Source organism: Poecilia reticulata, chromosome 6 (assembly GCF_904066995.2).
Source record: "Poecilia reticulata chromosome 6, P_reticulata-male-v2, whole genome shotgun sequence".
NCBI lineage: Eukaryota > Metazoa > Chordata > Actinopteri > Cyprinodontiformes > Poeciliidae > Poecilia > Poecilia reticulata.
The window spans coordinates 286,555-408,450 of record NC_088835.1 but is presented as its reverse complement, the minus strand read 5'-3'; the positions used below and the strand labels follow the sequence as shown (position 1 = coordinate 408,450).

The 121,896-nt window shown below is 40.0% G+C and overlaps 4 protein-coding genes, 1 long non-coding RNA gene and 1 pseudogene across 12 annotated transcripts; 2 read left to right on the top strand and 4 right to left on the bottom strand.

Moving 5' to 3' along the window:
• Window positions 1-3,844: 3,844 nt before the first annotated feature.
• Window positions 3,845-27,786, bottom strand: LOC103465659 (ceramide kinase-like). 3 transcript variants are annotated; one of them, XM_081607567.1, is made up of 14 exons: window positions 27,423-27,786; window positions 22,421-22,561; window positions 19,893-19,919; window positions 14,153-14,275; window positions 13,852-13,977; window positions 11,801-11,867; window positions 10,692-10,837; window positions 9,258-9,332; window positions 7,651-7,803; window positions 7,465-7,570; window positions 5,829-5,908; window positions 5,224-5,429; window positions 4,911-5,131; window positions 3,845-4,813 (listed from the first exon to the last, which is right to left on the bottom strand). In XM_081607567.1, exons 1-14 carry the CDS (start codon window positions 27,556-27,558, stop codon window positions 4,726-4,728), a joined length of 1,695 nt encoding a protein of 564 aa, XP_081463693.1. In that variant the 5' UTR covers window positions 27,559-27,786; the 3' UTR covers window positions 3,845-4,725. The 3 variants fall into 3 exon arrangements, with proteins under 3 accessions (XP_081463693.1, XP_081463694.1, XP_081463695.1); XM_081607568.1 differs by having other exon boundaries at window positions 5,224-5,426; XM_081607569.1 differs by lacking the exon at window positions 19,893-19,919 and having other exon boundaries at window positions 27,423-27,785.
• Window positions 27,787-28,536: 750 nt separating this feature from the next.
• Window positions 28,537-30,644, bottom strand: LOC103465660 (uncharacterized). Of its 2 annotated transcripts, none has more exons than XR_014087738.1 (6): window positions 30,472-30,644; window positions 29,384-29,472; window positions 29,177-29,294; window positions 28,928-28,995; window positions 28,736-28,853; window positions 28,537-28,637 (listed from the first exon to the last, which is right to left on the bottom strand). It is a non-coding gene; the product is annotated as an uncharacterized LOC103465660 (long non-coding RNA). The 2 variants fall into 2 exon arrangements; XR_014087739.1 differs by having other exon boundaries at window positions 28,736-28,849.
• Window positions 30,645-38,297: 7,653 nt separating this feature from the next.
• ciao2a (cytosolic iron-sulfur assembly component 2A) lies at window positions 38,298-43,123 on the bottom strand. Its single transcript, XM_008410683.3, is given in 6 exon segments — window positions 38,298-39,270; window positions 40,598-40,643; window positions 40,910-40,959; window positions 41,341-41,505; window positions 42,887-42,934; window positions 42,937-43,123. Coding segments are annotated over 6 exon segments (471 nt in total). The 5' UTR covers window positions 42,998-43,123; the 3' UTR covers window positions 38,298-39,169.
• Window positions 43,124-50,035: 6,912 nt separating this feature from the next.
• On the top strand, window positions 50,036-87,873 carry spg11 (SPG11 vesicle trafficking associated, spatacsin). Of its 2 annotated transcripts, XM_081607548.1 has the most exons (40): window positions 50,036-50,400; window positions 51,109-51,296; window positions 58,363-58,590; window positions 62,786-62,996; window positions 63,719-63,850; window positions 64,231-64,610; window positions 64,924-65,069; window positions 65,157-65,286; window positions 66,385-66,540; window positions 66,637-66,803; window positions 66,923-67,099; window positions 67,749-67,820; window positions 68,422-68,549; window positions 69,114-69,286; window positions 69,374-69,569; window positions 70,375-70,578; window positions 70,661-70,767; window positions 71,048-71,193; window positions 72,206-72,361; window positions 72,546-72,612; window positions 72,737-72,899; window positions 73,027-73,232; window positions 73,321-73,429; window positions 75,632-75,791; window positions 76,939-77,214; window positions 77,425-77,625; window positions 78,666-78,773; window positions 79,410-79,575; window positions 80,152-80,366; window positions 81,625-82,354; window positions 82,435-82,580; window positions 84,207-84,411; window positions 84,490-84,627; window positions 84,770-84,903; window positions 86,080-86,199; window positions 86,391-86,559; window positions 86,642-86,718; window positions 86,805-86,960; window positions 87,235-87,386; window positions 87,498-87,873. In XM_081607548.1, the coding sequence occupies exons 1-40, from the start codon at window positions 50,201-50,203 to the stop codon at window positions 87,682-87,684; spliced, it is 7,182 nt and encodes a 2,393-aa protein (XP_081463674.1). In that variant the 5' UTR covers window positions 50,036-50,200; the 3' UTR covers window positions 87,685-87,873. The 2 variants fall into 2 exon arrangements, with proteins under 2 accessions (XP_081463674.1, XP_081463673.1); XM_081607547.1 differs by having other exon boundaries at window positions 84,207-84,627.
• A 1,354-nt stretch (window positions 87,874-89,227) lies between these two features.
• On the bottom strand, window positions 89,228-104,442 carry znf277 (zinc finger protein 277). 3 transcript variants are annotated; one of them, XM_008410685.3, is made up of 12 exons: window positions 104,309-104,442; window positions 103,374-103,590; window positions 103,207-103,295; window positions 102,609-102,691; window positions 102,047-102,138; window positions 101,461-101,571; window positions 99,794-99,926; window positions 99,085-99,152; window positions 98,337-98,433; window positions 98,163-98,205; window positions 89,757-89,928; window positions 89,228-89,625 (listed from the first exon to the last, which is right to left on the bottom strand). In XM_008410685.3, exons 1-12 carry the CDS (start codon window positions 104,337-104,339, stop codon window positions 89,424-89,426), a joined length of 1,338 nt encoding a protein of 445 aa, XP_008408907.1. In that variant the 5' UTR covers window positions 104,340-104,442; the 3' UTR covers window positions 89,228-89,423. The 3 variants fall into 3 exon arrangements, with proteins under 3 accessions (XP_008408907.1, XP_081463686.1, XP_081463687.1); XM_081607561.1 differs by lacking the exons at window positions 89,228-89,625; window positions 89,757-89,928 and adding exons at window positions 92,540-92,734; window positions 92,946-93,072; XM_081607560.1 differs by lacking the exon at window positions 101,461-101,571.
• LOC145551873 (ADP-ribose glycohydrolase OARD1-like) lies at window positions 90,319-91,876 on the top strand (annotated as a pseudogene). The gene is made up of 6 exons (XR_014087731.1): window positions 90,319-90,328; window positions 90,404-90,591; window positions 90,729-90,787; window positions 90,879-90,991; window positions 91,104-91,230; window positions 91,868-91,876. The product of XR_014087731.1 is annotated as an ADP-ribose glycohydrolase OARD1-like (transcript).
• Window positions 104,443-121,896: the final 17,454 nt, after the last annotated feature.

Genomic DNA, 121,896 nt, shown 5'->3' with positions numbered 1-121,896 from the left:
ATATAGCGATAGAAAGATGGATAGATAGATAAAGATGGATATAACATAAAAATTTTTATATAAATAAGATGATTGAGTTAAACCCGAAATGACGAGTGAGGCAGCTCTTCACTACATTTTCTACTTATTTTTGAATATAAAAGTAAAAACGTCTTATTTAAAAGGCTTTTATTTTGAAATTATATATAATATGTGTTTGATATTTTCTGGTTGTCTTCTCACTTCACTTCTGTCATCCAGAAGTGAGAGAAGTCACTGGAAACAGAGTTTCTCAGCAATAAGCACAGCAACGGGGAAATTAAACATCAGATCGGGTTGACATTTGCTGGTTTTGTTCCAAAGGTGTCCCTCTTCCACCCATAAGTGAGATAAATTACTGGAAACAGAGAATTTTTAAGCATTGCATAATGTCCCCAATTACTTCTGATATATTATTTCTTTTTGCAACTGCAGCGGCTGGAAACCTATTTGCAGTGGATCAAACATCTACCGGATGTGCGCTTTTATTATGAAAGCGGCACGTAAATGGGTGTACCATAATGTCTTGAGCTACCGCGCACTTGTATATCGTGTGCTAGGTCTGCTGGACGCAGAACATAACGCAACTCCAGCCTCTACTGTAGCGTCTATTCTATGCGCCTTATAATGCAGTGCGCCTTATATATGAAAAAAGTTTTAAAATAGGCCTTTCATTGAAGATGCGCCTTATAGTCTGATGCACCTTATAGTGCAGAAAATACGGTAATCTCAAAATAAGGCTGCGTGTCCATCTGAAAGCTCAGAATATCAAACTCTGGACAGACAAACGAGTCTGTCTAGTAAACTCTACTTGCAATGCATTTTATTATTCTAATAAAACAAAACAGAACTAAGGAAACCATGCTACTGAGGCTACAAATTAACATTTTATGCATTATCAATGTTAAAAAGTCTTTATTAAAAAAGTTTCTTCTGCAATATTTTAGCATCCCAGGATTCAACCTCAGTCAACTAGAAATCAGAACCAAGTATCTGTTTGTGAAAATGCTGCTAATGCTAATGGTGGTTGATGAGTTCATAAAGTCTGCGATGGACTGGTGACCCCCCCAGGGTGTTCCCCACCTCTCGCCTGGTCAACGGGTGAGAGACGGTCACCAGGTGATCACAGGCAATCATCCATGACCCCAACAGAGATAAGCGTGTTGGAAAATGGATGGATGCTTGGAATTCAGAAAGTTGCATCTTTGCTCTAAATTAAATTCCTTTAGACCAGTGGTCCCCAACCCCCAGTCCGCGGACCGGTACCGGTCCGTGGACCAATTGGTACCGGGCCGCACTATTTCCGTTTTATGTATTATTTGAGTCTGGAGGATCTTTTATTTGGAAAATCCTTTAACCGGATTCTCTCGGTTACTTGCGTGCCAACAGAGGCCACAAGCAGCAGAATTAGTAGAAACGGATCAGATGTCTTTGGAAAGTTTCTTTGCAAAGGGGAAAAGGCCCAGAGAAGAGACAGGAGAATGGATTTATCCCGGAACGGTAGGCGAGTCCCACATTACAAGCCGCTCTGCGTAACATGCGGCGACCGGCTGCTAATGAGGCAATGAAGCTTGAAGCTGCTTCGCCACGTATAGACCAAGCAGGCTGTGGATATAAGTAACACTTCGGGTGTCATGGTCTCCCATCACTCCCAGATGGGAACGTTTCGTTGCAGAGAAACAAGCTCAGGGCTCCCGTTAGTCATTATCGTGAGTTAAAATTTTCGCGAAAGTAAAATGTTCATTTTTGTGGCGCTTCTGTATATTATTTTGAAGGGATATATAAACGTTACCATAGTGACCAGAGTCAGAGCGTTTGGGCTGCGGTCGTGAGTCTTAAGTCTGGTTTAGACTGAAAGATTTAGGAATTGTCGGTCAATTCTCCAAACCTCTGTGACCACAGAGCTCATAAAGTACAACAGGTTCGATCGGTTCGTGTCTCCATCTCAATCGGTTCTTCACGAACCGATTCCAGTCACGAACATCCCGATCCCAGAGGGTAATCCAGTAAAACCCCCAACATAGCGGGAATTTAGAATAACCAAACACTGATGACGATGTAGAAGCAATAGTGATAGTTTGTGGAGTCATTTTAAGAGATAAAAGACGTAACAAAAAGAAAAAGCGGTGGATAAAAGGCGACGGGAGCAGCCGCTCTATTTGCTGCACTATGATTTGGAGGTGAATATGTTTTTTCACAGTTAACATTTTTAACTGAATAAACATAATAATGACCTTAAGATTTAATAATAAACATTTCCACATATCATCTCCGATATCCACCGGACTCTGTTGCGCGATATGTCAGCTGTTTGGGATTCCCCTCTGCTCTTACGTCACCGCGCTTTTTGATTGGCTACCTGTCACATTCAGCATGTTGTATTCTCGTTCCCAGACAGGAAAAACCCCACAGGTTGCGATAAAAACTCCAAGACAACCCAAATTGGGTATATTCAGGATTTAGCGGGAACACCAACACCGTCTCTCCCCGCACCCCGCTCCCCGGGCCGCAGCAAAATTTTCCAAGTCTTGACCGGTTCGCGGTAATAAAAAGGTTGGGGACCACTGCTTTAGACAATGTCTAGTATGAACAGTGTGTACACCTGTGGTTTATGACCACTTTTACCAAAAGCGGGATTAAGAACAAAAGTTAAAGGAATGAAAACACAATTACTGTTATGAACAATTTCAAAGCCACCATTTAGCTTGAAACTATGTGGAAAATAAAAATATTTGAAGCAATGCTACAGAAACAGGCAAGAAAACCTGCATGTTGCATGTTTGGTTTAGAACATGTTGTCTACTTCTCATCATGCGACTTAGGAAGAGTGATTTGCTGGTGTCTGGGACCCTTCAAACATAATATGTTTAAAGAGCTAACAACAAAGTACTAAGGATTTAGTTAATTGCTTCATGATACGCAGTTTTATTGAAATCCTGTCTTGCTTTTTAAACATGGGTCGTAAGTTGCTGATTCTGCTTCAAAAGTTTGTGGGAAAGTACTGAGATCAGTGTTCTCTGGAATTAACTGTTTATCTTGACTTTTTATCAGAAACTGCAAAATCTGATGTTTATCAAGTAAGTGTATGCTGGCTCCACAAGCATTTCCAGGTTGTAGAGACAGTGAGTGATGTAAGAGAGCGTATTTAAAACAAAGTGGTTTTCTAAGACATGTCTGCTGCTCCTTTAAGCTGCAACAGAATGAGAGCAGATAACAGGAAGACTGAGCTGGATAGAGAGAATTACTCTGTATTATCATTTGGAGGTTATAAACTCTGTTCGTAACATGCTGGATCTGGAAATGCTGGTAGTTTTTGGAAATTTTCAGAATTATGATGATTAGAAAGAAAGTGTGTTAATGGATAACACATGATACGATAAAAAAAACAATAATAAAACATCAACAAGCGCACCACAGCAAGAAATATCCAGAACTGACTTTGGATGTAAAAGCACAGGATCCTACAGTGAGAAACAGTGGTCCTTTATGAATGATCCTCAAGAAGAAAAACGACATCTGGTCATCATAACTGGTCAGTTATGATGTCCCCTATTCAGGTCATCAGTCTGTTATAAGTTATATGTCAAAAGGTCAAAAGGTGAAAAGTGTGTCTGTAAAAACAAATGTGAGATTCTACAGTGTTTTTCACCAGAGGGCTCTAGGATATTACCAAGAACAGCCCCTTTCTAATTCCACCAGGACTCTGGCAGGTGAACCACCTGTCCAGTAAACACGTGTGCTTGCATAAACAATGCAATCCCACTCTGACATCAGTATGGACAAGTGATCCGTTAGAGACCACAGGTATACAAACACTACATCAATATTCTGGTGGGGAATCCCTTTATTCTTTCTGTTTTTTTTTTCCTTTCTTTTCTTCCAAGTAGACAAAGTATAAACCAGCACATCATCGCTTCCTTTCAAGCTCTAGAAAAAACTGCATATCTGTAAGCAGAGGGTGACTCTGAGGCACAGCTAAAATGAATATGATTGTATGCTTGTCTGTGAGGTCCAGACATTTCAAGTGCAGAGAGACAGAGAGGGATGTCAGGCTCTTCAGTGCATCAAACAGAAGATCAGCATGACAGGACAGGTCTCTACTCTCTGCTTTTTACAGCATTTCCAATGCAGGAACAACTGTTTTCATGACAGCAAATCGCCTGCTAGTTGGTGGAACTTCACATCACAAGGCAGGTGAGTTACTATTGTACAGTACATTCTCCAAGTTGATTGGTGTGTCTTGCCTTGTGCACAAAACAGCATCGATCTGCAGTTTTGACATGATGGAGGCAGATGTTGGCCTTTTTGGTGTTGAACTTTAACCTTGTAATTGATTAAACCGACTGTGTCCACCAACATAACACAGATAGTTGATCAAAAAGATTATTTTAAAGTTTTCTGTGATGAGAGCTTACTCTGTAACTTGCAGGTGACAACTGAGAGAACCAACATAGGAGCTTGCTAGATGGTCCATACATTTTCACAATTCCTTTGGACATTAACGCTCAGAGCTTTTGTTTTATATGCCTATGTTCATACATTGACCCGAGAAAAAAAATTACATCTGATGTTTTTGCATGATGCTTTGTTTGTTTCCCCCATCTAGCCTGTTAAATTCAGCTAATATCAGTAGAGAAACATTAAAGCCTTTCAGCAGCTGGAAACAGTTCCAGTGTCTGAAGACATCTTGATGGAAATGAGAAAGGTTTATATTACACAGGGGTTGCTGAGGTCTGCAAACACTTGAGGCTCTTCAATCCCTCGTGCGAACAACTTGATTAGCCGGCAGTGCACTCTGATGAAAAAAGAAAACAAACACGGAAGGGAGCTTTTATAATTATGTATGCAGAGTTTTAAGACTACGATTAGTTCGGTTAGGAAAGCAGCTGTACCTGACATCGATGGCTGTGTGGGTCAGGATCTCACCATCGCAGTTCCAGCTGCTGTTAGTGCGTGTGCAGCCACAAGCTGGGTGGTCTCTGCAAATCTGGCTGAAGATCTGCCTTTTGCCGTTCTCAAGCAGGTCCAGCTCGAGGTCTGAGTCGCTCTGGCAGTAGCGTGGGGTAAAGCGGAAACGCACCACCCGGTGGACCTCTACAAAGGCCAGGTCGAACTGAAAGAGGATGAGAGGAGAAGGACAGCTCGGTGTAGATGATTCAGACAGAAAGAGGGGGGAAAAATCCTGCATTCATTGCTGATGTGTACCTGGTCATCTTTGTTGGTGTGTCGCAGGAGGTGTCTAAGGAAGTTGAAGCGCGAACATTTTCTGACAAGGATGAGGTCAGTAGTACCGTCAGCCAAGTGAGCAGCAGGGGAGAGTCCTTTGGGGCTGCGAGGACAAGCACAGCTCATACTGGCAGCATTTATAGCTAAGAACTTTCCTCGGATCGTCCTCCACTCTCCGTCATCTGCTGAAACACAAACCCCCACAGAGACACGTGACCAAATGTCCACTGAAACAATGTTCCCAGTGTTAACCAAATATTTTGTATGTCTGACTGTTTGACGAAAATTAATCCAGTTAATGCAACTAGGTAAGGTAATTTTATTTACATAGCACATTTTCAACAGGAAGACAATTCAAAGTGCTTTACATAAATAACAAAAGGAATATAAACAAAGTAACAATAGTAAAATAAACTATCTAGTTTATCTTGGGGGGGCCGAGCGAGCGTCGCGCCTTCACCCTGACGCGCCTTCACTGGGGTAGGGGGGTGGGGGCGCCGGTCTATGTTTTCGCATCCACCTGAATAATGTGTAGTTGCGCCACTGTTGATTGTTGACTCCTAGTGGCCGTCTGCAGGACTTACCACATTCTGAGTCTTCATTTGTCTTATACTTCTCAGCTCTCTCTGACTGTATCTGTCCGTTGTGCTGACAAACTGCACAGCTGCAGAGTTAAAGACACAGAAACTGGATTAGTTCACTGCATTACACATTCAAATTCCCTGAGTTTATGGAATGCAACCTCTTCACTGTTGATACAGAATTGTTTATCAGTTTCACTGCTGCTTAGTAATCATTATTTAGCTTAAACTCAACAGTTAGAAATCTAACAGGTCACAGAGACTTTTCAAGCTTATAAATGCTCTATTCTTGTTCAAGATGAACCTCTAGAGCCATGCATGAAGGAAAACCTGTTAGTTTTATCTGAATTAAGCATTGTGTGCAGATCACCTCTGACAGGAACTAGTTTACGTATGCAGTAAGATGCTATTTTATTCAATTTAATTATTTCAAATTCAATTGTCTTTTTTTAAACACAATATGTCCAAGTCTGCTGAAAATACAACCTCGGGACAAGACCAAAGGTTTTGTTAATGGTCACTCTTAATGACAAAACTATCTATGCGTTCATGTGGCTCATTTGGGTACTTATTTATTTATTAGATAGTTTATATATTTACAGTGTTCATAACCATGTTTGCGCTTTGATTGCTAAACTGGCAGATGCGGGAGTGTCTCAGTCTGGACATTTACACACATGCTGTACTCGCATGCTATAGATTTGTTTCTATTTAACAGTGCATATTTTAGTGACCTCTGACATTTGCAAAAGCTACACTGTCTTTAAAGATGGCGGATAAGAATTGTATTCATACGACAAATTCCAACTGCTGCTTTTATGGCAGCAGCTTCCAAAGAGGACAGTGAAATACCAGACAGTAATGATTCTGATGGTGATGATTGTAATTGCTTTGATGAACTGGACTTTCAGACCAATAGTAGAAACTTTGATGTCCCCGTTCCCTGTGGTGCTCCTGTACTGCTAACCACCGCACACAGTCCTTCATTCTCGCAAACTGTCGTCTCTTTGGTCAGATAGTCGTTGATCCAGGCTCAAGCAACATCACCCAAAACGTGTCTTTGTTCAAGTAAACGCACCTACCTGTGAGTGAAATTGCTCATCTAAGAAAAAGGAAAATACTTATTCACAAATCCTTAACTGTGTGTATAAAAAAACATCTTTCAGATTAATTATCATCAAAAGCTTACTAAAAACCACTTATTTTTTATTAGCTTGTCTGGTCCCAATATCAACAATGCTAATTTTTACCACTGTTTGTTTCTCTCTTTTGTGGCCCTCTGTGGTGATTTTAACGGTACCCTAGATTCTTACCATGTCAGACCAGCAGGCTGTGACTCTTCTTGTCTCAAAAGCAGACAGGTTTTACACAACAATTCATGTCTGAACACAGATGCCCAGAGATGAGTAATGTCATTGGTTCTAGAGGTTACTTCCTTATTTCAAACTCACTTGTCTATAGAATTAACAGTTGTACTCACAAAAGTATTTTCATACCTGAAAATATTTTTGTGAGTACTACAGGGCTGGACCAAAGGGGATACATCACTGAAAACAATATTAACCAACCAGAACCGTTTTAAAACTATATCCATAATGTAAACACAATTATACGTATTTCTGTTTTATAATTCTCTCACCCATATCGACATCTGCCTGCGTCTCGTGGAGTTCCAATGATACCTCTTGCTGGCAGGTAGGACACCGTTCCCTCGTAGTAATGGTGAGTCAGGAACATTTTCAAACCTGCACCATCCAGAGGTGCAAGTCAAAACGAGAGAAAGAACAAACACAGGACACCGTTTTGTGTTCAAACACGCTCCTACCTGATATGTCGTATCTGGCCAGGCCCATCCATCTTTTCCTCTCACTGTCAGTTAGCATGTCGCCATAGAAACCATATCCCAGCAGAGAGACGGAGTATCGCAGGAACATGTTGTGGTGGTGAACTGAACACACATCCATTGGCTGAGAGTCTCCTGAACACACACATCAAGATTCAATCCAGATAAAGCTATGATACTACATACATGTAAGGCAAACATACAGTACCTCACATTATTTACTGTTGACACATAAAAATGTGACACATTTTCATGTGTCACATTAGAAACTACGTGATAGGGAGACACAAAGAAGTGCAAAACTGTGAGGTGGAAAGATAATGATTTATTTCAATAAATTAACGAGTTGTGTGTATCATGCAGTTTAGTTTTTACCCCATAACAAAATGCAGTACAACTATTTGATTCAGACGAAAAAAAAATAAGTAGAAGAAGTCCAGATGTAATTTGAATTTAGATGTTCCATTTCTGATATTAAAGGACATTAGAGAACAAGCAGCGACATGAAAACCAAAGACCCCCCCCCAGGTCCCCCCCAAAAAAAACAAAAAACACAACAGATAGGTCAGAGAGAAAGTTCTGAAGAAGTTAAAGGAGACAGCAGTTATTAAACAACATTCCAAGCTTTGAACATCTTTGAGCTCTGTTTGATCCATCATCTGAAAATCGAAAGAAAATGGATCAACAACTTACCTACCAAGACACAGACCTTCACCTAAACTGACATACTTGACAAAGAGAGCATTAATCAGACAAGCAGCCAAGAGGATTGTGGTAACGCTGCACCCATCTACACCTCAAAAGGAAGAATGTGTTGTCAGGACAACTGTTTGCTATGCACTCAACAAATATGACCATTTATAATATATATTTTTAACATATTTGTTGAGATATTTGTTGAAACTGTCACAAACTTGGTTTTATATATTCTTCTTTTAGAGTAGAATAATCCAGTCCAGTTTTGAAAAGTCTAGGTGTTGTAGTTTTAGAATTGGAGCAGTTCTAATGTGGTCCAGATACAAAAAAAAAGGACTGAAATCAGACTTTATCGAAGTTTCATAAATCAGATAAATGTTTCATGAATCACAAACTTGGTTTTAAATATTCTGCTATTGGTTGACAATAATCTAGTTCAAGTTTGAGAGGATAGAAGATGGTGAAGGTAGTAAAAAATTAGACGGAATCTCCCTTTAGCCATTTCCCAAAACAGAAGCTGCAATCAGAAACCAAATTCAGGTTCGTGATCATCTGTCTCATGCTGTCATGACACACTAACAGTTTTAACAAGTATGTCAAAAGCATATTCTTTATATGCTTTTGAAATTACTCCAGCTTCAACTTTAGTCAAAGATAGTTTAACAGATTATTTACACTGGGGTGCATGATATAAGTGTAAATAAAAAAACTCTGAACAGCAAAAAGCAGCTAATGGGAAAAGAAGACATCTGTTAATAGTCCAGATGAAATATAGCTTAGGCATCACTCAGTCAGTTAAATAAGGAACTTTGATTTTAGTCGCAGTCTTTTTTAATCATGATGGAGCATAAGGGGGTTGGTTGGCTTGGTTAGAAGGAGACTTTGAAACTGACCCACAATGATGTGCAGTGCAGAGGTGACTGGGTCATTGGTTCCAATTGTGGCAAAGCAAATACAGTCTGTTGAACCTGAAACAGACAAAACAGTGATGAGACAGCAGCTACAAAACAACAGCGCAGAAAGCTCTACTGAGACTGAGGCGATGGTCACATGCACTGTTCAGATAGTAAGTCATCTCCCTAATGACTGAGTAAAAATGGCACAAAAGCTGAACAATATGGAAGTGAGAGAAGAGCAGAGTGCAAGATGAGCTTTTAGTTAGGACCTGCATGTGCAGTCATCTAATTGATGGGCTCTACACATTAGGAGAAAAGAAGGAGCCCTATGCAAGAAGAGTGACTACACCCTGTTGTATGTCCATTATCGAGCAAGAGTTCCCACATACCAAAAGTGACTGTGGAAACATTAGCAGGTGAGTGAAGTACACATATTGCTGATTTAAAGGAAGTGCTGCAATTTAGATTGATCTAAAAAGACATTTGTGAGTATAAAGAGCACGTTAATCCCATAAATTTGAGAACAGTGTCTTGTCCTGAACTTAAGTTGAAGTCAAATTGTCTCTAAACGCGTTTTGAGCATCAAGCGTGTCTGGTTTACATTCAAAGTCTATGTGGAGGCATGTCGAGGGCCCGTTGCGGTGCGTTTCGAGTGCGGTGTGATTTCAACCGTTTGCCGTGTTTTGAGTGCTTGATGCGTCAAGCGATCAAACGCTCCATAGACTGACCAAACTCACGCTCAAAAAGTGGTGTGAACACGCCAAAATTGCACATGCGCCAAACTTGAAGCGACATATGCGCATAACGCGTTTGGTATGAATACTTCATAAAAGAAGCACATCAGACCGATTCTGCAGTCCATCCCCTGGCTCTCTGTAACTCAGAGAATAGACTTTAAAATACTTCTGTTAGTTTATAAATCACTGAGAGGCTTAGCACCACAATACATTAAAGATCTGCTGTTATTGTATAAACCTTCCAGACCTCTCAGATCTTCTGGTTCTGGTTCTGCTCTGCATCCCCAGAACCAGAACCAAACATGGAGAAGCAGCATTCAGCTTCTATGTATCACATATTTGGAAACAACTTCCTGAAATCTGCAAAAGAGCCAAAACACTGAGTTCCTTTAAATCTAGAATAAAAACTCCTCTGCTTAGAGTTGCTTTTGTACCATAATACCTAAATAAAACACTAACCAACATTTTGATGTTTAATGACATTTGGAAAAATGCAATGTTCCAATTGTTGATTTTTACGTGTTTTTCTGATGTAAAGCACTTTGAACTACCTTATAACTATCAATCAAATAAACTTGATTGATAGTTATAAGAAATAACTAAGACATCTCACTAGATGTGTGCTTCTCATCCCGATTGTATCAGATGTTATAGATATTTCAAAATGAAGCTCAGTTTCAGAGTAAAACTTTACCTGCAGGGATGATTCCAATGCGAAGTGAGCAGGGAGAAAGGTCTTCATCAGGACAGTTTGGATCTACACCATTGTCGATTTGTGTCCTCCACACCAGACCATGGATGATCTCACTGAACATGCCATCTCCTCCCACACACACCACACTGACATTTGGAAAATTAGGATAGTGGCAAGTTGGAAAAAAAATGAAACTATTGTGTGAGGCTGGTTTGACTATTAATAAATAACAGCTTAGGGCAATTAACAATTAAACTAGAAATGTAGATCAATATGACCAAGTCTGGGGACTGCCTGACCATCAGGAAAATAACAGCCAAACAGTTGAGTTGCAGATACTTTCTATAAATACTTGCCTGATAAGACTTAGGTTTTAAAACGACAGTAATGGTGGGCTTTGAACAGCAACACATGTATGAAATAAATACAAACAACTTCTCTCTGATATACAAGGGTTTAAAAACAAAAAATTTATTCAACCTTACAGTTAAATACTTCAATCAACAAACTCACCAAGTTTGTAATACTCCAACTAAACTACTGACAAAACTAATAAACTACTAAAAGTAAAAACAGTAAAAATCAAATAATAAAAATAAAATCAATAAAATGAACTGATTTCACATTTCAATGAAATCAGTTCATCTCTTAGTTGGGATGACTCAACCTTGAATGTAGAGGAATTTCATTCTTATCTTCTGCGGTTCCTCAAAAGTTCCAGCAGGGTGGAAACACAATGAGGCACACATGTCTGGCTACAGCTGAAAGAGTGTTGTGAGTTATATCACTCTCACATAGGGACGATGTAAGTTGTCTTTAGCAATGATCCTCACTGAATATCAAAATATGAGTTTTAAGTGTATTGTTATACATGTGTAGCATAAGCTGTTCATATCAACCTTTCCCACGAAAGTGTAATAATAAGTCTGATTTGGCTATTAATAACTATAAATAATAATAAAGGGTAATTATTAATTAATCTACCAATTTAGATCAAAATTATCAAGTTGGGGCACCACCTGATAGACAGGAAAATAATAATGGTGCTTTGTTGAATCAATAAAAGTCCCCTGCAGTTTGAGAACTGATTAAAAGGAAACCCAACTCACCCGTCAACCTTGCTGAGATCAGCATCCGTCTTCAGATGATCCCTTGCATGATTGGCATAGTCAGTGACTATAGCAACATACAGAGAAACATACTCAAACAGAAGTTCATTATGAACTGATGTCAGTCTTAGCTACAGGGTGCAGGACCCAGTGTTGTGGTCAAGACCACCTAACCCAAGACCAAGTCAAGACCAAGACCGAGGGAAGTCGAGACCTAGTCAAGACCAAGACCAGCACCCCACTCTACATGATATGATAAAATGTGAAATATGATCAAAATTACTTCTCAAATTGATCTGAAAGATCCATATTCCCATAAAAACACCTAGATATTAAATACTTAATAAATTTAACCAATATTAAATTTAACAAACTCTTTGTTCTCCTTTGCTTCCATCTCTGTGCTACGATCCACGGTGGTCTTGTGCCATCCCTAAAAAGATAACACCCTGGGTGTTTGCCCATGTTGCTCATGTCAGAAACCACCACTGTCTGCACCATTAAACATGGCAATTGAGGTAATGCCCTGACGCTCAACTATGAACACTGACCAAGGAGCAACAAGCAAGAAGTAACCAAGCACAAAACGCTCATCGTGACTGTTCTCTCCCTCTCTCCCGCTACATGACGCGAGGCAGTCTGACACCATGGCACACATTACAGCTGCCATTTTGAACGAAAACAATCAAAGAGTAATGTGCATGCTCTGTGTGCTCTTTCATTCTTGTGTTTTATTTATTTGTTAATAAAAAATATTAATGTACATAATTAAATAAAATAATGATAGCTACTGCAGTGTACGCAGAGGATTAGAAGAACAAAGAAGAGTGTTCTGTCAGGTCAGCATACGCTGTCAGATCGTCATACGCTTAGCACAAACTCACAGCTATATCTGTCAGACACGTCATTAGCATATAATTTTATTTAATTAGCAACATAGAATCATGACGTAAATCATCATACACTGTTATGATGCCAACAGTTGTATGGCATCCTGACTTAGTGGTTAAGTAGGTTAATGAGTTTTACACGGTCGTGTGTTGTAGCTGACTCCAGCTGCAGCCAGACCCCGCTTTAAATACACTTTGAAACCACAACAACGCATGTATATTCATATAGTTATCATGGAAAACAATTTAATGACTTATTTTCGTCATAACTTGTTGCGCATAGTAAACTGACAACTCCTCTGACGGTTGGACTTCTCAATGTGCATGCGCAGGCATGGTACTCGCTGCATGTATGCTATTCTGACAGCGTATGGTAATCTGATAGAATGGCTCTCAGTGACACTCAAGTCCCATCTAATAAGTAAAGAGCCGTGCAGAAGAACCATACTGCTCCTGAATGTCACATCACTACATTGCATACTTTTGGACACAGTGTTGTCCCATAAATGCAACAAGTCAGTCAACATCTCCGCACAATAATTCAGCGCAGTGAGTGACTTTTTTCATCACAAATGCTTATGTGTCTCTGTACAGCTAGCTTTGCTAACCTCACGTCAACGGAGCTTACCTCTCTTTGAGCTACTTTTCTAAGTGACGAAAAAAGTTAGACGTAGTCCCCACCGTCTGTGAAAGTGAAGCGCTGCTGAGTTAGCTGTGGACATCGGATTTCTTATGATTTATGCAGCGCTATTCTATTACTGACGATTAGACAGACATCTTCTGCCGCTGAGAGAAAACCACTGCGCATGTCTTGGAGCGCCACGTGTGAGTGAAATGTGAGGGAGGGGAAAAAGAGGGGAGTAACATAAACACGTAATTGGCAAGTCACGTTATTGGTTGCATTTTAATTGGTGCGTTTTGCATCCACTGAAAACAAAGATGTTAACAAATAAATTGGATAGTATGCTGTATGTTTAGTGATATTTTCACAGTTTTCTCGACTGGTCTTGAAATAAAATGCCGAGTCCTCAGCGCCCAAGACCGAGACAAGACCGAGACCAAATGCTGTCGAGTCCGAGACGAGACCATCAAAAAAATGGTCTCGAGACCGGTCTCGAGACCAAGACCGATTTCGAGTACTACAACACTGGCAGGACTTACCAATGACATGTGTAGAGATCTCAGCTTTAGCGAACAGTGGCGCCACCTTCTGCTCATAGATGCGTTTGCCCTGACGCTTCCCCCCATATGGGTTGATGTAGACCAGGAGATTTCTGGGTCTGGCGGCTGTAACAACCAACAGTTCTTCATCACAACTGTTTTAACACTTGTGTTTATTTTCCAGTCTGTGTGTGTGTGTGTGTGTGTGTGTGTGTGTGTGTGTGTGTGTGTGTGTGTGTGTGTGTGTGTGTGTGTGTGTGTGTGCGCGTGCGTGTACGCTTGTGTAGGAGCAAAGTCATACATATGCTGGCTAGCTGCTCTCTGATGCTGCTGACCCAGTTCTGGCAGAGGACCCCATCTGGACACGTGAAGGTAACTTCAGCACAGCACCAGTGGTGCTGACGACACCTCTCCACGTACAACACTGAAATAAAGCAGAAGCCCCAAGTCAATTTTAGCTGTTGACTTTTGCTGACCACTGACAAGTTATTGAAACAGTAAAGTTTTTTTTGTTTACAATGTTTATTATATAATGATATAATTATATAACACCATATACCGTATTTTCCACACTATAAGGCGCACCTAAAAATCTTCAATTTCCTCAAAAGCCGACAGTGCGCCTTACAATCCGGTGCACCTTAAATATGGACCAATATTGAGCCACAACAGGTCTAGCAACTACGGTAAGCAGCCGCCGACTTCATTTTCCCCCGTAGAAGAAGAAGTGCACGGTGCATGCTGGGATAGTTGTCAAAAAAGTGGTTTGTTAATAAAGTTTGACTGACCTATCTACCTACCGACCTGATAATCAGGTTGTCTGCAGGTCATTTAGCACCACGTTCTCCACAAACATGTTGTGCGCGAACGGAGAAGGGTGACCATTGTCCAGCCACGCCCCGGCCCAGTCGCGGAAGGCTCTCCATGAACAAAAAACGTACTTGAATAAAAACTAAACATAAAGTCAAAGTGGAAATAAATACTGCATTCAACCAAAAGAGTGAAGATTATGAAGTCTGTATACTATTGCCCTTCAGTAATCACTACATTTAAATAGAGAAGGTGTGCACATTCGACCACCTAATGCAGTAGTTCACACTACACGATTTTTTGTCCCTATTTTCCCCTTATGACAATCTTAGAACGTTGGCCGATCTAAGACTGTCGCTGGTGATTTCGTAACCGATCATCCTGTAGTGTGTGGTGTGTTAGGGTAGATCATCGGCCGCTCCGATCTAAATCAGGGGTTTTCCCCGACTGGGAGCTTAACGCTGAATGTGACAGGTAGCCAATCAGAAAGCGCGGATTCTCCTCTGCACTTTCTGAGGGGAAATTACGGGAGGGGAATCCCAAACAGCTGACATGGCGTAACCCGAAGTCCAGCGGACATTGGAGATGATATGTGGAAACAACATTGTTTATTCAACATTTTGTGCAAAAAATATATAAATGACAAGGGAAGGATTTGGACCCAAATTGCTACCGCAGATAATAAACCCGGTAAGTTTTCAGCTGTTCTTCGTTAACATGACACAAATGGGTTATAATGATTTCCATTTCGTCAGGACTTTACGCTGAATTTAGCCACATGCGTCACAGGTAGATTCTAGTAAAGCATTAATTAATGTCTGATTTTAAAATTAGTCAACTGGACTTGTAGCCATTATTTTGTGCCCATGTGGCTGGACACCACACGGCACAATCGAACCCGATTGAAACGTTATACCTAGGATTTCTGTCGGCTAATGTGTCTCTCAGGTTTTGAAAAAGGGCAGACAATCAGCCGTGTGCGCTGGACATTACACTCAGGAAATGAGGAAGGGAGGGTCAATGGACCTTACCACAGGGTCTGCGTTTCATTGGCTAATGCCCATTTGACGTCACTGCACAGCTATCACGTGTCTTAACGTCTCACAAACTCATGCTAATGTACATTGTAGACTAGCAGACCGACAGAAAGTTTTTGTGTCAGGACTTGGGGGGCGGGGGGGAAAAATGGTTCTCCGTCAGTGGGGTATCTGTATTGGCGATGTCAGGTATCTTGATCGTGTTTGTGGAACTAAAATTCACAGATTTCCAAAATCTGAAACGGAAACTCTTGCTTGGATTTAAGCTTGTGCAGGACCGCATTTGCAGCTCAAACGCAGCTCCACCGTCGTAGGATCAATAAGAACAAAGGATTGTCTGCTGGCGTAAGTATTATAGCTTTGCTTTTTTTGTGTTTAGTGAATGAAAAAAATAAAGTCAATAATAAACACATCCATTATGAAAACCTTTTAGCCAAGTACAGCATAATGGCAGTACCGATACAACTTCTACATCCTGAAGCCTGTCTGTTACAGCTTTACGTTAGCTGAACAGATCAATATGCAATGTGTACCGTATCTGACATACATTAAAGATTTTATTTCACCTGAAAAGGCGTTTTACTAAACTGTAATCGTGTTAACCACGCTAGCACCGAGTACCGAGTATCAGGCATAGGCAGGGGTGAAAGTAGTTTTAAATTCTTGGGGGTACTATGACAAAAAAAAAAAAAAATATATATATATATATATATATATATATATATATATATATATATATATATATATATATATATGTGTGTGTGTGTGTGTGTGTGTGTATGTGTTCAGGGGGCCGGACCAAATGTGGAGGTGGGCTGAATCCGGCATGCGGCCCGTAGTTTGGGGACCCCTGGGTTAGGTGGTCCCGGGTTAGGTGGTCCCCAAACTAAAGCTTTGTGTGCTTTGGAGTTTCTGTGCTGATGATTTTTTTTTTTGAAGCGATAAAAGCTGGTAACTCTTGAATTGCTACAAAATAAAGCTGCAGCCCACTGGCTGCAATGTTAACACCTTGAGATGCCATGAGACCTAAATTCTGAACATCATGGCATGGAGTGCATCCCAGTTTTCCATGTCTGGCATATAACCATACATTTTAGCATTTAAACTGGCTCTATTGATCCTGTGTCCAGACAGAGGGATAATCAGTAGCCCAGCATCATGACCTGTTTGTTCTGAAGATCCTGCAGCTTCCACTTCTCTTCCTAACATGGCGCCTCCTCACCCTGACACTCAAACTGATAGGAGGAACCACAGAGCTCTGTTAGGTTAAAAGCACATCTTCTGAAGTTGGGATATTTTTCCTCCAACAGGTTCCAGAGGAATCACCTCAAACCAGATGTTGGACAGGATTTTATTTCACTGTCATTTGTGAATGTTAGAGCCTCATTTTCAACAGTGGAGCTGTAAAGGTTGAAAAAGGTTATCATTTGGAGAAAATCTCATCAATATCAATATTTCCACTAAATAAGAGGCAAAAAAATTATTTGATAAAGGAAAAGCCTCTCAGACTCTGAGCTCAGAGCACCAGACTACTTTTTTATATCAGACAATTAATTTAATTTTACATAATTATCGCGGTAGAAGCCATTTGTTTGTCAAATACTTAATGAAACACATTTACCGTGTTTGGTGTTTGTTGTAAATGACGTATAGTCACAAAGAACGAGAGAATTAGTCCAAGTTTGACGTTTATTGAACGTTCAGAAACTACAGCGGCTGTGATGCACCAAGGCAAAAGTAAAAAAAGGTAAAACAACCTGAACAGGTGATCAACTCTAAACCACTCGCACCTTTTTTCTCTCCGTCTCTGTCTGTCATTTAAGCACAGCCGTTGCTATGGCAACCTCCTGCGCTCCACAAGCCGACCCGAGATTATGTTAAAGACATAACATTCAGTCCGTTACAATATTAGGTTTGCAGGCTTGATATTTATTTAATAATAAATAACTGAACGGGGGAGCGCATATTAATATATGCGAGATTATATATCTCGCATATATAATCTCCGCTGTGCTCCCCCGAACACAGCGGTGGTTGATTAGTTATTTTTAAACTCCTGCTCTGCTCGTTATTTTGGTAATGGAACCGAAAGGCACAGAATTGTGCAACACCTTGTTGACACAATAATCACTGAGATTATTGTTGTTGTTGGGTCATTAATTTGAGCACGTTATGTTGATTTTTTGTTATTGTTGTTCTTTAATAAAATTACGAACGTTTTGATAAGGAGCCAGAGGAGGACGTGCGGGTCTCAGCGTCCTGGCTGCGTTCAGTTTGTCACCGATTCAAAACCTTCCGCGATCGACGTGTTGCGCCCCTGCTCTAGCAAAGCACGAACAGTTCAGAAACAATATGAAATGAGAAAAAAAGCTATTTATTAACTGATTAAGTCGTGTTTTAGATTGTTCTTGAAAAACTAATCAGTCACGGCTGATGGGTGAACTCACAGCTGAACAATAAACCCGTTGATTTATTTGCAGCAGACAGCCGCTCCTCTCTTGAGGGTACTGCGTACCCCCGCTAAATCTTTTAGGGGTACGCAGTACCCTGCCGTACCCCCTTACTTTCACCCCTGGGCATAGTCACACTGAAACATTTGCAAACAGAAATCAGTCATTTCAAAAGTAACCCTCTAAACTAGCGGCTCTCAACGTGTGCGGTACCGCCCCCCAGGGGGCGTTCAGAGGACGGCAGGGGGCGCTGGCGGACATTTTTACAAAAGGGGGGCGCTGAGATGCCTTTGGGGGGCGTTTGGTCGAGGGTAAACTTTACACCTTAAATCCACAACAATACCAGTTTAGACTTTGAGCAACTTGGTAGAAAGAAAGACCGGAAGAGACGATAAAGGCGATAATTAAAATGAGGTGGATAGGTTTAATTTATCGTGCGATTAATTGATTTATTGTTTATCGCAACAGGCCTAGACATATACAATCAAAGCTAACAAACATCTCCATATAGAGCATAACACTATGCCTATGTAAGATATTTTATTAGTAATTTCTTTCTGCAGGTCTAATTTGTTATAGGAAAGTATTGCAATATTCAAACCTGCAATTTAGCAAGATATGTAAATCAGAGCTAGACCACCAGACATATTTTGTCTTTACAAAATTACACTATTAAAAATATAAACAAGGACACAATGTAACCTTTTAGTGTACTGTAATCTATAAAACAAAGAGCTGCCTGTTTGCTACACTTGCAGTGGAAATGAAGATGGTCCATTAAGGAAAGCAGAGCTACATCAAACTTTATCGTGGAACTGCAGAAAAACAAAAAAAACAAAAGCAAAAATTGAATTGTTAATGCATGCCACCATGAGAAAAGCCTACTGAGTTTTGCTTAAAAAAAACTTTTAAAAAAATTTAAATCACACATTTTTGACTCATGAAGTTAACTTTCTTTTTGCAAAACACTTGCGCTTGTCAGAAATCTTATCTTGTTATTCTAAGTTTTTGTTTGTGACTCAAAGTTTTGCTTGTGATTCTCACATGACGTCTTGAGCTGGGCCTAAAATCACAACAAAAGATTACTGATGTGTGCAAATAAATGTTTATGTTTGGTAAAAATGAGTTAATTAAAAAAAAAAAGTATTTTAAAATAAACTTTTTTTTTAAAGGAATCATTACAATTCCAAAAGTTTTGATTACAATTTTATTTTACTTAACTGAGGTTAGGTTTTTTTCCCCATTGAATAATTGGGAAACAAATTTAACTTCATATTCTGCGAACCAGACCCTAAACTTACTTAAAGTCTGGGTTGAGTTTTTTCCCCCTTCATTAAGGACACTTTTATTACATTCATTATATCTATCATGGTAATTCAGGGTGAGTTATTTTAAATTCTAAATGAATATCCTTGTTGGATTTTTATTTAAGTGTTATTTTCCTTCAAGATACATTTACCTAACGCCAGAATAAATGAAATGTACATTATGCAGCAAAGGAAATTAGAGGATCAGACATATTCATTATGGAGATGATCGGTTTTGGATGGGTGAGGTGCCCCTATTGCATAAGCGATACTAAAGAATGACTGATATCATTAAAGATACAGGGGAGAAGCTTTTTAGTTATCTAGCTTTGCTAGCAAAGTCATTAGCTATCAGCTAGCTAATAGCACACCAACAACAGCCTAATCCCCGTATAATAGAAATACTGGATCGATAGATAAGAACAGTTTTTCCTCACCTGGCTGTCTCCTCCTGCTCAGAAGTTCTTCAGAGAAAGGCAGACGCAGAGTCCTGTCAGTGTCTGTTGTATTTCATTACTTCTCTGCTTAAACCGCTACTCCGTGCTGAAGCAGAAACGATACGTTAACGTTTTCCGTCATCTGACAAGCAGCAAGTCTACTCCACTTTATTCACCAAAAACATTTTTTTAATTCACCAAAAACTGTTCTGCAATCTGGAACGTTCGCTACGTTAAGCTCCGCAGTTAGCCGCCTTATCTCACTGCGCGAGAGGCAATTGTGTCATGCGTCACGGGAAAAAGGTCAAAAGTAACAAGGTGACCAGTTTATTATGTTATACAAAAAAGAAACAAAAAAGCAAACAATTTTAGCGCATGTTTTTATGTGTCAGAAGAGGGCTTACGAAATAATAATACAAAAGAAAAAAAAAAAAAATTGACCAAAAGGGCACTTTGGGGCAAGAAGGAGCAAAAAGGCCAGGTGCTCAAGCACCCCCAGCTCCCCCTCTGCACGTGCCTGACTCCGACCACTTCTTTACAAATGTGGATGTGCAATAATAGAGTACGGAACAAATCGGTAGCGTCTATTCTATGCGCCTTATAATACGGTGTGCCTTATATATGAAAAAAGTTTTAAAATAGGCCGTTCATTGAAGGTGCGCCTTATAATACGGTGCGCCTTATAGTGCGGAAAATACGGTAATTATATCATTATATAAATATTAGTTGTAGTTGATATGTAGTTGCAGTACATATCAATCAAGTTTATTTGTATAGCACATGTAGAGAGTGAAAAGGAATGGTGAGAGTACAGTTTCCTGTGTTGCTGATCTCTTGGTTAGACACTCAGTCCTTCAGTCTCACAAACTGTGTTCTGTTAGTCAGGTAGTCATAGATACAGGTGATTGTTGAGTCCTCCACCTCTGTCTTCTTGAGTTTCTCACAGAGCAGATCAGGCTGAATTGTGTCAAATGCACTGGAGAAATCAAAGAACATGGTCCTCACAGTGCTGCCTGCTTTGTCCAGATGATTGTTGAAGCAGGTGAATTACGGCATCATCGACTCCACGGTGATAAGCAAACTGCAGGGGTCCTGATATTCACTTGTCTGCTTTTTCAGGTGGGCCAACAGGAGTTTCTCCTGGACCTTCATGATGTGGGATGTCAGGGCAACAAGGTTTATAGTCGATGACTGATGGAGCAGTTTTCTTTGGAACCAGAACCAGGCAGGATGTCTTCCACAACCACGGAACCTCCTCTTGAGTCAGGCTAAGGTTGAAGAGGTGCTGCAGAATCCCATAGAGCTGCTCTGAATAGGACTTCAGGACTCTGGGGTTGACACCATCTGGACTTGAAGCCTTGTTCCAATTCAGTCTCTCCACCTGCCTCTTTACCTGATTTCTAGATACAGAAATGTGAGAGGGGGAGGCAAAGGAAGCAGGAGCATCTCCTGATCTTGTTTAGGACAAGCTTGTGGAAGCAGAAAAGTCTGTGACTGAGGTAGAAGATAAAACAGCTGAGGTTTGACAGGTCAGCTGTGGGTTAGGGTTAGGAGAGTGGGATGTCTGTTGGATTGGGGGCAGGTGAGGAGGATGATGAGCTTCCTGAGCTAAATCTAATGTGTTCAGCTCATTTGCTCTGTCCAGACTTCCATCTTATCTATACGCCAAGTGGTGGTAAAAACTTCAAAACCACAAGCTTCACCAAGACTTAATCCAAGTCGCGTCTCAAAATGAAATGCATCGCCCACATCAAACAAAAGGAAACACATTGAAACCAAAATCTCCTCCAGCAGAGGAAATCCAACAAGATGCCAAGCTGACATCGTCAAAGGGTGTTTTCCACTCACAAGTACGTCAAACAAGTTCCCGCTGAAACATTCAAACAAACGACACAAGAAAATAATGCCCAACAAAAGACATATAGGTAAACATAACCCAACATTTGTGTGCAAACACAAACTAGGTTCAAGTGACAAGCCCCCACTTTGTTACGAGCCGTAACACAAGACAGGGAGACATGGACTTCAAAAATAAATAAGCTCTTTATCAAGTAAAAAATAATAAATATAAACCAAGCAAATGGGAAAGCAGCCCCATGACAGATCGCATAACTAGAGCATAACTGTGCAGGGACAGCTTCAAGGAGTTGAGCCCAGCCAAGATCTGCCCAAGAGCCAGCCTGAGAGGAGCAAGAGGAAGAGCCAAGGAAGAGCCACCCAATGAAAAGCAATAAGTGGTCATGCTGGAGCATAACTGCTTTTATAGCCAGAGGACCCTGGACCCTAGTGGACTGTTGTACTTCTGGGGCCTCAAAGAAAAAAATAACAAAATAACAGATGATCCATCCATTTAAAGGGGAGGAGATGCTACAACTCCGTAAAAAGAAATAGAAGGGACAAAAAAGCTTCCAGAATTCCAAACTAAAGTCTTTGCCCTAATGCTGGCCCACACAATGACTTACTCTCAATAACTTTCCTGTAAAGATCTGCCTCATGATGGGCCAGTTTACCAATGAAGGTCAGACTACCTGTGAAGGCCTGCCTGCAATCCAATCCGTCTCCACCTTTGATCTTCTTCCAGCTGCTGTCATCTTTTCGGTCACTGCCGTTCATCTGTTGTTCCTCTCTGACTGAGATGATTTCTGTCACCGGCACACTGCGATTCACACCTGCAACAACACAATCATACGAGGTTTCAAAATCAATAGAAAATCAATAGAGTTGAATATCTACAAAAATCTTTTTGGTTTTACTGAAATTTTTGTTACGTATGCTATTAAATATGAGGGGGTTTAAAGGAGGCACCTTTACAACTAGCTGCTGTCCATACCTAGCAGGAGATGTAAAATAATGGCCCAAAACTTTGTAAGGTGCAAACTGGGGAAGTCGCATCCACAAACTGTCACTAGGCAACCCTAGAATTATAAAAAGAGGCAAGTTCTTCAAGACAAGGAGCAGAGATGGGGTTGGGTTTTGATTTGCAGGGTTTTGAGAGGAAAACAATCCCCAGACTGACAGTAGATTTCTGCCTGAGTGAGAGGACAGCCCAATGATCAGTAGGGCTGTATAAATAAATCGATTCGGCGATATATATCGATATTTCCCGCCCTCTTAAAATATCGATTTTTCATCCGCGAGTATCGATCCGTTAAACCGTAGGGTCCATAGCCTTATAGCTCTTTTTAACCTAGTTTGTTACGGCGTAGCAGCAAGACTGCGCCTCTCTCAGTCTCACTTTCAACTTGAGCTTAAAGTGCACATTATAAACTACACACCAGTTTTTAAATTGTGTTAATGGGCCAAGTATAACCGGAGTTATGCTCAAATTAATAAACCAGTAAACCATATATTTCCGAATGTCAGAGAAATGTCAAAAGCGCCGCCATTCCCCGGCTTCTCCGATTATGTGAGAGGGAAAGAGCTTCCAAACGTACAAAACGAAACATTAGATTCCTCTGTTTTTGGAAATGTAAAATCTTCAATAAATAACGATGGGCTGTATTTTGTTGCTCAGAAACGAAGTAAAGTTGCGCAAGTAACCGTGAAAGAGAAGCGGAACGGAGAAAAGGAAAGGAGTAGTGGCGCGAACGGAGCAGCTGCAAAAGCAACGAGATTGCGAAATTAATGCAAATTTCGACTGGTAGCATTCACTTCGTAATTAGTTTTTAGCTTAGCGGTTTCTGTTCTGCATATAAAGGATTACCTGAAGAATGAACATCCGAAGCGGACGCGCAGCATGCAGCGGCACTGTGTTTTGAGCAGCAAGACGAAGAGGAAAACCCCCCAGCCGGAATCCGCGGCGCAGTGAGGATTTCCATGATAACAATGGCTGATCGATCATTCTTATTAGCAACAGACAAAGAGTATCAGAGACTGAGAGTACTATGAGATCCTGGCAGTCTGAGAGGCAGCTACTCAGAGATCCAAGCAGGGGAATAGCGGCGCTGCGTAGATGCAGGGAGGGAATCGATCACTACAGGGTGAGGCGGAGCCACTACTTTAGCAGCCAGAAGAAAGCAGTTTACAGCCACAGCTAACTCCGGGAGCCAAGGTAGAAAAGCCTTTTTCCCCATAGTCCAAAAGCAGGCACGTGCAGAGGGGAGAGGCTGGGGGTGCTTGAGCACCTGCCCTTTTTGCTCCTTGCCCCCCAAGTGCCCTTTTGGTCAATTTTTATTCCTTTTTATTTTTTTAGTATTATTATTTTCTAAGCCCTCTTGTGACACATAACATGTACTAAAATTATTATTATTATTATTATTTTTTTTTTTTTGTACAAAATAATAAGCACTCTGGTCACCTTGTTACCTTTGACCTTTTGCCCGTGACGCATGACGCAGTTGCCTCTCGCGCAGTGAGATAAGGGGGCTAACTGGAGCTCAACGTAGAGGACGTTCCAGATTACAAATCAGTTTTGGTGAAAAAAGAAAAACGTTTTTGGTGAATAAAGTGGAGTAGACTTGCTACTTGTCAGATGACAGAAAACGTTGAACGTATGGTTTCTGCTTTCAGCTCGGAGTCGCGGTTTAAGCAGAAAGATAATGAAATACAACAGACACTGACAGGACTCTGCGTCTGCCTTTTTCTGAAGAACTACTGAGCGGGAGGAGACAGCCAGGTGAGGAAAACTGTTCTTATCTATCGATTCAGTATTTTTATCATACAGACATTAGGCTGCTGTTGTTGTGCTATAAGCTAGCTGCTAGCTAACGATTTTGCTAGCAAAGCAAGATAAAAGCTTCTTCCCTGTACCGTTAATGATATCAGTCATTCTTTAGTATTTATTATGCAATAAGGGCACATCGCCCGTCCAAAACCGATCATCTCCACAATGGATATATGTCCAATCTTCTAATTTTCTTTGCTACATAATGTACATTTCATTTATTCTGGCGTTAGGTAAATGTATCTTGAAGGAAAATAACACTTAAATAACAAGGATATTCATTTAGAATTAAAAATAACTCACCCTGAATTACCATGATAGATATAATGAATGTAATAAAAGTGACCTTAATGAAGGGGGAAAAAACTCAACCCAGACTTTAAGTAAGTTTAGGGTCTGGTTCGCAGAGTATGAAGTTAGTTTCCCCCCCCCCCCAATTATTTAATGGGGTGGGGGGGACTAACCTCAGTTAAGTAAAATAAAATTGTAATCAAAACTTGGAATTGTAATGATTTCTTTTTTTTAAAACAAATCGTTTTGTTTAAAAAACTTTTTAATTAAATAACTAATTTTTGTCTTGTGAACTTAAAAAGTTATTTGCCAAACATAAACTTTTATTTGCACACATCAGAAATCTTTTATTGCGATTTTGGGCCCTGCCCATGACTCATGTGAGAATCACAAGCAAAACTTTGAGTCACAAACAAAACCTTAGGATATTAAGAAAAGATTTCTGACATGCACAAATAAGTTTGTTTTGCAAAAAAAAAATTCACTTCATGAGACAAATGTGTGATTTAAATGCTTAAAAAAGTTTTTTTTAAGCAAAACTCAGTAGGCTTTTTTCATGATGACATGCATTAACAATTAAATATTAGCTTTTTCTTTTTTCTGCAGTTCCATGTTAAAGTTTGATGCAGCTCTGCTTTCCTGAATGGACCATCTTCATCTCCACTGCAAGTGCAGCAAACAGGCAGCTCTTTTATAGATTACAGTCCACTAAAAGGTTGCCTGGTGCCCTTGTTTATATTTTTAATAGTGTAATTATGTAAAGACAAAATATGTCTGGTGGTCCAGCTCTGATTTACATATCTTGCTAAATTGCAGGTTTGAATATTGCAATACTTTCCTATAACAAAATAGACCTGCAGAAGGAAATTACTAATAAAATATCTTACATATGCATAGTTGTATGCTCTGTGTAGCTTTGATTGTATATCTCACAATTTTGCAATTTATCATTGTTTAGTAAACTTTGAAAGCTGAGAGGCTTTGTTAATATTCTGTTCTTAAATACGGTTGGATGTGCCCCTTTTTTTTTTTTGAGCACCTGCCCCTTTAGTGGTCTCTGCACGGCCCTGTCCAAAAGACTGCATTTGTGGCTGCATTTTTACTCCAAAATGCAGCCATGGTGTCCAAAAGAAAAAACATAAGTGCAATCATTTGCATATTGAGAGTCTACAGAGGCTGATAATCTCCCCACTCTGCTCCTGGATTACCGTTTAAATTTATGAGGTTTATGTCAAATCCACATGTATTAAATGCATCTCACTGCATCTTTGATTCATTTTGTCCAGCTGCAGATCGTTAGACTGTCTAATCAGAGTTAGGTCTTGTGTAGTTGGTGCTTTTAATCAGTTTTCAGTTAACTAAATTCAAGTCTATGGAACACAAAATGTCACTAAAATCACTCTGTCCTTCTAAAATCTTTCAGAAAATCGTAAAAATGCACTGAATCGTAGTGAATTGTATTGCTCAACAAATATCGTGATACATATTGTATCGTGACCAGAATATTGTATATCGTATTGTGACGTTATTGTATCGCTACACCCCTAATGATCAGAGGGCTGAGAGTGCAGATCTGATTTTGTTCAAGATAGGATTCCCTAATTCTTGCCATTTTGTTGGACAAAAGATCCAGATATTTGAGTATGAAATTCTCTCTCTTGCTCCATTGGTCAAAAGTTTTTACATCCAAAAGTAAATAGAGGGATTGTTTGTTTGTAAACGTAGTAAATGCGCGCAACTTGACTGGAGAAGGAGCCTTTAAACTCTCACTGGCTGCCATGGTTACCTTCCTTTATCTTACTGTTTTAACATTGGCTAGCATGTTGTCAGCATATTACAACAGTGTATCACAACATGACAAAAATAATTTATGCTATCAAACTGACAATAGTGAATGAGATGTGTAATAATGACCTATAAGCATTAAATGCAGGTGAGTCGATAAATGACGGGTGGAATTGCCCATATATATATGTGTGTGTGTGTGTGTGTGTGTGTGGCACGTCAGTATTTCCAATGTCTTCTTATAACATACTTAAGCATATTTTCAAATTCCCTGTCAATTAAAAAAAAAAACATTTTTAATATAAAAACATGGGTAGGTGTAACACCCCATCGGGATTACCAAGATTTCTGGGGGAAATCCCTGCCTAGGTTGTCCTTAATGTCATCAATGTATGTCATTTTGATGTTTAATGAACGTTTAGTGATCTTTGGCTGAATATTTGCTATACTTCGGAAGTTTAATGGAACGTTGAAGACGACGTTCTGGGGACGTTGGTTGGACCTTTCCAAATCTATCATATTTGGGGGCAAAACGGCAGCTAAACACTTGGAAACGCAGTAGGTTTCGTGTATGCTGGTGTTGGTGTGTATCGTTCCCGTTGGCTGCCTCTGGGTCCTCAGCAATTTGTGACAGACTGGATAACAGACTGCTGTGTTATGCAAGCGGATATGCGGTGTGTGTCTATCTATAGTTCCAAATAACTCTGTGCGTCCCAACATGTCCCCTCTGTTTTACAAGCAGAGCAACAGAGATTAGCATACAAACAAGAAAACATGCTACAAGCTCTTACTGGGTCTGAATGGGCGGTACACCGGACTGGAGGCCAGTCTTTTCCATGTCAGCAGTGACCGACTCAGGCTTACATCGTACGCCACGTTCCTGACGCAGAGTTCGGATAGCAGAAGCAGCCTGCCAGGCCTATCCATGGGAGTCTAGCTCCTTCCTTCAGCCGGCTGAAGAAGCAGCAGCAGTTTCTTCCCGATCACGTTCTTCCGATCATTTTGTCTTTTAGACACGGTTGAAATCTCGAAAATATGCAGCTTTTTCAGGAGCGGCTACCTGGTTCCGTGAGGCGCATTCCTGCTCGAGATGTTGTTTTTCTTTGTATTTTTTTTTCTACTGATAGATAGCGGTTTTCCACCGGATGTGGGAGGAGCTTGGGGTTGCGTTCAAGTGCTCCAAAGATTATAACCCATAAGACTGTTGTTCACTAAACTAAAACGTAAAAAAAAAAAAAGTAAAAGGCTAGCTGAAAAATGTCTTTGGGTCAGGGGCACTGCCAGGAATAGTGGGCCACCTGACAAAAAATTTGTTTGGTTCCCCCTGTGCAGCAGCTGTTACAATTTTTTGAGTCTATTGGACCCATAAATACACAGTAAAAACTGCTGGGTTAAAAATAACCCAATTCCTAACCCAGCGCTGGGTCATATATGGACGGACCCAACGCAGGGTTGTTTTAACTCAACTGGGTTGGGTTGAGGGTTTGACCCAGCACATTGGGTCATGGCAACTAACCAAACGTTGGGTTAAATTGACTCGTTTAAATTGACCCAAAATTGGGTTGAAACTCATAACCCAACATAAGGGTTATTGTACCACTATAGTTGGGTTAAAAATTTTTTTTTAAATTATTTTAAATTTCACTATATAAAAACAGGATTAAAAACCATATGAATTTAAAGCTTATTTTATTGCCACATGATACATATATGGAGCCAGCAGATTTCACTTACAAAAGTTACAAAACATAAGTTGTTTTAAAAGTATATATATGGTTAAATCACTTTAACTCATTTGGCTCCAGAAGTATCTGTTACTACACATTAGAAAATATTTCTTGTAAAAACTCAACGGAGTTTAAAACGTTAAAGCAAACTACAAGTAAAACTTTCAGCCATTAAACAAGGAGCATTTTTAACGACACTTTTAGCATTTTTTCTGTCTCCCTGCATGAGGACATACGGATTGTTACATTTTGTAGATGCGCCACCAGGTTTGTCCCAACCTGATGGAGAGAGAAAACAGAAAAAACAGGCCATTAGTGATGCATTTATTTAAACAGTAAACAATTTGAGCATGATTCAGAGTTGAAGAATGACTTACAGGCTGGATATCAATGAAGCCTTCTGAACATCCAGGTTGATGGGTCTGAATCTTCTCCCAAATGTGTAAGTAGGGAGGAGTACTGGCAGCAGCTCCAGGGCTACATCATCTTGTCTGTCTGGCAAACATAAGCTTGTGTTAAAAAGTTAAATGTTAAAAACAGTTTAGAAAGCATCTCTTGAGCTTCAATACCTTAAGGGAGAAAATTCATGTTGTTGAGAAAATGGCTGCTCCTTCCTCTACTTGGCCGTACAAAAGATCTTCGTTGAGAACAAGAGAGAGAAGACACAGAAACAGGCCTTTAGTCAATTTAAAGGTAAAGAGCTACATTCTCAAAAACTAATTTCTGACTGATTCTAATTCAACACAAAACCTCACTACTGAATGTGATGCACTTATTTAAACAATTTGAGCATAATTCAGAGATGAATGTTGACTTACAGGCTGGATATCAATGAAGCCTTCTGAACTTCCAGGTTGATGGGTCTGAAACTTCTCCCAAATGTGTAAGGTGGAGCAGGGAGGAGTACTAGCAGCAGCTGCAGGACTACATCTTCGTCTGTATCAAACATAAGCTAGTGTTAAAATGTTGCGGTAACTACAAAGCATGAAAACATTTTAGAGAACATTTCTTCTGAGCTTCAATACCTTGAGGGAGCAGACTCATGTTCTTCGCCATACAGAAGGTCTTCGTTGAGTACAAGGAGTTTGGGTTTCGCTTAATTCTCCTGAAGATCCTGGATGTAAAATTACAAAATCTATCAGAAAAGACAAAATCACAAATCAAACTTTAAGAATGACTGAATTCAATCTTATAGCTGTCTCCACTGCAAATGACTTGTAATTAGCCAGCAACTTCAAATGTTCAGAGTAATTTTTATGTTCCTAAAAATAAATATAGCACTTAATAAAATAAAATAACACATATAATTTAATTTAGAAGTAAAACTTAACTTAAACCCTAACTTAGTGCTGAATAACTTTCAGCACCATTAAATAAATGTATTTGTAATTAATAGTAACTAATAAAATTAGCAAACATTAGATAGTGTTATTTTTGCTTTTAACTAGTTGCCGAAAGCCAGCGGGAGTTTGAAAGCAATGTGCCGGGAGACGGTCGTTCTCTCTCGGCTTAACGAGCCTTAACGAGCCGCACCCGATGACAAAGCGGGCGAGAAGAGCCAGCGGCTGCAGGGGATCGGATAAGTCCGAGCATGTTTGTAATTGAGCTACATGTTAATAAGCCGAGCACATAATTCAGGTTTACACAACTAATTTATCGCAAAAGTTATTTTATTTTCAAAAAGCATAATATACCCACTTTATTAATAGCTCTGCTCGCTCTCCTCCGCGATTACTGTTGGTGGTGTCGCCTAAGCCCGCTGAGGATGCGCGCGCATATTGCACCCAGCGAAAATCGGGGGACAAACCGTCAACTATCATTCCTTTTAAAACTAAATCGATTTTTAAACATTTGAACATGTTAAGTTACGAACAAATATGATTGAGGTTATATTAAACAACTTCATTTAATTACTTGACAAATTGTGCCCTTCCCCTTCATCTTTGTTTCCCCAACAGCCGTGTTGTAGTAACACCGAAGCTCTTTGTCAGAGCAAGCTACCGTAATAAACATTTTAAATAACCATAAAAATAAATATCAAACATGTTTGAAAAAAATTCAATTTATTTATAAAATCCTATTCACGTTGAAACGTTATCTTCTTGTTACTTACCATGTCTTATTTCAAAGTAGAGAAGTCCGATATGCAACGTTCACAGTCTTGTTGAAAATGGAGGCTTGATAAGAGGGGCGTGGCTTCTTCCAAGTTTCGTCTTTAACCCAACCGATTGGTTAAATCTACCGAACCCCTGACCTAACAGAAGTGTTCAAGCTGTAAACCTCCGGTAAATTTCTGACCCAACTCTTGCGTTATGAATTTTGACCCAATATTTGGTCAAACTAACCCAACCTATGACCCAACAGCTTCAACCCAGAAATTGGATTATGAAAATAACTCAGCATTTTTTACTGTGTAGCATCACAATTTTAAAGGATTGAATCTGCCTTGCTTTCTTTGGTTCAATACTGATAATTAGCACAATATTTACTGCTCATGAATTTAACATCCAACAGTCCACATCCAGTATGCAAGTAGGATGCTTAAATTTTTCTATTAGTTTTAGATACTGAAATGTCTCTCCCCATGAGCAACAGTCTAAAGCAATGTGTAAAATACACATAAAGCAATCCAGACTTCTCAAAAATGCTGTGTAGTTGCATTTTATTCAAGTTGCAGTACATAACTTTAATAAAAAATGTTTTCTCCATATTTGTTAAAGCTGTCACGATGTCGTAGCAGTTTGTTATGAGACAGACAATCTGTGAAAACAATCACTCTCTTCCATCTGCTTCCTGAATTACAATTACTGGTTAAAGTAATGCACCATTCTGACCAAAACAGCCAATCAGAACTAGTAGGATGCTCTTAGCGCTGTGAATTAGCCTCATTCACTCACTGCTAAATGTGCCAATGGTGGAGAAACAACTTATCATTACAAGAAACCGTTTATCTGCCGTCACTGGTAGCTATGCTAACTAAACTGAGCATTCATAGTTTGAATCTGCACAGCTCTGTGCTATGGTAACTGCAGCACGGCACAAATCAAGGGAGAGGAAGGATGAGCAGCACCACATGAGATTGTGATTGACAGCACTAAAACTTTCCTGCCACTGACAGGTTGTTTCTAGCACTGGGAGAAGGCAGAGGAAATTGATTTTTCACAGATTACCTCTCATACCATACTGTCACAACATAATGACAGTTTTTAAAAATATGTGACAAAAATATTGATAAAAAAGTGACATATTGCAGCTTTAATTTCACTCAGTAGAGAACGGGTCAGGATGGACGTGGGTTACAGTGGCGGAGCTAGACTTTTAAAGTTGGGGGGGCCAAGAGGGGGCCAGGACTACCTCTGGGGGTGCAAAATTAAAAATGTGTGCGCGCACATCTATATATATATCTAGTTGAGATATATATATATATATATATATATATATATATATATACCCAGCTAGCAAGAAAATGTTCGCACGACGTCCGTGAACGTAGTCTGAAAGTCGGAACGTTGAATATTCGGACCTGACATTCAGCAAACGTTGTCTGAACATTCACTCTGAACATTCTTTCCCAATTAATTTTCTTTTTTTGCTGTCATTTTACTCGATTTAGTTTTTATATCTTTTTAAACTTTTATGACTGTTATTATTTTTAATCAATTTTTTATTTTTCCTTTCTTATACAAAGTGCATACTTCCGAATGTTGTTTGAACGTTCTTGAACGTCCTCCGGACGTTTTTATAAATGCTGCTTTAAAAAACTTTCAAAAAAACGGAGGCATTACAAAGAGTTTTATTTCTCCCTACAAAATACATTTTTAAGAACATATGAGGCATTATGATGAATACAAACGATTTATTAACTTACCTTCAAAGTTATTGTGAAGTTTTGACACATCCAGCTTAAATCCTTTGTTGTTGCTGGAGCATTTCAGGACGTCTGAATAATTCTATAGGCATCATTAATAGTCCTGCAGGACTGAGGAGCCACTGTTAACATACTGTTGCCTGTGCACTGGAAGCATTCGATGTGGCATAAAAATGCGGAAGTGCTAAAACGGAAGTCCATGGCATATACCCCATTCAAATAATGGTTATAAGTCCGATTTTTCTAATTTCCTTTCCTGCATAATCTACGCTGCATTTATTCAAACGTAATGTAAACATATCTCAAAGAAGAGTAATGCTTAAATAAAAGTCCAAGAAGTACTTCCATTTGGAAAATATGAATTTTCTGCAGAGTGACTTCCCACCTCGGATTTCTGCAGTTAAAAAGCAACGCAAGTGATGGGATCTACCTTGTACGGTACGGAGCCCTCCAGGGTACCATGGGGAATCTTTTTTCTTTTGCGTTCCCCCGCAAAAGGTTTTGCGTTCCCTCGCAATAATCTATTGATCTGTTCATGCGGCATAATTGAATACTGTAAGCCTTTACGGTGGCCGCTGTAATTTCTGCTTTAATACAAGCTTATGTACGTGTGACCTTGGGGACAGCTCTAAACCCTCTTTTTACCAAATCACACAGATAAGTTTGTAAAAATGGACAGAGGCACTACTGCAGATTACAAACAGTTTATTGAATTCACAAAGTTGAGCAAAAATAGTCACTTTATTTTATTTACCAAATGACCACTCTAAAAGTGGGAGTCTATGCTGGTCATGAGATCCTTAAAGCTGAAAAATAATTAAAACCCGATTAGATCAAATTAGACTGGGGGAGGAATAATAAAGAAAACACAAATACAACTAAATGCACCCGAGTGTTCCCCAACAAAAGCAAAACTCCCCTTCCACTAGTCTCAATCTAAATAAAACAGCCTAGGACCCAGGGACAGCATAGGTCCCAGTTTAAAACAAGCCAGGAGGCTATAATAGAAACTCCCTTTCCCTAAACAAAAGCAAAACAAGAAAAGTTCTTTTAATCAACAATAACCATCTAAAGTAAGTAAAGTAAAACAAAAAAATGAAATTGAAACAAATCAAAAACTGAAACAGTAGCAGGCCAACCTACACACAAAAGAAATCAAGTTAGACAATAACATTAAGCAGCCAGATAAATCATAAGAAACGGCTCTTACCTTCTCTAAAGTGAAACCAGTAAACGGCACTCTTGACGTCACTCTAAGTGCGTTTCCTATAACCATCAGTGGCGGAATCAGACATAAATTGTGTTGTTTTGATGTCTGACATTGAAGCCATGTTCCATCAGGTGCATGTGCCACAGGAAGATTCTGACCTATTAAGGTTCCTCTGGTGGCCTGGTGGTGATTTCAATCAGAGCATGCAGGAGTACCGCATGGGTGTTCATTTATTTGGAGCAACATCATCTCTGAGTTGTGCTAACTATGCCCTGCGGAAATGTGCAGAAGACAACAAAGCAGATTTTAGCCAGCAGGTGATTGACACTGTTAGAGATTTTTTGGTATTATCATTTTGTTATTACTTTAGTTCATATTCAGTCAAATGTTCAATTTAAAGTGTTCTTTTCATTCTGTGTGTATAAACTGACCTGGAGGCCCCATCTGCCTGTGTCTTCATGTGAAACAGTTAACTGTGTGTTTCTCAGACCTTAAATTACATTTCCACAGGTGCCTTCTTATCAACCAGAATACTCCCTATTTTAGAAACTGCCTGTGTGCAGTAATAAATTGTCTCTTACCTATCCTCCCTGTTTCTGCTTGATAATAAAAGACGAGCTGTAACCAATGGTCTTCAGAACGCTCAGTGAACGGCTTGGAGGAGCAGTTTGCTGAGTCTTCTCCATTTGCAAAAGCTTGGTCATAAAATTCATATACGTTGTCTGTGGTTCTTTTATTGAAGGTTCGAGAAAAATACCCATCAGACACCATTCTGTACAGTTTCTATGTGGATGACTTCCTTGCCTCAATAGGCACTGAAGAGGAAGCCATATCTCTTTACTCAGACCTCAGACTCATCTGCGCCAAAGGTGGCTTCCACTTTACAAAGTGGATAAGTAATAGCCGCAGCGTCCTGGCAGTAATACCTGAGGAGGAAAGAGCCAAAGAGGTTAAAAACCTAGATCTGGATTGTGACCTTTTGCCTGTTGAACGAGCATTAGGAGTATGGTATCTACAGTCAGATGCGTTTAAGTTCTGTATATCCATCCCAAACAGACCATTGACCCGAAGAGGGATCCTTTCCACTGTTAGCACCTTCTATGATCCCTTGGGATTCCTAGCTCCTGTCATTTTTATAGCTAAAAGAATCCTTCAAGACCTGTGTCAGAAGGGAATAGGTTGGGATGATGCTATTCCATCAGCCGTTTCTCAAGAGTGGAAAAGCTGGATGAAGGAATTGCAACTGTTAGACAACATCAGCATCAAGAGATGTTTGAAACCTACTGATTTTGGAAAAGCAACCACTGCTCAGTTGCACCATTTTGCAGATGCAAGTGAGAAGGGGTATGGTGTTGTTACCTACCTCCTGCTGCAGAACAGTCTCTACCAGATGCACAGTTCCTTTATAATGGGGAAGTCCAGGGTGACATCTCTAAAACCAGTCACCATTCTCCGTATGGAATTGCTGCAGCTGTGTTGGCAGTTCGCATGGACATACTGTGGAAAAGAGAACTAAGGCTACCTCTCCTAGATTCAGTGTTTTGGACAGACAGCACCTCTGTATTGAAATACCTCAATAACAAGAATTCCAGGTTCCATGTTTTTGTGGCAAACAGAGTGTCAGAGATTCTCAGGGCTTCTGGCGTCTCCCAATGGAGATATGTGAACACAACAAATAATCCAGCAGACCTTGCCTCCAGGGGTATGAAGGTAGAGCAATTTCTACATGACACTACATGGTTATATGGTCCTGCATTTCTTACACAGCCAGAGACAGATTGGCCTGTAAACCCAGAGAACTTACAGGAACTTCTACATGACGACCCTGAAGTCAAAGTGTCTGCTTCTGTTGGTGTTTCTCCCGCCAAGATGACGATCATTCTTTGGCTCTTTTGATTCATCGTGTTACATCCTGGACTCATCTTGTCAGAGTGATGGGTTGGATTTTAAGATTCAAAACATTGCTCTTGCATCACAAAAGAAACAAGACACATTTTCAACCTGCATCTGAAACAACCCAGTCTGAAAGTGCTCATCAGAGGGGTCAGCTACGTACTGGCTTTCTCTCATAGGGAGAGATCGAGGATGCTGAGATGCAGATAATCAAGTTTTGTCAGAAGAAAGATTTTCTGAAGAAATTTCCTGTCTCCAAAAAGGAGAGAACGTCAAACGAAGCAGTCACATATACAAGTTAAATCCTGTTCTGGTAGATGATGTGCTGCATGTTGGAGGACGTCTCAGCAGGGCTGTCATGTCTGAAGATTCCAAACATCCTATCATTGTTGCTAAAGATCTTCATATTGCTTATCTTATTCTCCAATATATCCATAAAGAGGTGGGTCATGGTGGTAGGAACCACATGCTCTCAAAGCTCCATCAGAAATATTGGATTCCTGGTTGAATTAGAAAGATTGATTAGAAAGATCATGTCAAGGTGTGTGATCTGCAGACAGCTTCATGGAGCTGCAGGCCAGCAACAAATGGCTGACCTACCTAAAAGCAGTGACACCTGAGAAGCCCCCCTTTAGTTTTGTTGGAGTGGACTATTTTGGTCCATTTGAAGTGAAGCGTGGGAGAAGTCTTGTGAAGAAATATGGAGTTATCTTCACATGTTTGGCAATCAGAGCAGTGCATATTGAGTTTGCCTGATCTCTTGGCACAGACTCTTTCATTAACGCTTTACGACGTTTCATTGCAAGGAGAGGCCAAATACAAGAGCTGCGGTCCGATAATGGTACCAACTTTGTGGGCGCAGAGCGCGAACTGAGACGAGCTATCGAAGATTGGAATCAGGAAAAGATCTTTGATGCGCTGACTCTGAAGGGAGTGAAATGGATCTTCAATCCTCCAGCTGGGTCACACCATGGTGGAGCATGGGAGAGATTGATCCGTTCCATCAGAAAAGTTCTTAATTCCACCCTGCAGACAGCATCTGGATGAGGAAAGACTTCAAACTGCTCTCTGTGAAGTGGAGTCAATCCTCAACAGTAGACCTATTACATTGGAATCCGCCGATCCAAATGATCTGGAAGCTCTAACACCAAACCATCTTCTCTTACTCAAGTCTCATCCAAGTTTGCCCCCGGGTTTATTCCAGAAAGATATTTATGCACGGAAACGATGGAGACAAGTCCAATACATATCTGATCTGTTCTGGAAGAGATGGATTAAAGAATATCTGCCTCAACTTCAACAGCGCCAAAAGTGGATGAAGATTAAACGTAACTTTGTTCCTGGAGATGGAGATGTAGCCCATCTCCATCCTGGATCCACGAGGTGGATCCAGGAACCACCTCGTGGTTTCTGGATCATTGGTAGAATCACAGAAACTGTGCCAGATAAAAATGGACTTGTACGTCGGGTCTGGATTAAGACCCCAACCAGCTGCTTATGCAAACCCATCATGAAAATATGTCTTCTTCAGGAGACCTTTGATCAATGACGATAACATATTTGACTTGACTTTACCATAACTAGATGTACATCACAGACTGACTATTTAGGCTAAATGCTGGTAACCTCTGGCCTATGACTGACCGACTATGGATGGACTATTTTGAAGAAAAGAAGAAATGATTGTTTGACTATTTGCAAATGACTTTCATGTACTGTTTAAATGTGTTATGTTATCTTGTTGTGTGTTTTGATGTAGTGTATATCTTAGGTTATGTTGTTGTATGAGTAATTATTACTGTGTAATGATGTAATAATTAGGGGCCGGAATGTTGTGGATAGGGGTAATGTGGGATCACATGGTGTTATTAGTGATTGTAGATCACCTGTTGCTCACCTGGTGACTTCAGTGAGTGGGTGATAGGGGAGGTATACTCTTTGCTGACCGCTATGTTTTGTCTTTGATCACTGTTTAATTCTACGGATCCGTTTTTATGCTGCTTTTGAACACTGTTTTCCTTTGGATATTGACAATAAAATCATTGCAACTGCAGCTTGGATTTACGTTTTGATTAGCTAGCGCGTCAACAACCACTTCCCTACTCAGCCGCTCGGCGACTTTGTTTGGCAGTCGCTAATAAAATGCACTGAAGTCTTATTTAAGTTTGGGTGTTTAGCTTATTAATTGTATTGTTAGAAGGAATTGTTTGCACAGACACTTTTTATTAAACTGTGGCAATAGCAACAGTATAGTTCATTTCTATTACTACTATAAGTTTCAGGCTCAGGATTTTTTTTTTATTTTACTTTAAGCCCTGTAAGGGTTCAAGTGCGCAGGTTACATGCAGGCAAAAATTTTACAGGGACAGTGCGACTCTGCGCGGCAACTTCCAAAATGGCGGACCTCTCGCTATTTAGGCATTTGTTCTTCTAAAAAGTAAAACTCTAGCAAGAAATCTATTTTAAGTGTACAGTACAGATATTTTTGTTTTCCAAAATCATTGCAGAAGATATCTGGTTGTTCCTAATGTGTATGAATACAGAGAAAAACTAAACAGTATTCATAAATGTACAGTAGAGTAAAACAATTATGTACTTTACATTTATTTCCAAGACAGACTTTTTATCATAAAACTTGTCATATATATATATATATATATATATATATATATGTGTGTGTGTGTGTGTGTGTGTGTGTGCTGATGTTGTGGTTATTGCACACAGATGATCAAATGTGAGAACAATAGTATAGCCATTTACTGGACCCCAAATTTACACATAGCTCCCCAGCTAACTTTACTGCTGTTTTGAATGCGTATGACAAAATATATCAAAGTTTGAAATGATATATAGCCAGTTTGCATGAGGAACTCACATTCTTCCATTATTATTTTATAGCTCACATTTGGCTTTGAAACTATTGTGATTCTATGCAACCGTCATAAAACTAAGAGAGCACAAAGACACGTAATTTTTCAGGATTTTATTCTGACAAAAACAAATTATATATTGTCTTTAATTGTTTGAGACTCGGACACTTCAGAAACTCTTTAGTGCATCAAATAACATCCAGACATTACCCAGAGAATATGATGAATGTTGATGAACCAGCTTGCTCCCAAGGGAATGACAGCATACTCGGATGTAATCCCCTGAAAACTAAATCAACTGTTTTCTCCTCTCACGAGACTTTGAACATCTGTTTCTGCTTAAAGTTTAAATTTCATTTAAAGCACTTATGTTTAATAAAGCATAAATTGTGTTAAAGTCAGTTTAGTACATTTAAATGGTAATTTACATTTAAAATCCTGAACAAGAAAATATTTTCTAGCTTATTCTGTTTCAATTTATCAAAGGAGATACAGTAACTCATCTTCCACAGAACGGCAAACTAGAGGAATGATGGATGGAAATAAGACGGATAGAGGGTCAGATGGAAGCATGTCAGGAAGCATGTTCTCTAATCTACTGTTCTGTTCTCTAGTCTACTGTTCATGCAGCTTCTTTTGTGGCTCTTAGCAGTATGAAGAGGGAAATAACTGCTGCAATATTACCACAAAGCTGTCCACATGATAAAGTCAGCAATCAGCACTCATTAAACACCAACTTCCTATAACGCCCTATTGTGATCACAGCTCAAAATAAATGCTTGTGTGTGAGAAGAGTCCCTCCTCCCGAAACATAATAGAACAATCTGCCAAATCCTCAGAGTTATTGCCCAGCTGATTTTAAACAAATGCAATGAAATCATATAAAGAACCTTCTCAGGCTTTGGGACATTACAAACACAAAGACAGCAGATTAAAAAGAATTGCTTTAAAGCAGACGGGGTGTCCTCTGTCAATCGTCTGGTTCAGCTACACACTGCTCCACAATTTCTCTGAGGTTGGGGTTTTCCATGGCAGCTGCTATCCGCTCCTTATCATTGATCTGTTTGTTAACTGCAGACATGAACAGAAGGTTCTCACTCAGTTAATGAGCAACAGCAAGATTAAAAGAAAAGCACTCATCAATTCATCAAAAAAAGATACATCTGCTGCAAAAAACAGTATTTGCTCCGACAGAGGTTACCAATGTTTTAGCTTTTTAATTCTTACTAAAATGCTTGAGATTATCTTGATGCCAGAAAAAGATAAGAATAAATACAAAGAGCAGTTTTTCCAAGCCATGATTTCATTTATGGGATGCACCATGGAGCATCCCATAAACGTCCGCATAAAGTTGAATGTTCTCTTTATAAATACGTGGGTTCACTCAGAGTACTTGGTCTCCCTCCCACAGACCACAGACATAACTGTTAGTTATTTTTGACAAGACTGTGCATAAAAAAAATAATGTCCAATTGTATTTTGACCTATAACAACTTTGTTGTGATAAATGTTGGATATTTTTTCATATCAAGGAATGTGTAAAAAAAAAAATAAAACCGCTCAATGTTGAGGAGACAATCAGATTATTCAAGAATCATTATCGCTGTTCATTATTACTACTAAAGAATTATTCATGAATCAGCCAAGATAAGAGACTTCCTGTTGCAAGACTGGCAGGAAACATGACCCAACTAATGCTCCTGTTAACAGGTAAATGGAAGAGAATATTCATGTGGAAGATTCTCAATGACCGGATGAAAGTGGAATTCATTAATGAATACTGAATCTGCATTTTCCAAGGAAATAAGGCTTTACCATTTATTTGATGCCATTCCCAAATTTAGAGTAGCATCACCTCAGTTATAATATCAGGCTTAATCAATTCAGTTTACGTTGCACAAATACACAACACATCATCTCAAGGCACTTCACAAAAAATACATTTCAATACAGTTACATTCAAAACATTACAATCAAAACCATCTATAAAAAAGTGCAGTCAAGTTCAATTTCTTATTCAAATGGGTTTAAAAAGTTTTTCTATCAAAGGAAACCCAATAGACTGACTTGCAGTATTCACTCGTCCTGTAGCAACAGCGGTCAATCGCTTGCATTGTCGCTGACTTTGCAGAAATGCGTCAAAACAGAGCATGCATGTAGCAACAGCAAAGAGGAAACTCCCCTTTAACAGGATAAACCTCCGGCAGAATACGACTCAGCTAGAATTACTTCCTATATTAAAGAAAAGTAAAATGTTAGCAGTATAAAAATGAAAAATGTTAAGTTGTTGGCAGCAGTGTCTCAGCCGATGATTTCCTCAGGCAAAACGTATTTATGGTGTATGACCTACTTAAACCTTTAATGCTCACATGTGAGAAAATATTAAATAAAAACTTACTGTCTTCTTCAGTAGAATGGGTTCCTTCTGAAATGTAAATTTCCAGCTAAGGAGAAAAAGAAGAAGAAAAAAAACAATTGATCAAACAACTTATGTTTGTTACCATCAAGACCAAAGATGACTAATACTAGCTTGGAGAGAAGGTGGTTTAGGATTACAAGTAGCATGAGAATAGATTTAAGAGACATAATGGGGAAATATTTTTACAAACAACAGAGTTTTAATAAATTTAAAGTATACCAATATTACTGCTGCTCAGAAGACAAGAGAAACATGAAATCTGCCCATTGGATCAGGGCTGTTCAGACTCACCTTGTGTTTAAATGGCAGACACCGCTGCAACTTCACTTGTATGCACAGGCCTGCAGACAACACATCTTTATCAGACACAGATACTAACAGATCTACTGCTACAAAACAGGAAACAATAGACCAGTGTTCTAAAACTTTTCCATCTGAGGACCATTTAAAGTGGATATACATTGCTTTTAAATCTTTCCTTGCATGTAAATCATTCATTGTGGCCAATATAAAGTGGAACTGCAATGCTTTGTTCTGAATTTCTGGTCACTGGAACTCAGACCAATAATGAGTAATAATTACAAATATTTAGTACTTAGTAGATTAATACTTCTCAATTTACTGACTGAGTCTTTCCAAAAATAAAATATGATCAGTTCTCCATCTGCCATTGTTTTCAGGTGGGTTTAGAGGAGACTTTTGTCATCAGCAGACTTGCTCACCAATCAGAGTAGCCAGGGAGCAGTGAGGAACGGTTGGGGAGAATCTGATTATGATGAGGAACTCATCCTCGTTGAGCTCCTGAATCTCCACACATTTCTCTGTCACCACCTCCAGCTCCTCCAGGGTGTTCGGCTTCTCTGGGTCCCGGATGGATCGAATCACATCTGAGGAGGGAGGGAAATAAGTTTCCATAAGACGCTTGAAATCTATTAATGTCTACAATGATTGAACAATGAAATACAATGCTGTGAAAATTATTTATACTTTGCAAATTTCAGTTTTTTCTTATGCTTTTTTTATTGCTATTTTGTTAGAGTTGACCCTCAGGGCACTTTGACTACCCAAAATGGGACATCCTGCTTTTACTGCTTTTTTAAAATTATTATTCCCAGTATCTCGGTCATCTTGCAGGTTAATTCTATAAAACTTGGCCAGAACGTTTTTTAAATTTTCTTTTTTACATTTCTTTGTCCCTTTGATTGTAAGTTATGTAGAACAAAATGTATGCACTTTGTGTGCACTTAACATTCTGGTTCAATTGACTCCCATTATAATCACATATTTTTAGCGGACAGTTAACCTTGCATTTTAAAATAACTTTCTTATGAAGATCAAACTCATCTTATGCCTTCGAAATACAATGATAACTTGTTTTAGGTGTGATGACTCTCCTAATATCACCACAGGCTCCATCTCCTTATTTTGTCAAGTTTCAGTATTGCCTTTCAAAAATGCATGGCAAAAATATATTGAACACCAGAAAAATAGTCTTGGTGTGTTGGCAATGGTGTAAAGGAGTGGTGTGAATATGATTAAGAATTTTTTTTCTAATTTATGGAATCAATGTTTTCTTTATTATGGGAGATTCCGATGTGTGGCATAGCAAGTTTATGCAGGTTAATCTGTCAGATCTTCTACACATGAAGAGAGTCTACTATACTTCTTTAGTAAGTGACGAGTCACGTGACAATGTTAGGAGAGTACAGCTGTTTCTATTCAAATGCAGTGAGTAAAAGTAAAAAGTGGTCAGAAAGATAAGTACTCAGATACAGATACCTGAAAAATCTACTTAAGTATAGCAACCAAGTCTTTTTCACTTTACAACTCTGCCTGCAATTAACATAGAATGATCTACACCAGGTTTGAAGTGTCCAGATGTCATTGTTTAGGAGCTGGAGCGGTTCTAATGTGGTACAGATTAATAAAAAGCGTCGAAATAGCTACTAAGGAAACTTCACAATTCAAATAAGAGGTTTCACATATCACAAATTTGGTCTTAATTGCTTTAGTGCAGAATAATCTAGTCCAGGTTTGAAGAGTCCATGTGTTGTATTTTTTTATAGGTTAAATAAGCTCAAGGTACTGAAAAAATTAGGTGGAATTACCTTTTAGCCATAAATTTCCGAATAGGAAGCCAATTTCAGCTTCGTAGTCGCAAAGGAGCAGGAAATAAAGGCGAGAGCTTTTTCTATGCATGATCTTTCCAGCTCAACTAGGACTCAGTCTGACGTTAGAAACGCCAAAGGTTACAGACCTCTGACTTACCGTACACGTCCAAAGCTTTTTCCTCCATCGGCTTGGTGTTCATGCCATTTCTGATGACAGTTGGAAAACCTTTTCGAGAGCTAATGATAGAAGGCTGGACACTATTTTCATTCTTTAACAAGCGCCATGATGAACAATAACGTATCAAGAGAAACTAACTTCTTCTTTTGTTCAATGGCGATTGTCAAACAACCTAATAGAGCATTACTGCCACCAACTGGGCAGTAATGCCAGTTGGTAATCTCTCTCTCTCTCTCTCTCTGCGCATATATATATATATATATATATATATATATATATATATATATATATATATATATATATATATATATATATATATATATATATATATATATATATATATATATATATGTATATGTATGTGTGTGTGTGTGTGCTGCTGCGCCCTCTTCCTCTTGCCCATATATGGAAGACGCTGTGACGGAGCGCATCTGGCTTGTTAGGGAGACAGGTAATCGGTATTTACATTTAAAAGCAGGTAGATTGCTGAGGAGATCAGATGCAGGCTGATGACTCGTACAGAGGTATGTTTAACATTGACCGTGAGGTGGGTTTAGAATTTATGTCTGATTCCGCCACTGATGGTTATAGGAAACGCCCTTAGAGTGACGTCAAGAGCGCTGTTTACTGGTTTCACTTTAGAGAAGGTTGGCCTGCTACTGTTTCAGTTTTTGATTTGTTTCAATTTTATTTTTTTGTTTTACTTTAGATGGTTATTGTTGATTAAAAGAACTTTTCTTGTTTTACTTTTGTTTAGGGAAAGGGAGTTTCTATTGTAGCCTCCTGGCTTGTTTTAAACTGGGACCTATGCTGTTTTATTTAGATTGAGACTAGTGGAAGGGGAGTTTTTCTTCTTTGTATTCGCCAGGAATTGTGAGTGTGCTTTTGTTGGGGAACACTCGGGTGCATTTAGTTGTATTTGTGTTTTCTTTTACTATTCCTCCCCCAAACAGTCTAATTTTATCTAATCGGGTTTTAATTATTTTTCAGCTTTAAGGATCCCAGGGCCAGCATAGACTCCCACTTTTAGAGTGGTCATTTGGTAAATAAAATAAAGTGACTATTTTTGCTCAACTTTGTGAATTCAATAAACTGTTTGTAATCTGTAGTAGTGCCTCTGTCCATTTTTACAAACTTATCTGTGTGATTTGGTAAAAAGCGGGTTTAGAGCTGTCCCCAAGGTCACACACACACACACACACACATATATATATATATACACACACATACAGGGATGAAAGTAGTTTTAAATTCTTGAGGGTACTATGACAAAAATATATATATATATATATATATATATATATATATATATATATATATATATTGCTTCTTTGTGTGCTTTAGAGTTTCTGTTCTGATTATTTTGCGAAGCGATAAAAGCTGGGTAGCCCTTGAATTGCTACAAAATAAAGCTGTATTTCCCTCAGCCCACTGGGTGCAATGTTGACACTGTGAGATGCCATGAGACCTAAATTCTGAACATCATGGCATGGAGTTCATCCCAGTTTTCCATGTCTGGCATATAACCGTTCATTTTAGATTTTAAACTGGTTTTAATAATCCTGCGTCCAGACAGAAGGATTATCAGTAGCCCAGCATCATGACCTGTTTGTTCTGAAGATCCTGCAGCTTCCACTTCTCTTCCTAACATGGCGCCTCCTCACCATGACTCTCATACTGATGGGAGGAACCACAGAGCTCTGTTAAGTTAAAAGTACATCTTCTGAAGTTGGGATATTTTTCCTCCAACAGGTTCCAGAGGAATCACCTCAAACCAGATGTTGGACTGGATTTTATTTCACTGTCATTTGTGAATGTTGGAGCCTAATTTTCAACAGTGGAGCTATAAAGGTTATCATTTTGGAGAAAATATCAATATTTCCACTAAATAAGGGGCAAAAAACAAAATTGTTTGATAAAGAAAAAGCCTCTCAGACTGAGCCCAACAGCAACAAACTATTTTTTTATATTAGACAATTAATTTCACATAATTATCGCGGTAGAAGGCATTTGTTTGTTAAATACTTGATATTTACTGTGTTTGTTGTAAATGACATATAGTCACAAAGAACGAGGTAATTAGTCCAAGTTTGTCGTTTATTGAACGTTCAGAAATTACAGCGGCTGTGATGCACCAAGGCAAAGGTAAAACAACCCGAACAGGTGATCAACACTAAACCACTCGCACCTTTTACTCTGTCATTTAAGCACACCCGTTGCCATGGCAACCTACTGCGCTCCACAAGCCGACCCGAGATTAAGTTAAAATATAACATTCAGTCCGTTACGATATTAGATTTGCAGGCTTGATATTTATTTTTGCGATCATTAATAAACCTCTTATGAACACAGCAATGGTTGATTAGTTAATTTTAAACTCCTGCTCTGCTCGATATTTTGGTAAAGGAACCAAAATGCACAGAATTGCGCAACACCTTGTTGAAACAATAATTACTTGTTCGTTGGATCATTAATTTGAACATGTTTTGTTGATTTTTTTTTGTTCTTTCAAAAAGCTACGAACGTTTTAAGGGAGCCAGACGAGGACGTGCTGGTCTCAGCGTCCCGCCGACGTTCAGTTTGTCACCTAATGCCGAGATCGACTCAAAACCTTCCGCGATCGACGTATTGCACCACTGCTCTAGCAAAGCACGAACAGTTCAGAAACAATATGAAATGAGAAAAAGCTATTTATTAACTGATTAAGTCGTGTTTTAGATTGTTATTGAAAAACTAATCAGTCACGGCTGATTAGTGGGTGCACTCACAGCTGCACAGCGAACCCATTGATTTTATACAGCAGACAGCCGCTCCTCTCTCTTGCAGGTACTGCGTACCCCAACTAAATCTTTTAGGGGTACGCAGTACCCTGCCGTACCCCCTTACTTTCACCCCTGTGTATGTGTGTATATATATATATATATATATATATATATATATATATATATATATATAAATTACCTTCTCACCCTCCATGGGTGGTCTGTTTCATCCTCTGAGCTCGGGTCCTCTACCAGAGGCCTGGGAGCTTGAGGGTTCTGCGCAGTATCTTGGCTGTGCCTAATACTGCACATTTCTGGACTGAGATGTCTGATGTTGTTCCTGGGATCTGTTTTAGCCACTGCTGCAGTTTGGGGGTGACTGCCCCGAGGGCCCCGATGACCACAGGCACCACTGTGGTCTTCACCTTCCAGGCCTTTTCCAGTTCCTCTCTGAGGCCCTGGTATTTCTCCAGTTTCTCGTGATCCTTTTTCCTGATGTAATCACTTGGTATTACTACATCCACCTCAATGGCTTTCCTCTGTTTATCCACCAATACGATGTCCGGTTGGTTCGCCATTACTATTTTGTCTGGATCTGGAAGTCCCACAGGATCTTAGCTCGGTCATTCTCCGCCACTTTTGGGGGTGTTCCCCACTTTGATCTCGGGGTTTCCAGTCCATATTCTGCATACATGTTCCTGTACACTATGCCCGACACTTTAAGTCGTTCCATGTACGCTTTCCATGCCAGCATCTTGCACCCTGTTGTTATGTGCTGGACTGTCTCAGGGGTCTCCTTGCACAACCTACACCTTGGGTCTGGTGTGGTAGATCTGAGCCTTTATTGCTCCGGTGTTTAGGGCCTGTTCCTGTGCAGCCAGGATGAGTGCCTCTGTGCTGTCCTTGAGTCCAGCTTTCTCCAGCCATTGGTAGGATTTTCTGATATCAGCTACTTCAGTTATTTGTCGGTGGTACATCCCATGGAGAGGCTTGTCCTCCCATGATGGTACCTCCAGCACCTCATCCGCTGTTCCCCATTGTCTGAGACATTCGCTGAGCACATCATCTGTTGAGGCTTTGTCCTTGATGTATTTATGAATCTTGGATGTTTCATCTTGGACAGTGGCTCTCACACTCACTAGTCCTCTGCCTCCTTCCTTACGGCTCGTGTACAGTCTCAGGGTGCTGGATTTGGGGTGGAACCCTCCATGCATGGTTAGTAGTTTCCGAGTCTTGGTCTTTATCTTCTCCATTGGCCATCTAATTATTCCTGCAGGGTATCTGATTACTGGTAAGGCAGAGCTGTTTATTGCACAGATCTTGTTCTTGCCATTGAGCTGGCTTCTCAGGACTTGCCTTATTCGTTGGAGGTATTTGGCTGTGGCTCCTTTCCTTGTGACCTCATCGAGGTTGCCATTTGCTTGTGGTATTCCCAGGTACTTGTAACTGTTCTCTATGTCTGCTATTGTTCCTTCTGGAAGTGAGACCCCTTCTGTGTGGATGACCTTCCCTCTCTTTGTAACCATCCGGCCACACTTCTCTAGTCCGAATGACATCCCAATGTCAGTGCTGTAGATCCTGGTGGTGTGGATCAGTGAGTCGATGTCTTGCTCCCTCTTGGCATACAGCTTGATGTCATCCATGTAGAGGAAGTGACTGATTGTGGCTCCATTCTTGAGTCGGTATCCGTAGCCAGTCTTGTTGATGATTTGGCAGAGGGGGTTCAGGCCTATGCAGAACAGCAGTGGGGACAGAACATCGCCTTGGTATATGCCACATTTAATGGACACTTGTGCAAGTGGTTTTCAGTTGGCTTCAAGGGTGGTTTTCCACAGCCCCATCGAGTTTGCAATGAAGGCTCTTAGAGTCCTGTTGATGTTGTACATCTCTAAGCATTCAATGATCCAGGTGTGTGGCATTGAGTCATAGGCTTTCTTGTAATCAATCCAGCCATGCACAGGTTGGTGTGTCGGGTTTTGCAGTCTCGGACGACGGTGTGGTCTACCAGGAGTTTGTGTTTGGCTCCTCTGCTATTTATGCCTATGCCCTTCTGTGCCGTGCTCATGTATTTATCCATGTGCATGCTTATCTTAGCCGCTATGATGCCTGACATGAGCTTCCATGTTGTAGAGAGACAGGTTATTGGCCGATAGTTGGATGCGACTGAATCCTTTGAGGGATCCTTCTGGATCAGGATTGATCCAGAAGGAGTACAATGGAGTTGGTGGAGCTGGCTCACTTCCCTCCTTGTTATCTTGATTTTAGCCTCTAACCGTCTTTTCCATGGTGGGTATTGGGTCTCATGGTTGCTCTTATAACCAAGCATCTCAAGGATCACTGGTGCTGAACTGTATATCAGCTCATTGGTTTCTGTTATGGTGTTGGTAGGGATAGTTCTTAATGCTGCATTCACATCTTCAATGAGACTTTCTGATGGTACTTCACTCAACCGCTGTAATTGGCGTTGGGGTTGCCTGGTGTTCATTCATTACTGTGGCTACATACCCAGTTTCTGGGCAGCTAGTTGTGTTGTACCTCGTCAATCTCAAGTTGTGATAGCAGTTGCCGTCTTGTTCCAGTAGCCCATTTTTCATCAAGGTGCTCTGGTTCCCCAGCACCTGCCGGCATGTCATGCTTATCAATGTCTCTATGAGGTATGAGGTAGGCTATATAGCTTAAAGGATCTTGCTTAAGAACCCACACTGGATAGCTCAATGTCACTGTTGTATGTTTGCCCCAGCCCAGGTATCCCGGGTGAAAGACTGGTGACTTACCCATTGAGCTATACAGTCAGCTGTATAGTCCTGTGTGTGTGTGTGTGTGTATATATATATATATATATATATATATATATATATATATATATATATATATATATATATTGCTCAAAAAAATAAAGGGAACACTCAAATCATCCTAGATCTGAATGAATGAAATATTCTCATTGAATACTTTGTTCTGTACAAAACTGAATGTGCTGACAACAAAATCACACAAAAATCATCAATGGAAATCAAATTTATTAACCAATGGAGGCCTGGATTTGGAGTCACACACAAAATTAAAGTGAAAAACACACTACAGGTTGATCCAACTTTAATGTAATGTTCTTAAAACAAGTCAAAATGAGGCTCAGTATTGTGTGTGGCCTCCACGTGCCTGTATGACCTCCCTACAACACCTGGGCATGCTCCTGATGAGGTGGCGGATGGTCTCCTGAGGGATCTCCTCCCAGACCTGGACTAAATCATCCGCCAACTCCTGGACAGTCTGTGGTGCAACGTGACGTTGGTGGATGGAGCGAGACATGATGTCCCAGATGTGCTCAATCGGATTCAGGTCTGGGGAACGGGCGGGCCAGTCCATAGCTTCAATGCCTTCATCTTGCAGGAACTGCTGACGCACTCCAGCCACATGAGGTCTAGCATTGTCCTGCATTAGGAGGAACCCAGGGCCAACCGCACCAGCACATGGTCTCACAAGGGGTCTGAGGATCTCATCTCGGTTCCTAATGGCAGTCAGGCTACCTCTGGTGAGCACGTGGAAGGCTGTGCGGCCCTCCAAAGAAATGCCACCCCACACCATTACTGACCCACTGCCAAACCGGTCATGCTGAAGGATGTTGCAGGCAGCAGACCACTCTCCACGGCGTCTCCAGATTCTGTCACGTCTGTCACATGTGCTCAGTGTGAACCTGCTTTCATCTGTGATGAGCACAAGGTGATAGTGGCATATTTGTTTATTAGTTATATTACATAGGTACCATCACATGAGTTGGCAGACAAATATGCAAAACAAGCTACAAAAAATTGTTATATTGATATATTGGTACCATTAAGTAAAGAAGAAATCAAATCTATTATTAAACAAAAGGTTAAGGAAAGATGGCAGAAGCAGTGGGAAGAAAGAACTGGTAGGTGGCTTTACAGTATTCAAAGAAAAGCTAGTGCAATGAGGAGAACAGGACGAAATAGAAAAGAGGAAACCGTTATATCCATATTATGTTTTGGTCATACAGGGTTAAATAGTACATTATTTAAAATGGGAAAACATCCAACTGGAAATTGTGATTTTTGTCTTCAAGAAGAGACACTAAAACATGTTTTGTTGTTTTGTTCTATTCTGTTGAACGAAGGGAATTAGTATGTCAATTACAAGAAAAATAAATTACAGTTAAATATACAAGATATTTTGGACAAAACGTCTACTTCTGAATATTTTTGTTATTTAATAAGCTATGTTAAGAAAACGAAATTAATAGAAAGCATATGTTTTTTTTGTGGGAGAATATATATGCACACTCCATTCCAGTAGATGGTGGTAATGCACATCAGTAAGTTGCTTGCCAAGCGCCATATAAAAGAAGAAGAAGAAGAAGATATTTCGGTCAGCTGACACTAAAAGTAATGTGACTCGTCAAACTGGGAAGCTGTTGACGAGAAAGAAATGGTTAAATCTTTTCCATCTTATTATTCAGATATCTTTATCAAGGCAATTTAAACCGGTCAAACACTATTCTGTAACTGAGGAGATGTTTGATGGGCAGAACTCCACAGAGGTGCTGGTTATTCCTGAGAACCAGCACTGTGGTCAGCTTGCAGACATCCAGAAAGCCGAGCTGTGTCCTGCGGGCTCCCTCCTCTGCTGTCTTGGGGTCTCGGGCCAGCTGTTGGTGTGGGACCTTGGGGATAGAGAGGCCCCTCCGGCTGCATCGGACGGCTGCTTTGTAGAGTGAGTTCTGACTGGTCTTCACTTCCCGTGTTTGTGAAACAAGACTTGTAATGTAATTTACTGCTGACTAAACGGCTTTTATGCTCGAACCGAATCGAGACAGACAATAGTTTTTAACAGTGACACATCTTACAATAAAATCTTTCTCTAAAATCTTTTTTAGCAATATAAATGTAAGACTCGTGCTAAGTCATGTGCCATGTACTTTTATTTCACACAGCTGCATTCAAACATTTTTTTCCTGCGAAGGATGGTGCGAAATTCTGGTTAAGTCTTAATAAAGACAAATAGTACTGTTATAAAATAATAAATTTAGTCAACGCTACCAAATAAAATTCATAAATCTTTTGAAACCTGTCCTGTGGTTAAAACATGTTTGTTGTTTTTTCAGTGAAGTTACACGAAATTCTGGTTAAGTATATATTTGTGTCTTTATTAAGACTTAACCAGAATTTAGTGTAAAAGTTACAGAAGTAATGTAACTGAGTACATGTAAATACTTACTATATGTGACCTGGACAGATCTGTCACTGCTGGATTGATTTGTCTCTTATTTGCAGTTTTGTTAAATACAAAGTCAACTACTGAAATCTTTTTTTAAGGGATGTAGTATGCATCAAAATCATATCAAAATTAAATACTTGATAGAATTGCAGATAGTAGTGCTAATTCTGCGGATAAAAAAACCCAACTTTCCCCTCTTCATAGTTTCTGCTGGGAGGAGGCGACTACAAGCATTTTGGGAGTCAGCAGCTTTAATTTGTTGGCTGTTGGATCACAGGGTGACCTAACGCTATTCGAGGCTGAAGCAGAACAATCCATCCCAGTTTCTTTACTGACTGTGCAAAAGTGTAATGTAGATAATCTGCTGGAAATTGTCAAAGAGAGCGACAAAAGTGAGTACTCAGTTCTTCTTACCTGTTGATTTTTGTTTCGAAAGTCTTAATGTCAACTGGTTGACAGCCAAAAAATTGTCTGGGGTTTTTCAACTCTTTTAAGTCATTTTGATGAGCTGAATCCAGAAATCACATTGGTTTTGCTCAATCAGGTCAACTTTCTGAACTATGGAGCACCATGAGCATCAAATGCTTGACTTGTTCTCACATCAGGATCGGTTTCCTGAGAATCTGATCAATGAGTGATGAGGAGAGATTCCATCAGGACAGAAAAGAGATGGAGAATTTTACACAATGAAGACGTAATGTTCAATTCACATGTACTTAACCTTAGTAGTGTTTGTTGCACACTTAATGATCAGTCAGTGTGGTTTTCCACAGGTTCTTTATTTTGAGGAACGCTGTTAAAACAAGAGCGACAGTGAGCGCCTCCGCTGACCAGCCGTTTCTGCGCTAAATGGGGTATATGCCACGGACTTCAGTTTTAGCACTTCCGCATTTTTTTGCCACATAGAATGGTTCCGGTGCACAGGCAACAGTATGTTAACAGTAGCTCATCGGTCGCTGCAGGACTATTAACGATGCTTATATAATTATTCAGACATCCCAAAACGCTCCAACAACAACAAAGGATTTAAGCTGGATGTGTCAAAACTTCACAATAACTTCGAAGGTAAGTTAATACATGTTTGTAATCACCATAATGCCTCATATGTCTGAGTAGCTAACGGGGACAAGTTTACAAAGGTGCTCTGTAAACGTTAAGTGTTTTGATTATCTGTGCAGTGTGCAATCTACATATCTATAGATAAATATATATATCCAGGGGTGAAAGTAAGGGGGAACGGCAGGGTACTGCGTACCCCTAAAAGATTTAGTGGGGGTACGCAGTACCTGCAAGAAAGGGGAGCGGCTGTCTGCTGTAAAACGTGCTCTCACGGCTGCATTCACTGCAGCCGTGAGAGCACATGCTAATCAGCCGTGACTGATTCGTTTTTCAAGAACAATCTGAAACACGACTTAATCAGTTAATGAATCACTTTTTTTCCCCATTTCATATCGTTTCTGAACTCTTAGTGCTTTACTAGAGCAGGGCTGCCACACGTCGATCGCGGAAGGTTTTGAGTCGATCTCGGCATTAGGTGACAAACTGAATGCCGCCAGGACGCTGAGAGAACATGTCCTCCTCTGGCTGGCTTAAAACGTTCGTAACTTTGTCAAAGAACAACAGCAAAAAAAATCAACAAAACATGTTCAAATTAATGACCCAACAACAATAATAATCTCAGTGATTATTGTTTCAACTAGGTTTTGCGCAATTCTGTGCGTTTCGGTTCCATTATCAAAATAACTAGCAGAGCAGGAGTTTAAAATTAACTAATCAACCACCGCTGTGTTCAGAGGAGCGCTTATTAATGATCGCAAAATAAATATCAAGCCTGCAAACCTGATTATCTAACTGACTGAATGTTATGTGGTCGGCTTGTGGTGCGTAGGAGGTTGCCATGGCAACGGGTGTGCTTAAATGACAGAGACGGAGAGTGAAAATGTGCGAATGGTTTAGAGTTGAGCACAGTGGCGCAGTTGGTAGAGCTGTTGCCTTGCAGCAAGAAGGTTCTGGGTTCAATTCCCGGCCTGGGGTCTTTCTGCATGGAGTTTGCATGTTCTCCCTGTGCATGCGTGGGTTTTCTCCGGGTACTCTGGTTTCCTCCCAAAGTCCAAAAACATGACTGTCAGGTTAATTGGCCTCTCTAAATTGTCCCTAGGTGTGAGTGTGTGTGTGCATGGTTGTTTGTCCTGTGTGTGTCTGTGTTGCCCTGCGACAGACTGGCGACCTGTCCAGGGTGTACCCCGCCCGGAACGTTAGCTGGAGATGGGCACCAGCAACCCTCCCGACCCCACTGAGGGACAAGGGTGAAAGAAAATGGATGGATGGATGGTTTAGAGTTGATCAGCTGTTCAGGTTGTTTACCTTTGTCTTGGCGCATCGCAGCCGCTGTAATTTCTGAACGTTCAATAAACGACAAACTTGGACTAATTACCTCGTTCTTTGTGAGTTTACGTCATTTACATCAAACACGGCAAATATTTTTCATTAAGTATTTAACAAACAAATGTCTTCTTACGCGATAATTATGTGAAATTAAATTAATTGTCTAATATAAAAAATAGTTTGTTGCTGTCGGGCTCAGAGTCTGAGAAACTTCCTTTATCAAACTTTTTTTTTTGCCTCTTATTTATTGGGCTAAATATTTATTTAGACTTTCTCCAGAATAATAACCCTTTTCAACTGCTCCACTGTTGAAAATGAGGTAAGCATATATATATATTGTCATAGAACCCCGAGAATTGAAAACTACTTTTACCCCTGTATATATGTCTACATAAACATATATAGATCTGTCTATATTGTGCCCAAGCTATCAGTCGAAGCTGAAGTTAGCTTCCAATGTAGCATCTAATTCGGAAAATAGTTAAAGGGGGATTACACTTAATTTTTCACTATCTTGAGCTTTTTTAATGTGTTGTTCTTTAAAAACTACACCTAGACATTTCAAACCTAGATTATTCTGTACTAACAACAGAATAAATAAAACATTTGTGAAACCTTCTAATTGATTTGTGAAATTTGTAAAATGTCAATAATAGATTCCAGAACGCATTGGATCTGAATTATTAAATTGGCATTATTTGTTATTTTAACTTTCTGTTTTCTTTCTTTTTTTCCATCTTTATTATAGTTGGAGTTGGACAGTTCTGTTTGATGACTTCCTGGAGGGAGATTGGCTGAGCTAATGTTGCCAACAACGTTTCTCCTGCTATTAACTTTTTTTTTGCTTTTCTTTATATAGAAAGTATTTCCATCAGTTGCTCTTTTTAGAGCAAGTGATGCTCTAAAAAGAGAAATAGAGCAAATACTGTGTACAAATACAGTATTTGCTCTATTTCTTTTTTTTTTACCTTATGCTTTATAGATAGATAAATGAGGTGGAAATGTACATCCTCTTGATTACTGACAAAATGTCAGAACCACATGGACTGAGCTGGTTACGTCAAATCAATCTGAATCTTTATTTCTCATTAAAACGACTTCTTGTAATTTTAAGACATTGTTATAAAATTGCATCTTTATTCTGCTGTAATGATGACTGCATTCTTGCAATTAAAATTTCTTGTATTCTGACTGTAATGCTCCCTTATACAACTCACAGAACAGATGGTTGAAATAAAGGCACTTTTTGACAGTATTTTTTGTGATTTTATTATAGAAATTGAGGCCGGGAGGAATCGATTAAAATCAAATCTGGTATGAAAAAAAATCTTGCAAGTCATATCATCCAGCCTTATTCAGTATATTAAATTATATGACTAACTACATATTACATAATATTCGCATTTCTTTGCTGGTATTACCTAAAAGTGTTGCATTTTAACATCTCACTTGAATTCCTCATCTACATGCAAATACTTGATATAACGTAAACACAGAGAAATGGGGAAAAAAGGTTTGTGAAATGTAGAGTATTACAAATGAAATTCAGTTTTATAGTAGGTACAAACAGGATATCAAAATGAACAGTGAATATATAATATACTTCCTAGCAGCTAATCAGACATCAGACTTGTTTTGCCTTTACTGGTGATGAAAACTCGTCACTCTGGAGGAGAGGAAGACCGGCTCAGCCCCGTCCAGGATGACTGCAGTGTCAGGGTAACCAACAAAGTCTGCAGGTAGATTTTTGCATATCTGGTGCTCCGGTTTCAAGAGTTTAATCAAGTACTGTAAATAAAAAAAAAGTTAGTCCACGTTGTGATGATCCGGCAGATCGTGTACTGATGGACGCTATCAGCTGGTCCAGGTGCTTTGATCCAATGGAAAGGTAATCAGCACAACGATCATGGCTCAGAAACACATCACGAGGTGTTACGATGCAAACCTGAAAAACTAATAAGCGTCCATATTTAGTTTCACAACGTAATCAAAACTAATAAATCCTCAGCTCTTTTTGAGAGTTTTGCTTTAAAATACATTGACAATATCTCAGGAAATTAAATGTTTAAGTGAAATAGTTCTGGTATCACAAAGAAATTGCAAAAAATGTTTCAGAGTTGTAACAACACTGAAGTTACTGAGTAAGAGTGAACTAAAATACTACTTAGAAAATGCATGTTAAAATCTGAATACTCTTGAAAGTGTGCGGCTGAAATTAATTTAAACTACTAGCAGACAAAGCACAGTGTCCGCCTAATATCTGCACCAACAGTAATACAAAAAATTATGCATATAAGAGGCACTAAATTTACCATTTTAAAAACAAAAAACGGGAGGATCTAACTTCATAACCTCATTTTCTAAGCAGAATCTCAGAGGGAAAAAAAGAGAAATTACGTTGTTTAACGCAAGAACAGATTATAGTAGCCAAGTGGAAAAATTCACTAACGTGGATTATAATTATGAAACATCAAAGGTATAAGTCATATTTTCGGGACTCGGGAAATACGTGATTTGTACCATTTGTTCTGTGGGTTTTTTATGTGGGTCGGTGCCACTTATACGGCTGTAAAGCGAAGGTTTTGGACCTTAATCTGACTGACTACCTGTGTGGTTTGGATCGGGCTGAAGCATTGCTGCTCTCGGCTGTTCTTAAATTACCGTGCTCGGTATCGCTTCGACTGCATGTTAAATGTATTTTATATAATTGTCACATTAAAAAAAAAAGCTAAGGAGTTGCCTAAAAATAATTTTATACTCTGTATAACACAAACGCAAACATCAACACACACGTATTGACTTACCTTGTGCCGAATCGCTGCCTCTATTCTCAGCCTGTTTCGGTAGCAGTGGATTTCATCCGGCATTATTTTCCTCCAACAAAATATTCCAGTGAACGAAGTGCGCACAGCTTCCTTTTAGCCTCCGTCTTCCCATTTCTGATGCTGGATCTTCAATATCCTCAAGCTTTGAAATAGCAGGCAGCTACAAACCGTGTGTTAGCTGTAGTGGCTAAGTTTTGGCTGCTGATATCGCCTTGATATCAGCAGGAAAATGAAAAAACTAAGAACTGGATGGTACCGGCTAATTACTGGACACAACGGCACACCAAAAGACTCGATTGTTGTAGCAGTAGCTTGCAGATGTTTTAAGTTTTGTGTCGTTTTCATGGTACAGATCTTGCAGCTTTGGCTAAAAACAGTAGGAGCAAGCAGGACCCGGAACCAATCTATGTGGCATAAATTCAAACGGAAATACGTCACCACCTCTCGTGCCGTTGGCTCGCTGAGTCAGGAGTGCTGCTCACCGTGCTCCACGCGCCCACTGGTGGCGAACCGCTGCAACTGCGCATCCCGCAAGAGAAGTGCAGCTTGAGAGTACAGCCAACATAAGAAAAATAGAAGCAAGTAAACAAAGCAAGAAAAGGGAGGGGGGTGCAATCATTTCCAATGTCCATTCTGTCACATGTTTATTATACCAGTGGTCCCCAACCTTTTTATTACCGCGGACCGGTCAAGACTTGGAATATTTTGCTGCGGCCCGGGTTGGGGGGACGGTGTTGGTGTTCCAGCTAAATTCTGAATATACCCAATTTAGGTTGTCTTGGAGTTTTTATCGCAACCTGTGGGGTTTTTCCTGTGTGGGAACGAGAATACGACCTGCTGAATGTGACAGGTAGCCAATCAGAAAGCGCGGTGACGTAAGAGCAGAGGGGAATCCCAAACAGCTGACATATCGCGCAACTGAGTCCGGTGGATATCGGAGATGATATGTGGAAATGTTTATTATTAAATCTAAAGGTCATTATTATGTTTATTCAGTTAAAAATGTTAACTATGAAAAAACATATTCACCTCCAAATCATAGTGCAGCAAATAGAGCGGCTGCTCCCGTCGTCTTTTATTCACTGCCTTTTCTTTTTGTTACATCTTTTATCTCTTAAAATGACTCCACAAACGATCACTATTGCTTCTACATCGTCATCCGTGTTTGGTTATTCTAAATTCCCGCTATGTTGGGGGTTTTACTGGATTATCCTCCGGAATCGGGATGTTTGTGACTGGAATCGGTTCGTGTTGCTCCTGCCTTGGAGACACGAACCGATCGAACCTGTTGTTCTTTATCAGCTCTGTGGTCACAGAGGTTTGGAGAATCGGTCGACAATTCCTAAATCTTTAAACCAGACTCAAGACTCACGACCGCAGCTCAAACGCTCTGACTCTGGTCGCTATGGTAACGTTTATATATCCCTTCAAAATAATATACAGAAGCGCCACAAAAATGAACATTTTACTTTCCTGAAAATTTTAACTCACGATAATGACTAACGGGAGCCCTGAGCTTGTTTCTCTGCAACGAGACGGTCCCATCTGGGAGTGATGGGAGACAATGACACCCGAAGTGTTGCTTATATCCACAGCCTGCTTGGTCTATACGTGGCTTCATTGTCTCATTAGCAGCCGGTCGCCGCATGTTACGCAGAGCGGCTTGTAATGTGGGACTCACCTACCGGTCCGGAATAAATCCATTCTCCTGTCTCTTCTCTGGGCCTTTTCCCCTTCGAAAGAAACTTTCCAAAGACATCTGATCCGTTTCTACTCATTCTGCTGCTTGTGGCCTCAGTGTTGGCACGTAAGCAACCGAGAGAATCCGGTTAAAGGATTTTCAAAATAAAAGATCCTCCAGACTCAAATAATACATAAAACAAAATTATTTAATTATTTCTTGCGCAGCCCGGTACCAATTGGTCCACGGACCGGGGGTTGGGGACCACTGTATTATACAATTTACAGAAGTCCAAGTTTGTAACACTTAATAAAAACACTGTGTTAGAAAAAAAATTTTCTCCTAAAAAAAATAATATTAACAGAAATGAACTGATAATGTCACATAAACGTAATCAATTTAGTTAGAAGATCAGATTTCTCAAAAACAAATTAGAATAAAAACCTGATTGAGAAAAATGGATGTCATTTATGGATTCAGCAGTTCAAAACAATCCTAATTCAGTTGAAAAAACATAGACAACTTACAAAGGTCTTTTGTAACTCGGTGTTATGCTCTTGTTGCCAGGTGTGTGTGAGCTGGTGTCTGTACAGGTCTTGTCCTTTATGGCCAACCAGTGCTGTGTACTGGTAAACAGTGACTGGATTCTGCAGTTGCAGTGGGAACAGGCATCACAAGAACCAAAGACGATCTCCTGCTGCAGAATCCAGCTAACGACCAGTGACAGACATACTGCTGTTCACCACTGTGTCTTTGCAGAGACCTTATTTGTCCTCAGCTCCAGTGGACTCATATGTATCCTGCAAAAAGCCTCTTATACTGACAGTAAAAATACTGCTTTAAAAAGCTGTAGAAGCTCGGTCTCCTCATAATAAAGCAACAGCCCCAAGCTAGCATAACCAGTGGAAAATTAAAGAAAACAATAATCATGTATAACGCTAGTCCTAATCCTGGTAGCAGCATTCAGAATAGAATATGTTATGACTGCTTTTAAAATATATGAGTAAAGAACATACATACTGCAGCTTTAAATCAGGTTTATGAAAGAAACCCTGGATATAATAAACTCGCTCTGTGTTTTCTATTGTTCCTAAATTTGGCTGTAGATGTGATCCATCCATCCATCCATCCATCCATCCATCCATCCATCCATCCATCCATCCATCCATCCATCCATCCATCCATCCATCCATCCATCCATCCATTTATTTTCTACCGCTTATCCATTTATTTTCTACCGCTTATCCATTTATTTTCTACCGCTTATCCGGGATCGGGTCGCAGGGGCAGAAGGGAGGCCCAGACTTCCTTCTCCCCAGCCACTTCTTCCAGCTCCTCTGGGGGAACCCAAAGGCATTCCCAGGCCAGCCGAGAGACATAGTCCCTCCAACGTGTCCTGGGTCTTCCCCGAGGCCTCCTCCCGGTGGGACATGCCCGAAACACCTCACCAGGGAGGCGTCCAGGAGGCATCCTTACCAGATGCCCGAGCCACCTCAACTGGCTCCTCTCGATGTGGAGGAGTAGCGGCTCTACTCTGAGTCCCTCCCGGATGACCGAGCTTCTCACCCTATCTCTAAGGGAGAGCCCAGCCACCCTGAAGAGGAAACCCATTTCGGCCGCTTGTATCCGTGATCTCGTTTTTCGGTCATGACCCAAAGCTCATGACCATAGATGAGGGTGGGAACATAGATCGACCGGTAAATCGAGAGCTTCGCTTTTTGACTCAGCTCTCTTCACCACGACGGACCGGTACAGCGCCCGCTTCACAGTAGACGCTGCCCCAATCCGCCTGTCGATCTCCCGCTCCCTTCTTCCCTCATTCGTGTACAAGATCCCCATATACTTAAACTCCTCCACTTGAGGCAGGATGACCCTCCTGACCCGGAGAAGGCACTCTACCCTTTTCCGGCTCAAGACCATGGCCTCGGATTTGGAGGCACTGAGCCTCATCCTGGCCGCTTCACACTGGGCCGCGAACCGCTCCAGCGAGAGCTGCAGATCACAGTCTGATGAAGCCAACAGGACCACATCATCCGCATAAAGCAGAGATGTGATCCTAAGGCCACCAAAATGGATCCCCTGAATACCTCAGCTGCGCCTAGAAATTCTGTCCATGAAAGAAATGAACAGAATCGGTGACAAAGGTCAGCCTTGGCAGAGTCCAACTCTCACCGTACACGAGCCCGACTTACTGCCGGCAATGCAGACCAGACTCTGACACCGGTCATACAGGGACCTGACAGCCCGTATCAAAGGGCCCGGTACCCCATACTCCCAAAGAACTCCCCACAAGGCCCCCCTGGGGACACGGTCGAACGCCTTCTCCAAGTCCACAAAACACATGTAGGCTGTTTGGGCGAACTCCCATGCACCCTCCAGGACCCTGCTGAGGGTGTAGAGCTGGTCCAGTGTTCCACGACCAGGACGAAAACCACACTGCTCTTCCTGAATCCGAGGTTCAACTATCCGACAGACCCTCCACTCCAGGACCCCTGAATAGACCTTACCAGGGAGGCTTAAGAGTGTGACCCCTCTGTAATTGGAGCACACCCTCCGGTCCCCCTTTTTGAACAGGGGGACCACCACGCCAGTCTGCCAGTCCAGGGGAACTGCCCCTGATGTCCATGCGATATTGCAGAGTCGCGTGAGCCAACACAACCCTACAACATCCAGAGCCTTAAGTAACTCCGGGCGGATCTCATCCACTCCCGGGGCCCTGCCACTGAGGAGCTTTTTGACCACCTCGGCGACCTCGTCCCCAGAGATTGGAGAGTCCAACCCAGAGTCCCCAGGCTCTGCTTCCTCAATAGAAGGCATGTTGGTGGAATTGAGGAGGTCTTCGAAGTATTCTGCCCACCGGCCCACAACGTCCCGAGTTGAGGTCAGCAGCAAACCATCCCCACTATAAACAGTGTTGGTGCTGCACTGCTTCCCCCTCCTGAGATGCCGGATGGTGGACCAGAATTGCCTCAAAACCGTACGAGGCTTCCAGACGATTTTGGAGAGGCCATGGTCTTTCTCCATGGCCTCTCCAAACTCCTTCCACGCCTGAGTTTTTGCCTCAGCAACCACCCAAGCCGCTTCGCCCGCCGGTCAGCTGCTTCTGGAGTCCCACAGGCCAAAGAGGCCCGATAGGACTCCTTCTTCAGCTTGACAGCATCCCTTACCGAAGGTGTCCACCAACGGGTTTGAGAGTTGCTGCCACGACATGCACCAACAACCTTGCGGCCGCAGCTCCGATAAGCCACCTCGGCAATGGAGGTACGGAACACGGTCCACTCAGACTCAATGTCCCCCACCTCTCCCGGAACATGTTCGAATTTCTGCCGGAGATGGGAGTTAAAGCTCCGTCTCACAGGGGACTCCGCCAGACGTTCCCAGCAGACCCTCACTACACGTTTGGGCCTGCCAGGTCTGATCGGCTTCCTCCCCCACCACCGGAGCCAACTCACCACCAGGTAGTGGTCAGTGGACAGCTCCGCACCTCTCTTCACCCGAGTGTCCAAGACATACGACCGCAGATCAGATGAAATGATGACAAAATCGATCATCGAACTGCTGCCTAGGGTGTTCTGGTCCCAAGTGCACAAATGGACACCCTTATGCTTGAACATGGTGTTCCTGATGGACAATCCGTGACGAGCACAGAAGTCCAACAACAGAACACCACTCGAGTTCAGATCGGGGGGGCCGTTCCTCCCAACCACGCCCCTCCAGGTTTCACTGTCATTGCCCACATGAGCTTTGAAGTCCCCCAGTAGAACAAGGGAGTACCCAGGAGGGGCACTCTCCAGTACCCCCTCTACGGACTCCAAGAAGGGTGGGTAATCTGAACTGCTGTTTGGCCGGTAAGCACAGACAACAGTCAGAACCCGTCCCCCCACCCTTAGGCGGAGGGAGGCTACCCACTCGTTCACCGGGGTAAACCCCAACTTACAGGCGCCAAGATGGGGGGCAACAAGTATGCCCACTCCTGCCCGGCACCTCTCACTGTGGGCAACTCCAGAGTGCAAGTACGTCCAGCCCCTCTCAAGGGGACTGGTTCCAGAACCAGAGCCATGCGTCGAGGTAAGGCTGAGTATTTCTAGCTGGAACCTCTCAGCCTCGCACACTAGCTCTGGTTCCTTCTCCACCAGAGAGGTGACGTTCCACGTCCCAAGAGCCAGCTTCTGCAGCCGAGGATCAGACGCCAAGATGGGGGGCAACAAGTATGCCCACTCCTGCCCGGCACCTCTCACTGTGGGCAACTCCAGAGTGCAAGTACGTCCAGCCCCTCTCAAGGAGACTGGTTCCAGAACCAGAGCCATGCGTCGAGGTAAGGCTGAGTATTTCTAGCTGGAACCTCTCAGCCTCGCACACTAGCTCTGGTTCCTTCTCCACCAGAGAGGTGACGTTCCACGTCCCAAGAGCCAGCTTCTGCAGCCGAGGATCAGACCGCCAGGGTCCCCTCCCTCGGCTGCTGCCCTTAACACAATGCACCCGACCCCTTTGGCCCCTCCGATAGGTGGCGAGCCCATTGGATGGGGGACCCATGTCTCCTCTTCGGGCTGAGCCCGGCCGGGCTCCGTGGGTAAAAGCCCAGCCACCAGGCGCTCGCCATCGTGCCCCACCTTCAGGCCTGGCTCCAGAGTGGGGCCCCGGTGACCTGCGTCCGGGTGAGGGAACGCCAGATCCAAAGTTCGTCTCCATCATAAGGGGTCTTCGGGCTGCGCTTTGTCTGGTTCCTCACCTAGGACCTGTCTGCCTTGGGTGACCCTACCAGGGGCATAAAGCCCCAGACAGCATAGCTCCTAGGATCATTGGGACACTCAAACCCCTCTACCACAATTAGGTGGCAGCCCAAGGAGGAGATGTGATGTGATGTGACTGATAATCTAAAAAAAAAAGACAAAAAACAGATTGCCATTTTATAGTTTGTTTTGCTTGTTACTGTGTGAAACAATGCATTTCTGTCCATAGAATGTTTTCCCTAATCAGTCCACCCGATCAGATGTGTATGCCATTACTGATGGCTCTCTGCTGGCCAGCATCGACATTCCTTCCTACCTGAGCTCTGGTTGGCCGGATGGCGGCCTGACTTCCTCTTCACTCTCTTCCTCCTCCTCCTTCTGTCTTTTCCAGGTGTCAGCAGATCTCTGCACAGCTGTAGCTGTAACTCAGTCTCATGCAGCAGTCACCGTTAACCTTAACCACTACTTCAGGTACAGAAGTCGGTTCTCTGTTAATGTTTTCTAATTTCTTTGTTTACAGCAGTGATGTATGTCATTTCTCCTTAAGGTCTACTGTAGACTTTCCTTTATGTGTGTTACTCCCTCACTCTGAAGATGATATAGGCATTTGGGTGACAGTGATATTTGCTCTTTGTCTAAAAGATTGAACACATGTTGATGCATACATATAGAACTGATTTGAAAAACATTGCTTTGTTACTTTCTCTAAGTAGATTAAGATCACTATTGATCATAGATTTAGTGTGAGACTAAGTTTATGTGTAGCAAAAATAAGGATATGATTTGGCATCTTGTTTTTACACTTAGCATAGTGGCTGGTAGACCAATAGCCTCTGGGTTTTAATTATAGCTCTCTTTTTGACTCAGCCCTGGCTCCAGAGTAGTTTGGCATAGTAAATGGATTTTTAATTTAATATGAATACATAAACAAACTTCTTTTCAAATAATAATAGTCATGTTTATTAACACAAAATAAACAATAATGATGTAAACAGTGAAATGGAGAAAATGTTTTCAACCTCTGAAGACAATTTCTTCAAATGCAAACTCATTCTACTCAAGTAAGTACTATAGCGCATAATGGCCATTGTAGGTAGAAAAAAAGTAAATTTCCACTGAAAAAAACTTTCCAGAAAAAAAAAAAAAAAAAATTCTGGTTTGTTGTACGTTAATAAAGTAAAACTGTCTTCCAGAGAACACCCAGAACACCTCCACTGTGTTGGCCCCCAGTCCTCTTTCTCACTTCAGCCCAAGAATCCAAGAGACCAGGACGCCTTGTCCAGCTCCAGTTTTGCTGCTGTTGGTTCTCCATTCAGTGATAACCGGTACAACCACTGATGACAGACTGTCCTTTTATGATGCAGCATATGTTTACTGTCCACTTGAAAACAATACAGTTGTAATGGATTCAGTATTGATCCTACACACAAATTTCACACTGAGGAACTTTTCTCCAAACAAACTTGAACCACTCGTGACGTTCCAAAGTTTCCATTAAATGACAAATTAATATAAAAGAAAAGCAAATATTGTACACAGTATTTCGAAATAAGTATGCATAACAAAGTTTTTTTAAAAATCAGTTTATATTTTGGGATGTTGTACCTCTAACCAGATGGTCATAGCTCATACTTTGAACATGTCTGACAAATAGTCCTCAGATTAATGACTTTGAGGATATCCGGTCTTTCTCTTCTTCTTTTAGTGCCTGGGACACTTGTCTAGCATCCATGTATGCCAGAGCGCAGCAAGCTGCTTATCCCTCATCCCCCTTTAAGTCAGCAGGGGTTCCATGGTTCCACTCGCTCCCCCACCTGCCGTCCCACGCAGCTGCCATGTCCTCCCACAGCAGAGTGCCTCCCAGCGGGGCGACCGTCACCTTCTCTGTCCCTGACTCATCCATTCCATCTCTTCTTGCTGTTTCTGAGTTCTCTGCACTTTTGACCTTTGTTGCTCCTGGCAACACACACACAACAGTGGCATTATGGGACATGGAGTCTGGGAGAATGAGCTACCACCAGGTAGAAGGAACGGCTGTGCCAGTGCAGCACAGTGGAGAGAGGCAACACAGACTGCTGCTGAAGAGTAAGCTAAGCAGTGGCACAGTATTTATTTTTTATATCTTCCACTGGTGCATCTTATGTACACATTTAACAACTTAGCCATCGAAATGCCATTTTAAAGGGGAAAAAAACAAACAAATTTAACACCAATTTTCAACCCTTTTTTGCACAGTTTGTATTTATCTCCAATGTTTCCTGGGCAGTTTGCAAACATTTGTATTAAAATAATATAGGGATCAGACAATGTTTGTTTTAAGACTACACAGATTGATTATCCTGCCAGAACTAATAAACACGTCATCACTCCTCCATCACATTGACGTGTTTTTCTTTAGGGTCAGGTGTGTTCCAGGTCGTGTTTTCCATGTCCCAGCAGGATTTATTAAGCAGGTTGATGTTGTTTGGTAGTGCAGCAACAGTGGACACAGTCTGTCACCTTAACAGCTGGGGCCACTGCTCCATTCCCTTCCATGCACTGCAGGTAGGCATCTCACTCTACTACAAAAAAAATAGATTTATCGATTGATTTCCTCTGTGTTGCTTCTTTTGCTTTTTGTTTTGCATGCAGGCTGGACTGAAAAACCGACAGCTTGACACAGTGGATTTATACCTGAAAAGTAAAGAAAATGTCCTGAACCCATCAGCAACAGCTGGTTTTTCTGAGCAGTTAGAAGACTCCAAACCGAGTCTCAAGGACAGTAAGTACTCAAGAAGATTTGAACCACGACAATGTTTAAACTAACATCTCACTCTTTGCTCTTACTCCACTGGTCTGCTGTTATCTACTACCAAAAAATGGAAAAAAGTTTACTGAAGTCTTAGAGTTTTGATGTAAAGCTTTCAAGTGTCTGATATATTTGTTAAACCATATTAAATATGCTGAAGAAACAACTTAAAACGGAAGTTTGATCAAGTCAGAAGTTTAATGGCATTGTTTGTAGTTTTTACTATATTTAATACAAGTCAGATTTTACTTTAAATTATGGACTCGGTTGAATATTTCATAAATGAAAATGGCTTGGCCAAAAAAGATGGCAATGTTTTTGGCAGCAGGCTTTTCAGCAGTTACTGCTAACAGCAAGCAATGTTTGAACTGCAAAAGAAGACGAATAGATGCTCAGTGAACTAAACATATAAACTCATGAAGGGTTTTTAAACGATAATTAAAATTTTTTTTGCAATTTTCAGACCTTTTTAACTTCATTTGAGTTATCCTTTTGAAGAAAACACTTTTTTTGGAAGCCTTATTTTTGTTTTATGTGAACTCTGATCTGATGTGATGGAGCAAAAGGCTCCAGTTTTTTCATTATTCCAGAAAATAATTCTCCCAAGATGGTTCATTAATTTTCAGATTTTCAACTGCCCAATTTTCAGATTTTTGCAATTGTTGCCCTAACCTAGTATTTGTGAAATGTTTATTTGACACTGTTATTAAAAGTCTGTAGAATTCCTTGATTTAATAATTCCTTTGTAATGTTTTCATATTCTATCAAATTTATATATCAGTTTTTGCTGTGATTATGATTATCATGTTTATATAAAAAAAATTATAAAACAAATCATGTTCAATGATATTGAACAATTGATATTCCATACAATTGATATTGTATGGAATTACTTTTTTAAAAGGTTTTGGAAGCTAACTTAAAGGTAAAACAATTTGCAATGGTCATAGTCGTAACAGCCTATAGGAGCTGATTGGAGATCCATGCATAACCTATGTATGATGTATTTTTGTGTTTCTGTATGTAAATACACGTGGCTGTCCTTGAGTTTGTTGGTTTATCTCCATGTAGGTGTCCAGGAGTTGTTGCCTGCGTTGGATTTGTTGTGTTCAGCTGTCAGAGAGCTAAACAGTGAAGCTCAGAGCCGACAGTTCTCTGAGCAGTTGCTCAACCTCACCATGAGCTTCATTAACACACAGATCCGCTCTGTTCTCCTCTGGTCGCACTGTAAGGCAAACACAGCTCACAGTTACTCCACTTTACTGAAATGCTTTTTCACTATTTGGGATTCAGACAGCTGGAGGTGTTTTGTTGTGCTTGCAGATGAGCAGTCAGATGTGCAGAACAATGTTGAAGTCCTGGGCAAGTATGTCACAGAGTTAAGGCGTTATATGAAGAGATTCCCCTGGGCTTCAGGGGACTCCACATCTGATGCTAATGCTCCTCTCCAGGGAGCAAAGAGTGATGAATGGGAGCAACTTTTAACTGAGGTGACGTTCCAACTTGTATTTTATTTGTTGTAGTATGAATCATTAGGAAAACGTAGTGTCCCTATTGTATTTTGTGTTGTCATCAAGTATGTAATTATCAGACTGAACTTGCTTTGCAGGAAGTTATCCATCAGTCCATCCTGACCAATCAGATCCCCAGAGCTCAAGCCGTGATGTGGAGACGGAGCCAGCCTGAAAAGCAGCTGGCAGCTCTGAGGATGGTGGTCTTACGCCAAGTTTTGTTCTGCCTGCAATGCAGGGACCTAAAGTCTGCTAAAAAATTCCTGACCAACATGGTAAGAACACTAATCCAACTGGAAGCTAGCACACAGCTTGTAGGAATATTTTCAAAAAAAAAAAAATCTTTCTTTATTCTGGGATTTAGTAACTAAATATAGTTTTCCTGAATGACATGAAACGGACGATGTGGAAAAAGGTTAGGGCTACACGCTGTATAAGAAAATGTAAGGTTTGTTTTTTCAAATATAATTATTTTTCTGAAATGTTCAGTAATGGGGAAATACTTACTAACACAAAACCTGTTATTCTCAGGACTCCTTGAATTTCTAACATGTAGGATCTTGAACCCACTATGCGACTAAGAGAGACAATGACAGCACAGAAACTTTACAGAATAAATGACATTTATTAAGAGTTTAAACAGCAATTATTATATTGATTTTATTTCTTTTTTTAAACTCTGTTCTTTAATCTGTTGAAAAGAAATATATTTTTGTTGGGTAGAGACTGAAATTACAAGATTATTGTGCTGAATATATTTTTTTTACCCAGATCATTTCTATTATTTCCACATGCAAAAAATCTTAGAAATTAAAAATTCTTACTTTTTATCATCGTTTTTGGAAATAAGCTGATGATTGTTGAGCTAAATCCTTGCCAATAATTTTCCTAAAGAGGTAAACTGCAACATTTTGTTGTCTGCAGGGTCTCAGTGTTAAGAAAGAGCTTCACAGCATCTGCCTTTATACCAACAACAAAGATCTCCGGGAACTGTTGGTGAGTCACGATTCTTACAACAAACACCAAATGAGACATTACCTTTCTGTGAGAGTTGACCAGGATGTTTTGCTTTTGGTACTTTTGTACTTGAACATGATTTTGTTATTGCTTTTTATATGTTTTAACACATACTGTGAATAAAGTGCTGTCATAGTCATTCTGATTTTTGTGTGTTCAAAGCCTCTGGCACCTTGCCGGCTGAAACCTGCACTTGTACAGGAGCAACTAAAAAAGTTTAAATATTCACAAAGCTTATTTATCTTAGTAAGTCAGTCAGTCATCAGTAACTCATCTATAGCTTCATTACCCACAGTGATTTATGTTGTGTTTATTTCTGTTAATTTGCATAACTTTGTCGTAATGCTAATAAAAACAGTGGGCAGGGTTAACATTGTGGAATAAAAACCTGCTCCACATATGCTTTACCTCTAATTTAAATCTTTTAAATCAAAGATTTTAAAAAGCTGCTTGTTTTCGAAGGCCTTGTTGAAAATTAGACCTTCATATTATTTGGGGAGCCCTGGTTTTAACTAATTTTTCTATTCTATAGATTGGCCATGCTGGTTTGGTCTTTGTAACTCTGTATTCCATCCATCAGGTAGAGGATCTGTCAAAGCACAGTTCTCTGACTGAAGAAGAGCTGGAGGGTGTCTCATTCATCTGTGAGATAGAGAAGCTTGGCCTGCTGCCTCCAGTCTCCTGCCCAGCTAATCCCCTTTCACAACGGTACAGATGCTGCATTTCTTTCCTCGTTATTTGTGGTATTAATGTGCGTCTCATGGCCACCAGAACAAATAAAAACTAAATAAGAAAAAATTAAATATGCTAAAAAAGCAAACACAAGTATGGAAAAAAAGTGGTTTAAAATTATAAAGGTAAGAAATTTAGAACAAATAAAACAATTTTATACAGACTTATATTTTAAACTAGATACATTTTGTGGAAATGCATTTAGTGTATATATCTAATGATAAAAATAAATGATTTTCATTCTGTTGTTTTTGATCTTTTACGTTAATGTAGCTTAGAAATTCTCTGTTTATCTACTTGTTTTACCTCTGTGGTACCGCTGTGGTTTTATGGTGAAAGTTTTAAATTTTTTATCCTTACATATTTTTTTGTCACCCAGTTTATTTGCTTCATACTTTTAAATTTGATCACCCTAAAATTTCCACAATATTTTCTTTGGAAATTACAGAAGAATTTCTGATGGATTAAATTTACATGGTAAGTGTTGATATAGATAAAGTCTGTGTTTTGACCTTTGTAAAAAAAAAAAACATGTTCCAGGTTACCTCAGATGGTTCATAAGGAGCTAGATGGTGAAGAGGTGGTGAAGGACTTGGTGGGACAGAGTTCAAAGGAGGAGGGAGAACTCTGGAGGAACCTCCGACTGGACTGGGTGAAGGCCTGGGATCAGAGCTGCCAGACGACTGTTCGCTTATCCAGGATGCAGCACATAGGTCAGACTACAAGTCCAAACAAAGCTAGAATGGCTCTGTGGTGCTGCAGCATACAGACGCACAACAAACATCTGTCTCTTTTATCAGAGCTGAGCTGCTGTGACCCTGCATTGTTGTGGCATTACCTGACTGCTTTTCACCACCATCAGAAGGTGGTTGACTGGATTCACAATCAAAGGACCTTCGGCTCCCCCTGTTGGCCTGACATAACTCCTGAGATGGTTAACAATGACACAGTGTGCAGCATCTTCTTCAAGGAGAACATCTTGGACCTTCTAGCTAGGTATTAGATCCTTGTGTTTTAAGTTAAAGTTGTTGGAAAGAGAACAAATAAGTTCACCCACATACACACACTCACACACTATGCCTGTGTTTGGCCTGTTTTGATCATATGTTAGGAAGTGGGATGTTAATTAATTGTTAATCAATTGTTAATTGGATGTTAATCCCCTCGTAAATCTTGCTCCTGAAGGAGCAAGAATTTTCAAAAGAAAAAAAAAATTCTTTTTTTTTTCTTTTGAGTGGAAGTTGTTAACAATATTTAAAAATTTTCTGAAGAAAAGTGTACACACAAATTAGGACAGTTTCTTTCAATTTGTTGTATTTTCATATAGATATCCTATACTCACCTATTGGAAAGCAATGATGTCATAGATCCACCTCTTGCTCACATCACAAATAACAGCAAGCTTTATGTCCACACCTCTTTCTGTTTATTACTTATTTTAGTGACAGCTACAAAATAACAAAAAGGTGACCCATTCACCAAATCTGACAGATCATCAGTAGAGCATGATGTTTAAATTAGCTAATCTACCACAATGATGATGATCACAAAATAAACATTAAGCCTAAAAACATAAAACTGTAATGGACTGAATGTTCTGTTCTTTGAGTTGGAAATGTTTGAGTGTTTCTTTGTTCTGAATTCTGAAACATACACTGAGGAAAAAAGTGGTTTTGAGAAGTTATTGAGCGGTTTTCCTGCGTTATTTTCCCTTTTGTCAAAATTTGAGTTTCAGGCTGTAGATCACTTCATTCCCAAACATTCTGCCTCATTTAACTATTAATGCCTCCTGCCACCACAGGAAAGGTGTGTTTATCCCATATGAGATGTCAGACTTGGAGCAGCTGCTATGGCGACTAGCTCAGGGTGCTGGGTTGATGACATCATCCCCCCCTGTATCTCAGTATTGCTCCCCTGTTGGCCTTAACCTACACATTGTCTTCATTGCATTGTGCCTGAAACATAATCTTCAGTACCTGCTTTATACCTACCTGGAGCACTACAGGTACAGAACTGCTGTTTAGTTTTGATTCAATACATGTTTCTGTTATAATGCAAAGCATCAGTTTTGGGTCCCCTTTCCACAGACTGACGCCGAGAAACTGCCCCCTCCTTACCGAACAGAACCTGCTGGGGAGTCATCCATGGTTTGAGATGATGGTAAAGACCCAGGAGATAACCAGAGACCTGTCAGGTACCCACAGTGGATGTGCTGCACTGATAGGATCAAGTTTCTCTTCATAGGTCATGATTGTAAAAAAAATAAAAAAATACATAAGCAAATAAATGTTTTGAGATCTGTTTTCTACATGTTAAAAACTACATTCATGTCACTATTGCAGTTAAGAACGCAACAAACCTCTTTTATGTGTCTTTAGACACCACGTGACTCAAAGAGTAGATATCAGGAATAACTATTTCTAAAGAAATTTCATGACTGTATATTTTCTGTCTTTCTCTCTCTGTGTTTGCAGAACCAGAACCCGTGTTCCAGGCGAGTCTGACCAGCGCTCAGGTGCTGCTACCTGGCAGCCAGGCCTCTCTGAGCAGCTTACTGTTTGAGGGACACAGTCTGCTGGCACTGGCTTCCATCATGTTTGCTAATGGTGGAATTGATAAGGTAAAAATGCTTCAGCTAATCAAAACTTCTTCCCTTATTTTATCTTATTTATTAAAGCTATAACCTAAATTGTTGTAGAAAATCTATAACAGTTTTTTCTGTTAAAACTGCTGTAGTTTTAACAGAAAATTATAACAGCAATAATCGCAAAATATCACTGTTATATAATAATGCAATATAAACACCATGTTATATAAGGTGTGTATATATTAATATACACACCACTACAGGAAAATGAATAGTTGTAATAATATATTTATTTCATAAGGATCTTTCAGATCACTCAGTGGTGCCGATCACTGATTTTTAAAAACCTGACCTGCCGACTCTGATTTTGGCCGATACAGATTTTTTTTGTTTGAAATGTTTCTATATATGGCAAGAAAGTTGCTGAGTTGGTAACAGTGGAGTGATTAATGTTAACTGCAAACATGCAGACATGACTTGGTGTACGGGGTCAAACCTCTGTCACAGCAAAACAAAAGGGCACAGCGGTTGGTTTTTAAACCTTTGCTGAGGTCGATTAAGATCGACTTCACATGTAGGTATCGGTGCACTGCTAATTTCAACATCTTCCATCAACATAGATGCCATGGATTTTTTGGCTCACTATGAAAACTAAAACACAAACATATTTATGTAAAAGAACATGGGCTGGTAATACGGATGAAATATAAACAAAACGTACCTGGCTTCTCTCACTGTGTGTGTTCCAACATATGAATGTTCTGAAGTCTTTTGTCCTTAAAGACAGACATCGAGTGTAACCTAAAATCCTGCTGACAGTAAGTTGTTGTTTTCTGGCCATTTGTGCCGTGTTCAGTTTCTTTGTTTATTATAATTTTGCTTGATCAGTTTAAGTTAACAAGGTGGGCTGCCTGACTATCGTCTGACACAATTGTCAATTTCAGTCAATTGCTTTTTTAAATCCCCTTTTTTTTTTTTTTTTTTTAGTAGTCACATTATCTGCTAAATATTTTATCACTGAACAGAATTGTGCTGTTATGCATAGGTTGTGGCTCAGGGACAGAGTTCAACATGTTTGGAGGGGACTGTTGACCCCCAGCTCCTGAAGATGGCATTGGCCCCTCATTACAAGCTGAGAGCCGCCCTCTTCCCATCTGGGAATGGCTCATTCTCTGACATCTCCATTTATCACCTTCTCCAGGTAGACACACAACCCTTTATGAAATTAAAAAAATGCTAAAGTAATCTATTGGAGATTGCTTCAGCATTTAGCAAAGAAATATAGTTTGTGGAAAAGTTAAAATAATACCAGGTGATATCACATTGTAAAAGCTGATTATCTCTTAATGTGTAACATAGTAATCCTTAATGGTGTTCTATCCTAGTCGCTTCACCCTCTTGACCCATCCAGGCTATTTAGTTGGCAGACTGCAAACCCTCTGAACTGCACCGGTAATAATATTGTTTTTTTGAGATCTATTATAGGCACATGTAAAAAAAATGAAAAGATTATTAAAAAGAGCCAAACTATCCATTTAATACAAAGTAAAACTGATAATTTATTTATGTTCTGCAGAAACAGCCGAACTGCCTCATTTTTCTAGCTCTCATCTGGTTGGCAAGTTTGCAATAGTAGAAAACCTGGACTTTCTTTACTACATTCATCATGGTCGACCATCTTTTGCATATGGAAACTTTCTTATCCAGCAGCTGGGGGTCTGCAGTGACGTGCAGTTGCTGTAAGTACATCTGACATCGGCTTTTATTATCAGATTATTGAGTTGGTTACTAGGGCAGGCAAGATGGCACCCATGTTTCTGACAAGCTGCATATTTCTTTAGTTGTATTTGCATGCGTGTGTTTTAGACTCCAGAAGGTCTGGCTGCAGGTGTACAGATTGGCTCTGAAGTGTTTCAATAAGCCGTCTGTGACATCGTCTGCTGTATGTTTCTGTGAGCTGCTGGGAATCTGCAGCCAGAAGCTGAGAGTCGACATCAGAGCCTTGAACACCATTCTTCAGCACTGGAACCAACTCGACAGGCTCACACCAACGCAGAATCTGCGAACATTAAGTAAACAACACCAAGACATATGCCTGTCCAACACGGCATCTACATGGTCTAAGTGAACACAGTAAACGCCTTTCCTGTTGTGTTTCAGTGTCTAAAGCAGTAAAGCTGGTGAATGGAGAGCTGGAAGCTGCAGCAGAGCTTCTTTATTACCTGGAGGCTGCAGTGGCAGATAGTCTGGAGCAGAGGGGGATCAGCAGGTAAGCGTACCTGCTAACATGTTTACAATTTACAATCTACCACCCTTTATCATCCAGTAACACTTTGTGTGTGTTCACTTTTGTCTTTGTGCATAATGCATTGAATTGGATAATTAATTTGTGAAGTACATGCTGTCACTGCTGTTCAGCTCTGAGCAATCTGTTCTTAAAAATGAATAAATGTTCATGTTTCATATAATATAGAATTTATTCAGAAGAGTCATTTTAACTGACTTAAGATAAAATTCTTAAAGGTCAGTTTTACATGCATATTTCCTTACAAATGTCTCAAATGTATTTTTATTGATTAGCAACATATTGAAAAATACACTACAGAAGATGGCAATAAAATTTTAATAGATTTTAACCCATAAGCAGACACAGGTCAAATAAATAAGATTTGCACAAATATATATATATATATATATATATATATATATATATATATATATATATATATATATATATATATATATATATATATATAGTAGATAGATAGAAACTCTATTCAACCCTTTGAGATTTACCCTCAGGGAAATTGTTGTAGTTCAGTCTCCAATACATCAAATTCTTAAACAATTCTTTATTTATTTTTTAACATTAACATTTAGCCTGATTCTATAGTTCCTCTATTTCTATTGTAGTGAGGAGATATATATATATATATTCTTATTTATATAAATAAGAATGAATAACTTCAGACAGTAAAGGTTATTTTTTCTAAGTCCATACAAAACATCATATCCTTTATCCAGTGTGAATGTAAAGGGGGATCCATCCATCCATTTTCATCCGCTTATCCGGGGTTGGGTCGCGGGGGCAGCAGCTTCAGAAGGGAGGCCCAGACTTCCCTCTCCCCAGCCACTTCTTCCAGCTCCTCCGGGGGAATCCCAAGGCGTTCCCAGGCCAGCCGAGAGACGTAATCCCTCCAGCGTGTCCTGGGTCTTCCCCGAGGCCTCCTCCCGGTGGGACGTGCCCGGAACACCTCACCAGGGAGGCGTCCAGGAGGCATCCTTACCAGATGCCCGAGCCACCTCAACTGGCTCCTCTCGACGTGGAAGAGCAGCGGCTCTACTCTGAGTCCCTCCCGGATGACCGAGCTTCTCACCCTATCTCTAAGGGAGAGCCCAGCCACCCTGCGGAGGAAACCCATTTCGGCCGCTTGTACCCGTGATCTCGTTCTTTCGGTCATGACCCAAAGCTCATGACCATAGATGAGGGTGGGAACGTAGATCAACCGGTAAAATCGAGAGCTTCGCTTTTTGGCTCAGCTCTCTCTTCACCACGACGGACCGGTACAGCGCCCGCTTCACAGTAGACGCTGCCCCAATCCGCATGTCGATCTCCCGCTCCCTTCTTCTCTCATTCGTGAACAAGATCCCCAGATACTTAAACTCCTCCACTTGAGGCAGGACGACCCCCCTGACCCGGAGAAAGCACTCTACCCTTTTCCGGCTCAAGACCATGGCCTCGGATTTGGAGGCACTGAGCCTCATCCCGGCCGCTTCACACTCGGCCGCGAACCGCTCCAGTGAGAGCTGCAGATCACGTTCCGATGAAGCCAACAGGACCACATCATCCGCAAAAAGCAGAGATGCGATCCTAAGGCCACCAAAACGGATCCCCTCAACACCTCGGCTGCGCCTAGAAATTCTGTCCATAAAAGTAATGAACAGAATCGGTGACGGTGTCGTCACTGTAAAGGGGGATCATTCCATCTTAATAAGACAGCTCTCCTGGCAATTAATGATGAAAGTGAGAGAATTCTTTGTTTGACGCCAAAGATGGCAGCTAAAGGGTTTGACTTGATCTCACAGTGCAAGACGTCAGATATAGTACGGAAGGCTGATGTCTAGAAATTAGCTGGAGAAGGACAAGACCAAAACATGTGGATTTATGTAGCAGGTGAACTGCTATACCTGTCACATGTTGGGTCCATGTTTGGGTAAATGCGTACCAGTTTAGCTTTAGAGAGGTGTACCTGGTGGTTAACTTTAAATTACAGAAGTGAGTGGTGAGTACACATCAAGGATGAAAACAGGATCCCACACCTTGTTTTTTTTACTGTGCCACAGCAGTGTTAGCCAGACCAACCTGATGTAATGTCATGAAAAATGAAACTACTTGCAGTTGAATGATTGACAGATGTAATTCTGAGGTCTTATGTTCAGATGTTCTAAGTATTGTGAGTTGTTTTCTCAGGTCATCGTTCGAGGCGGCTCAGGAGTGGGCCTTACCTGTTCAGTTCTGTCAGCTCCACAGTCTGGAGCTCAGTCTGATTTATCCCAGCTACTGTGCTGAGGACAGACAATTTGTACACTTTTTATTGTTTGTCCAACTGCACAGTTTCCCACCCCAGCAGGTGAGCACACACAGGACACACTCCATCTTTTTAAGAAATGTTACTTATTTCCATTTATTTGAATAACATAATTTGTGCCTATTTTGTAATTATTTGATTAAACCTTTATTTAACTAGGTTAGTTCCATTGAGATCAGAGATATATTTTACAAGGAAGACCTGGCCAACAGCACTAATACAATTACCAAGATAAAAGCAACACATTAAAACTTGTTCTAAAACACTTTCAGACAATGACAGTCAAAAAAGCAGTTCAACAGCCAAAAACATTGTATGGGATTTTTCAACTCTCTTAGTGTCATTTTGATGAACTGAATCCAGAAATCACATTGGTTTTGCTCAATCAGGTCACCTTTCTGATCTGTGGAGCACCATGAGGAACAAATGCATGACTTTTTCTCACATCTGGATCGGCTTCCTGAGAATCTGATCAAAGAGTGATGAGTAGGAGGAGAGATTCCATTAGGACAGAAAAGAGACAGAGAATTTTGCACAATGAAGACATGATGTTCAGTTCACATGTACTTACCCTTAGTAGTGTTTATTATAGAATATACAGAAATCCAAGATTGTAACATTTCATTAAAACACCCTGTTAGAAAAACATTTTTTTAATAGAAAAAAAAAATATTTTTTGGATGAGAAATATTAAAGGAAATGAACTGATAATGTCACAAAAATGTCATCAGTTTAGTCAGAAGATCAGATTTCTCTAAAGTAAATCAGCTACAATCTAATTATTAGAGGGTATAATTATGTAGAAAATTGATAGAATTTTTTTATTTATTATATACCTATATAACAAGAGTAAACTTAATTTCACTGATGAATTTATCAAAAAGAATTTTTCTCACCTGACCAAATAGTTTGACATGTTGTGTACTTTCTCTTGAAAAAAATCAGGACCTTTATTTAAAAAAATAATCTTAACAAAATTGTTTTGCAAAATCCTCACTCAGTTACACACACGTGTGTGTGCGTGTGCGTGTGTGTGTGTGTGTGTGTGGGGGGGATTTTCTTTATCCCCAGTGATGGTAAATTTTTTTCCTTGAGCCTATGATGTTTATTTTGTTTGTTTTTTTTCCAATTCAATTCAGAATTAATTCTACTGTTAAATCATCTGAGTCTTTCAATTTTGTTTCCCCAGGTGAGGTCCCTGGTAGGTCTCTTTGACCCCGTCTTGCAGGCTCACCTAAACCTCGCATTTCAAGACCTGCAGGTTCACAATCAGACAAGCCGAGACCCTCAGGAACAGTTGGGCTTTCTGAGAACAGACATGGCCTCTGGGGTCTCTGAACACGGTGGGGAGCTGTTCCAGGTGCTGCTGCAGAGCCAGGAGAAGCAAGTGTCATGGAGGTTTCTCCTACATGAAGCAATAGTTCAACACTGCCCGATGCTGGCAGTACTTGCTGCCTGTCTGCAGGTATCTGGCTAGTCAAGTTATATTTAAGTCGTTTCACTTGTTGCCATAATGGCTGCTAATAGTAAATACATTGAGTTACTACAAATTGTCCCTATCTGTGTCTCCATCAGTTTGGCACATTTTGTGTTATGAAGAAGATAATACATGGTCTTAGACAGAATCTTAATTCTGATCTAGTTGTTGGTTCTTTTCTTCCCATGTAACCGACAGGGAACAGATCTGCTGTCATGTCTGTGTGTGTGGATGCTGACCTCTGTTGTTGACACAACAACAGAAGAGGCCACTTCACACCTCACCGAAGCCCCCCAGGATCATGAATGGACCCTCCATGACCTTTCAGTCATCTGGAAGACGCTGCTGAGGCAGGGTCACATCTGGGTCCTCCTGCAAGGCTTTGAGCTTTTTCAGCAGGTATCATTGACCTACACACTGCAAAAACACCAAGTCTTACCAAGTATTTTTAGTCTCGCTTCTAGTGCACTTGAAATAAGTGAAAACTACCTTACAAGTATCTGTTCAGCAAGATGTAGAACTTTGTGTTCAGTAAATAGTTCCTTAATATTGGTGTAAAAAAGACTTGTTCCATTAGCAGATAAATTTACTTGTAAGACAATTTCCCTGTGATATAAGTGAAATAATCTGCCAATTTTCACCAATGTTAAGAAATTATTTACTAAAAACAAGGTTCTTGCTAAGATACTTTTAAATTAGTTTTGTCTTAATTCAAATGTACTAAGATATTTGCACTAGAAACTAGACAAAAATACTTGGTAAGATTGTGTGTTTTTGCAGATTATATCCTAGATTTATCGTAATGTTCATTCTAGCAAAGAAAAACACTCCCAAATAATCAGTACTACTGTAGCAGTCCCTCAGACCCAACAAAACACGGAGAGCTTCGACGGGTGCAGTAGATTCATATTTACTTCTTTCGAAACCAAGTTGTTGCACTGAATACACCGTGAAACCTAAAAGAAAAGAAAATACATTTTGCTTAAGTGCTTTTGTTTGACACAAACATGAATACATAATAATAATAATAATAATAATAATAATAATAATAATAATAATAATAATAATAATAACGCTAACTTAAACTTATAGAGCTCTAAACAATGTACCTCGCTCCGCTGTCCAAGGGCTGCAAAGTTTATGGCGGTAAAGTCCGTGCTGCCTTTAGCCTCCTCTTAAGAGTGCTACAGTCCAGAGTCATTAAGATGAATAATATCCTCCTCTTCCTCTTGTCCCTGGGATATTTCAGCCCAAAGTGCTGACTGACAGGAGGCTAGCAACACTTCATCTTATTTTACTGTTTAAATGAAGGCACTAACTCAACATGAACCAAACTACAGCGCCCTTACTGGGTACTATAGGTAACAACCTACAATCAGGACATAAAACATGGAACGGGCATTTACAACTACCAATAACAAACACTTTTTTTCCCTCAGGATTGTCCCCTGGTGTTGGTGCTGAGAATGTTCGAGTTGTGTTGCGATTATAGAAAATTCACTGAGGCCAAGACAAAGTTGTTGGACTTTCAGAGGACACTTATTGCTGTAAGTCGGACTGTTGACTACATTTTAATGCAATGTAAGAAAGAAATTCTTTCCAGTAATACAGTTTAAACAGTTTTAAAAATCTTTCTCTTTCTGCTCGGAACAATATGTTATTGGATGTAGCTTTATAATAATAAATGTCTTTAAGAGTGACCACTGCAGACAATGACTTGAACTGTGGGTCATATCAGAACCAAATGAACAGGGTGGGAAAAGCAGTCTGTTCTTCCTGTGTTTTTATTTCTCTGCCAAGGTAATAAAATGATGCCTTTATTTCATGGGGTATTTTGAAATGGCTTTGTCTTTATGTGAATTTCAAGTAGATTGGAATTTTTGATAAATACTGAAGGTTAAATACCACACAACAATTGCTATCCATGAGTTTTAAAGATTATAGTTGGATCTCGGTATATGATGAGCTTAGTTGCACATACAGTTCTTGCATCTATCATGTTTTGGGGATTTTTTAAATGGGTCAGCATCTCTTTATGACGTGTTTATACACTGTAGAACATTACTGTGGTAGCAAGGAGAGAGCAAAGGGAGCAGATGGTGGGCTAAGAAATGTGATTGAGCTGACAGTGAAATTAGCTAAAAGAAGGAGAGACTGACACTGATCTGTTTCCTTTGGAGTAGCTCAGAAACTGTGGTCCAGAGGCTGCAGGCAGCCTTTCTCTGCAGTGGGTGGAGAGCCAAGCCTCAGTGCTGCTCCTCACCATGCTGCTGCGCTGCTCCTCCCAGTACGACCTTCACCAGCTGCTGCAGCTCCTGGCTGACGTTGACAAACTTCTCAAATCCAATGGTGAGATGTTCAGGGCTGCTGCCTCACATAGTGATCACAACATACATCTCTTACTGACAGGATCAGCTCAGAAAATTTTGTTTTAATTTGTTTTTTTTTTATCATATATGCCCAGGGCTTGTATGAAAAAAAGCTGGCACCAGATTTCTTCTGTTTTTGCTTCATCTCTGTCACATCATCAAACTGCTTCTTTGTTCAACAATGTTCCAGAGAGCTTGAATATCATGTTTTCATGCTAGGAGAGTATGATTTTTATTGAGAATAATCATAATTAACAAAAATGAAGGCTCATAAACATCAGTCTATATGTAATTACTGTGTTTTGTCTCTTGGTGAATTGAGTCTCTGAAATTTATAGATTTAGAATTATCCTAGGTTGCACAGCTCAGTCTGCTCATATACTTTTGGAAGCTAAGGATACCCAGGCTTGGGTATCCTGCTCTGAAAATACTGATGAACAAGACTTTGAAAAAGATAATATCTTCTGAATATACCCCTTGTGTATATTTCTATGTATTTCTATGTGTGTGTGTGCGTGTATGCGTGTGTGTGCATGTAACTCCTGTTTGTCTCCAGGTCCAGACTTCAGGAAGTTGAGCCAGCTGAGTCAGTTACTACAAGGATCAGGTGTGACTCTGTCCCAGAGCCTGCTGCAGTGCATTTCCCCCTCTGTCCAGCAGGAGGAGTTTCAGCTGATAGTGGATGCTTTGCAAACTGGAGGACACTACAACCAGGCCAGACAGGTGGCAGTACTGGCTGGTCTGCCTGTCCACCGCCTCCTCATGAGCCAGGTCTGAACCATCAGGTCACACAAGGTTTAGCCTTGTTTTAGTTTCTAGAGTTATGTTTAAAATGAAGGAAGAATGGACTAAAATTGGACCCAGAGAGAAAAGTCAGACAGTTACTACTTATGGTTATTAATACTAAAGACATTGCAGAACACTTTACACTGTGAGCTATCTCTACCAGACTCTTAATACAAATTGCACATTTCTTTTAGTAACTCTACACCTAGTTTGTGCAAACTGATCCTTGTCTACACCCTTGTCTACATAATAAAATAAATTTTTTGGCTTTCAGATATCATGTTGCTTCTCCTCCGCACAAGGACAGCTTCCTATTCTACTCAATAGAAAACTTCCTATCTAATTTTTCCCAGTCTCTTCTTCTAATACCTTTTCTGTCCGGTAACTTATCCAGGAGAACGTTTTCATGCTCACATGCAACTTTGTTTTACGCTACAGCACATGTCTGTAGCGTGTTATTAAATAAAAAGATGTACTTACTAAATAATCAAAGAAATCCTTTGAACATCATCCATTCTCACCTCCAGTGGGTTAAAAATGTTCCAGATTTTACAATTGCTTCCCTTAAGATAGCTTTGTTCTAAAACTGCAAACATGCAGTAAAAGGCAAGACGATCTACCAACACGTAAAAACAAAAAGCAAATGCAACAGCAAAGCGCTGCAAACAACAACAACAACAAAAAATGCTGCAATAACAGAAAATGGAATTAAAAACTTTCAGTCAACAAAATTAATGCAAACAAAAAAAGGCATCAATGGCAAAACACTGCAATCACAAGAAAATGGACCAAGGGGGAAATAACAAAACTACAAACTCAACAAACAGAATGCTCCAGACCAAATCACATCACAATCTGTAGAGACTCGTTTATGTCCAAAGCATCATAGAATTAATTTCTATGACATGTTATGTGTGATACCTTCACACATAAAGCCTTATACACTTACTTTGTTTTGTATATGAAGCTAAAGTTAGCTTCTGTTTGTTGCTTCCGATTCGGTAAATTGCTAAAGGGCAAGTCCACCCAATTTTACACAACATTGAGTGTCTGCTCTAAAATAAAAACTAAAATTCTGAGACCCTTTAACTGCGACTAGAATATTCTGGCAGTTATTCATACCCTGTAGCTTTCTTTTGGGAATTCTGTATTTAGAGTTTTGACAATATAACTTGAGGATGGATGAACTTGTTAGTGATAAAAAAGCTAAATGCATTGTGTTCTATATCTGCCTTCCCTGCAGCTGCTTCAGGAAGTAAACTTCCACAAGAGCAAGTGGCGGTGGAGACATTTGGAGACCCGAGTGGCCTTCTGGAAGAAGTGCCACAGGCAACTGAAAGCTGACAGCACTGACCCAGAGTCAGCCGCGCAGTTCTTTTTATCTCAGTCTGAGGCCGCCGCCGACCCTGATGGTGACCAGGCTCAGACAAATGTTCTGGACATCCAGGAGTGCTGCTTGCTGCTCCAGCTCACAGCTCACTGGCTTTCTTTGCTAACCCCTGTTCCTGTGGATGAGCTACAGAGACTGGAGAAAAAGCTGTGGCTCTGTCAGGTCCAGAAGCATGTTCTCACAACTACAATAGAGGAAAAGAGCATGTTTAACCTGCTGCCACCAGCAATCACACCTGAAACCAACGAATATGAGATGTTCATGAAGGAGTTTTCGTTCTCTAACATCGCAGATCTGAATATGGAGAAGTACCTGAATCTGGAGGGATTCCCAGAAAAGCCTGAGGAGTTGGATACAGAATCAGATTTAAGTTCTGAAGAGAGAAGAGTTTTGGCAATACTTATTGACCAGTTACTAGATAAGGGTAGTATACATGAAGCCAGTCGTGTTTGCCGCTATTTCAATATGCACAATCCAGATGTATGGTTGGTCCTGTGCTGCCATGCTCTGGCATGTGGATTCTTTGTACCAGAACCACAAGGGCAGACCTCAGAACCCACAGAAACAAAGGCTCTAACCCAGTGTATGTTCTTCTTTAACATCTTCCCTAAAATTCTTTCCCTCGTTGGTCCTTTCTGTAATTTTCTTCTCTTGCCCATCCAGCCCCCTCACTCAGCAGTCTGTCCTCATTTGTGATGGTGCCTCTCCATGAAGATGCAGTCACTGTTCAGATCCAGAAACTGGTGGATCAGTGTCACCATGGGAGCAGCTACTGCAAGCAAGTCCTCAGTCTCTACCAGCTCTCCAAGGTCTGCACCCTTTCATCAGTACAAACTTGCACATTTCTATATTGCTGTAGAATTTTCTTTTTTGGTAATTTCTGCTTCTGTCAAACTGCCTCAAAGCAGCTGTGGTACAATGTACCTTACCATGATCAGAGTGTGAATAAGTGAACGACTGAATGTTGTGTTTGGCGTCCTCTGGATTATATAAAGTTCTGTACAAGTACAGACCATTTGCCATCACCTTTCAACAGCTGGTCAGCACTTTTCTCCACAACTTATTTGTTTATTCCTCCGTCTTGCTGCTATACATGTATATTCCTGGAATTTACTTACTAGCTCCAAACTCTGATTAAAAAATGGAACTGATCAATCAAGGCTCTTGGAAATCTTGTGATTTTCATAAAAACAATTCTAACAAAAAGAACTGTGAGAAGATGGTCACCGGAAGCTGGGGGAGCCCTGCAAGGTTGTTTTGAGGTTACTGACTGGAATGCTTCGTGGCAGCCACATTGAGAGGATGACAGTTTCATGACTGTGTCTAACTGTATAAAACTGTGTGGACAACAACCACCCCTACCAGAACAGCTTCCCTAATGACTAACCCTTGATGACTAACTTCATACTTTCAAGTCACAACTCAAAATACATCTGTTCAAGTTGGCCTTATCATTGTAATCTTTCATTTATTTATTTTTCTTCTACATTTGTTCTCATTTTTAGTGTACACTTGTATTGGTTTTTTTTATTGTAAAGTGCTCTTGGGTGTCTTGAAAGGTGCTAGCAAATAAAAATCATCCTCCATCATCATTTTAAGCAAGAATAAAGGGAGACAGGGAATTAATGAAGAATATCTGGAAGCAGCTCAGTAAAAACTAGCGACAGCAAGATAAAGTACAGGAGGAAATGTATAGAATAATGCTTGACATATTGTGATAACCTGTTCGAGCATTTTGCATGTTAACATTTAAGCGATGAAATTATGCTTAAATGTTGTGGAGGTTGAGACAATTCATATAATACATAATGACCATCATATCAAAAGCAATAGGACATGTAGGGAAAAGCAGAGAATTGTACATAATTGCTTGGATGCACAAAAGCATTTGCAACTAGTTGGAAGAAATAAATTGCTTTTTTTGTTGTGCACAAGTAACACCTGATTACTACTTGAAGATTGAACAAGTAGTTTTGAAAATTTCAATTCTGTTCTGAGAAAAGCACCAAATGTGACTAAGAAAAACTGTAAGGACTGTAAACTTAAAGGAGCGTACTCCATGTGATCTGATACATGAAACCCAACAAAAACTCATTTGTGTGTTCCAGCTTCCATTGTGTCCAGTGTAGAATATGGAACATGTCTCCTAGAGATTGTGGTCTTTTGAAGATTTAACACAGATTCATAAATTAAGGCATGCAATGAACATATTTACAAGATTAACCTTTCATTTTTGCAAAAGTGGAATTTCCAAAGTAGACTTGTGCTGAGTGGGTTTTGCATAAATCTACCTTAAAAAAAGACTTCTGAACCTTACATCTTTTGTGCTTCATGTTATACATCAGTACTGTATGTCATGACTTTAAGTGCAAAACAGAGCAGTGTTTTTGGTTTTGTTCAATACGTTTTTTTTTTTTTTCTGGTTGCTTCCTTAGGAACTGCAGTGCCTCTTCAGTCATATCAGCAGAGAAGAGCCTCATTCTGTGTTAGAGAAGCTGCTGCTGTTGATGCAACCAGATCGATTCAGGATGGCCAAGACCTTCATCAAAACTCAGGGTCTTAGTGCTGACAGTGTGGCTGAGCTGGTCTCCAACGCAGTGGTTCAAGGCTTGTTAGCAACAACCCAGGAGCTGCAGTCTGGTGAGAGCAGAGCCGTACATCAAATATTATTTGTCCCTTTGCCATTTTCTCAGTTTATTCTGTGCATGTTTCAACCAGGAGAAAGGCTGATTTTCAGACCATCAGAGGGGCAGGAGTCACTGATACAACTGATCAGACTGTGTGAAGATCCAAACATAGTGGGCCTCAAACTGCTGGAAAACCTTAACTCTGTTCCACTGAGGGACCTGAACTGTAGTATGGAAAAATCCTACAAACATAACTGAACTCAACTAGTAGATATCATGTAGTTTAATTGAAATGGCCTTATTTGTATGTATCACTCCACATGACTCAGTAAACCACCTTTTTGCCTGTCCTCCTTGCTTGTCCTGTTTAGTTGTGGAGCTGCTGATTGTGGCTCACAGCTGTTTCAGTCTCACTTGTAACATGGAGGGAATTGTTCGAGTTCTCCAAGCTGCTCGTCATCTCAGCCACACCTACCTGGCTCCAGGAGAGCACTACAGCTTGCTGGTGAGCCCTCAGTGTTCAACTGCAAACTAAATTATTCTTTCACTTATACCTTAGATCTCCTTCTCACAATGAGGGTTTTATAAAAAATTAAAGTATTTTTACTTTAATTTTTTTAAAGTAAATGCACAGTGGCGCAGTTGGTAGAGCTGTTGCCTTGCAGCAAGAAGGTTCTGGGTTCGATTCCCGGCCCTGGTCTTTCTGCATTTCTCCCTGTGCATGCGTGGGTTTTCTCCGGGTACTCCGGTTTCCTCCCACAGTCCAAAAACATGACTGTCAGGTAAATTGGTCTGTCTAAATTGCCCTGTAGGTGTGAGTGTGTGTGTGCATGGTTGTGTGTCCTGTGTGTCTCTGTGTTGCCCTGCGACAGACTGGCGACCTGTCCAGGGTGTACCCCGCCTCTCGCCCGGAACGTTAGCTGGAGATGGGCACCAGCAACCCTCCCGACCCCACTGAGGGACAAGGGTGAAAGAAAATGGATGGATGGATGGATGGATGGATGGATGGATAAAGTATTTTCCAGAGTTGAGACCTGTTGAGTGTGTGACTTGGAGGTGTCTCTGTAGCTGATGACTTATTCTTGTGTTTGCTTGTTTCTTCTTATTTTGGTTATGTTCGTATTGTTCTGGGGCTGGAAGCTTGAGGTGAAGTTGAGACTAGCAGCAGGTGGTCAGATTGTGTTTGTGTAGTAAAACACTGGTGTTCAGAGTGAGATACTAACTTTATAACCAAAATAAAATGCAGAGGGCTTTGTCTACTTTGGTGGTGATCAGCCAAAAATCTTTGTGGCATCAACATATTTTTTTATGACAAAGATATGTGGCTTTGTTTGACTGGATAAATTATTTTGGATGAATTAAATATGTTGTAACTCATCCAAATTTCTTTAGAGTTGTTGATGGTGAAGGCTTGTGGGCAGGCAGGATATTCTGCCTGCCCACAGCCAGGCAAAATATTACAGTAATTCTAGCCTCTGACAACCTTCTGTTGTATAACAGTCTGTAATTCTCTTGATTTGAACACAACTCTAGAACCTTCTCTTGAGTCAAGCTAAGGTTGAAGAAGTACTGCTAAATCCCACTGAGCTGCTCACTGTTTCTGTGAAAAACAACTGAAATGGACGGTAACTTCATCAGGTTGGTGTTTTTTTATGTGTGTAATATATTTGTGTGTGTTCAGGTGCGTCTCCTGACGGGTATTGGCAGGTACAATGAGATGACGTACATCTTCGATTTGCTTCATCAGAACCATTGTTTTGAGATGCTACTGAGAAAGAAGGTGGACAAAGACATAGGACAGGTTTGACACACACATGCACACACACACAAAAATTTCATTAAATGCATACAATGAAATATTTAAACTTTTTTGAATTAGCCACTTTAATTTAGAGGTTTTAAGTCCCGTTTATAATTCTATGAGCAGCCAGAGCTTGTTCTTCCCCAACATATCAGCCTCCCAGCCCCAATTTATTTCCTTCTTTTTTGCAGAGCTCAAGTTTGAAGACTTCTCTGCTGGATTACATCAAACGCTGCCTCCCTGCTGACAGTGAGAAGCACAACATGGTGGCGCTGTGTTTCAGCATGAGAAGGGAAATTGGAGAAAACCATGAAATAGCTGCCAGGACACAGCTGAAGATGATTGAATCTCAGGACTGGGGTGAGCAGAGCAAAATCAAACGTTACAAATTACCTGCTGTGATTACAGAATAAGTTTCACTCTTGTTAAATTTGTTATACAGTTGTGACTCCTGATCTTAAGAACTCATTGGTCAAGGTGTTGGGTCTGCTAAAGGATGCTGCAGAAAGTTTCTCCAAGGTACTTCCACTTCCTTTTCTACACTTAGGAATAACTTTATGGTTCCTGATCAGTTGTCATTGTTTGTGGTTGTGTGTCCCTACCAGGACTCCTGTGTACATCAGGCTGGTCGTTGTGTACGTGCAGCCAAACTGATCACTCTTCAGCTCCACTTGTTGAACCAGGGATCCAACCTACGCATCATAAACCTAAAGCCTGCAGAGATGCACAGTGCCATCATGGCTCTGCCACAGTGCTACCAGGTGTGCAGCATCCCTCTGCTCTCTAAATCTGCTTTCAGCCGTGCCTTCTTAAATTCCAATAAAACAGGTAGCTCTGAAAGCATGGTCTAACTGATATGTAAAAGAGCTTGATTCTATATGTGAGAGAGTTTGATGGCGTTTGTGTGAAACATTGTGATCATAGTGTTTATGAGAGGGTTTGGTTGTGTTTGTGTGAGAGTAAATGTAGGCATCTAATGTAGGCAATTGTAAGTTTTGGCCCTTGGGGGCTCTTATTCTGCTTCCTGTGTCTCAGGTGTTTGTTGTCGCAGAAGCGTATAGCTACAGTCCAGACTGGGCTGAGATTTTGTATCAGAAAGTGGCTCTGAAGGGACACTTTGCTTACCTTGAGGAGCTGAAATGCCACCGTCCTCTCACCTCTGCCCTATTTGAAGACATTTTCAGAAAGTAAGTCATAGTGGATTTTCTTCCCCAGCCTTTGCCAAAATACATGTCTAAGAATGGTTTTTGACATTATGTCTTCTATAACTCTGAAGGTTGTTCTGTGTGTCATTCCAGGCTGGACGGCATCCCCAGTAGCGTCTGTTCCAATGTGAAGCGTCTGCTCAACCACTGTGATGATGTGTACACCCGTTACAGACTGGCCTACCAGCAGAATCTCTATGATGTCACCAAAACACTGCTGCAAGACAACAAGACCTCCAGCTACATGAATGACAGACTTGCCAGTAAAGCATTTATCTGACTGAGCAGTGTCATGTCCGTTAGGACAGTCCAGTCTACAGTCAGTGGTCTGTAAATATAAATACCCAATAAAATGATTTTGGTGTACAGCAATTGTGTACAAAATATAGTTTTATGAAAACCATTAAAATTACTGAATTTTTTAAGCCAAGTGATATATTAACATTAAACAATGGATCATTTGTCAGGATTTCAGTTTCTGTCTTTGTTACTATGATCAGCAGCAAATTCTGTTAAGTTTGCGAAAATGATCGCAAAATGACTATAGTTTTTACGATTACTCACTGAGTTGTGGCACCTAATAAACAAAATACAGTAGTATGGTCTGTATCATGGTTATCAAATAATACACATATGTCAGTGAAAGATTGTGGAAAAAATGCAAACACTAAGATGAAAAAGTGCTTTTAAAAATTTTAAGTCTAAGGTTAAATTATGTTCATTTTCTAATGTAGGATATTCTGATAGGCCTTCATCATCATGTCACAGCAGTGTGTACGCAAGTGTTGACATTGCTAAGACAGTCCTAGCTTTGGTTGTTTTTGACGGAGAGGTGTGTTTGAATTCTGCAAATGGCAGTAGGACCACTTTGAGGAAAAAAAAAAATCAAGCTTCTCTGGTTCATCATAGATTACCTGTCTCATTATACTGTTAGGAAGATATAGTGAAACCTTAAATATGGAAAGAAAAAAAAAAATTCTAAATGTATACAAAGGCTCACTTTTGTACCACCATCATTAGTGTCTCAGAACACTAATGAACCATCACCCTATCTCTAAGAGAGAGTCTAGACACCCTATGGAGAAAGCCCATTTTGGCCGCTTTTATCCGTGACCTCGTTCTTTCTGTCATGACCCAAAGCTCATGACCATAGATGAGGGTAGGAACGTAGATCAACCAGTAAATCAAGAGCTTTGCTTTTTGACTCAGCTCTCTTTAACACAACCGACTGGTAGAGTGTCTACTTCACTGCAGATGCTGCACCAATCCGCCTGTCAATTTCTTGTTCCATTTTTCCCTCATTTGTGAACAAGATTTCTAGATACTTGAACTCCTCCACTTGGGGCAGGACAAGACCGTGGTCTCGGATTAGGAGGTACTGATTCTCATCCCGGCTGCTTTATACTTGGCTGGTAAGCACAGGCTTTCACCACTTTCCCAAGTACTTCTTCTGGTCCAGGTGACGTTTTTGGGCGTACTCTTGAGTATCCGACGTACTTGGTGTACCTGAAGAGTAAGAGCTGGAGGACTGTGAGACTGGCAGTGTTTTGTGGAAGTGTGTGACCATCCCACTTCAACTCTTGCAAAAAGAAAAAAAGAGATTCAGTTTTTCCACCAGGAGGGGGTCAGTGCAGGATGCCGTATGCTCTGCTAGACCTGCTGTGACTTATTTTGAGCCCGTTGGTCCTTCATTTTCCATGTGAATTCTACTTCAATTATATGAAATGTGGACATTCAAATAAAATGAGGACATTTGTCTTGGAGTAGTGAACAACTGTAACCCTGATACATTTATGCAGTCAATATTTTCTACTTCACTGAAAGAATGTGGTGCTTGTGCACACATTTTAATGGATATCAAAGCAGTACTGAGCAAACCATACAGTATGTTACTGATGAAAAATCAGTCTTGATAGAAAATAATTATGTTGTCATTTGTCCAGGTATCATAATGAGCTCGAGCATAAGTTTATCCAAAATAGACACTTCAGAAAAAAAGCCCCAAAAAAACCCACAAGTCTATGCATCGTCTTTTCTGAAACAGCCTCTGTTCTTCAGGAGTTGGTTGAGGACGCTGTTCTGTTTCAGAACCCTCAAGTCAGATATGTCCTCTGCAATTACAGGTATGTCCTCATTGTGACATGGCTCATTGTCTTCATCGTCATTGCTGTCAGACAGTGTACACAGGAAGGCATCATTCTCATATGTTGGGAAATAATATCTGGAGATCAGAGATTCAGAAGAGAGTTTAGCTGAGTTTGAACCAAACTTTAAAGTATGTTATCTTAAAGATGGGATTACTCAGATTCAATACAAAGCATCATGAAGCATCATGTTCTTGGTAGGACTTACTGTGGTTGGTCCCAGGTGGACATCTCTGGCAGTTTCATTACATGCCCTTCAGAGATGTGGTCCATCATGTCTGCTCTGGAATCAAACTTCTTCTGGCAGCCATAGCAACGGCTCTGGTGGATTTGCCGCCGGATAAAGTTGACCAGCTTCACCTGCTGGTAGAAGTTGAGATCTGACGGAGAAGACATCAAGACAAGATGAAAAAAATGACACTAGTCATATTTAGTAATTGACTAAACTGTCCGGCTTTTTAAAGAATCTCTAGTTTAAAACTAAACTGAAGACTCTTATTATCATACAAACAAACAATTATTGGTTTTTGGAAAACACAAAATTTTAAGGAGCTGAAATTAAACAGCCTTCATCCACTTCATACCCTCCAGTGAAAACCGAAAGTCTGGACTTTATGTCCATGTCCCCTATAGACGTAATTTGAATATGTCTCAGTAGACATGTAAAAAAAGCTAATTTGGAAAATTACAATTTGAAAAAAAAAATAAAAATTCAGCTAAAGTGGGTGGTGCTTTAAGGTACAGAGTGACACAACCAAGTGTTGGGGTAGATGGAGAGGAGTTAAGCAAGGTTGTAGTAGCACTGTTACCAACTTGGTACTTTAGTGTTATAGTTTTCTCCAAGTCTGCTTGAAGAAAGTATCAACATGTGCAAAACTGAGAAACTCTATCGATCAACCAGCTGGACATTGAACTATATCACTGGAGATTTGTTCTCCTGCCCTCGGGATGAATCCTTGCATCAGTGAAGACTCGCATGGGAGCAGGCATAGCGGTGATGTTCAAGAAGAAGTTTGGATGAGTCGAGGAGTTAAAGGAGCAGAGTGAGTCAGACAAGTTACAAAAGTCTTTGTTTGGTAAAAAAAATGTTTCATGTTTATGCAGTTTGTTCAAATGTCTGATTTCAACAGCAAGTGCTAAATCATATTTTGTTTTGTATTTTTTACGCATGTCCTAATAGAGAAGCTGCCAGGACAGTGTGCTGTCCAGCCACATGATCAACGTTTCATCTACTACCTGGTAAATATACCACGGTCAATTATACTGCATAAGACCAAAGTTGGTTCATTATTCAATCTGGTAAATGTATCTTTCCTATTATGTGTCTCAGATCACAAAGAAAAAAGCCAGCCAAAAACCCACGTATGTCATCCTGAGACAGAGTCTGGAAGACATGAAGTCTCACTGCTTACAAAATGGTGTCAATAGGATATCAATACCCCGGTTTGTAGGAACTACTATGGATACATAACTATAGTAAATATCCTTAAATCTTCTTCTATATTGGAAATAATTGTTAGTCTTGTAACAATTATTTCTTGTGTCTACCCCTCAGAATTGGTTGCGGCCTGGACCAGCTGCAGTGGTCAAAAGTGTCAAAGATCCTGGAACAGGTCTTTAAAGAGACAAATATCTCCATCACAGTGTACAGCCTGCCCTGTGTTGGGTTAAAGCTGCAGGATGTATGCCATCTAGTACATTTCCATTGTTTTTTTTGTTGTTTTTTTTCTTTTTTCTTTAGCTTATATTCCTTTATAATCTTTTGTATTCTGAATGAAATCAACGCTCCTTAAACAGTTTTAAAGAAACAATAACTAAGGAAATTATAAAAACCTCCCCATAAGATGTTTAGATACAAGACTTTTAACATCCCATTGATGTAAAATAAGCAAATGAGGGTGGAAAATGGGGGTAAATACAGCATTGTGTATTTACAAGGTTCTAAATATAGAACCTTCTGTAGCACTTTTATCTATGGAGTAAAAGTTCCACAATGACAACTCAGTTTCCTGCCATTGATTCAAATGCAAAACTTAATGCAGACATTGATGTTGCTCTCTCTCACTATGGCACTACATGATATTACTACTACTAGTACATCAAGCTACAAAAATTATCCAACAAAGAACATGAGGCAGATGAAATACATTAGTGATGCATAATTTTTTTTATTTATTAAAATCTTGTGAATCTGTAAATTTAATTTGTGGAAGAGTCTGCTCATCTAGCTTTATTTTCCTGAGCCAGATTCAGGAGCAAGAATGTTTTCACAAGGATTTCTTCTCATGACTTTATGGTGATTCTTATGCTCGTTTTTAGACTTTTTAGACTCTGTTTACTGAGAATTATGTTGAACAGGATATTATGACTAGCGTCTTAGAAAATTGCTTCGTAAGTGTAACTTAACATCACGCTTTCTGACAACAGCTTCTTATCGCAAGAGGTGACCTTTACCTGCTCAGACTCCAGGCTATGGTATGTCCATACCAACGGTCCAGTCCGTTGGGCAAATTGAAACATTTCTTAAAACAATTCAGTTGATTTATATCACACTAATTTACAATAGGTAATCTCGAGACAATTTACAAAAAAGTCATTTCCATTCTACTTAACAGTGCAGCAATTTAAATGTATCAAGTCAGTAAAAAAAAAGTTACGTTATCCGAGTTAAAAATGCAGATTGTATCATGTCATTGACTTGACTTGTTTATATGCTTCCCCCCTGTTCAAATTACTTTTACCCTGTAAAGTCTGATTTGATCTATATTTTCAGGGGAACCCTGTGGAACCAACATGAACATTTGCTGCCTTCTTTTTTTTGTATCTTTATTAATGGACACAACTGGAGTTCCATAAAGTCTCGTAGTAAAAGTCACATTAAGACGCAATCAGAACGCCTCATGCTGAACCGATCCTCCCCACAACCATCCTCCAACTTTTGTTTAACATGTCAGAGTTTGAACAAGAAAGAAAAACACAGAGAGCAACCGGTGAAATTGTTACTTTATAAGTCACAAGTGTACATTTTATCTTTAGGTTTTATGTAACACCATGCTAATAAGCTACATGATAGTCGGTAAATAATATCACACTGAACACAAATCCTAATCATTAATCTCTACTGGATCTGCTCTTCTCTTCTTCTGCAGCTCCTGAATTAACAGGAACAACTGATGTTTGTCCGTTCTGTAAGAAAAAAAAACAAAGTTTTGTTTCTTTTACATTGTTGTTTTTAGAACACACAAATGATACAGTACTTAATAAATTAAAAGTTATTCATTTACATTACATTCATTTAGCCACAAAAGGAAAGTTATTAGTTATACTCTACAATTCAGAGGGGAAAAGGTTCTAGACATGTTAATGAGATCCACATTTTATCAAAGTTTTGACAAACCTTAAAGTGTCTTCAGCTCGTGGAGTCGTTTCAGTGAAGTTAGCGTTCGTGGAGGGAAACTTGCCGTCGCTGTTCTGCTCAGTCAGAAAGTTACTAATGTCAGAAAAATCTGCTGTCATGTCATGAGCTGGAAAAAAATAGAAGTATTTTCACTTAAGACTTATAAAATAGTTTCATGATTTTGGTTATGGTTGTAGAATTTAAACTGAGGTAACACTAAACAATAAATCGTTGGGTAGATAGTGTGAAAAGAGGAGATATTAAAGACATAAATGGCTGAAAATGCATCCGTTGCTGAAAATAAATCAAACTCATGTAACACAGTGTAATGATTCACCTCTGAAACACTTTGAGTCACCAAGCTTTATGCCTTTCAAACCCTTGCTATTTGGTCAGTTTGATTTCAGAAGAGCTGATGATATTTTTTATTACAGAAACAAAATTTACTCTTAAAATTTACTCATCCTTAAAAGATGACTAGAACAAGATTCACTGCGTACACTGATGACGATGAGTTCGGCCAAAAGTAAAACATTCAGGATTCCCAAAGCCACAGTGAGGCAGAGCCTCTCTTTGGAGCTGCTTGAACCTTAAGAAAAACCTGAACCTTAGCAAAATGTAATGCAGTTCATACTAGATTTATCTGTAATGTTTTTCTTACCTGTGTGATTAGATGCAGTTTGTCTAACGGGTTCCATGTTGACGTAAATTTCCTCCATCGCTTCAGAGTCAGTGCTGCTTTAAACATTGACTATAAAATCCACTGCAGTCGTGGAACTAAGTGAGATGTCTGGTGTTCAACATAAAAAAGTACCATATTTTAGATAACAGTCAAATAAAGAAATTCATGAGTGCGGTTTCAGTATTATTTTCTTAAATATCTTACACAACATAAGATTCTTGAAGGTCTCAATAGTTTCATAAGTTCATATTTCCTGATTCGGTTCTGTATCAATGAATATTTATTTCTCCTTTGTTTTCCTTCAGCTCAGTTAATCCTACTCATAATAAACACATTTCACTTTTCTATCAGTGAAGAAAATAATTGACTTTTACATTCATGCACAACTTTGCTTTCTGTCGTATGGTATCAAAAATTAAAAATAGTTTTAAATCACTTATATAAGGATGAAAAATACATTGGATGTTGTGATGTTCCTGCTCCTTGTGTCCAAACATTTCCTAAAGGGTAATAAATTGTTGGAGCAGATGACTGCAGATAACTGCATGGACCCCACAGTTTTACGGGTCTCATTCTGTCCTGATAACTAGTCATAGTCTTTCTCCCAGTAAATACAACTATCATCTTTGTATTTCTAAATCCTCTTCTAACCCTATTCCTTGTCTTCTCACTGTCTCACTCCAGTAGCAGAAACACTGACATTAAGAAACAACAATCCCTGAATTGCATTATCAAACTTCTATAACCGCTGGATCGAATAATTATAAAATTGTACGTATTTATTCATAGTTTAAAGATATATATACTTTTAGGACTGCCGCTTAGTAAAAAGCTGGATGAGCTGTCTACTAGTGTCTAAAACTCAGTCACCATGTCTTCTGAGGGAGATCAACAGTTTGACAAACAGCTTGCTTTGTGAAGCACCGCCTCACTGGGAGGGAATCGAAAGGCTAACATGCCAATCAGGTGCAAGTTTGGCGGTTTAAAGTAAGAGAAACCAGATACTGCATTCAAAGCATGAAGAAGACCAGCAAGCAAAGCTTTCACAGAATGAATTCTGCAGAATATCAGAGTACAGGAGATACAGGATAGAAGATTTGATTGAATCAAGACATTGTCCAGAAGTTCAGACTGGGAAGCTAAATGGCAAATTGCTAGCCAAGTATGTGGAGCAGGAAAATAGGTTGTAGTTTTATGCAAACCAATTGTCTCAAAAGATTCAATTAATGCAACATGTAAAAGACAAGTGTAGTTACATTGTGTGATTTTGGAAACTCATCCAAAATATTATTCAATGCAAAATTTATTTTACTTTCTGCTTACAGCAGCAGCAATATATTTACTACATGTCATTACTTGACATAGTGGTACTGTTCAAAACCTTTTGGTTTGCTTGAGTAGAAATGGAGTAATGTCTGTGTATGTTAAAATGTTAAACATTTACCACTCAAAATTCTCACCACTTTTTATTTTATTCTAGTTGTTGCAGACTCAACTTAAATAGATAAACTTGTAAAGCATCTTTTTTTCTTCTTTGTTTTTAAATCCAAAAGTTCCTGCCGCTTGTTTAAGATGAGTACAAACAACAAGTTGATGAGAATTAAGTGATGTTCACTTGAACTCTTTTATTAAGCAGGATGTTTTATTTTACAGTGAGGAAGGCCGGGGTCAAGCTTTAGCAGACGGCTGGAGGCATCTGACCCGCTTCAAACTCAGTACCTGTTTACTCATTGGCAAAAATTTGGTAAGATTAAATTTAGTCGGCTAAAGAAAGTCAGACGGTTCATTACGAGTGAAATCTCTTGAGGTAGTCAGGTTTCTTGCTTGTTCAGATTTTGCTAGTTATTTCCATAGTATAATTACTAATCAACAGTCGATTCTTTTGTGTCTAATTGCAATCTAATTATTCAGTTCACAATTGAAGTTTTATTATCAGGATTCTGCAAATAGAATATTTTCATAGTATATTTCAATCATTCCTTTCATACAGTCGAAGCTCCCTAAAAAGGATACATTACCTTTCTGTGAACTATAATTTTGATTCCTTTCAGTATCATATTTTACGAAATCTGACTGATATGATCTTCTTGAACACATACTGATGCTTCACATTGATCATTTATAAGCTTATCAGTTACAGTTACTTATCAGTTACTGTCTGTTAGTGAACATTAGTGAACAGACAGCATCAAAAGCTGTAGATACTTTTAAAGGTAACAAAACAATTTACCACATTGTGACCAACTCTCGGAGCCTGGTTGTGTAGTGAGCATGTTTTATTATTTAGGTAAAGTGTAGCAATAGCAAGTCAATGTTATTATAAGTAGGACCAAGTGTCAAAAGATGTAAGTAAGTCTCTGTGAGAGGGGCTACTTGAGGGAAAAAAATAAGATTCACTGATTGAATTGTTGGTCGATAGCCAGCATACAGTATATTTGAGTTTGTGCAACAAACATTGAAAGGAAAGCAAAAACTATATAAAACCTGAATGATCATTCAGTTTGATAAATATTTACATAGAGCATCATTCAATAAATTGATAGAAATCTAAGTGTTCACATCAAAACATCAAATCTAAATAAATAGAAATTGTACTAAATATTTTAATACAGATTGATGGTTGACATTGATCATTTATACGTTTTTAGTAATGAAACCTTAACAACTACAGGTGTACTATATTTTGTTTGTGAACACACTTAAGCATGTAAGATAACAGATGGAAGGAAAGAATCATTAGTGTCAAAAAACAAACAGCGTATAAGTCAGAGACAAAAGCTGTACATAATTTTAAAGGTAACAAAACAATTTACCATGTTGGAGCAACTCTTGGAGCGTGGTGGTGCAGTGTAAAAACTTTAAACTTTGGGGAAAACTGAAAGATAAATATGAGCAGTAGCCTCACCTGGGCCTGTTTAGTCCCTGTCACATATTCTTAAGAAATACATTTACAGATGAGGAACCTTTACTGAAATGTATCACACTAGCAAGTGTTGAAGAAAAAAAAATCTATAAGTTTCAACCAACCTTTACTATTTTGGAGAAAGCATGAAGCACTGAGAAGATCAGTGTTGATTCAACAGCAGGAAAAAGACTGAAGCAAAGTAGAATTCACAATGATGCGAGGACAAATCCTGGAAAGGCAGTGATGTCAGAGTTTGTCTTTCACTTTCATTGCAGAAAACTAAAAGTTAAATTTGAGTAGCTTCATGTAGGCCTGTTTACTACTTGCCACATATCTTTAAGAAATACAATTACAGATTAGGAACTTTTACTGAAATGTATCACACTAGCAGGTGTTACAGAAAAGTATCTATAGAGTTTAAAATTTAAGTGACTTTTCTGAACGGATGAAGGAAATTACAAACTCAGTCAGCACTAACTAGTCGTGCTACCTTAAATATTTACAGTAAAACAGTTAAACTGTTGTTTTCATTCAGAGGTTTCTACCCACTCTTATGCAGGGACGGACACACACACACACACACGCGCACACACACACACACACACACACACACACACACACACACACACACACACACACACACACTCTGCTGTGCTGGACAGAGGTCAGTCCCTCTTACCATGCTATAAGTCTGTTGTTCAACAACACCAAATAACGCACCGTAAGCTAAATATTTGCAGTAAAACAGTTACACTGTTGTTTTCCTTCATAGGTATTCCTCATACCTAGCTATAAGTCTGTTGTTCAACATCAAATAATGCACTGTAAGCTATTGTCAGAAGGAATGTCTGACGTATTCTGCCGGTTTCTCATGCTTGAGGACACACACGCACGCACACCCGCAGCAAGACTTCCCGGCCCCCCTCTTTAATGACAGATACACACGCATGCACACGCAGCAAAAAGACAAACTGTTTAAAACCTGAGATAGTTACATTATTCCTAATCTAACTCAACATGGTTTATAATATAGTATATTTATTTATTCACTTACAAGTAAATGATTCCGTTTCTATTGGTTAATTCAAAGAGTTCGGGAGGAGTTAACGACGAGCAGATGGTCACCGAGGGAAGTCAGGAGGTCCGCGTATGATTAAAGTTTTTGTTCGTGGGGTGGGGAATTTCCGGTCACAGGAAGTGTGGGGGGGAGGGGTTTAATATCAATTAATCCATCAAACTGCGATTAAAATTTGACTGAAGGGTATCGAAGGTCACAGGGTCACAAACGTCCTATTGGGGGAGGGGAAGAGGTCAGAAAGTTTCCATAGGGGAAGTTCACAAGGTCACAAACGTCCTATGGGGGGAGGTTACAAAGTTTCCATAGGGGAAGGTCACGAGGTCACAAACTTTCCATGGGGGAAGGTCAGGAGGTCACAAACGTCCTATGGGGGAGGGGGAGGGGAGAGGGGTAGTTAAAGGGGGCGGGCTTTGATATCGTTTAATCCATCAAACTCCGATTAAAATTTGACAGGAGGTGGTATATATAGTCTCTTTTGTAAATCAAGCTGATAATTAGGGTAATAAAAAGTTGCTGCTTGGTGATAATGTTCTGTGTACATATTTTACTTACTTAGCTCCATCTTTAAGTTATGAAGATCAAAACCATGGGAGTCCTACAAAAATAACCCGACAACAGAATCAGAGACACGATCACAATTGTGTTCAACAACCTGCTATTGAAAAAAAGAAAACACTGCTTCTTTTCTTTTCTAAAATCTCTGTATTTTTCATAAGCATACTTTACCTTCATGTGTATATAAATCTGATCCATTGTCTCTGATTGATGGTCACAAAAGAGACAAACGGCAGAAACAGGATGGGCATGCCAGTCAGACCAGTCACTGTGGACGTAAATGTTAGTCAGAGAGAGCAAGCAAATTCACACCCTTCATAAAAAAAAAAGAGATGGTCTTGTATGACGTGGATGTACACACATGTGGACAAAGTTGTCTACTTTTATAAATTCCTGTTGAGTGCGAGAGCCATGCAAGCAGTGTGGCTTTGACATTTCAACTGAATGTTGGTGCAGAGCCGGATTTGCTAATGGGAAACAAATCTGCAATGATCCTTCTGCAATGCAAGGAAGCAATTATCTGATTTTTTTTGCATCAGAATGCAGTTAGTATAGTCTCAGTAACTAAGGGAAACTTACTCCACTCCACTTGCAAACCAAGTAGTAGCAAACCTGTTCAGGGGACAACTGACAGATGAGATATATTTTATTTTGTAGTTTTTGGGTGTCATACCCCTTACTGATGACACCCTGGGCAACTACCCATATCACCCATATCAAAACCCTCCATTGTATGTACATTATAGATGCATTGCATTACATTACAACACTGAGGGATATCAACAATTTTGTCCATGTGTCATTCAATTCCATGTTTAAAACTGATTTAGCTTTTGGCATCCAGCTGTTTGGATGCGGTTAGAAAAACCCAGGCGTCCGACCTGAAATTCTCCATGTAGATTTTGATGAAGATACTTACTCATCTTCAACATCTACCAGCTCCCGGTCGTCCTCACTCTGAACCTCCTCCCAGGTTTTTCCCAGTTCCTTACAAGAGAACCAAGTAATGAGCAGAATGCACTGACTTCTTCATTAGCACCTCAAGTTAAGAACAAAGTCAAGATACAGGAAAAGGACGAAAGGAAAAATAAAAGTGTGACCTACTCTTCTCAAACTTTTATCTTTGAACAAATTGCTTGTGGATTAGGCCTCTGAAATTTTGACTTCCCTTCGTTGTTTATACATGAATAAAACCACCTGTTTTTATGCATTTAATTCTTGAAACAAAGCTGCCTCACCTTGCTTCCTCACTCAGTTTTAGTGTGGAAGTGAAAGTCGAACAAAGTTTTAAAAATTCAAACAACATGCAATTTTCTACATTTATATTTGGGTCAGGTAACAAAGTTAGAAAAAGAAGAGATATTAAACTGCTTCAGGTCATCTTAGTGACTTGTAATACAGCGATTGTTGTGGAACTCTGGGTAGGAAAACATTCCTAATCTCAAGAAGGGGATAATCAAAGCTCATCAGCCAAGGTGAATGAGTTGACAGCTCAGTAAAATGATGTGTGATTTATTTTCAGTGTTCCTACAAAATTCATTTCACACAGAAGACGATTACTGCTACAGAATTCTGACTTTCTAATCCTGAAACAAGAAAATTGTAACTGAAGTCTTATTTCAATTTACCAGATAGTTGATCACATAAAAGCGGTCGTATTCATGGTTGTTGGCATTGATGCGACGGTGAGCTTTCTTCCTCATATGGTCCTTCAGTGTAGATTTGTCACGGAAGATTTTTTCACAATACAAACACTGCAGGCTTACGGAGGAGAGAAAATACATCTTCTTTATGTAACAGGAAAAATAAACTAAATGGAAACAGTTTTAAAACCAGTAACTACAGTATGCTGAAACCATACGAATGGTAAAGATGAGAGCAATAACTTATAGCATGCAGAAATACTGTGAACTGATGCAATACCATGTTTCAACAGAAAGATAAAACTAAAAACATAACCGTTTAAAATCAACCACACTATGTTTGTATCTTCAAAATAATCCAACCAACATGATGACTGATTTTAATCATTGTTATAATGTTTAAGGAGCACAGCTAGGACTTCACACTGAGCAACCAAGTCTGTCTGACTTTCTTCAACTTAAAGAACTCAGTCAAGTAGTCAGGAAACACAATTTGGCCACTGCAGAACTTTAATCATTTGCAGATGTGTTTAAATCTGACAATTTCAAAACTTTAATCTTAAATGAAGTTGTCAGAGTGCCATATGTCACCTTTCAGGATAGTGGGCAGTTTGACAACTTCGGAGGTTCCTATTTAAGCCATAACAATGGCCTTTTGATAAAGTCTGACCTGAAATTGTTGATCCTCCTAGCTTAACCATATTCCAGGAGATAGTTGGAAACACATGAGGATTTGCTAACAGTTGAATGTACAGAGCTGACAACATGTAATGTCCTCTTACAGATTTGTAAAGTTGTAATGGGTTTTTTTTGGCACATTTTTTCAGATCATCATGTGAAAAAATGATTCACATTAGACTCAAACCGTCTCCAATGTGGCTGAATTTAAACTATTCTGAAAAGAGAAGTGAGCCAAGGTTCATTGATACTTATCACAAACACTTGATGGAAGTCGCTGCCATGGAGAGTTGACACAAACAGTTTTTAGGTTTAAAGGACATATGAAATTAATAAATTAACTCATTAATTGAAAAATGCAGTTTTGTATTTACTCAGAATGTCTGATATTAAAATTTGCTTTATGATTAGAAATATTTAAATGTGATTAAAAAAAGCAAAATCAGACGACTTCTACAACTGAGTCAGACTTTCCACTATTATTAATGATACTGAGGTGAACTGAGTTCATGTTAGACATATACTGGAGATTAGACTTAGAGAAAAGGTGCAAGTCCACAATGCAAATTTACACAGTATAGTGAGACACGACTGTGTACGCACGCGTGTGTGTGCGCAACTGTTCTCATGAGAGATGTCCTGACAGTATGCGTGTAACTGTTCTCATGAGAAATGTCCTGACAGTATGGGAAAAAACAAAACTAGTTTTGTTTTGGTTTTTTTACATCAACTTCTACCATGTTTTAAGCCTACATATTGAGTTCTAGTTGTGAACAGTGAGGACCCTCAGAGAAATCCAGGCTTCAGATGGTGTCCTTGTGGTTTCTCCCCCCCAACGTCCGATTAAAAATAAAACACCATATTTCCAAAGTTATTCTCATTGTAACCATTTGACACTGCTTATCTGTGGATGATTGAAAAATCTATTTAGCAGTTTTTCAGAGAAACCAAGCTGCTATAGAGTCAGTTCTTACTTGTCTAGTTTATATTGTAGTGTGTCCAAGAACTCATTGCAATACACAATGTTGTCTGGCAGCCCAATGCTGAAAGAGTGTTCTCTGGCCATGTGGTTCAGCAGACATGCCCTGAACACAGAATATGGAAAGGATCAATAATATGATAACTAAATGTCTGTTTACTCAAGCTGAGTAGAGCTGTTCAAACTTGTCCACATGAATCATTTCCTTAAATGAAATCAAATGACATCAGACTTGTATAGTGTTTTTCAGGATCCTCAAAGACACTTGCAGTCATTCCCATTCATGCACATATTCACACGTTTATGATGGCAAGCTACTGGACTGTAGCCACTGGGGCAGACTGACAGAAACAAGCCATCGATCCCTTCTGATCACCCTCAGAAGGCGGTTGGAGCCTTCTGAGGGCGAGGTGGAGCAGGCAGACGGTTGGAGCAGAGATCGAACAGGCGACCCACCAATTGCAGGGAGAACTCCTGCTATCGGAGTTTGTTTGCAGGACTTAAGGAGTCGTCACTATCAACCTATCATCCTTACAAATCACACATGCACTCTCTTAGTGTTGACCCTGGTGCGTTCTGACCTGTTTCCAGTGCACTCCTCACTGCAGAATAAACATAGACGATGGAAGTAGCAGTCGTCACGCTCCTTCTGCTGTTGCTCTAGGACCTCCTCCTAAAGTAAAGTGTTATTTTTAAGAAAGCAAATCTGAGAGAGAATTTTATAAATTGACAGAACTCTGATGTGCTCTGACACATCATATATTAGCAGCAGTAAGTATGTACATATATGGTATATCATTTTTACAGCTTGTAGCTGTGTGCCGTACTTTGTTTCAGCACACTGTTTTAAAGCGCTTAAGGAATTTTGATCCAGGAATGGAATGCAGGAAATTACATTAGACTAAATTTGTGGGGATAAATAATATAATCTGCAATAGCTGCAATCCTGCACTAAATTTCCGTCCCTGCCCTTACCTGATATATATTCTGCAACATACAAAAACAACAATTTATTGTAGTATTTTTTTTGTTGTTGTTGTTTACAATGAACCATCAAAACTGATGACACCATATTTCCAAAGATGTAGCTGGAAAAACTGTCCCAGTTGTCTTTTTAAAAAGTGTTGGGTTGCTGATCCTCACCAGTCGTTTCTGCTGGAGCCTCTCTCTAAGGATCCGGTCCTCTGGGAGGACGTCACATAGTAGGAAGTAATCCTCCCGTTTCTCTGCAAGGTAAATAACTTGCTATCAGCAGTTAAGTCGTGTTCACAAACTTCCCTTTTTTACACTGATTAAAGCCTAAATGTAAAAGTGAATTCTGGCTTTTCTCTGTCAATCAATCAATCAAGTTTATTTGTACAGCGCTTTTCAGCAACAGGGCAGTTCAAAGTGCAAACATTTAAACATCATAAACATCATACAGTCAACTGTTGTGAAAACCAGTAACAGACATTACATTTTGTCAAGTGCCATCATTGAAATTATCAATTAACATTCAACATGTTGGTTAATGTTCATTTGTTTATGATTCTAAAGCAACTCTAAACAGGTGGAATTCTAGACTTGATGTAAAGGAAATCATGTTTCAGCTGTTTTCCAGTTTTCTGGAAGTTTGTTCCATATTTGAACAAACTTCCAGAAGCAGAATGCTGCTTCTCCATGTTTGACACTAAATATTAATTAGATTGTCACGATGTCCCTCTTGAGGAGGTCATGAATTGTTGTGTTCCAATGGACTCACCAACTGGGCCAGTGGAATTAGTCTTTATGACACTGCAGAAATCTGTGACTGGTTGTTCAAGGAACCTGCCCTTCCAGTAAACCAAGTACCTGACAAAGTGAACTCAGACAGCTCAGTGTGGTCACACATACATTTCTGTTACTCCATACAAAGGCAAAGAGCTCTACCTTGGGAGGCTGGCTATGAGCTTGATATCAGCGATGACCAGCTTGTGTTCCAGCAGCAGGTGTCTGAGCAGGGTGTCTTTCTGCAGCAGCGGGACAGACTCAGAGCAAAACAGACAGACCAGCAGCTCATCACTGGGATGCTGCACCACAATGGGGGTGCTGGGACTTCCAGCTCCAAGCTCTGGAAAACTCAAAGGCTCCAATATGCTGTCCCTGCCTGAAGGACAGTCATTTAAAAACAAATCTAAAGGAGGGCTTACTAAAGTGCACAAATAAGAGCAAACAGAGCAGAGACCTAAGAAATGAATCTGACAGACGAAAATAAAATTTATGAACATGAAAGGTGGGAGGAAGCCAAGGCTTTTTTCTAATATAAATCTTCTCTAATTATCTATTAGTCAATAGACAAATTAATTGTTAATCAAACCTTTGCGGCTTACACTTTTCAGATCAGTTCTGCAAAAAATAAAAAATGCGAACAAACACTTCATAAAAGTCTATTCAGTAAGTTTACTGACCCTGTGTGAATAATAATGGAAAGCTTTATTCCACGTAAAACATGCATACATGCTGGTGTTGGTCCCTTGTATTATTGTACTTGATCAAGTCCGAGAGTTTGTGTGCGGGTAGGAATTTGATCTGTGGGCTTGTCTTAAAATTGAGTTAAATGTGAATTCGTTTCAACTAAACTGAACTTAAAATCCTTTTTGATGTAGAATAGAGCTGTGGGCTCCGAAAGATTCAAACCCTTTTTTCACAGATTAGTTGCATGTCAAAAGGTTTAAATCAAAAGCTAATGTTGTATGTAGTGAAGGATGAATTGAAAAGTGAATGTAGTTCCTGCTGCTTTCGTTCACCACCCCACACTGTGCATACTTAAAACATATCAACTCTTTCAGTGAATAGCCACAGACAGGTGTCAAACTTTAACATACCATAGTCTGCTGTTCGCTCGCAGGCGGCCATAACGGATTTTACTTAGGGATATTTCTTCCTTTGTGTTTTTTTGGCGATTGGCAAACCGACTTAAAGGGCATTTACCGCCACCTACCGGACTGGAGTGTTGACGTCAATTGATAATCAGAGGGAATTTATAACATCAAAGAGTGTCGTACATACCTGTCAAGTCCTCTTTTTTGGACGGGAACTGCCGTATTTTACCCCTCTTTCCCGCCGTGCTCCCGTATTATCTTCCCGTGTTGTAACATATTCCCCCCTACGGTGTACATATATATAAGAAACAAATGTAATATATAGAATAACTGAAATTACTCAAATCGTACCTGAAAATATATATTTTTTAACTTTAGCTCATGTCAGGGGCAACGAAGTTCAGCATTAAGAGCCAAATAAAGCTCAATATCACAGTAAAGAGCCACACAGCAATTTCAAGATCAGCTTTGTACGAATGGGTTCACTTTCTTAGACTTTTATTTTAATTTTTAATTAATACTTTAATTTTTAGAACTTCCAGTCATTTGAGATCTCGAGATATAAAAGGCATTATAAAATAAATCTATTATTATTAGTAGTAGTGTAAACATCCATCACTGCCGTTTTGAAACAAAAGTCTAGAACAATGAACCCTTTTTATTCTTTTGATGGATCCTATATAGTCCTGATTCCTGAATATCCATATTTATTACTGCATATTGATCTGACATACCATTATGTCTGTTATTGTTACTGATAGCAATAATGTTAATATTATAAGCTCAATAAAATGGTGATTGAGTTCAGCCAGCAAACTGACTCATTAGCAGAGCACCTGTTAATAAGGGCTAGAAAAATATTTATGGGGTGGCAAGAGGGGGGCAGGGATTTTTTCAGGGGTGGCAGCATATGTCAGTGTGTGTATATATATAAATAAATAAAACTTACACAGACCTAACATTGGACTTAATTTACTTGTTGCAAAATATTGTTTTTAACTTGCATCGTTTCAAAATGACCTTCATGTAGCATTGAGGATTAAATATAATTTCTTAATATAGTATACTTAATTATTTTTATGTCTTTCATACTAATTGATATGCATTACTGGATTGGACAGCGCCCATTAGTCACTATGTGATTCATTGAGTTATGTCCAGAAAACCATTTTATCCCAATGCAGGACGAGCAGAAATCTGTCACAAAAATATTCGTAGCACCATCATTTGTTATCAGATATATTAAATACGACTTAAAATAAAGAGGAGAAAACTGATGTTTAATAAATTCTCCATGATACAAATCTATAAACAATTTTGTTTCTGTTAGTTCTGTCAAGATGCAAGAAGGGGCAAATTTCTCTTATATTGGTCAATCGTTTTATTTTAAATATGCTGTAGGAGCTGTAGTTTGATGATTAGTTCAGTTTGTCGCTTGTTTAACTTTTAGGAATTGCAGGGGCTGCAGACAGTGCGCCACAATAAAGCTGATAAAAAGGTGAAGAACCAAACACCACTTCTATTTTGCCTTTTCTCGCTGTGTGTGTCGACTTTACGCGCTACACAGAGCGTAAAGTCTCCGTGTGTCCTACAGACAACAGCTGAAGGAGCAGAGACTACCAATCAGGGGAATCAACACCAAAAAACAAACATTTCCCACACAAAAAAGTAGCAAAAACACCAAAACAGAACATTCAGTCTGTTACATGATGCCATCAGGCTTGATGTCTATATTGTCATGTGACCTTGGGTACAGCTCTAGATCCTTTTTTTACAGGTCACACAGATAAGTTTGTAAAAATGACAGAGGCACTGCTGCAGATTACAAACAGTTTATTGAATTCACAAATTAGCAAAAATAGTCAATTAATTTTATTCTACCAAGTGACCACTCTAAAAGTGGGAGTCTATGCTGGCCCTGGGATCCTTAAAGCTGAAAAATAATTAAAACCCAATTAGATAAAATTAGACTGGGGGAGGAATAATAAAGAAAACACAAATACAACTAAATGCACCTAAGTGTTCCCCAACAAAAGCACACTCACACAAAAACCCCTGGTGAAAAAAGCAAAGAAAAGAAAAACTCCCCTTCCACTGATCTCAATCTAAATAAAACAGCCTAAGACCCAAGGACAGCATAGGTCCCAGTTTAAAACAAGCGAGCGGGCTACAATAGAAACTCCCTTTCCCTAAACAAAACCAAAACAAGAAAAGTTCTTTTAATCAACAACAACCATCTAAAAGTAAGTAAACTAAAACAAAAAAAATGAAATTGAAACAAATCAAAAACTGAAACAGTAGCAGGCCAACCTACACACAAAAATCAAGTTAAACAAGAACATTAAGCAGCCAGATAATCATAAGAAACGGCCCTTACCAAGTAAAACCAGTAAACTGCGCTCTTGACGTCACTCTCTAAGGTTTGTTTCCTACAACATTCAGTGGAGGAATCAGACATAAATTCTAAACTCACTTCACGACCAATGTTGAACATACCTCTGCACGAGTCATCAGCCTGCATCTGATCTCCTCAGCGATCTATCCGCTTTTAAATGTAAATGCCAATTACCTGTCTCCCTAACAAGCCAGCTGTGCTCTGTCACCGCATCTTCCATATATGGACAAGAGAAAGAGGGCGCAGCAGCACACATTCGGGGGGGACAATATGCCCCGGCTACAATCTACCCCAGCTTTTTGTGTTGACAGCCCGTCAATATACAGATTTTCTAACACCATGGTTGAAAAAAGTCAGCCACAGTGCTACCAGCACTAGTGATCTGAGAGACTGTAGCCCCTTCTGCCCTACATCTTGGCCTCTCTGGAAGGTGATGGGGGTTTGAATGATAACCAGCCATTTTCCTTGTTGTCCTTCGGAGGGGACAAAGCTTTCTCCAGTCTCTTGAAGAGCAACTGTAGGGGCAGATGGAGGGAGGACAGGGAGAGTACGTTGATTTTCAGCCATCTGAACTGTAGAGGCCGATTCCTCCACACCAGTTGATCGAGTTATCACATAGACAAAATCCAGCTCCTCATCCACATTCTCTTCCCTAGTGTTGGAAATGTCCTTGCCTCTCCTGGGCTCTTGCGGCCAGAGTCCCACAGGGACTGGTTTCAACATCAAACGGTGCACGATCCTCAGCCTCTGACGGTTATCCAAGGGTGCAACAGTGTACACAGAACCTCCAGGAGATTTAACTCAGTATGGATGATGGGATTCCATAAATCCTGAATCTTACTCCTCCCTTTATTACTGTGATCTTGAACGTAGATCAGTTCATTTTCAGACAATTCAGTGGTTAGGCCTCCAGCATCATGACGCTCCTGCCGACGGTCACCAGCCATTTTCAGGCGATCTCGAGCACCATCAAAGGCGACCTGGAGTCTGTGCCTATGCTCCCGTACCCAGTCCTCCACCCGCCCCTCTCGGATCTCTGGAACCCTTCCAAGGAGAAAGTCGACAGGTAAACATGACTCTTGGCCAAACATCAGAAGGTAAAGAGACTCACCTGTGGCCTGATGGATTGTGGTGTTGTAGGAATACAGAACCTGAGGCAAATAATGAGGCCACTGTCCCTTCTTCTCAATAGGTAGAGTTCGCAGCAAATCATGCAATGTTCGATTAAATCTTTCACATTGGCTGTTACCTTCAGGATGGTACGAGTCTTCTGCACTCCATACAGCTCACACAACTGGTTGATCAATGCGCTTTCAGACAGACACTGCAGCTTGGAGCACATGTTGGGTTATATCTGGACAGCTCGGCTGCTTCATCAAAGGAACCGAGGTCCCAGGCAGAGGAATGTCAGCCTCTGTTACAGCTGGTGGCTTCCTTGAAAGGGCATCCGCATTCACATTTGACCGGCCTGATCTATAACGGATAGAAAAGTTGAAATCCGCCAATTGTGCTGCCCAGCGCCGTTCAGTTGCCCCCAATTTAGCTGTGTTTAAGTGGCTGAGGGGATTATTATCAGTCCATACAATACATTGCTGACCCAGCAAATAGTCTCGAAATTTCTCCGTCATGGCCCACTTTAATGCAAGGAACTCCAACTTCATGGAACTGTAGTTGGACATGTTCCTCTCAGCTGATCTGTGTCCTCGGCTAGCGAAGGCAACTGGATGGATCTTTCCTTCTTGCTCCTGAGAGAGTACTGCTCCTAGGCCGCTGTAAATGGCATCTATTTCAAGGATAAATGGCAAAGAGAAATTTGCATATGCCAAAACAGGTGCATCAACCAACCTGTTTTTCAACTGACTGAAGCCTTGTTCACAGTCTTCTGACCAGTGGTCACTCAAGTGCTGTTGTCGCCGACGACCTTGTATCTTCTGCATCTCGGCAACCAGTTGATGGAGTGGCGCTGCCAATTTGGCAAATCCTTCAACGAATCGTCTGTAATAGCTGGCGAACCCCAGGAAGGATCTCAGCTGTGAAACTGTGGTGGGACGAGGCCAGTCCTTTACAGCACAGGTTTTATCTGGGTCTGCGGACACCCTATGGCTGGAAATAACATGACCAAGATACTTGACCTCCTTCTTAAAGAAAGCATTTATCGAGCTTCACTTTTAATCTTTCCCGTTTCAAACGGTCTAGCACAGCTTCCAAGCATTGCAGATGTTCATCGACTGAAGAAGAGAAAACCACAACATCATCCAAATATAACAACAGAGACTGACAATGTTAGGACCCAAACATTCGCTCCATTAATTGTTGAAATGTATTAGGGGCATTGCACAGACCAAATGCCATTCTATTTAATTCAAACAAACCAAAGGGTGTACAGAAAGCAGTCTTCATCTTATCAGGTTCAGCCACTGGCACTTGATTATATTCACTTGCTAGGTCAAGAGTGGAAAACCACACAGCCCCAGACAGAGCATCCAAGGACTCTATTCTGGGTAGAGGGAAGGCATCACGACGGGTCTTCCTGTTGAGTTGTCTATAATCAATACACAGGCTCCCATCCTTCTTCTTGATAATTACAACTGGGGAGGCGTAGGGGCTACTGCTCTCACGAATCACCTGGCTAGCCAACAGCTGCCGAATGTGGGTCTTTACAGCCTCATATTCTGAGGGAGGAATCCTCCTGAACCTCTGACGTACTGGTGCATCATCTAGCAATGGTATTTCATGGATTATCAGATCTGTGCAACCCAAATCACCCTCATGAGCAGAGAACACATCCACATATTTCCTTAACAAAGACCTAACTTTCTCTTGTTCTGTGTCATTCAAAGCTGACAAATCCAAGTCCGATAATGGGTCTGACAAAGGTGCAACGGAACTGAGCTGGGAAGAAATAGTAGCTTGCACTGAGCCAACCACCTCTGTAACACCTTCTAGGAGATTGATAATGTTAGCAGGGCCTAAGGTCCCTATTGGAGTACGTGGATGAAGAACCACAACCACCTGACCTACATTAACAATAGGGATACAAGTGATCCCCCTAACCACTGTCACTAATGCTGGGGACACCAACACCCCTGCTGGGAGGCAACTTTTATTAACAAGTGGTTCAAAGAGCCCAGATTCCATAGAGTCAAACTCGACTCGAGAACAGGCAGCATCAATAACCCTTATAGTGCCAGCAGGCACCCTAACTGGCCTGCGACCCCTTAATCGTACCATTCCCATTTTAGGGCAAACACTTTGTACTGGGACACTTTGACAATGTTGAAAGGCCATGCGCCATGAAGATCCAGCCTGACTGATCTTGGGTAATTCAAACAAAGCAGCACCATGTTGTTTAAAGAGCTCATTATAACATTCTCTAATAACATTCATACCCAATACACCTGGTACTGTAGACTGAGGGGAATGTTCCACCGGGTCCTTCACAACCAGAACACCACGTCTGGGTACCACCCTGCCCAACACCTCTACATCAGTTTCAAAATAGCCAACATAAGGGATGCTAAGCCCATTGGCTGCATGAAGCTCAAGCCAAGAGCAGGCCTGCAAAGGGCCCTGACAATGTTGGCTAAAGAAACTCTGCGCAACTGTTGTCACCATGGAACCAGTATCCAAAAGACACTGAAGTGGAACATCCCCCATTTTCACCAGTACAGTGGGACACTGGCCAACCAACAGTGACCCTGAGCATTTATTTTCAAGACCACTTGAGCCATGACCGCTCCCTTCTGAATTGTGGCTCAACAAAACAGAAGGAGCTAGTTTCCCACCTGCTGATGAGCAGTTGCAGACTGTCCTTGCAGTGGATTTGGATGCTGCGGGGGCAGGATTCACCCTCGGTTGGTTACAGTTTCTGGCTATATGACCAGGTTTCTGGAAGCGCCTGCAAATAATAGGCGTTGTTCTGTTCAGATGCGGAAACCTTGAGGTGGATTGCAAGAACAATACATTTTGAGAGAGCAGATTGATCTGTTCCTGTTGCTTTAACAGCATTTCCTTCATTTCTGACAAATCAGAAGCCCTTGAAGAAACTTCTAAATCTGCTCTACTTTGGGATCTGTGTAAGGCACAATATGATGGTACAGAATAGCTTCTTTTTCTGACTTCAGCTGGTTGCCCTTCCTGTTCCCACCTAATTGCTTCCCTCCTAATGCCCAAAAGTGTAAACTCTGGGTTTTCTCTAATGAGCTTTTTCAGTTCCCTACGGAAGGTAGGATCAAGAACATGTTCAGCAAACTGATCTCTCAAAAGCACAGCATCATCAGCAACACCATTTGGTGCATTGGCAGTAATCTTTTCCATTAAACAAAACAGTGCATGAGAAAACTCCTTTAATGATTCACCCTCTTCCTGTCTTCTTGAAAAAAAATCTCCCTGCAAAGTTACATAAGACTTAAAGCAACCATACAGTTCTTGCAAAATGGCAAAAATGCGTTCAGGGTCCTCTCTGTCCGCCCTGGGTCTATATCGTATCTCCTCTTTGGCTTCACCTTCCAGGTGATCAAACACAAAATAGGCTTGGTCTAGAAGAGATAGATGTCTGGCCCGTGCACTGGATCGGACCTCCTCCATCCAATCCATAACCCCGATCTCAACATTACCTCTGAAAACAGGACATTTACGTTCCCTTGGGATGTAAAAGAGCCGCTCCATCACAGGTACTTCCGCTGCAGAGACAGGTTGGGGACACTTCCCTCTCACACCACTAGAGGTAGATGGTAAAGAGTCTTGATCAGCCATAAACTCTTTTCCTTAAGTTCTTGGTTCTCCACCCGAAGGTGGTGCATCATGTCCATCAGCTCCTGAAGTTGCTCCTCCATGGTTCCTAGCGTTAGTGTTCCTCTCACGTTCCACCACGGAACGATTGGACTGCGTGTTTCCCGCCGAACCTGCTACCATTTCAGTTAAAGAAAAAATAAATAAAAAAAAATACTCCTACCTAGCCCTACTCAACTGAATAAAACAAACCCCTGCAAGCATGTGCCAGTGTCTTACAAATCCTGCCAACACCACCAGATTGTGACCTTGGGTACAGCTCTAAACCCTTTTTTTTTTTTTTACCAAATCACACAGATAAGTTTGTAAAAATGGACAGAAGCACTACTGCAGATTACAGTTTATTGAATTCACAAAGTTGAGCAAAAATAGTCACTTTTATTTACCAAATGACCACTCTAAAAGTGGGAGTCTATGCTGGTCCTGAGATCCTTAAAGCTGAAAAATAATTAAAACCCGATTAGATAAAATTAGACTGTTTGGGGGAGGAATAATAAAGAAAATACAACTAAATGCACCTGAGTGTTCCCCAACAAAAGCACACTCACAACAATTCCTGGTGAATACAAAGAAAAGAAAAACTCCCCTTCCACTAGTCTCAATCTAAATAAAACAGCCTAGGACCCAGGGACAGCATAGGTCCCATTTTAACCCTCCTGTCGTCCTCATTTTCTGTATACACCCTGTGTCCTCCGGGTCAAAATGACCCGTCTTCACTAAACCCCCAATATAAGCAGCTTAATTGAATTTTAAACACCAAATTTCATCATGTATATTGTCGTTCACCACAAAATGTGTGAATACTTGAGTTTTCCCTCTCCACTTGAATTTCTATAGCTTAAGAAAATAAAAAAATGTGCAAAAAGGAGTTTGAATGCATTTTTATTCATCTCAGTGACTCATTTTCTTTTACTTTTCTCCAGTGAACAATTTAAGAGAATGTACAATACAAAAATATGAAAAATAACATAACCCATACAATTAATTAGCACATGTAGGGCAGTATGCAAGTGCACAGCCTTTGCAGATATATTTCTTACACCTGCAGCACACAGTATGTGTTTTACAGTCCTTTTGAGGGCAGAACTGACATCTCTTCCTCTTACTTGGCTTAGTTGGGGAAGTGGCTGTGGTAGATGGATCAGGAGCTGCTGCACTCTGAATAGCTTTCACAACTGCTGCTGAGGCTTCTGTGCGGGGGACATGCTTCCTTCTTTCAATGAGTGGAGTTACAAGTGCCTTTCCTAGCTGCTCCAGGAACACCCACCTCTTGTTGTGCTTACGAGACATCCAGGTTGGGTTGATATCTCTCCAAATCACAAAGGCATTGCAGGAGGACACGTCAATGATGTTGTGGAAGATGACCAGGGGCCAGCGGGCGGTCATTCTTCTGCAGCTATATGTTCCAATCACCTTGTCTAGGTTGTCCACACCTCCTTTGTTGCGGTTGTATTCCAGGATGATGATTGGCTTCCTGTCCTCACGATCACTAATGTCGCTGTCTTTGTGCAGTGTGCTCAGAAGAACTACATTCTTGTTTTTCTTTGGGAGGTAGGAAACTAGAGTGGTGGGGGGCGTGAAGGCAAACTTTGAGGAGAAGACCTCTCTCTCCTTTGACGCAAGCAGTGCAGGTGGGAGCTCAGGCTTGTTCTTTCGAACTGTACCAACCATGGTGATCTTCCTCTTCAGGAGCTGCTGTCCGAGTTCATAAGAGGTGAAGAAATTGTCACATGTCACATTGTGACCCCTCAGTCCCTCTGTCACATCAAGCACAACTCGCATCCCCTGGTTCTTCTCTGGGCATCCACTGGTTGACTTCCCAGTGTAGACTTGCATTTTCCAAGCATAGCTTGATTTGGCATGGCAAGCCACCCATGACTTGATCCCATATTTTGCTGGCTTGCTGGGCATATACTGCCAGAAAGGACAATGACCTTTGGACAAAAGACATTAGCATCAGTGATTAGTATCAGTGTCACAGAAAACAGTCAAAGAAATCCATCCATCCATCCATCCATTTTCTTCCGCTTATCCGGGGTCGGGTCGCGGGGGCAGCAGCTTCAGAAGGGAGGCCCAGACTTCCCTCTCCCCAGCCACTTCTTCCAGCTCCTCCGGGGGAATCCCAAGGCGTTCCCAGGCCAGCCGAGAGACGTAATCCCTCCAGCGTGTCCTGGGTCTTCCCCGAGGCCTCCTCCCGGTGGGACGTGCCCGGAACACCTCACCAGGGAGGCGTCCAGGAGGCATCCTTACCAGATGCCCGAGCCACCTCAACTGGCTCCTCTCGACGTGGAGGAGCAGCGGCTCTACTCTGAGTCCCTCCCGGATGACCGAGCTTCTCACCCTATCTCTAAGGGAGAGCCCAGCCACCCTGCGGAGGAAACTCATTTCGGCCGCTTGTACCCGTGATCTCGTTCTTTCGGTCATGACCCAAAGCTCATGACCATAGATGAGGGTGGGAACGTAGATCGACCGGTAAATCGAGAGCTTCGCTTTTTGGCTCAGCTCTCTCTTCACCACGACGGACCGGTACAGCGCCCGCTTCACAGTAGACGCTGCCCCAATCCGCCTGTCGATCTCCCGTTCCCTTCTTCCCTCATTCGTGAACAAGATCCCCAGATACTTAAACTCCTCCACTTGAGGCAGGACGACACCCCTGACCCGGAGAAGGCACTCTACCCTTTTCCGGCTCAAGACCATGGCCTCGGATTTGGAGGCACTGAGCCTCATCCCGGCCGCTTCACACTCGGCTGCGAACCGCTCCAGTGAGAGCTGCAGATCACGTTCTGATCAAAGAAATCAATTGTGAAAATCACTTTTATTACAAATATGAAAACAGATTACCTCTAAATGGAACCAGTTGCTCATCCACTGTTACATCAGGCCCTGGATTGTAGAGGTAGGGCAACCGCTCCACCCACTTGTCCCATACCTCTCTTATGGCTGCAAGTTTGTCTGTCACACGTCTTGTTGGTCTTGATTCACGGTCATCAAATCGTATCAGTCTTGAGTAGGTGTGAAAGAGTTTGAGTGGCATTGTGGCTCGGAAAATTGGCCTTCCACACGCTGCATCCCATAGACTAGCTGCAGCCTCACCTCGGGACCTGTATACACCTGCTAGGATTAGCAGCCCTAAGTAGGCCTGCAGGTCAATCTCATCCATCTTTTTCCAGCTGTCTCCATATTTGCGAAAACCCTCCAGATTTGTCATCTCCAGGATTATTTTTTCTATTGCTGGTGTGATAAACAGGTAGAATGTAGAAACAATATCATGGGCATGAGAAACGGCATACCTTGTGGGTCCTGGGGTCATCTTTATAATGTTTTGTTCTGCATGCCTGCCGTGTTGGTCATATGCCGCTGAGGACCATGTTATTTTGCCTTTTTTTGAAAGGAAAGTCTCACTTTCAGCTTCAGGGTTTTCTTCTCCTTCTGAAGATGATTCTTTGGGGGGGTTTTAACACAGTGGCGGGTCATTTTGACCCGAAGACAACAGGAGGGTTAAAACAAGCCAGGAGGCTACAATAGAAACTCCCTTTCCCTAAACAAAAGCAAAACAAGAAAAGTTCTTTTAAATCAACAATAACCATCTAAAGTAAGTAAAGTAAAACAAAGAAATGAAATTGAAACAAATCAAAAACTGAAACAGTAGCAGAAACAGTAGTAACCTACACACAAAAGAAATCAAGTTAAACAACATTAAGCAGCCAGATAAATCATAAGAAACGGCTCTTACCTTCTCTAAAGTGAAACCAGTAAACGGCACTCTTGACGTCACTCCAAGTGTGTTTCCTATAACCATCAGTGGAGGAATCAGACATAAATTCTAAACCCACCTCACGATCAATGTTAAACATACCTCTGTACGAGTCATCAGCCTGCATCTGATCTCCTCAGCAATCTACCTGCTTTTAAATGTAAATGCCGATTACCTGTCTCCCTAACAAGCCAGCTGCGCTCCGTCACAGCGTCTTCCATATATGGGCAAGAGGAAGAGGGCGCAGCAGCACACATTTGGGCGGGACAATATGCCCCGGCTACACTAGCAAAATTGTTAGCTAGCAGCTTGCTTACAGCACAAAGTTCTTCAGAGAAAGGCAGACGCAGTCCCTTTTTATTTCTGTAATGGTACCGAAATGCACACACCTTGTTTAAACAATAATTACTGAGATTATTAATTTTGTTGGGCCATTAATTTGAACACGTTTTGTTGATTTTATCCTTAAGATGTATTGGATCAGAGGACGTGCTGGTCTCAACATCCTGGCGGCGTTCAGTTTGTCACCTACTGCCGAGATCAACTCAAAACCTTCCGCGATCGTAATTGAGCCCTATTGATTAAATATGACTGTAGTTGGAAAACAAACAGCGGTAGCTTACCGTGTAACGTCTGGGCAACCGGAGGATCCTGGACGGACAGCAACGGTGCATGTCTGAAAGATGGCCTCCGACGCAGATCTCCAAGGCCTGCCACTCTCATTCTTTCAGCTCGACGCTCCATAGAGCTGCCTCTGGATATTGCAGTTCACTTACGATGTACAGTAAAGTCTGCTCCTTATAGTTGGATCATAGCTGGTAGCTACGAAGGTGTCCCGAACTTTCAATTGTAAGCCAACTTCAGCGGCCGCTTCATCCAAACAATAAAAAAACCCGACGGAGAAGCTCTGAGTCCATGAGAGCCGCCAGCTGAAACACGTTCTATCTGAGCGGCCACACGAAAACTAAAGTCAGGAGTAATAACACTATTTTCTAATGAAGTTAATGAGCTTCAGCTTATTGATAACCCGTTAGTAGGTCGCCATCTTTCTTGAAGCAAATTCTGGGTGTGACGCTAACCAACCAATTGGGGAAGTTGTAGCCTGATGACGTGCCTCTCCTCATTTGCATTTATTTTTTCCAAGTTTTGCGGGGAAATAGAAAGTGATAAATAAGAAAATAAGGAAATACTAAATGAATAAGGTAAATTGGAAAATGGGAAAATTAATAATTTTTCAAACAAATGTTAAATGAAAAATAGATCAAAGAAAACTGGGTAAATAAAAAAGGGATATATGAGAAATTGATTAATGAAACTAGAAAATCAGGTTAAATAGATTAATGAAAGATGGGTAAATAGATAAAGGGATAAATGAAAAATTGACAAAATGAAAAATAGATAAATGAAAAATTGGGTTAATGAAAAAGCTGAATTATTTATTTAACACATTTTTTATTTATTTCACTAATTTTCTTCATTTTTTGATTTATTTTACTCATTTGTTATTTATTTTACCCATTTATTTATTTATTTAATTTTGGCTGAAATGGCTCTCCATACCTGCCCACGACTCATGTGAGAATCACACGCAAAACTTGGAGTCACAAACAAAACCTTAGAATATTAAGAAAAGATTTCTGACATGCACAAATAAGTTTGTTTTGCAAAAAAAAAATCACTTCATAAGACGAATGTGTGATTTAAATGTTTAAAAAAGTTTTTTTCAGCAAAAGTAGGCTTTTCTCATGATGACATACAGTAACAATTCCATTTTTGCTTTTGTTTTTTTCTTTTTTCTGCAGTTCCATGTTAAAGTTTGCTGCAGGTCTGCTTTCCTGAATGGACCATCTTCATCTCCACTGCAGCAAACAGGCAGCTCTTTTATAGATTACAGCCCACTAATAGGTTGCATTGTGCCCTTGTTTATATTTTTAATAGTGTAATTATGTAAAGACAAAATATGTCTGGTGGTCCAGCTCTGATTTACATATCTTTTTAAATTGTGGGTTGAATATTGCAGTACTTTCCTATAACAAAATAGACCTGCAGAAAGAAATTACTAATAAAATATCTTACATATGCATAGTTGTATGCTCTATGTAGAGATTCTCCTTAGCTTTGATTGTATATCTCACAATTTTGTAATTTATCATTGTTTATTAAACTTTGAAAGCTGAGAGGCTTTGTTAATATTCTGTCCTAAAATACGGTTGGATGTGCCCCCTTTTTTTTTTGAGCACCTGCCCCTTTAGTGGTCTCTGCACGGCCCTGACTTTGAGCAACTTGGTAAAACTGTCTTGTGTAACATTAAACCATGCTTGGCTGCAACTGTACCTTCTTCTATTCAGTGTTTGTTAGCTTCTGTTAGCTTCTTGGCGCAGCTCCGCTCTCCTGCTACTGGTAGCTAAAATCACGAAAATCACTGTGAAAAATTAACCCATTTAAATCAAGAAATCCCTCCATGGGTGATACCACGATAGAGAGCGTTCATTTTATAGCGTTAACACCAATGCTGTAAGTGGTCCGGTATGAAACGGGGGTGATAGAACAACGCAGCACTTTTAAATTTCAATAATGAGAATGCAGAGAATGTTTCCGTTGTTTTAAAAGGTTTATGTCGATCGGATTTTTCCCCATCGATACGCTTCCCAACCGCCTTGCACCATAGGGGCTTAAAAAAAGACATTCACATTGCGCAAAACTCTGAAACAGGAGAAGCGTATGGAGAGGCATTTCAGCCAAAATTAAATAAATAAATAAATGGGTGAAATAAATAAAAAATGAAGAAAATAAATCAAAAAATGAAGAAAATTAGTGAAAAAATAAAAAAATTGTTAAATAAATAATTTAGCTTGTTCATTAACCCAATTTTTCATTAATTTATTTTTCATATTATCAATTTCTCAATTTCCCTTTTTTCATTTATCTATTTTTCATTTACCCATTTTTCATTAATCTATTTTTCATTTACCCATTTTTCATTAATCTATTTTTCATTTACCCATTTTTCATTAATCTATTTTTCATTTAACCATTTTTTTAATTTTGCTTTTTCATTAACCCAATTTTTCATTTATTTATTTTTCATATTATCAGTTTCTCAATTTCTCTTTTTCATTTATATATTTTTCATTTATCCCTTTATCCATTTACCCATTTTTCATTAATCTATTTTCATTTAACCACTTTTCAATTTCCATTTATTTATTTTTCAGATTATCAATTTCTCAAATTCTCTTTTTCATTTATCTCTTTTTCATTTATCCATTTATCTATTTACCCATCTTTCATTAATCTATTTTTTAATTTAACAATTTTTCAATTTCCTTTTTCCATTAACCTGATTTTCTATTTCCCAGTTTCATTAATCAATTTCTCATATATCCCATTTTTATTGACCTATTTTTCTTTTATCTATTTTTCATTTAACATTTGTTAGAAAAATAGTTAATTTTCCCATTTTCCAATTTCCCTTATTCATTGAGTATTTCCTTATTTATCACTTTCTATTTCCCCGCAAAACATAGAAAAAAATAAATGCAAATGAGGGGAGGCACGTCATCAGGCTACAACTTCCCCAATTGGTTGGTTAGCGTCACACCCATAATTTGCTTCAAGAAAGATGGCGACCTACTAACGGGTTATCAATAAGCTGAAGCTCATTAACTTCATTAGAAAATAGTGTTATTACTCCTGACTTTAGTTTTCGTCCGCCAAGTACTGTAAATAAAAAGTTAGTCCACGTTGTGATGATCCGGCGACCGTGGACTGATGGATGCCGTCAGCTGGTCCAGGTGCTTGGATCCAGTGGAAAGGTAATTGGTACAGAGGCTCAATCATGGCTCAGAAAAACATCACGAAGTGTTACGATGCAAACCTGAAAAATTAAAAAGAAAAAAAACTAATAAGTGTCCATATTTAGCTGCACAACGTAATCAAAACTAATAAATCCTCAGCTCTTTTTGAGAGTTTTGCTTGAAAATAAATGGACAATATCTCAGGAAATTAAATGTTTAAGTGAAATAGTTCTGGTATCACAAAGAAACTGCAAAAAAAAAAAAAGGTTTCAGAGTTGTAACAACACTGAAGTTACTGAGTAAGAGTGAACTTAAATACTACTTAGAAAATGCGTGTCAAAATCTGAATACTCTTTTGAAAGTGTGCAGCTGAAATTAATTTAAACTACTTGCAGGCAAAGGCAAAGCACAGCATCCGCCTAATACCTGCACCAAAAGTAATACAAAAAAATGATGCATATAAGCATAGGCGTAGGAAGCGGGGGGACATGTCCCCCCCAATATTGGAGACAGTCACATTCGTTCCCCCCCCCCCAATAATTTCACCGCAGTTGCGAAGAATTTTTAAATCTTCAAGTCGCATGCTTTTATTTTGAAGGCGCACAACAGCGCATTCAGCAGAGCGCTTCTTCCCCCTCCCAGCTCTGAACGGCTCAGAGTAAAGGCAGCAGCAGACGAGTCAGAGAAACTCGGTTTGAATGAGGTTAACTATCTGTCAGGAATGTTGCCATGAATATCGATCGTTTATAACATCTTGTCAGTTTACTTTTATATATAGAACTAAATCTTTTTGGTTAAGCGGTTTTAATTCTGGGATCGTCACATGTTCAAAATTTTACTGCTGTTTAAAAGTTAGCTAGTCTAGTAACAATGATTTAGAATGAGACTGAAACAGCAGCAAAATTAGCCTTTTCATTATTTAAAGTGAGCAACACCTGATTATACTGACCACTATTTATATATTATTATTTATATATTATGTATTTATATATTATTATATTATATTATTTAGATATTTAGGAGAACAGCAGTGCTAGAATGATGAAGAAAGGTGAGGAAGCTCTGGTGAGGTCTTCATTTAGTTTATTGAAATATGTATTAACTGTTTTTAATTTTTAAATAAACTAAACTATTTTATTATGAGAGGAGCAGGTTAGGGAAGACATAGGAGAGTCAGGTGGAGTTTCAGAGTGTGAAGACATAAAAATTATATTAATTTTAAAAAAACCAGAAAGGAAAACAGGTGAAGATTGATGTCAGGTTGATTTATTTCAACGTTTCAATATTTTGTTCATTATTTCCACACTATAAGGGTAATGGCTAGGAAACAATAAGAAAAGTGCTTGAGGAGAGGTTTAAAAATAAATTAGTGAAAATTTTTGCTACACAGTAAATAAAGTTGAGATGTATAATAATGTATACATCTGAAAATTAAGTTGTTTAAATTCTCATTCTGTATGATAAAACATACTTTTTATCTTTAGTTCACATTCTGACACTGTACATTACTGTAGTGTCTGTTGTAAATTCATGAATCCATGCAGGAACATCAGGCTGCAGAGAGTCAGAGGGAGACAGAGACAGAAACACATATCTAGATATTTCAGTTAAATGTTTCTGGCTGAAAATGACAGGAAAAAAACATTTAGGCTTTTTGCTTCAGTGTTTTTATGGATCATGTTTGGTAAGTTACTGAATTCAGGGCTGAAAATGAGACTGAGTTAACAGTGAGGAGCTAAAGGTCTGTTAGACGTGAAAAGTATAATTTTTATTTATTTTGTAGATCAAACTGTTGCACTGATGTAGAGAGATGTTCAAGAAGAACAAAACGTGTTTTTTAGATTTTATTTTTGTTGGTCAAACTGCTGTATTGAGTTTAAAACTGCCAAGTTCTATTTTATGAGCCGTTTTCTACTTTGGTTTTAGAAAGAGGTAGAACCAGTTCAGTTACCAGTCAATTTATATCAATGCATTTTGACCAATAATCAAATGTCTTTTGACCATTAAGACATATCAGAATCTGGTAGCCTGTCTGTGTTACCAGAGTATTTATCTTGCTAGTTGTGAGGCAAATTCTAAAGTGAGTGTTCATCCTGGAATGATGGTCATTATACTATGCATAACTTTAATCTGATTATTGGATTGTAATTAATAACATGTTAGAATACTTGTTACTGAAACAAGGGTCAGATTAGAGTAACGCATTACTGATGGCATAATTGTTTGACATTTCTGCTCAAGCTATTTACTGATCTGTCAGGTTTCTGATATGCGTCCCCCCCAATGACAGACTGGTTCCTACGCCCTGGCATATAAGAGGCATTAGTTTATAAAAGTCGAGGCAAACCTAAAATTATCATTTTAAAAACAAAATGCAGTCATAACCTCATTTTCTAAGCAGAATCTCAGAGGGGGAAAAAAAGAGAAATTACGTTGTTTAACGCAAGAACAAATTATAGCAGCCAAGTGGAAAAATTCACTCTAACGTGGATTATAATTATGAAACAGCAAAGGTAGATTGTCATATTTTCGGGATTCGGGAAATACGTGATTTGTACCATTTGTTCTGTGGGGTTTTTATGTGGGTCGGTGCCACTTAAACGGCTGTAAAGCGAAGGTTTTGGACCTTAATCTAGTTCGGGCGGAAGCGTTGCTGCCCTCGGCTGTTCTTAAATTAACATGCTCGGTATTGCTTCGACTGCATGTTAAATGTATTTTATATAATTGCAGGCCCGTGCAGAGACCACTAAAGTCTCCACAGGTGCTCAAAAAAAAAAAAAAGGGACCATCTAACCGCATTCTAGGACAGAATATTAACAAAGCCACACAGCTTTAAGAGTTTAATAAGCAATGA

Coding starts and splice junctions, on each gene's coding strand:
- znf277 (XM_008410685.3), bottom strand. CDS start 104,339: ATGGCCGCCTGCGAGCGAACAGCAGACTATG. Junction 98,206..98,336: donor AGATTTATATACACATGAAG/GTAAAGTATGCT, acceptor TTATTTTTGTAG/GACTCCCATGGTTTTGATCT. Junction 89,929..98,162: donor TAACTTAAAGATGGAGCTAA/GTAAGTAAAATA, acceptor CTTCTCCGTCAG/ATCTCAACTTCTACCAGCAG.
- spg11 (XM_081607547.1), top strand. CDS start 50,201: ATGTTTGATGGGCAGAACTCCACAGAGGTGCTGGTTATTCCTGAGAAC. Junction 64,611..64,923: donor ACACAGACTGCTGCTGAAGA/GTAAGCTAAGCA, acceptor GTTTTTCTTTAG/GGTCAGGTGTGTTCCAGGTC. Junction 68,550..69,113: donor GCTAATCCCCTTTCACAACG/GTACAGATGCTG, acceptor AACATGTTCCAG/GTTACCTCAGATGGTTCATA.
- LOC103465659 (XM_081607567.1), bottom strand. CDS start 27,558: ATGGATAGGCCTGGCAGGCTGCTTCTGCTATCCGAACTCTGCGTCAGG. Junction 9,333..10,691: donor CATTGGAATCATCCCTGCAG/GTAAAGTTTTAC, acceptor TGTCTGTTTCAG/GTTCAACAGACTGTATTTGC. Junction 5,430..5,828: donor AAATGAAGACTCAGAATGTG/GTAAGTCCTGCA, acceptor TTTGTGTTTCAG/CAGATGACGGAGAGTGGAGG.